The sequence below is a fragment of the Esox lucius genome, chromosome 8, assembly GCF_011004845.1.
Source record: "Esox lucius isolate fEsoLuc1 chromosome 8, fEsoLuc1.pri, whole genome shotgun sequence".
NCBI classification, from domain to species: Eukaryota; Metazoa; Chordata; class Actinopteri; order Esociformes; family Esocidae; genus Esox; species Esox lucius.
The window spans coordinates 23097288-23241466 of record NC_047576.1 but is presented as its reverse complement, the minus strand read 5'-3'; the positions used below and the strand labels follow the sequence as shown (position 1 = coordinate 23241466).

The 144179-nt window shown below is 39.7% G+C and overlaps 7 protein-coding genes across 16 annotated transcripts; 2 read left to right on the top strand and 5 right to left on the bottom strand.

Moving 5' to 3' along the window:
* Positions 1–49083: 49083 nt before the first annotated feature.
* On the bottom strand, positions 49084–58994 carry lrrc8db (leucine rich repeat containing 8 VRAC subunit Db). The gene is made up of 2 exons (XM_013135023.3): positions 58783–58994; positions 49084–52633 (listed from the first exon to the last, which is right to left on the bottom strand). The coding sequence occupies exon 2, from the start codon at positions 52629–52631 to the stop codon at positions 50091–50093; it is 2541 nt and encodes an 846-aa protein (XP_012990477.2). The 5' UTR covers positions 52632–52633; positions 58783–58994; the 3' UTR covers positions 49084–50090.
* A 5837-nt stretch (positions 58995–64831) lies between these two features.
* lrrc8c (leucine rich repeat containing 8 VRAC subunit C) lies at positions 64832–86516 on the bottom strand. Of its 4 annotated transcripts, XM_020049191.2 has the most exons (9): positions 86358–86516; positions 75397–75476; positions 75032–75118; positions 72919–73070; positions 70285–70674; positions 68427–69034; positions 67929–68250; positions 67198–67560; positions 64832–66940 (listed from the first exon to the last, which is right to left on the bottom strand). In XM_020049191.2, the coding sequence occupies exons 4-9, from the start codon at positions 73054–73056 to the stop codon at positions 66374–66376; spliced, it is 2388 nt and encodes a 795-aa protein (XP_019904750.1). In that variant the 5' UTR covers positions 73057–73070; positions 75032–75118; positions 75397–75476; positions 86358–86516; the 3' UTR covers positions 64832–66373. The 4 variants fall into 4 exon arrangements, with proteins under 4 accessions (XP_019904750.1, XP_012990480.1, XP_012990479.1 ...); XM_013135026.3 differs by lacking the exon at positions 75032–75118 and having other exon boundaries at positions 75397–75531; XM_013135025.3 differs by lacking the exon at positions 75032–75118.
* An 8112-nt stretch (positions 86517–94628) lies between these two features.
* Positions 94629–98110, top strand: glrx2 (glutaredoxin 2). 5 transcript variants are annotated; one of them, XM_034293976.1, is made up of 5 exons: positions 94629–94714; positions 95781–96003; positions 96687–96753; positions 96868–97005; positions 97769–98110. In XM_034293976.1, exons 3-5 carry the CDS (start codon positions 96688–96690, stop codon positions 97931–97933), a joined length of 369 nt encoding a protein of 122 aa, XP_034149867.1. In that variant the 5' UTR covers positions 94629–94714; positions 95781–96003; position 96687; the 3' UTR covers positions 97934–98110. The 5 variants fall into 5 exon arrangements, with proteins under 5 accessions (XP_034149867.1, XP_010866923.1, XP_034149866.1 ...); XM_010868621.3 differs by having other exon boundaries at positions 96829–97005; XM_034293975.1 differs by lacking the exons at positions 94629–94714; positions 95781–96003 and adding an exon at positions 96056–96077 and having other exon boundaries at positions 96829–97005.
* Positions 98111–98689: 579 nt separating this feature from the next.
* Positions 98690–105744, top strand: uchl5 (ubiquitin carboxyl-terminal hydrolase L5). 2 transcript variants are annotated; one of them, XM_034293974.1, is made up of 12 exons: positions 98690–98708; positions 98809–98886; positions 99447–99510; positions 99601–99706; positions 100171–100296; positions 100905–100966; positions 102786–102916; positions 103083–103146; positions 103289–103391; positions 103690–103803; positions 105173–105271; positions 105473–105744. In XM_034293974.1, exons 2-12 carry the CDS (start codon positions 98811–98813, stop codon positions 105515–105517), a joined length of 990 nt encoding a protein of 329 aa, XP_034149865.1. In that variant the 5' UTR covers positions 98690–98708; positions 98809–98810; the 3' UTR covers positions 105518–105744. The 2 variants fall into 2 exon arrangements, with proteins under 2 accessions (XP_034149865.1, XP_019904365.1); XM_020048806.1 differs by lacking the exons at positions 98690–98708; positions 98809–98886 and adding an exon at positions 99041–99080.
* Positions 105745–111987: 6243 nt separating this feature from the next.
* rgs2 (regulator of G protein signaling 2) lies at positions 111988–114097 on the bottom strand. Its single transcript, XM_010868615.4, has 5 exons — positions 113892–114097; positions 113702–113785; positions 113127–113188; positions 112763–112929; positions 111988–112574 (listed from the first exon to the last, which is right to left on the bottom strand). Exons 1-5 carry the CDS (start codon positions 113975–113977, stop codon positions 112380–112382), a joined length of 594 nt encoding a protein of 197 aa, XP_010866917.2. The 5' UTR covers positions 113978–114097; the 3' UTR covers positions 111988–112379.
* Positions 114098–124084: 9987 nt separating this feature from the next.
* LOC105009193 (regulator of G-protein signaling 21) lies at positions 124085–126088 on the bottom strand. 2 transcript variants are annotated; one of them, XM_010868613.3, is made up of 5 exons: positions 125823–126088; positions 125511–125570; positions 125150–125214; positions 124814–124980; positions 124085–124644 (listed from the first exon to the last, which is right to left on the bottom strand). In XM_010868613.3, exons 1-5 carry the CDS (start codon positions 125906–125908, stop codon positions 124456–124458), a joined length of 567 nt encoding a protein of 188 aa, XP_010866915.2. In that variant the 5' UTR covers positions 125909–126088; the 3' UTR covers positions 124085–124455. The 2 variants fall into 2 exon arrangements, with proteins under 2 accessions (XP_010866915.2, XP_010866916.2); XM_010868614.3 differs by having other exon boundaries at positions 125150–125211.
* An 8831-nt stretch (positions 126089–134919) lies between these two features.
* LOC117594808 (regulator of G-protein signaling 8-like) lies at positions 134920–137966 on the bottom strand. The gene is made up of 4 exons (XM_034293852.1): positions 137944–137966; positions 135703–135926; positions 135529–135539; positions 134920–135288 (listed from the first exon to the last, which is right to left on the bottom strand). The coding sequence occupies exons 1-4, from the start codon at positions 137964–137966 to the stop codon at positions 135136–135138; spliced, it is 411 nt and encodes a 136-aa protein (XP_034149743.1). The 3' UTR covers positions 134920–135135.
* Positions 137967–144179: the final 6213 nt, after the last annotated feature.

The window sequence follows — 144179 nt, the reverse complement described above, 5'->3', positions numbered from 1 at the left end:
TCTCCTGTGCTTCCTGTATTGGCTCAGTCTCTTATTATTTAAACATTTTTATAAACAAGAAAACATTTCTTAGCATTTTATTTTTGTATCGCTTGTTCTCAGGGTTCGGTTGTTAAGTTTGCAGCAGTTTGGTAATACAGTGCTGAAAATGCATCCCAACGGTCTCCCTTTTCCCTGCATGCGCTGCTAATAATAATAGAATGCATTTCACCACTATTAATAACAGTAGTGCACTACAGAGGGAATATGTATCTATTTGGAAAACAGCCCAGTACTCTGCCTGGATAAGAGATGATATGTCTTTAGGCACATTTCTCCCTCCATGACAGGGGCTGGTATATGAAGGTGACAGCATCGGCCGGGAACTCCTTCTTCCTTTGTAGCTTAAATAAGTAAATGTTGCAAAACACCCTTGTGATTAAAATATCTTTCAGATAGTTCTATCCGTATTTCTATTAGGAGACAGACAGAAGAGGGGCTGCCATACCATACAAGAGTCGAAGACAGACAAGACAGGTATGCACGTTTTACCTGGCTGAAAGATGCAACCGTCCAAAGGAATAGAGAAACAGGGTGTTTAAAATATTTAAACCAAGCATTGTTTTTCCTGGCTGTTTATTTTTTTGGTTATTACATTTGCTGGCAGTGTATGCATCATTATGCATTTGCAGGAAAGGGTATACTGCCAAACACTCAGCAACCCGACATGCACGCGCGTGCATGTGCATGAGCGCAACACGTCTGGTGTGAAACCATAGACGTCACCCTCAGAGAACGAGAGGAAGTGAGACGCGAGGAACATCCCCGCCATGCCGCCACTGACAGCGCCATCCATACCCGCGTATTATTTCATTGTGTTTTGCATTATTCTTCACAGGCAGATGACACACACACACACAAGCACAGCACACACACACACATCCAGAACGATAACCGGGATCGGCCTGTCATCTCCTAAGCATCTGGTAATGGTGTTTGTACCACACAATTATCTAGTCTGTGGATGGAAACGAGGGCAGGCTTCTCCTTCCTCCCACTCCTCTATTACATTCACCCATGCCTGTCTGCAACAAAACAGTCATTTATATTTCCTTGGGCAGGGCACTCTCCGTCTCACTCTTCATTTCTCTCTCTTCGACTTTTTTCTCTAATCGCCCTCCCCCCTCTACCAGAAGCGTATTTAACCTGAGGTTAGATGACACCAGTGTGGTAGTTGTCTGGCTCTGTTCCAAAGCCCCATTATCACAGAGGTTGGCCACCTAATCTGGAGAAGCTGCTCCTCTCTGCTCTTCATTAATGTATTATTAACAAGCTACAGTGTAACACGGGGAAATGGCACTGAACTGGGGACACTGGGGCTTAATAGCCAGGGTCAGAGAGCTCTGTACGAGGCGGCAAGGAGAGAAGGGAAAGGGGATGAGAGGTAGGGAGAAAGAGGGGCGCTGACATTCACCCCTCATCAACCCATACACTGTGAACAGGTCTCCACTTTAGCAATTAGCTTAACTGAATATTTGGAATGTTAAAGGGGATAATTAGGGAGTCATACTCAAGTCTCGAAAGGCTAGATTTAAATATGCTTTTCATAGACAACTTGGAGGTGAATAGAGGTATTTTAAAAAAGAATGTTATTTTACAGCATGGCAGTGATTTAACTCTTTAGACAGAACACATTTGGTCTGAATGTACAATTTTAATTGCTTTACATTTTGCCAAAACATACTCTGAGAATAATTATAAATGTATTATATAACATTATTATATTATAATCTACTTTTTCAGCTGGACAATTAGTAGAACAATAATTGAGAGAACAAAAAAAATGTATAAGAATGGCATGAGACAGGTCTGTCAGAAACTATCCCTCATTTTGTTTAGCTCTGTGCACCCTCCCAGATAAAGACTGCATAGCATTCCAAAATGGTCTAAAATTTTGGGAAACTACACACTCTAATTGTTTTATTTTTCTGACATTTTCTCAGAATTATTGTCCATCTCTCTGTCTGTCTTTATTTTCCTCTCTATCGCTCACTCTCCAGTTTACACTCGTTGCTCTCACCCCCTCTTTCTTCCTTCTTGTACCCCCTTTTCTCTACACGTCCCTCTCCTCTCTCTAATTAACTTCATGCCTGATCATGTTGAGGATCTGTCTAGTTTCCACCTGCTCCGCCCCTTCACAAACTAACACCATATTCACTCCCTGTCTTTCTCTCCCTCCCGCTCTTGCTTGTCTCTTCCTCTCTACCCAATTTTGTCTTTACTTTTTCTTTCCTTTCATATTCTCCTTTTCTCTCTCCTTCTGCAAAATGAGTAGTGTATTCTCTCTTTATCCTCTCTTTCTCTCAAATTAACAGTGTATTCTCTCCTCTATGTGTCTCTCAGCTAGCAGCGTATTCTCCGGTGTTCTCACTCTATTAACACAGAGCATACCAACGCACTACTGGTTAGACCAGCTTGGAGGATGCTAAAAACTCATTTTCAACTCAATTGAACCTGTTTCTCCTCCAGGGAGGAAGAGATGATTTCACCCTCCTCCTCATCTTCTTCCCAACCCCAACCCAACATTATATTGTAGATGATTAAAAAAAAATACTTTATGAACATCTCAGATCATCATTTTAGGTACAGGATGCTGCTCTCTTTTTTAACAAGTAGAATAACTAATTTGACCACTGTCAGAGTAAAACTAATAAATAAACACAATACAGACAGTAACCATAAATGTGTATGGTGTCTGTACCTAATGGCAGAACATCATTCCATTTTCATGCTACTTTTGTAGGCCTACATACAACATTGACATGTGAGTGCTATGTTGTTCTTTGTTGTTCTGGAACGAATTGGTGTTGTGATGAAGCACATTGGCAGCAGTGAACGCCACTCCTTCCTGCTCCACTTGGATCCTCCAAAGGTGTGAGTACAGAGGATTTAAATATTTACTTATTAATAAGGAATCCTCAATTATTTGCTTTCAGCTTTTCATGAAGGTATGCACATTATGTTAAATAATTCAGAGACCTTTATGCAATTAGTTTAACTGACCTAGATAGCAATGGCTGTAATTCAGCTTTTTCCTTTTCTTTTATTTATGTTCCACTTCTTGAGAAAATTCAAAAAGAAAAACAGTGTTACCTGTTTCCAAACAGTGTTACCTGTTTTCAGTATAGCCACGGTTCTTTGCTATTCCCAAACATGCAATTTCATCACACTGTACATTGAATGTTCTGTTGTAGGAGACAATTTCAAATAAACAAGTTATATGGTGTAATAACCATCCATGACATTCAGTGAGGTCACATTGAAGGTGAATCAACAGGACGTTTAAACTCAGGACAAGCCTGACTGTACTTTGATTTCACCACAATCCAACTTTTTATCGTCCAAAATGTCACACTGGTCCCTACGGTGCAATATTTTTCATGATGGCCCATGGAGAGAGAGAGAAAGAGCAAACCGCAATGCAAAACCTTCTAATGAGCTGCCTACATTTAATTAGCACTAAAAGAGGAAAGAACCCTTTTGTGAACTGCAAAGAACCATTGAAGAGCTCAAAGTGCCCTTTAAGCCATTCTACCACATTGAACCAAATTTTCTTAGGAATAAAAAATAGTCTGCCATTTGGGATGCACTATGGAGTATAGCCTATTTGACATACCCCTCAGTAGGTAACCGCTGTGGCTCATTCTACATTAAGATATTTCAAGGTAGCACTCCGTTCCCTTTAAATCAGACTGAAACATGTCATTTGCAGAGCCCTCCTTGTGGAGCTTGTCTGTAGCTGTTGCTGTGAGCTCCCCTGAAGCAGATACACAGATCCTTAGCAGAGGCACTCCGGCGCTGTGGTTAATGGTACACCAACACCAGGCTCACCTTCCTACCCGTGATCCCTACGTTAGAGTAGAGCTATCGAGCAGTGTTTCAGGACCATCTGTGCGCCTAAGTGTTCTGACTGCAGACCCCCAGCTTTGGTGCGTTGCCTTCAGACATAACAATGATCTTAATGAAGCCACATGTGTCTCACTGTCAATGAATAATTAACCAGAGTGGAGCCGCTGAAGGAGCTTTTATCCGGAGCTCTCTGAGCTGTTACAGAGGGTTGCTGTGTTTACCGATGAACTACACTCAGATGTCGCCCATCTACTAGATTTTATGCGCTGTAATTAATATTCCAGTTCACCAAATCTGTACAGAGAAATCCGCCAAAACATAAACACACACACACACTAATACACACACAACCAGATACACACACTATGCTTTAAATGGATGGTCTCAGATGTTTTTTTTGTTTGCTCTTATTCCACCTCATTCTCACCTCATTCGCACACAGTGATGTATCCGCTTGCCATTAACACTGGGTCATAACCTGCTCCATAACTGACAAGAGCAGGCTAGTAGCAATGCAGTACTGTACTCTGGATCCAGCTGACAAACATCCGCTGACAAATATGACTGTCCCTCTACAGTTCACATTGACAGTCACTGTCCATGGTTTGGCTAGTGATTTAAGGCCTAATATTTCAAGGCCTAATAATTCCCTCTTAATAATCATCATCAAGTGTCATAAAGATGTCCTTGGAACAAACCAAACATTAAGTTCAAAGTCATACCCATACAGTTTATCTAGCCAATGACTTTCTTGCACAAGGACATTTTGTATCCTTGTGTTTACGGCGAAATGGGGCATGAATTTAACTGTGGGCTTCGCTTAGTGCTGGTAATACTCACAACATAAGTTCAACTGGATTTCAAGGCAATAATGACTGCCTGGATTCATAGAATGCTTTTAGTTGGCTGGGTTAAGCAGCTGAGAGCAGCTATTTCTTTTCCACCATATTATAAAGTTCTCCCTACAGGCCATACTAACATCTCCTGCTACTGTTAGCCCTCTTTATCCTGAGCATCAGCATCTCCTCTGACAGAACAGAACTCAGCCTACTTAGCAACAGCACTACTAATCTATGGTCAGCATCCAAATAGTATCCTATTACATAGCGTCCTACTTTGGTGGCCCACAGGGTTTTTGGGACACTAAGCACCACTATGCTGAAAGTAAGCAATTATTTGGTTGCAATCCTTTTGCATGCAACAACTGCCTAAATCCCACGACCCACTGATTGGACCAGACGCTGGGTGTCTTCTCTGGTGATGCATAGCCAGGCCATCACCGATGCCAATAATTGTTGTTTGTGTCATTTAGCCTTACATCTCATTTTCAGCAAATGAAAGGCATGTTCAATTAGATATCAATTTGCAGATTAACTTGGCCAGTCAAGAACTTTCCGCTTTTTGAATCTGAAATACTTCCTACTTGCTATCGCAGTATGTTTGGAATCTTTGTCTGTACAATGTCCAGTGAGTATTAAAGGGATAGTTCCATGTGGAATCATATTTAGGTGAAATAACAATTACCTTGAGTTGTTCTCATGGAGCAATTTTTCACAACAAGATCTTATTTACAGTGGATATAAAAAGTCTAAACACCCCTGTAAAAATGTAAAAGAATGAGACAAATATAAATCATGTCAGAACTTTTAATGTGACCTATAATGTGAACAATTCAATTGAAAAACAAACTGAAATCTTCAATGGGCAAAAATGAAAAATGAAAACCTTCCAAAACCTGGTTGCATAAATGTGCACACCCTCTTATAACTGGGGCTGTGTTCAGAATGAACCAGTCACATTCAAACAAATAGAAGTCATTACACACCTGCCATCATTTAAAGTGACTCTGATTAATCACAAATAAAGTGCAGCTGTTTCTAGGATTTTCCTGACATTTTCCTAGTTGCAAAAGCCATGGTCCCCATTGAGCTTCCAAAGCATCAGAGGGATCTCATTGTTGAAAGATATCAGTCAGGAGAAGGGTACAAATGAATTTCCAAAGCATTAGATATACCATGGAACACAGTGAAGACAGTCATCAAGTGGAGAAAATATGGCACGACAGAGACATTACGAAGAACTGGATGCCCTCAAAAGTGGATGAAAAGACGAGAAATGAAGCAAGGTTTTTCATAACTATTTATTTTTATTTATTTGAACATCAGAAATTTGACCCATTCAGGTCAGGTTCATTGACACCTCGTTGGTCATCAAGTTGAAAGGCACCAACAGCAGAGGCAAACAAAGAGCACATAGTATAATGCGAGGCCGTAATCACAATTAAGAGACCACTGCACCTTTTCTTTCCTTTCCAAAAAAGTCCAAAAGGAAGGTTTTGAGTGAGTAACAGAAGGGTTAAAATTAAGAGACCACTGCAAACTGAACGCTTTTGTTTTAACTTTTTTGGAAAGGATAGAAAAAGTTACAGTGGTCTCTTAATTCTTTTCCGGAGCTGTATATATATACATACAGCACATAATTCAGTTTAAAAAGCTAAAAGAGCTAAACAGCAATAGCCCAGAAAAGTGGTCCAACAAGAGACAGCTCTATGCTGTTAATGGCGTACTGTTAATGGCGTACCAAAAAAGCTTGCTTGGTACGTATAATACAACAATAATAACATCACATGACCATGCTTAACATGTTCCATGATCAGCCAGATGTTTACCCAGAGCTGTGTTCAACTTATAGTTTAATTAATGATCAATTAAATTGAATGTTGACTTAAACGAAACTGTGCTGTACTTAATGACCAGTTGAAAAACATGGGTGGGTTGCAGTTTGAAGTCTGTAAGCATTCCTAGTCCCTTTTCAAATATGCCACTCATTGCTTCAAACCATACTCTGCCCCACCCACTAAAACGGGTCTCTAAGTATGTTCAATAGCATACAATAACATTTTAGTAATAACTGTTACATAACATAGCAAACATTAAACTGAAAGCACCCCAGTGACCATGGAGAAAAACAAACTGAACAGCAGAAGAAGCTTAGTCCTCCAGCCTCTTAAGAATTTGCAAATCCATCTCAGTACAAACTCCTCCTTAATGAGTTGGTCTGTGTGTTGTAATGGGTGAACAGCAGGGTTGGGGTTGAGGTAAGTGTGTGTTTGTGTGTGCATGTGAGTGTGCATGCGTGTGTGTTTGGAGGTTTGAGTGACAAGGTCTTGCTCTTGCCTTTTGTTTGAATTAAGAGAGGATAGAGCGCAGAAGGTTTGGGATATTGAAACAGCCATTTGCATATTTGCCAGCGTTATTAAAAGGATCAGTTTTAGCCATGCAAGCCACAACAAACAGAGAGAAGGAGGATGGAGGAGCAGCATGCTTTAATATTACAGATGACACCACGGGAATGACCTCACCCACCCCCCACCCCAGCTCAGCGCCTGATTAGAAGCTACTTAATTAGGAAGAGCTTCCAAACCCTCACACATCCCTCCATCTCTCTCTACTCTGTCCTCCACCCTCCATAGTTATTCAGTAGTCCCTCTCCTTTATGTTTGCTTGGAGTTTAGTCATTGATTCAATATTTACCCAGTGCTCTCCTTGTACCAGGAACTTCTACACAGAGGACATTGGTGTGTGTTTGGTGGCCTGTGTGTGTGATTGTTTGTGAAAGGGGGCCATTATTCATAAATGTTGCTGGTGGGTTGCATGCAGGTGCAAACCAATTAACAAGCTGGCATTTAGAAGACTTTAATTAATATTTTTTCACAGATGAAATCAGATCTCACCCATTAACAATAACAGGTGCAGAGGGTTATGTAGGAATCAGGGTGGATGGAAAGATGGTGCTGGTTCATGTGGATGATATGTAGTGGGATATTGGTTGGGATGAGTCTCCCAGTGTTCACAGCTCATACTAGTATATTAAACAGGGATGTAGCCCATTGTCATTGCACATTTAAACCCATTTTCATTTCACTACTATGGTCTCTATTGCAGGTGATCTTGCTGTTGTCCAGACACAGAGAACCACACACACAACAACAACTGACCTGCCAGGTTAGGACTTGACAAGTTTTAAGTGACAGACAGGCAGGGCCTGTCATCTAGGGCACAAATGCCCAACCATTTCCGCGGAAGACCAAGTTTCTGATTGATTAATTAAGTCACTATTTAGTTAGGATCCCTTCTCACCGGGTTGTCCAGATCCTAATTGGGCATCAAGCGAAAGAAAAAACAAAAGCCAGCAGACACTAGGCATTCTATGTAATCGGCAAGACACCTGTGCTCTAGAGTGATGTTCTTCGAGTGCTCTCTGCTAACTTAAGCTGAGCATTATGGGGTTTTATGTGCCAGACCTGCCAGATGTCCAGGGCTGGAATGCATTTACCTAATTTTAGGACCGTATAGGACTGCGTTGTACCTACTATAGCCACATATCCTATAAATATTGCGGTTAAATTGAGACCATTTCAACAACTGATTTGCTTTTTTGTAGCCATTTTACTTCCCTTGATAAATAGGGTGATAAAAGACATCCCTGGCGTATACCCCCAGATATATATTTTTTTAAATAAGAAGTTTCTGCTGCCTTAGGTGTGTTTAAAGATAAACATTAGCAATGCTAATAGTTTCAACTTCATGCAGTGGCTCTCAAATGTATTCACACCCAGGAAAATGTCCACATTTTATTTTGTAAGAATATTAAATCAAAATATTTAATAATGTTATTCTCATCTACATCATTAATGCTTTCAAAGAGCAAGGACGTTTTTAACTCTGTATTACCAAATAACATTGAAATGTGTAACATTGTAATTTGTGATGGCAAGAGAGTGGATTTACAAACTTTCCTTGCTGTCTTTGCCTGGCGGGCTTCCTTCTCCAAAGGAATATCGTCTCTCCAATGCCATTCAGGGGCAAGGTCAGTGGCTTACTTGTGTCTCAACATGCCATTGCTAACACCCATCCAGTGGGAGTGAACTCTTTGGGCTATACTCAGCCTTCTCTCAGGGTGGTTTTGCGATTGGTTAGTGTCCCTTTGTTCTGGTGCTCCGCGTGTCAGTCTGCAGTTAAGCTGCTATAGTGTTTTGCCAGGGGAGTGGGGTCAGTCTGTCCTGTCTCAGGTCCAATTGTTTATATTGCACTAGTTTATTTGACAGGGGACTAGGGTCAACCTTAATCATATGCTTAGGCATCCTTGTGGATCCAGTGAATACTCTATCAAATGTTTATGGTTTCCTCTTAGGAGAGCCCTTGGACCACACCACACGACTACCTGGCCTGGCGACTCCTAGCATCCCTGTCCCAAGTCCTTTTGCCTGATGTTTCCTGTGTCAATGCCCACAACACACTTGGTCGTCCCTGTCTAAGTTCACCTGGTTGTTCGGCTGATCTGGATTCTGTCTGGACAATCTGGACAAAATCCTACCTTCATTTATTATTCCACGGATCATCTGATCATGCAAAAACAAAATGTCATGTACTCTTATAACCTTGACCTTAACAGCCAGACGAGGACTGGCCACCTTCCAGATTCTGTCTCTGCTCTACGTTTCTTCCTGGGTTGTGACACTACTAGGGAGTTTTCTCTTGCCACAGTGCCTCAATTCTATTCATTCCTTGCTCTTTGAGTTTCAGGCTTCAAGTCTGTATAAGCATTTTGTGACAACTGCTGAAGTAAAACATACTTTACAAAATACATTTGATTGATTGAGGTGGAATGTCTGCGCATTATGACACCTTTCATTGTTGATGTTTGACTACAAGCTGTACTTACAGAACTGTATCTCTGCAAGACACATGGAGATGGCATGACAAATGGTGTTGCTTTATTGTTAACAGGGACACATTTGAAGTAGTTAGGTGCATTGGCCACAGCCAAATATCCTCTTATAATGTCAAACTATTGTTTCAAATTGATTCTGTTTTCAAATAAATATTATGTTTGGCTGTGGTTTTCTGTGCAATAAAAGCTGATTAGCTGTACTGGAAATAGCATATAAAATGATCACAGACACTAAGGTGTCTGTGGCTCAAGAAACAGGATTGGCTATTAACGTGCATTCAATATGTTTTATACCATACTGTAGTTAGACCCTATGAGCTTTCATGTTGAGTTTTTCATGTTACAATCGCCACAAGCAACTATACATCCAGCAACAAATTAATTTAGTGTAGCATTTATAGTAGCCTGTTCTCTGCATGCTGATCAGCCTGTGTTTGTAATGCATACATTAGGATATGGAAGCCACTTAAAACTAAACTGTGTTTGCTCAATCCAAACACACATTTAATAAAAAAATAAGGCAAAAATAAATGTGTGTGGGTTGTAAGAGAGCCTGATTATGTGTGTCTAAGGCAAATTGCTGGTAATGAGTCAAGAGACTGCACTTGTTCACAAACATTAAATCAGCCATCATTACATACATTAAAAACCATCATTACCAAATTAGGGCCTAGATTAATCCTGTTAATGACACGGTGGAGCTTGTGGGAAAAGGCACAGCCCCAGATGTCTGCTCGACTCGCTGTGATGAAGAATCGCCTGCTTAAGATATGCACAGAGACTACTCCTCTTTTTCTTTCTTTTTCTCTCTGCTCCTTTTCACACTCCTATCTTTATCTTCTCTCTCTTTTTTATCTTTCTATCTACCTCATTCACACTCTTTCTCTCTCACTCTTTCCTCGATGGTAATACAGGGCTGCTCCTGCACAGCGCCGCCACTTGAAATGCAAAGTGGGGAATGCATGCAGCCGACTGCTAATGAGAACAGATCCCCATGATCAGGAAAGAGAGTCGGGGGGGGGTTGTAAAAGAGAGAAGAGGGATGGTAGACAGGGAGAGAGAAAGAGGCGTGAGGACAGAAAGGTAGACAGACAGACAGACAGACGGATAGAAAGATGCCGATCGGGAGAAAGTAGGAGAAAGCAAGGGATGGTGCAAGAAAAGTCAGAGCAAAAATGAGTGAAATAAAAGGGGGGAATACATTTAAAAAGAGGGAGAGATGAGATCTGAACGAAGGATAAGAAGCGGCAGCAGGAACTGTGATGTCTTCCAATTAGGAGTGGTGTCATTCCCTGTCTGGGCCTCAATAATAAAGCCCTCACTCTGTCCTCCCCCTCACGTAGACCCCTCCCTCACACACTGTTAACATTCTAATATCCAGGCCGCCTGGCCGTGAAGCCTCACATTCATTACTGGGACGTTCTGATGAACCCCTCAATCTCTTGCATGTTTGCCTCCAAATGGAAATCTGAGCCCTGGCTTATGAACGTTACATTAAATCCTAATATGTACTATTTACCCAACCAGAAAGCATTTGCAGCCTATGAATACTATGCAATGCAACTGGCTCTGGCTTTCCTTTGCTTATTGACTGTTTGGATATAGCCCCATAAAAAAAGAAAATTATGATATGAATTTTAACAAGGATTTGATACCTCTGATATACTGTATTTTCTGTCTTTTTCTGGCCCTCTTAGAGACAGCCTAGTGTTTGAGAGAGGCCATGCTACATTTAGGTTTCATTACAGGTATTTTAAATATATGTAAATCCCTTTCAATCTATTCTTAACAAGCAGATCTAGTGATTTAAGGCAATCTTGCCTGCACAAAAAAATCTGCTCAAATTCAAATGTATGGTGGTCACTCTGAGAATTTTAACCGTATTACAAGGCATGTCTGTGTCTGAAAAGCCTTTTTTTTACCAGCTTTTCTTCCTCCATTTATCTCTGTCTCCCTGCATCTCTATGCATGTTTCTGTATATCTATATCTTTCTTTTCTCTTTCTTTACGTTTCTTTGTGGGAACAATCCTCTTCTTCTGTGGTCTTCGTCGTAGATAGGAAATTACAGCGGAAGGGACATTCTTTAGATTCACTGACTCTAAATTGACAACTTTCATCTGGTGGAAACCACGGCTGATGCATTGTTTTCAGAGTGTAGTGAACCGAAAAAGAAAAGAGTAAACCCATTTTGGTGTCTGTGCGTGTGTGTGTGTGTGTGTGTGTGCGCGCGTGTGTTCATTTGTTCATTCTTGCACATGTTTGTGCTCTTGTGTCACCAGAGACGTGTTCTTTGGGTGGTAATATACAAGAGAAGACTCTAGATGAAGGGGAAAGATTCCATTTGTGCCCCTGTGTAGCGGTACAGAGCCGCCTGAGAGAGGAGACAGAGAGAGGGGAGAGTCAGAGCGAACATAATGGTTGTATTACTGTACTCTACCATGCATTATTAATGTTAACGTGATGAAGGCAGGTGGACAAACCCAGGAGAGATATCACTGCTTCATGAACAGGCCTCGCTCCCTCTCTTTATCTGTCTCTCTCACTCTGCCTCTCTTTCTCTTTTTCACTCGATCTTTCTCCCTCTGGAATGGGACCTAGCAGCTGTTATTGTTGCATTGAGAGGTGTCAGTTCCTGTGCCTCTGTGGGTAAGGTAGCCCCCCTATTTAATTTACAAATAACATCTACAGCCTCCCTTAATTGACTCTGTTCATGGACCGTGTGTCAGGGCTGTGGTCACATCCATCTGCATTTTAAATGAGGGAAATAGGTTGTGGTGCTACACGGATAATTTGAGTTTTCATTCAGTCTGAGCATGTCAAATTGTTGGCCGGCATGGCCAGCAAAGCTCTCAGACTGTTCAAGTTTTCGTTTTATGATGCAACGTTATGTATTTTGTGTTCACTCAGACGTTTTCGGCCCCTTAGATTCCGATCTCCCAGTGGGAACCGGAACCTGTGTTATTTTTATTTTTTTGCCACTATTGTCCGCCAGATATTGTATAGTACCAAACCTTATCGGTTATGAATGAAGTCCAAACATTCAGTATTCATCCACATCATTCTCAGTCAAAACATTAAATATTTATATTGTATTGACTGTACAGTATTAGCACCCATTCAGCTAAGACATCGAAACATAGGAAACGTCCCATTCACCTACGCAAAGGCCTTATGCACTTTGTGTCAGGATTTTGTGTTGGGTGGAGGTAGCACACAACATTGTCAGTACAATGCGTCTGTTACATTTTTTTATGTTTTAGGCGGAGGCCAATCATGCAAGGTAACTAAAACCTACTTGACTTCTTCAGGAATTGGTGTAAGAAATGCTTTCACTGAGGAGAACATTGAGTCTGTCTGGTTTTCTTCATAATACCAAGAATGGTGCTCAGGACTTTCATGTCTGCTATAATACACTGTAATATGTTTTAAGTCCTTTACTGCCCCCTGCTGCATGGTGCAAGTATTACCCTGAATAAATCAGTTCAGCTGACTGAGTGGCTGTATGGCAGGCAGGTGGCTCCTGTGGGAAATGCATACTGCATTGAATACAGAACCATTGTAGCTCTAAGAATCCACTGATCTAAGGAAAGAACAACATATATGCTTGTCGCTAATCAAAAAGCAATTTCACCAGCTTAGTGATTGACACAAATGGGGTTAGTCAGTTTCCATTATTTCACTGAAAGCTTAAAGCGTAGGTGTGATTGTGCTACACAAGTGTTTTTCTGTCCCTGTGTAAATATGTATATTTTTTGAGGGTATAAAACCTTTGCACAATGGGTTGTTACTTTATGCACCAGTAACATATTATACAAAATATTGAGCACCCTATGTTTTGTCAGAATGTGTCAAGAAGATAGTAAAGATTTTAAGATGACCACAGATAAAACAGCATCACTAGATTAGCCTGCTATTAGATTATTGTTTGGGAACCAATTGGATGTGAGCACACTAATGGTAATATTTGATCTGGTTTATATAAAAACGGTTGTAAAAAGCAATCTCATAGCAGCTGTTGCACTTACTGTGAATTTTAATCTTTGGGACAATTGTCTTTAAAAGTCATAATGTCTATAATCAGATTTGGTTTGATTTCAGACCTTTGTCTATTAAGGGGAGGCTTTCCATCTATTTGCTTAAATAAGAGGACAACTTCACCGGTGTGGAATGGCCCAGGATATTGACCAGGAGAGAAGACAACCAGCCATCCAATACTATGACAGGGAACTCATGCCTTTTTTACCACCCAGATCCCCATTCATGCCGATGAGGTGGGAAGACTGTTGAAATACTACACAACACGCACACACGCACACGCACACACACACACACACACGCCGCTCCTCTGACAGGTATGACTGGGGTTAATGTAATAGTTATTGAGGTAGTATGAAGGTATGGTTGGGGGGGATTTAGGTCCGTGTGGAGGGGGGAATGATGGGATAGCGGGGAAGGATTTGGGCCTGTGCTGCTAGCGAAGCCCCTGCTAACTGATGGAGCACAGCTCCACGTCAGGCTGGATTAGCTGCATGTCAGGATGGAGGAGACATGAGAGAGGCCCAGGGTTTATAGAACACTACACCACCCCTGTCAACCAGACACATACACACATACAAACACACACCCTCACCTCCTCCTCCTCCATCTCCTTCTTCATAGTCATGGGACTGTGTTAGGGGATTCCAGGAACGAGGAGACGCTAGGAAAATAATGCAGGGATTACATATCCTGGATGAGGTGTTGAAATCGTCGGTATGTTCTGAATTTAAATGATGTGCTGTTATTGTATTCGTCCATGTCCATTGGTGTGCCCCGTTCACTATTCTGTGTGCTGCTTCGGACCAGAACCTTACGATCATAGTACACATAATGGGGAATCAGCTGGAATTTGGGACAAAGCCAGAATGTTTTTTATTATCATATCACTTTATGTGAAGAGTGGGTTATGTTGTAGCCACTATCTATTGTCCATTATGTACCATATCGTTGATATGAAATATGGATAATTGTATTTCCTGGTGGCAACACGCCAGATATGTTTCACTTGGCAGGTTGTTAGTAACAGGAATCAGACAGAGTTCTGCTATAATACCACTCAAAGTAAGGCCAGGATAATCTCTCTGAACATATTTCATTGGAGAGCAAAAAAACTGAAAAAAAAAAAAAAAAAACATTACAACACCGTAAAACCTAGAATTGATTGTGGCTTTTGGTGGGTATAACATTGTAGCTTTGCCCGAGGCTGAAGCTTACCTGTGCTTTTATACATACTTTATTCTTACCTGTTCTCTTGCTATGTCTTGGGCCCTGCATGATAGCTTTCTGCTTCAATTCCCCAGCCACAGCAATCTGTTTGAATTCACAAGGTTGTGAATAAAACAAGCCTAGCCTGTTTCTCTTGCTCCACTAGCTTATTGTATAATTCAGGACCTTGCCATTGGTTATAAATTGACAAAGTCCACATAGAGAGCAACAATATCCCACCTCTTAAGTCTGGTAAGGTGGACAGAACAACACAAAAAAAGCTAACAGTCAATAGACATTGAAATAGAGGAAAAGAGTGAGTGATCCAATCAAATGAAAGCATTAGTGATAACCAGAGAATGAGGGTGTGTACATTATGCTGGTGCCAGTGTGGTTTAACACTACACCACAGCGTGACAATAATCAGTAGTAGGGGTGGTAAAGAGAGCAGAGGACTGCAGGATGCTTAGTGTGGGCAGCACCATGCAGCTGTCTGCCTGTAGCGAAATAAAGGTTGCTGTGTATGGTGGTGTGGGTTATTTGGTGGTAACCAGAGTGCCGTTTGTCAGTAATCAGTGGTTGGTTGTAAAAAGTATTGAAGATAGCTGGCATGCAAACCAGTATGTAGCTAGCCTAGCTGTGCCTCGCTACAGGGAGCTAGCTAGCTGCATGATGTCCACTCCATGCATCCTCTATACCAATACCACCTCAAACCACTGATCATTACCAAGCTGTGCAGCAGCTAGCTACCCTTCCCGTAGCGAAACACAGCAGAGAGTTCAGAGAGCAGCCTGGCTAACAAAGCCACCGCCACCAGCCTGGTCTGAGGGAAACATGGAGACTGAATATTTTATGACTCCTCTGAGCACAGAGAGACTACAGATCTGGCCTGGTTATGACTGGAGAGGTGTTGCTCAGTGCTCAGTGTAGGTCAAGACAAGAACCAAGTTATAGAAACCGAAAAAGCTTCTCTGAGGAACACAAAAACATTCAATATTTTTTATAAGTACAGTATACAATGCTGTAAAGCACCACATATTTTGTTTTCTATAAATTGATTTTGTTTGTAGCTTTTTCACAAAAAAACATTGAGCTTGTTGGTTTTTGACAAAATGAAGCGGCATTATTTTAGAAATTATACAATTTCATTCAAATTCAATTGTCTTTTTTGACTTTATCATTGATGCCTACCACTTTTTCATAAGACAGCATTGTGATTTTCTTTGCATTGAGTAGCCTTTGTTTTGCAAACAAAAGAGTAAGGTCTAAATTAAATCTAAAAGAAAGATATAGGCTTTGCAGCTTTTAAAGGGCATTAATTGTAAATTCTACAGATTGTCCACTCCATCAGAGATTGCCTTTAAAAGCTGCAATGCTTTTAACCCCCGATTATATACAAAGGCCTAAGTTTATTTCATGAACAATGACTTGTAAGTCAAGCTAAAGCCATTTCTTTGGGTAATACGTTTAAAAAAAAGAAAAAAAAAAGAAACATTTTATGCATTTTATCTAATTCTTCAAGTCCTCTGTCAGAAAACCCACTTTCCTTCTCCTTTCTGACCCATGCCGGCTGCCTGTATGCGATTCAGCCGTGTTTCATCATAGCCTCCTGCTTAATATTGTGGGGGAACCCACTGAGACTTGGTACTGGTCCAGTCCTGACCAGATGTGAGCCTTCGGGGAGATCTGTCCGTGGCCAAGCCATGCTCTGGGTCAGGGTTAATGGCTGTTCAGAGGATCCATGTTCAGCACTGTTGAAGTCTAGCCTCTACAGTATGTCACCCTGCCAGAGGCCTGCCAGGTCCTGGTTCTCGTCACCGGGAGAGGTCAGGGGGGTATTAGTCTCAGTCCTGCACTTCATTAGCCCTGGTTAATTAAGGCTTTCCTCTACAGGGGTGGCAGCTGCATAATGGGTGAAACCTGCACAGGCTCTGTCTTGCTTTACTGCCTGGTCTGTCTCTGTGCTATACGTGACTGTCCATACTGCATGGGCTCTGGTTATTTCTCCTGTGAGAGAAGGCCAGGTAAGGTCAAATCTGTTGAAAAGGTTTGACATACGATGGCTATAAAGGTGTCCTGTATTGTCAGACCACACTTAGTGTTTTACAGATCTACCGCCATGTACAGTACACATCCTATTAAACCCCGTACTCACATCTGTATGTATGTATTTTGTGCTCTGATGTGAGTTTTTAATCAGTTATGGACTAACATGGATGACCAGAGTATTCAACATTGACAGATCCTATTTTTCTGCTTTGAGAAAATACTCTTGCAGGTGTTTTACAGTGTCATCGATGGAACGGTGGCCTGCTACTATCCTTTTGGCCCCTCTTTTTATGGGGGGTCCAGAGAGAAGGACGTGAGCAGTGCCTCTGATAGTAGCTTTCTGCTGTGCCAGGTGTCTGTTTGGTGTCAGAGCTGTGATTGCTTTATGACCTTGGTTGCCTCTCTGTTACATCCATAATAAAATCTCCTCCTCTTCTGTGGCAGAACTCTAAATGGGAGAAGCTGCCTGCCTCGCCGTTGGCCTTCCGCTTTGATTTCGTGTGGCCACTGGCATTTGATCCATAACATGTCTCTTCTTCTGTGTCCACGCGTCCTGATACTTTTCTGGACCCCCGGGACCTGCCATCATGTTACAATAGCCTCGCTGGAAGGCTTTGGTCTCACCAACACTCATCCCTGGCCTTTACCACAACCCTTTGAAGGAGAGCCTTTTGACAGACACAGGAGCCCGATTTTAAGGACCTTTAAGGAGAATCTCATCTCTCATGACAGAGGAACATGACCTCGTTGATAGAAAACTAACCTAACTACCTTTCAAAGTTTGTTACATTGCAGAAGGACTGAAGAGGTATTCAACATGACAAAAATGTCAGATGACAAAAATGTCAGTTTATCAAAGTAATTACTAGAAGATAGAGTGAAACAAATCTCTCCAACTGTATTGTACATCCCTTCCCCGGATAGAGGAATATTCCTGTGGATGGAAGGTCTTCCACTGTTATCTTCTTATTGTTTAGACTTTCCTTTCGTCCTGATGTTAGCTCAGCAGCATGTCTATCAGAAAATGGAGCCGACTCATGGAGTGCCTTAGGAGACGAACTAGACAGGCAGCAGGCCGATATCTCTCTGTACTGGGGGTATGGATTTGTCATCTAATGCTTTCGGAGGTGGAAGAAAGAGCGAAAGAGAATGGGGTGGTTACAGTGAGAGATAGGGGAGTCGTGGGGTAGGAGAAAAGGAGAGGGGTGAGAAAGGAGAGAAAGGGGGGGGGGGTCTTTTTGAAGAGCATGGAGGCATCATACTATAACTTGGCAAGTCGGCGGCACACAGGCCTGTCTGTCTGAGAGGGCCCATTGATCAGCCCTGAGTCTCGTGTTCAACACTAACCACCGTCTTTCATCCCAACTGTCACTAAGCCATCAACATCAAATCCCGCCGCTGCCACGTTCGTTCGGCAGGCCTGAGAGCGGAGCAGAGTTAGCTTTCCCTCTGATTCCCCTACAACCCCAATAGGCATGGGAGTGATAGAAAAAAGCCCACTAGACTAGAAATACCCTGATCTGCTGCCTGCTGCCACACCTCTGGCAGCCATTAATGCCTTTCTTGTGATTTTGTGACACCGTTTTTGATATGTCACCTTCTGATCTGATGCAGTTTGTGCTGGTCTCGCCCCAGGGGCTTCGGGGTGTGGGCCACGTTTGGAAACAGAAGACAGAGGAGAAAACGAGCACTTTGCATTCAATTACTCCCTATTTGGTCATTGCTCCTCTGCCATGTGAAGAACAAAGACACACAAACAGATATCCAGAGGAGCTTTCTCCCATTTTTCATCCTTGTTGTCAAATTAATTTAGGTCTGTACAGTGTTTCCCTGGTTGTTGGATGGATGGCATGTGATTTATTGATTCTTTTCTCCCCTCCTCCATCTCTTCCTCGGTCGGTTTGGAGGCTTGATGGAACAACAGGGAGGGTTTGTGTCCCAGAGGTGGGCCGCGTGGTCTGTACACGGCACTTTACACCAGCAGTCACTGTCGTGAACATAGAGAAGAATACAATTTACACTGCTTTTAGACAAATGTAAACATACCGAACGAAACAAGTGCAAATCTCCAGGGCACCGGGTCGTCAAACCCCATGTACGCTGGAATGGGATTCCACAAAGGAAGTGTAAATTAGACTAGGTATATATTGTATTAAGAATGATGCATAATCTCTCCAAAGCCCCTTTGCTGTGAAAACACTTTATTTCTCTGGTTGCCGTTAGAGTTCAAATTATGCAATGAAAAGTACTGTCAAACTCTGTCTGAAAACCCAAGTTAATTATAAAGATGTAACTGGAGAGGGAAAGAAATGGTCACACATTCTGGGTTGGAAAATCCATGGATGTGAAGATGCTTCTGGTCCCACTGATGTTACTGATGTTTCTGTGGCTGATAGTGTCTTGAATTACAAGGGAAGTTGTGTAAATTAATTTGTCTCCCTGTGGAGTGGGGGTAGAAAGAGAGAGGTGGGGGCAGTCAGACCAGGGTAGACTGACAGACTCAATGTTTCTGTCTTGAAGAGGACTGATCCTCTGGTCTTGGAACACAGTCAGAGTTTCAATGAGCGTCAGAAACGAGCGGACAGGGATAAAGAGAAGCTAATCACAGATAGTACAAAGATGGAGGCAGAGCTGGAAATTAGGTCAGAGGAACTGCTCATTATCCGGCCTGGTATTTAGCCTAACAGGCACCCTAGACACTATTTACAGAAGTGCAATACTTCTGCACATGGCCCATTGGGATATAGTCAAAAATAGTGCACTAAAAGGTGGAATCGGTTATTGACCCTGATAGATTTTGATCAAGTATTTTTATGTACATTTAAAATTTCATAATTTCATCTTCCAGAAGAAGACAGTTATTTAGCAATAAGGTTACAGTGAATAATTCAACATAGCCACGCAGTCCTAACCAGTGTAATAATCACTCCAGCATTTGTCTATGCCTCCTTTCTATAAGCTTCACAACACTTCTGACAACTTCATTTACTGTCATTTACTAGCTATGAAACATCAGAAGATGGGAAAATCAGGGTCTACCTATTGAAGCTGGTTGAGAGAATGCCAAGAGTGTGCAAAGCTGTCATCAAGGCAAAGGGTGTACCAACCGGCATTCCATTGAAACCCAACTGCAGTTATGCCCTCTTCTTCTTGACTGCTTTCACAATCCCTTTCAGCAGAGCTTCCCCCACAGCCTTTTGTCTTTTGCCTCCACTTCACCAAGCTCCGTGTTTGCTGACAATTGGCAGATTGGTTTTTATACTCTGTGTCATCAAAAGAAAATCAAACAGTGGGGTTGTTGCTTTTGATGTGAACAAATTAAACCATCAAAGATTTTAATTGTTGCTAAAACGCTTTCAGATCTTTTCTATTCCCTTTGCTGAGACTGGCTTCCATCTGTCTCCCAAACATTGCACCAGGAGTTGAGTACGGTCCACACGTACACTTACAGTGAGACACACATGCAGTGCAGAACTAGGGAGGACCTTTTGGGGAGCAATGACTCTCTGAATCCCAAAACAAGTCATTATCTTATGTATGTGTTTTTACATTCATTCTGAATGGACGTTAACTCAGGCACCCATCTTACTTTTATAAGGAACTCACATATACACACAAATGTGTTTACTAGCTAGAATAATGTATGGATTATGTATGGGAATGGAATACTGAATAAAACAAAGATACAGATGATAATGAAGAAATGAAAATGGCCCATTTAACACACAGACACTCAAGCTTGGTTCTCATGATCAGATTGTTGTCAGGTCATGAGTAAATTGTCACAATCTCAATTGTACCACCAGGGAAGAAATATGCAGCGCACTGATTATAGGCCTAAGGAAATTGGCAGTGAAAATGTACTCTATCATATGAAATGTTTCACATTATTTTCCTGCCTTATACATATCAGAGGCGACTATGATTAGCTGCATAAATAATTCATGATGTTATCAATTTGGGACTAATAACGGCAATAGGAGAATACTTTGGCCAAAAGTATTCTCCTTCACCAGAATCTTTGTTTGGCCAAGGTAGTTCGTTGGTTAGATGACACCATTGCTGTAATTCTCCAGGTTAAAAGCAAGGCTTGTACCTAGGATGCTGATATAACTCTTAGCCATGTCTGTTTTTAACCCTCTGAGTGTCCATCATTGTATTGCAGATGAAATAGAGCATTGATGCCTAGAGTTCTTTTGTCCTTAGGCTATATGTTGGTCTGTTTCCGATGACAAGGCCTAGGTGTCTTTAGTCCTTGTAGGAAACTGCATTTTCCTCTAGAATATAGTGAAAACCTAGCTGTGTGAAAGCTTACATTTCTGTTGCTCATCTTCATAGAGGACATCAAAAAAAAAAGTGTGATCAGTATTACTTAGATTGCAGTTTCTAAGTTTAACTAACCGATCACTTAAGGATGGTTCAGAGCTGTGATGTTTTCAGAGTCTAGATCATGAAGTCAAATTTACAGATCCTGCATTTGTTATCAATTTTGGGTTTGAAAGTGTGGTTGACCAAAAGGCTTCTCTGTCAATCTCATGTTGATTTTCGAATACGAATTTTTTATCCCCTTTTTTTCCCGACTCCAATTTACAAGTATCCGATTCCACTGTATGACCTGGTTCCACCACTACAACAATCCTGCAGGTTTGGGGGAGTCATAGATCGCCACAGGCTCCCCCCGAGATCTGTTCCGAACAGCCGGTCTACTCTTTTACACACCTGCCCTTAACCAGGAAGTCAATCTGAGCCAACATGTTGGAGGAAACGCTCGTTCACACTGCTTTATTCATAGCCAGGTTAGAGGCACGCAGCGGCACAAGGAAATCCCAGATACCGATGAACTCAACGGTAGGAAAACAGGCATGCAGTATTTAGTTTTGTGTTCTAGAAAGATACTGTATGAGAGGACATGTGTGTATCTGTTTGGGTCATGCTGTTACTGACTGGCTAATTGAAGACATGACTACCCGGTGCCTAGAGCCTTTCTAGGTGAATAGTTTACCTTGGGAAGCTAATGAGCCTGTAGCAGCAGAAAGAGGCAAGAGGTGAGTTTCCCAGACGGCGTCAATCTCGTCTTTTCTCGCCCTCTCTCTTTCTGCAGACCATAAGACCACTGATGCTGATGACAGTAGCCGTAACCACCAAACCCCTTCTACCTATTAAGTGAAAGTCAAAGTGGGATTAAAAAGGCAAAAGTTGCAGGAGTGTTTGGAAGCACCAGAAACGTATCTGCCCTGTACCAGTAATCCATCTATCTCTCTTTCTCCCTCATTCTTTCTCTCAGTCAGCCTTGGCCCTGGCCTCAACCGAGCTGCTTTTATCTTTCCTTTGTTGGTGTGGCTGCACTGAAACAGGAGTTCACCCACCCTCCTCCCACCGCCCTTACTCCTTTCCTCACCCCTCCTCACCCCTGGTTGTGGCTCAAAAAAGATGATTGCCTCCTGGTAACAACCCCCTGCCTCCCCCCTTCACCATCTCACCTCTCTCCTTTTCTCCCTCCCTCTCTTTCTATCAGTCTCTATCTCTCTTGCTTGCGTACCCTGGCTCTATGCTTAGCAAACATCAAAGGGACCTATCATACCCTGATGGTTTAAATCTTTTAACAGGGAATAACAACCGAAGAACATCCAGACCCTGGTGTCCCACAGCCGTGTCACTGTACCTCCTACCCCCTGCTCCCTCCTGCTCCCTCGGCCGCAACGCCAGCAACTCCATCATCTCCCGCCGACGTTAGGAGATCTCTCCCCTCTCTGGTTTTTGCGGGTCTCACTACTCCAGCTGCCGGACCACAAGGGGCCCAGGGCCACGGCTCTCACTGTGCTTCACTGTGATCAGGGGCTGGGCCAAATTCTGTTTGAAATGAGAATGGGCTAATTTTTATCAGCCTCCCTACTCTGTGGCAGCTGGAGTAAGTCCCAGGTGTCTCAGCATGCCATGGGTCATTATTAGAAAACGCATGCTGTCTTAAAAAAAAATATGAAAAGAAAAGCAAAGCAGGCAGGCATTGCGTCTTGTGGCAATGTTTCTTTTAATTTTTTTCTTCAACTCCCTCTCCACTTTCTGTGTTAAATTTATAAACATTAATGAAGAAAATTTACACAACACACTCCTTTCTCTTAGGCACTCCCATGCCTCTCATTTTCTTTTTCTTCATCTCACTTTTTCAATGTGTTTTTTTTTTTCTGTTTCATTTTGCCTGCTTCTTCCTGGCAATGGTTGCTGTGTAGTAAACAAAAAAAACAAAAAAAACAGTCGCAGAAAATGGGGAGACAACCTAGCAGAGATATTTCCAAGGGCTGAGGGGAGGGGAGGCTCATTTCTGATTTGGAATTCAGAAGGATTCCATGATCAAAGGGGGCTCAATATCTCTCAGCTGTTCAAAGGGACTGGTATAAAACAAATGTGATGTGACCGAGAATAGAGGAGCTCTCATTAATAAGGGAGCTAAAGCCGATAACGACAGGTAAGGAGAGGAAGACACAGCCAAGTTCTAATTCTTTCCCCTGACTGAACAGACACACATGTGTTTGCTTTCGCCTCGTTGTCTTGTATCCCTCCCCTGCGCCTGCATCTTTGTTGCTTTTGATTTTTTTGGGGCCGATAGCAGGATTGGTGGAAGCTCAGTGTTAAATTAGAATCTTACTACCCTCACATCTAAGCCAATTTGACACCAATGATGACAAAAATGCTCAAATAAACTTCATTGGATGTATACAATACACAAATTCCCTCTCGTTAGGATCAGTCCAGCAGTTACATAGAACCACTAACAAGTAGGGTAAGTGTACCTATTAAGCCAAAAGTAGCCAAAAGTTAGGACATTTCTTATTAAAAGTGCAATATATATATATATATATATATTGCACTTTTAATCTCTTATTTGAAGTTTTATGAATGTACTTTTTTCATATCAGGTAAAGAGTTTTGATCAAATATGTGAAAAGTCTGGACTGGGCTTAATGGATACCAAGTGTACTCTTTAAAGGGGCATTTCACCAGAGCACAACTACTTAATGTAATAATTACTAATGTTAGCAATGGTACATTTTTGGCATAAATACACAAGATCTCCTCCACAAAACTTAAAAAAGCAAATTTGAATCTATCACATTGGAGAGGTGAAAGAAAAAAATTGGCAGCATTATTAACACCCAAAAATGTAGTTTCTAGCCATCAATGGAATTAGAAAAAGTATATATCTTCCATAGGATGAAGACAGCTTACAGCTCACATCAGATAGACAGCCTGCCTGTTTCCAATACTGACCATAGACCAACAGCAATAACTTGTTCTCCTTATTCATGTGGGAAATCACTGTTCGTGATTATGCAACATAATAAAAACAATATGCAACTTCAATACGAATATCCATTTTTGGATTTGGGAAGTAGTGAACACCTGTTTAAATAGGAAATGCTGTGTAGCGAGTTGCTGAGGCAACAAATCGTTAGCATGGGTGGCGGACTCAGAGGCAGAATCTAAATTATATTTTTTCATCTCATTAGGCAGGGCTGCCAAAAAAAGAAATTGGTAGACTAGTCAACCCAAAGTTTAATAAACACTTTTGATCCCACTGAGTTTTTTTTACTAACATATGGGTTTATATTGCACTTTACTTATTTCTTTAGCCTGACCCGAGGGACAGGGCTCATAGTAGGTTGGACTTGATTGGTACCATTGCTCTAGTAGTCAAATGTTAGTTGATCAAACTGAAGAATTAACCGTTTCCATCCAATTCAGCATGTCTAATTTAGGTGTAGACTAACTGCTAAATAAATATATGATTTTTTGCTTGAGTGTTTGTGAGTGATGTGTTATTTTACGAAGTCTGAATCGTAGTATTAGAGGAAAATGGGGGGTGCACCTTGAGCATTGTGAGTTGTGTCCAGCCTGCACGACCCACACTAGCCCAGGTTTGTTGACACCTTGCGTCTATGTTTTTTATTGGACACTAAATTGAAAGTGCTGTGGCAAACACTGTCCCACCAGACATTTTCTGAAGCTTCTATGTCATCCCATGTCATGACTTGCCTGTGTGCTGGCTGTACAGCCATGGCCATCCCTTTCACTCATATCTTCATATGTATTGTGCAATTATTAATGCATATATTTTCAAAAGCATTGCCGTGGTGGCCATCAAGCAATTTAGAAGAACATTTGTGGCAATAGAGTGGACACCTGCATATTGTTTCTGTGCTACTTGTTTGACACCTCACATCTGGACTGCATCTTTAGTTGGCTATCTTGTTTCCAATCAGTTTTCTCAGCTTATAATGCTGAATCCCAATAAAACAGCTCAACTTAACTACCCCCCACTGCATTTGTGATTCTATGCTCATACACAATGCAAATCGTAATACTAAATGCCAATACAAATGTTGTTATTATATATTTTTATAATAATTTATATATTTCAGAGTATGGCACATTACTTCCTCCATACAGGTGTACACTGCAGTGAGCAAATGCATGTTTGCTAGCATTAGAACCTACACTAGTTGCAAAATTTCATAAACATATGAAAAAAAAGATCTATTTCAGTATGCTCTTTCACATCTTCTTGACATTTAATGCAAATGGGTGCAGATCAACAGTGCCAAACTAACAGCTCTTTTACTCTTCTAAACTAGATGCCAAACAACTATATGTTGGATATTTGTCAACAACTCTCCCATACAGGGCATTTCCAAAAAGCTTTAGACTGGAAAAAATGTGTGAACTTATTCTGGATAAGACTGTCTGTCAAATGTCAAAAATAAAATGGGAAAGGCAATCTATTGTGTGAATGGGTCTAATAGTAAAATGTTTTACTTGGTAAGTTGACTGAGAACACATCACATTGTGCAAACCGACTGCTTTAGTGCTGTAACGGCTTCTTCCTTTTTTAGGGAAATGCAAAGGCTACTGGTCCTCTATAAACCTAGCCCATGACCAGACGAAATTCACACAGCGGAAAGACTGTTGATTGAATCAGAATGGAGGCAGGAACTGCAATGAATAGCAATTGTGAGTGGACATTCACATCATGATTACACTTAGTTCTGCTGCTTGTCTGTGAATCCAACCTATACTTGCCAGTAGACTTCAAGATTAGGATGCACTGTTGTGGGAATATCTCCTTGCGTCTGCCCTCACCATCTCTTGCCCAAAACTCACTCAACGAGAAAGCCGAAGGTCCCTTCCTATCTGACCCTCTCCTCCATCAGGTCCCAGGAGAAGGAGTGAGAAATTATTTCAGCATCAGGCTGTTAGGCCCCAAGCCTATTAAATAATGATAAACAACAGACTTAGTAGATAACCAAGACCAATTTTTAAACCAGGGTTCGTATCCAGGTCGGGGTATTAATTAATGTAAATGCAAAAAAATATTATTTCTATGTGGAAATGTGGTATAATGCACCATTGACAGAAAAGCCCCTTCCTGTACAAAAACCATGCAAACATAATTTTTTTTTAAATAAAATCTGGAGTGAAGAGTATGGGTTGGTCTGATGCCAAAAAATTAAGTCAATGAAAATGAGCACCACAATGCCACATCCAACATAGCGCCACATCCACCACAACGTCACATCCACCACAATGCCACATCCACCTTTGTTCTATGAAGAGCCACAGTAGGTATGTTGGTATGTATGTCAAAAAAAATGTGGGCAGGATTCTTAGGATTCAAATCTCAAACCATCTAATTCATACATTTAGGTGATTCCACAAATATGAGATTTGTCCTGCATACAAAGTAAAGCATTTTATTCACAACATCACACTGACATATCATTCTCTTTTAAAGCTTGTTTTTTGTTCTTACGGCATATGAAAGCAAGCATATTCTGCAAATGTCTCTTTCTGAGTGACTGACTGACTGATTGACTGTCTGAGTAACTGACTGACTGACTGCCCCTTGTTAAATAGCATATTGGTTAGAGAAGCTGACTTATGAACTATAGGTCCCCGAATTCATATCTTCTCACAGGCTAATCGAAGTATGCGTTGTGAATGATTCCTTATTGATGAAAACTTCGCTGGCTGAAATTGTATACGGTTATATTGTGACTGCTTCTGGCATGGAATTGCTCATCTTCAGTCTCGCTAGCAATTGCTCAATTCTTTTGATAATTCCTAGGAAGTTAGTAGATACTAGTAAGTCTATTACTAGCTAAGCCTATTACTAGCTATTACTAGCTGTTAAAACGGCCAGTGGCAACAGCAATATAGTTCATAGACGCTGTTTGCGGTGGAGGTAAACTTAATAAGAAACGTTAGTCAGTTTAACACAATGCTCAATGGAGTCTAGCGACTGCTGAAGCCTGTAATGCTGTGGCATAGTGGTTAAAAACAGTGCCTCTCATATGGAGGACCTAAGTTCAAATCTATTGAGAGCAACGACATTTATTAATTATTTCTGGTAGATTCCACTATTCTCTCGTCTTTTCACTTGATGAAAAAGTTAGTTATCGTGGCCTTTATTGATTCACAAATGAAAGAAAAAAGTATGTTGTTTTGCCATGAAAGAAAAACAATACGTTCTTATGCCATGAAATGAAATAGCTTTGGCAGACTCGCTAGCAATTGCTCAATTCTTATGACTATTCCAGTAAGTTAGTAGAAACCGGTAAAGCTTTTACGTTGTTAAAACGACCAGTGGCAAAGCCAATACATAGCCACTATTTGTGGGGGAGGTGAACTCAGTAAGAAACGTTCGTTTAACTGTATCAATGTCATTCATGAATGGCCAATTAACTATTAAAACTACCAGTGGCAAAAGAGGATTTGTTCAAGATAGAGACAATAGGCTATAATGACACCCAGCAAGTGTACAGCTCAGTGTTATAGTGGTTAATGACACAGCCTTTCATATGGGCGCCCCAGGTTCAAAACTTTTTTAGGAACATTTTCCATTGCGGGACGGCTCAACTAGGCTTGTCTGGTTTATTGTTTAGCGATACAGGTAGTTTGGTCATTAGATGCAACATAAGAACGTGTGGTGTGTTGGACACAGTATAATGTGCTGATATAGAGGTATATTACCTGTCTGCATTTGTGATTTACATAACCGTTAGCTTACCACTGTAATGTTGACATAATTCAAGTACTATTTGTTTTGTCAATAAGGTTCATGTTTTATTGGTTGCAAACCTATAGGCAGTGTATTACCTCTGTGAAACAAACAGTAAAACCCATCTCTCTGAATATTATGTAGTCTGTTTGAGATGGTGGGAGTCCTGAGCAACCCACCTACACATTATCTGAAGTACAATAGGCCGACACAGCTACTGTGGAAGGTCAAAGCTGTGTTCTAGAAAACCTTGGTACAGCATAGGTAAAGTATACATTGCAGTGAATTTCTTTTTGGCTTCAGACCAAATCATACATCTCACTTAAACCATTGTCTTTTTTTGTTAAACATTTTTTTGTGGGAGGACACTGCTAGGCTGCTCTCTTCTGTGAGAGCCAACCATGGTCATCCTGACATTCTGGTCACAAAAATTCCCATGGCAGTTGACCTAAAGGTGTCCTTTTCTTAAATATCAACCCATTCACCATCAGTTGTGCCCTCATTACTAAGTTGCATGTACCACTCCTCAATACGAATTTGTGATGAATGCTTTGCATCACCCAGCTGAGTGTTACATATGTGTGGTGAATGAGCTGAGTTTCTCCTTTATAATGGAAAGCACTTTATGTACCTCAGTTAAGAAGGGGTTGTAGAAGCTAGACTTATTAACACTGTAATAGATTTACACCCAGCCAGAGACCTGCAATCCTTAATGCAGTACAAAGGATAACAGCCATATGTAAAGCACAGTGTGGTGAAAAAAAGTAATTAAAAATAATTCCCATAACCCATAACCACCAAATAATAAGTACACTAACAAGTATGATATTGGTTTTGAATATGAAAACGCAGTCTGTGTATTGTCACACTCATTCATTATCTAATGTAAAGCACAAAAATACTCCACTGCTGTATAAACCTCATTGCTAGTTTGTGTGAGAAATGAACTGTATGATAAAAGGACGCTTCTGGACCAAAAGCATTTGTCCCCCAGGAGATTAATCTATCTGCTTCAGTTCAAAATAATCAGGCAGACAACGATAGGAAAAACAAAAGAATAGGCTGGCCTCTTCTCGAGGGTATCCATTTGATCAGTCCTGGTAAAAGCGGCAAGAGGAAAGAGAGAAAGTCCAGATAAATATTGTATCAATGAATTTATTGTATAATGCGAGCAATCAAATTAATTAAGGGTTCCACAGCTGTTGGAGGCCAATGGAGAACATACATTTTTCAGTTCCACCACTTCTCCCTGCTAAGATTTCACGAGAAATATTTCTGGAGGTCTTGGATGAATTTTTCATGTCTGAGTGAGTGGAGAAGATGAAAGGAGGGTGGAGAGATTCAGGGGACGGGCCGAGCCGTTGCTGAGCCTGACACACACCAGAGAGAGGTGCCTCGCTACCAATCTTTATCAATGACACCAATGACATCCTCTGCCCCGTTATTGCTTTAATTACCCAACATTTTGATCTGCATCCCAAATGGCTCTCTGTTGCCTATATATTTCTCTGTGCATGCTCTGGTTAAAAGTAGTGCATTATAGAGAATAGGGTGTAATTTGGAATGCGTGATTTGCCACTGCGTCATTAGAGGTGGGGCAATAGAGAGGAAAGGAGTAAAACCATCTGGTTAATTGATGGGTGATGCATGATTAGGGCCGTTCTAAAGCACAGGTTAACATGGGCTGAAGCCTAAACAACCCAGCTACATTAGGGACCTCGGGCTATTGGCTAAAGCTTAACTTGTTTTATTTCAGCCAGTGCCAACACCCAAGCATTTGTCTACAGTGACATCACCTGCTGTAATGTATATGTAACCGATAACATGTAGAACAAAAATGGGTTGGAGGGTGACAGATGATCCAAACTGATCTGGCAATATTGTGATATGCTTCTTATTTCTCTGCGGTCTAATTCAGTATCAGAAAGTACCCCTCCCTCCCGCACCACATGCAGGAAATAAGCAAAGCTTTCTAATTAAGGAGAAAACATCTGGGACAAGAAAGCTACCAAGGACAATATGTACATTCAGCATACAATCTGTTCAGGGCTGTAATTGTTTTAAAGGGCTATCCATAAACAATCAACAATTACCTCCACATTCTTCTCTATTCTCTTTTACATCAACTGGCTCAAAATGTTGATGCACTGCTTATGAATCCGCTTCATAAGGCACGACCAGATCCTCTTACTAATTGAGATCAATCTGTGTGTAAACTGCAGGGTGTCCAGCTCCCACCACCTACACCGACTCCCTTGAGAAGTTACATATTAATTAACACTTAGATCATCTTAATTAAATCCTAAACAATAAGTAGGACATCATTTGACCTGCTTAAATGGAATTCTTCCCCAAGAGAGATGGTGAGTCATGTACAGTCCCTCCCAGTCACCTCAAGACAAACTAGGCTGAAATGGTACCTCTTTAATCAGTGGTTTGATCTCAATGATGTACTTTACAAAGTTACTCTTCAAGGACATCCTGCCCTAATTTCAGTGGTGATTTCTAGGTTAGTTCACTCGTTTTTATTTGTGCAAAGTATTATCCCATAAAAAAAAAACAGCTTTCCTTCACCAGAACCTCCAGACACTCAACGCTTGGTAGACCAATTGTTTAATTCCTTTATATACTGGCCGATCAATGCGTTCACTTCAAAGACATTGGGAGGGCCGCTGTCCACAGTGGATTGATCAGTTCTAATACAAGTCATTAACATACAACTTGTTTAACAAGTCAGTCCTCTGTACTGCATCTGTGAATCAAGTGCTGCATCGATGAAGCCGCTCCAGGATTGTCAATCTCTCTAAACGTTGAACAAACACTTTCCTCCACTGCAGAATGGATAGGCTCAACCACCATCCACCAGATCATAGTTCACTCTCTTGCCCTTCACAGTCTTTTCACTTCTCACACCGAATCCTTTTCCCTCTCTCTCTTTTGCTCTCTGCCCTGTCTCTGTCCGCCCAACTCCCCCTCTCTCTCTTTACTCAACGATAACACTTATCTTTAAGCATGCACTATGGCATGAGACCACTGGTATTCTTTACTGATGATAAATTTATAAGGCAAACTGGGGGGAAAGTATTAAACAACCTTGTGAATACCCGGGGTTCACTTTACCAAGGCAACATATCTTTTTCATCAACAAAAATAACTCTTCAGAGCCAGTAAAAGCTTAGAAAGTAAAAAGCCATTTTAGCCGACGAAGCGAGTGGGTGGGGTAAAAACAGAAACAATTCAGTCTTTGGTAGCCTATAACCTACCTACACACAGAGAGAGAGAGAGAGAGAGAGAGAGAGAGAGAGAGAGAGAGAGAGAGAAGGGAAAGCTAAATCAAGCTGTTGAAAAATATACAGTGTCTTAAATATTTCAGGCTTTAGTGGGTTAGAATAGCTTATTTAGCATTGAAAAATTACGCCCAAGGGGTCTCCTGTCTTTATGGGCTGGACAAAAGTGTACTGTTTCTTCACATCAATACTCTGGTATGTTCTTTCAGTTTACATACCTAATGTATTATTCCACAAAACAGACTCATTAGCATACTGTAGTATTTGGAGACATTTCAATATACTAAAACATTGGCCAAAACCTTTGCGTTCACCCCAAACTGCAAACCAATAAATAAAGTGCAAAGTTTTGCAGCGAAGCAATTATTGCAGTTGACTAGCATCTTTACTAGGGTTGTAGACCAACACAGCATGGTTAATATTTAAAAATATCTGCACCCTACACACATTCATATTTCATTGGGTTTCTCCTGCAGTTTATACTCAAAGCAAAGTGTTGGACTGCATAATTATTTCAGTTTAGCATTTTTTCCAACCCATTACTTCTATAAATACAATAATTTTAGTTATAGCTCCTCAGAGGGCTAATTTAAGAAAGGCATGCAAATATTCAAACAACTGTAGATGGAAAGAGGAGAAATCCCTAAATAAACTGTTTGTTGAATATCAAGGATGATCCTTTCCTTCAAAGGCAACAAGGAAAATTATTAGAGGAAGCAGTGGTTATTTCTCTCCCTCGGCTGATTTTGCCTGCTACTCTCTGAAGACAAGCAGGTATCTCCCTCTCACTCTCTTGCTCTTTCTGCCTGTCTATTTCTCACAGGACGCCTCCAGAAAATAAAGCTTCCATCAATCAGTTTGATCCAAGGCTGCCCATGCTCCGAGAAGAGGGAAACTAAGGAAACACACACACATAGTGACTGGATGAGTACAATGTAATTTGTGCACATTCAATGGAATTAATAGTAGTTGTAGCAGTTTAATAATTTTCAATCAGTTGAAATTAAAATAGAATACACAGGTTGTATATATATATATATATATATATATATATATATATATATTTATATACTGTGTATGAATAAATATGAATGTGGCAGTGTTGTGTCCTTTTGTTGTGTTCTTGATCTCTGAATCCAACGTCTGGAATAATGAAATAAATATCGAAGTGTTTAATATTTTAGAGCCAACTAGGAGTAAAGTGGAAGTGTTTTTCTGCCAGACCGTGTTTTCCCCCTCTCCTCTCTTCACAAATGCATTGTGTGCTATGGCCGATCCATCACTCGGTGTCTGGCGGGAGAAAAAGCACTTTCCCAGGGTGTGTGTTTTTTATTTCTGCCAGCGCTGCTGTTTGCGTGGCACCCGTGAGACCACGCTGATGGACACTCTGGTCATCACAGGAGGAGAGCTGGGGGACTCCTCGAAACCTACAATACACCCCTACCTCACCCCAACACACACACACACACACACATACAGACACACACGTACACATGCACACGTAAGCAGGTGCACACGCGCACAAAAACCATTGACACACGCGTTCTACACTTCTCCAACTAAGCATCCAACACCCCCCTCCGTACTTACACCACTCCACCTGTGTTTCAACACCATCCTCCAGCGTGTCCCGACAGTATTAGCAAGTCCCTGGTGACAACAGTCACTAGCCTGCCCTAACCCTCTCCAGTCCTCCGTGGTCTGACCTAGTCCTCACAGGACTATGGCACAAGGTTATCAGAGACAGGGAAGTAGCTCGAATTTCCTCACACAGCTACAGTGAGGGTAGGGATTAGCCAGTCATCAAAGTGTGACGGTAACATGCATAACTTGCGGTTCATCATAGAGCGACGACAGATCTGACGTTGGCAGACTTCCTCTCGCCAGGTGTTGCTTTTACTCATCCCAGATCTTGACACGCCTACATAGGTCATTTAAATGTCCGCTAATCGCATTACGGCAACCTGGTGCCCGAAAGCAAAGTTGATGGCATATGCAATGCCTGAGCAGGAGTAAGCAGCCCCATGGAGTATGACATTCAGTCCAGAGGGCCACGGCAGTTCCATGTACAATCCACAGCGAGTATAAAATATAGTCAGGTTAGCTCTGTTCAGAGACAGGCTATTAAAATGAATGTTTCTCCCACAAACGTGTGTTATATTGTAACTGAAATCTGTTTTCCATACTGCAGCTATTCATGTGTTGGTCTGATATGGAGGAGGTGTATTGCAAGCGACATTAGAGTAATTCACACAGTGTTTCATTTACTGACTGTGATGCCTGGTTTGCATTGCAGTTGGAGAGGGAGAGCTAGCTCGGGGATGGTGGGGATTTGTGTGTGTGTGTATATGTGCTCAGAACAATTATGTTGCTGTAAATCTATTCAAATTGAAGTCTGCTCCAGTTTTACTCCGACAAACTGAGATTTGATTTCCAAAATGCTCACTCGTCTCTTTCTACACAAAGAAGCCAGCGGGGAAAAAGAGAGGGGGGGGGTGAGAGCAAAAGAGAGAGAGAGAGAAAAGGAGGGAGCAATCGCTGGAGAGAAGTGAAGAGAGCTGGAAGGCAAATCTAGGTGATGCGTATGTTCTCCGAGTGCCCCTGGGTCTATCCTGGGTAGGTAGGATCTGACAAAGAGATCTGTACGGGGGGAGAAATCCTCCACTCTGCTAGAGCATGGGAAATTAAGCTCAGATAAAGATTCACTCTAAACATACTCCCATCTCTCTTTCTTTCTGTTGTCTTTCTTTTCTCTCTCTTCCGCAGTGGTAGAAGAAATTACTCATTGTACTGTTTGATAAACCCAAACAGGCCTGCTTGATAAGGTCCTGTCTGTTTCCCAAATGGAACCCTATTTCTTTCATAGCGCAGAGTCATAAGGCTCTGGTCAGAAGTAGTGCAGTACATAGGGAATGGGTTGCCATTTGTGACACATCCGTCTAGTTGGTGTAGCAGTCCCAGCGCTGGTTGTTAAGACCTCTAGGTGCTGGTTCAGTCCCAGTCTCGTCTCCCTCAGGTGTTTGTTCAAAGGAAACCTCTACTGAGACTCCTGGGGGTGTTTAACTCATCGCTATGAGAAGTATTTAGACAAAAACTCCACAAGTTTGGTCCTGTCTGTCAGACCCACAATTCAACTGTCACATCACATTAGGTCCTGAAGAACGCTGATTGGAAGGAATTACAGTCCGACCAAACGTGTCATTTTGACAAACCCAGGCCACCACCATTGGTAAGTGTGACATGTGGATTAAGTCTTTTTTTTTCTCACACATTTGTTTGGAATATTAAACAACAAGACACTAAGTGCATTAAATGAGATGATTAACTAAGATTATAGCTCTGTTGGCTGTATGATTCCCTGTTTTGATACCAAACACAGATTGATGCTGAGCAAACAGTGTCTCATAAGGGGTTGATCTATGAATAATTCAATAAAGTCAGTAGAGTATACATCTATAAAGTGGTAATGAACCATTTTTGTGGAATTTCTAATTCAGAAATTGACACCCAACAAACATTTTAGGAAATGTTCTAAGAAAGAAGGTTATCAGGTTAAATAGTTTTTTGCTGACAGTCTGAATAACTGTAACCAATCTGAATAACTGCAAAATTATTGTGAGGAATCTTATTATTACTGTTTTCTATAACTCAATTATAGTTATATCAATGTTTATAGTGACAAAATGTTAGAAATATGAATGAATTAATTTTATGTAATGTCCAAATGATGTTGATTAAAACCACATGATTTATTTTTTTATTTTGAATTACTATACTTTACACAATCAAATAAAGCTCACATTGACACTAGGCTATGTGTGGATTGTTCAGTTTATATAAGAAGTCTGAGTCTAATGTTAGGGATTGAGCGCCCTCTAGCAGTTGATTCAGAACATAACATTAATGTTTGTTGACTAGAACTGTGAAAGATTAAGGCCTGCTTTCCAAACCACAGAACTCTGGATCATCATGATGACAAATTAGCCAATGATTATGATATAAATTCCTTTCTCTCAAATTTACCACAGCAAAAGATTGGACTAAGGTGTTTAATGAAAACAAAAACTTGGCGAGTAGACATACACTCAACAAACCAGATTTCTTCTCATGATTCATTTTGAAAATGTCAGTAAATTTTTTTATAGAAACTAATCGCTTTCCTTTTTTGTTCTGTCTGTTTCCCTGACTGTTGCACCTGATGTGAAGGTCCACCCGGGCTGTTTTGACCTTCTGTTAAGAACCAGGCGTGGGCTTACGTTAAACAGGACTATTTTCAAGGTCTGTGTAGCTCAAAGAGAATACGATTTTACCTCCAGGGGTACCCAGGCCTCTCAAAATCCTTGGCATTTTTATCTGTGGAAGAAGCTAAAAGGGTCTGATTCTCTGGGTGAGAATCTGATGGGTGAAGATAGGTGAGGAGTGAGGGTGAGGATGGGGGAGTGTGTGAGGAGAGGGGGGTTTGGGGTGGGAGAAATAGTCAACCCCAAGACCCTAACTCTAATCTATCCTGTGCTGGGTAGGCAGCAAAATGCTGGATTTAAATGTAGAACTGTTTCTTCAGCAGTGAAGTTCCAAACATCAGAACCCACATCACAGTAGAAAGAAGGGTGGTAGGTCTTCCTTTCTGGTCCGGTCTGCATCTGAAAGGTAACCTCATTTCCACATGAAGGGCACTACCAGCAGTCTGTGGTCAAGAGTAGTGCACTAAACAACAATATTAAATAGAGTGCCATCACTGTCCCTTTTTAAGAGGCCACCATGCAAGACAGCTTCCTTCAACACACCACACCAATGGAGTGGGTTATCATTATAATTTTTACTGTTATTACTGGACAACAACCAGGTCTGTTTGTAAGTCCTCAAACCCTTCTAAATGCAACAAACCACAAGCTCCTAAAACACAAGTACCCATTTCCTCCTAAACCACAAGACATCGCCCTCCTAAACCACAAGTCCCCTGCACCCTCCTAAACTATGAGTCTCCACACCATCTTAAACCATTAGACCCTGCACCCTACTAAACCATGAGTCCCAACACCCTCCTAAACCATGAGTCCCAACACCCTCCTAAACCATGAGTCCCAACACCCTCCTAAACCGTCAGTCCCCAAACCCTCCTAAACTATGAGTCTCCACACCATCTTAAACCATTAGACCCTGCACCCTACTAAACCATGAGTCCCAACACCCTCCTAAACCATGAGTCCCAACACCCTCCTAAACCGTGAGTCCCCAAACCCTCCTAAACCGTCAGTCCCCACACCCTCCTAAACCATGAGTCCCAACACCCTCCTAAACTGTGAGTCCCCACACCCTCCTAAACCATGAGTCCCAACACCCTCCTAAACTGTGAGTCCCCACACCCTCCTAAACCATGAGTCCCCACACCCTCCTAAACGATGAGTCCCCACACCCTCCTAAACCGTGAGTCCCCACACCCTCCTAAACCATGAGTCCCAACACCCTCCTAAACCGTGAGTCCCAACACCCTCCTAAACTGTGAGTCCCCACACCCTCCTAAACCGTCAGTCCCCACACCCTCCTAAACCATGAGTCCCAACACCCTCCTAAACTGTGAGTCCCCACACCCTCCTAAACGATGAGTCCCCACACCCTCCTAAACCATGAGTCCCAACACCCTCCTAAACTGTGAGTCCCAACACCCTCCTAAACGATGAGTCCCAACACCCTCCTAAACCATGAGTCCCAACACCCTCCTAAACCGTCAGTCCCCACACCCTCCTAAACCATGAGTCCCCACACCCTCCCAAACCATGAGTCCCAACACCCTCCTAAACTGTGAGTCCCCACACCCTCCTAAACCATGAGTCCCCACACCCTCCTAAACGATGAGTCCCCACACCCTCCTAAACCGTGAGTCCCCACACCCTCCTAAACCATGAGTCCCAACACCCTCCTAAACCGTGAGTCCCAACACCCTCCTAAACTGTGAGTCCCCACACCCTCCTAAACGATGAGTCCCCACACCCTCCTAAACCGTCAGTCCCCACACCCTCCTAAACCATGAGTCCCAACACCCTCCTAAACTGTGAGTCCCCACACCCTCCTAAACGATGAGTCCCCACACCCTCCTAAACCATGAGTCCCAACACCCTCCTAAACTGTGAGTCCCAACACCCTCCTAAACGATGAGTCCCAACACCCTCCTAAACCATGAGTCCCAACACCCTCCTAAACCGTCAGTCCCCACACCCTCCTAAACCATGAGTCCCCACACCCTCCCAAACCATGAGTCCCTACACCCTCCTAAACCATGAGTCCCAACACCCTCCCAAACCATGAGTCCCCACACCCTCCTAAACCATGAGTCCCTACACCCTCCTAAACTACTTTGTTGACACTTCCTCATTCTTCCTCTAACTGCTATGAAGCAAAGCAGTTCGTGTATTTCCCTCACTGTGTCCCTGGTTCAGTGTTCCCAGTTCTGTTTTGCCAACATATTGTGTTATTTTCTCTTTTAGACTCCTGTTGGTGTTGCAAGACCTTCCTGAGATCTTTATCAAGTTGTTCATGGTATGTTTTTAACTTCAAAATTGTTGTAGTAAAGTGTAATAAATATATTTAAGAATTGACCATTTACATGCAGATATTAACTTAAAACACATCCATGCTACTTAGATAAGGAGATTAAGATGTACACAACATAGTCGTCCTCGATCCAGGCAGTGGTTTTGTCGTGGACAGACGGTCACACAACATATTTGAGTTGTTGCTTGCAAACGTATTTTAACTCTAAAATGAAGAAAATCACAACATGTTATTTTCATATATTTTGTATTAGTTTCCAGTACCAATGCATGGTGAATCCTAGAAAATGTATGGTGTCCAGTGGATTACCCCTTTAACCATGAGTCCCCACACCCTCCTAAACCATGTGTACTAACAAGACAGACGGAAGCCAAGGAGCCAGCCAGATCACATCAGGACATCTGTCATTTTAAAGCCATGGTCTTCTTAATAAGTGACAAGGCTGCCCATGATGTCCCTGGGCACAAGACTGGAAGACGAGGAGGGGGAGGGTTAGTAGTGGCTGGGGGCAATGACAGGGCGGCACAGCCGTCAAAGTCATCCGCTGCCCTTTTTCTAAAACAAGTTGTCCCAATTATAGCCAATCAGGGCGATCTGTGGCTCTAAACTATCTGGCGGCTGTGGCCAGGCGGGAGGCAGAGTGGAGACATCAAAGCTGTCAACGAAATAACCAACCGCGGGTGACCATGTGAGATTCATTCCACAGTAATTAGTAGAGCATCTCGGTTGTATTCGAAAAGGCACACTACTCCCTTTATAATTGTGCACTACATTCAACCAGGGCCCATAGGGTTTGGGTTGAAGGTAGAGGAATTTAAAGGGAATAGGGTATCATTTTGGATGCACTTACCAAATGTTTTCCAAATACTCTGTGTTTTAATTTGTGGGGGTTGTGGGGGTTGCACACAGGAAAGGGAGAGGGAGGGAGATGGCCTACAGAAATCTTTAAAACATAATTACAGCTCAGCTGTGCAATTGCTCACAAAGTGCCATTGTTGGAGATTTCCTCCTGACCCTATACCTACAGGCAGAGATAGAGCAAAAACCCACACACTCATCCAAGTTCCCATGTCCCCAAGTCCAAAATGGCACCCTAGCACTTCAGTTGTTAGTACACTCTTGGCCAGGGCCCATAGGATAATAAAGGAATTTGGGAGCTAATTGGGACTCACTACTACCAGAAGTATACATTTGCTCACTGGATATTCTCTTTAGAAATAGCTAAGAATTGATTCCAAGTCTATACTTCAGTGAGCAGAAAATGGGCCCCCTGAATATAATATGAAACACATTGGTCCTGCTGGTGATTCTTTCAAATCTAGATAACCTATTACAATATGCTGAGATGATTGGCCCAAACTTGTGGCAAGAGGGGGACTGGAATTCGTCTGAAACTTAATCTGTTTTTATTTTGTACAAAACGAATATGAAAACGAATATGAAAAAGTGTTTCTCTAGAACTATATTTGATCATATTCATATTGTAATGCTTTTATGACCAATTTAATCCCTTTATTGAAAATGAATGGAAATGCCTTCAAACTACTCCCAGAAACTTGTGTGCATTACAAAGCGAATTTTCCAATAGTATCTACTCATTTGTTGCCCAGGCGGTTCGGCGGAAAGTGAAAAAAATTCCTTTGATGATTTCTGAAAGTCAGCGCCAAAGCCATCTTGTAGCCTAGATGCTAGGTTTTTACGTTTGTTTCACAGGGTTAGGGCCATTACAAGCAATTTAGCCCTCTGATAAAACAATTCCAGCTCGTCTTCAGTAGTTAGCTACAGTATTTTCGTTATTACTGACAATGTCAGGTTTTCTTTATTATTTTGTCATGTGTTATATTAATTTATTGAAAGGAATGTGAAAAATAGGTAAAGCATTTAAATAGAGCACTTTTTTATTTGTATTTACAATTTGTCACAAATTTGTGGCACTGAAATGACCATTGGTGTTTGACCATCCACTCCCTCTTACAGGCCAGCTGTAGTTAGCCACAGACAAACGACCAACAGGTACTCTCCCAGTAGGGATGAAGTATGTGCTTGAATTTAAAGCTAACTAAAGCTCATTGAATAGAAAGCCTGGGTTGATCTTCCTTGTTATGCCTACACCATAGACTCTGTCACATCCCCATCATAACCACAGTGGGAATTCTCCATCCAGACCAAGTTGTTAAGACAATAACTTAACTTTCATGTCGGCCATGTCAACATTCGTAGACATATTACACAGCAGGGCTAAAGCCTGGGCTGCCAGTAAACCTTAAAGTACCCTGTAACACTGGGCATGCTGTCCCTGTCCCCAGGCTACACGAGACGAGTGGAAGCCCATCTTTTTAGTCAGCGACCACCTCACAAATGGACAACATGGCAGGAGCCTTATAGGATGGAAGAGTACATTGAATGTTTGTGACCAGGGCCAAGGCTATTCCTATTATTTGATTCAAAGGAAATAATGTCTTTGACTATAGGCAGTGTTGTTTCCCTGGCCAACCTGAGGGGAGAGGAGTCATAAACACACTGTCAGTTCAGGTCCAAGTCATCGACCCTTCGACTCATATTTATGCTCCCCATGACATGTATCAAGTTAAATGGTATAGGAATATGGATGATGAGAGAATTTGTAGCACAAAAACAGAAACTATAAGATATAATGCAAATGTACAGCTTGAACTTGGTCATATAATTACTTTTACGAAAGCATAATATTCTGCAGAGATTGCCTTTTTTCAGCAAAATATTGTATTTATAATAAAATATATGTAATGAAACTATATTATTAGTGCATCCATACAGAGTAGAATATAATTGACAGAAACATGCAGATGTTAGACCTGTTTTGAATTAGACCTCTTCAATACAGCAGATGCCAGTAGATCAACCAACAACCCATGAAACAAATGAAATCTTTGGGAAACAAAGATTGTGTGTTATTTTTAAATGGAGACCACAGATTGCGGAAGTGGAGAAATCATGCAATGAATTTTATAAGTTATGCAAGAAATGTTCTTGCAATGTAATGTTCTATGATGATTAAGCTGATATTGGTTTATTTTATCGGAATATAAAATTTGATATTGAGCAGTAATTGACTTGCTTAAATAGGTGCCAGGACTCATTTTGGGTATCTGTACTTTTTATATGTAGCTTGAGCAGTAGAACATTTATGGTTCTTTTATCTCCAGTAAGCTCTTATCAGCCCATATCATGTACTGCTAAAAAGTTACAAGCTATGGCTAGATTTATGCATAACTGGCCTTCTTATTTACTAATAGAATTTATTTGGATGTCACTACTTCTTGTACATCATCTTCATGCAAGTTATGTTTGGCCGAATAAAATACCCCAGGAGTTAGGAAACACACACTCTGTCTCTATAAAAGACTATCTCTACAAAATGATTTACAAAGATCACAACAAATGTTCCCTATTGGTATCCAGATTAATTTGTTGTGTAAAGTATTGAACTGTTACGTAAACATACTTGCTAATGAAGAAATATATTGTTTTGTGGTGAAATGGCAGTCTCCCTGAAAATCAGGCATTTGATCCAGCAAGGTTGCTAGAAACTTGGGTTGTCTGGAGACTTGTAAAGATCTTGAAGTAGCATATCTAATTCCATTTAAAACTATGAAGTATGTTTTCTAGATAAATGTCTGACAAAGGTCTTTATTATGATATATAAACTACAATTATTAAGTATCTATTATAATTGAAAACCGGAAAGTGTTATACTATTATAATAAATATTATGATACTTTACTATGTTTTTGTTTAATTTTAGATTATTGCAGCTTGGTTTCAGAGTTTTCTGGCAATGAGCTTAAAGAAGAAAAAAGAAGAAACTGGTTCCACAATTGGGGTGCCAGGAATGAGTGTAGCAGTGTTCTTTTGAGTAATCAAGAATAAAGTCTTGGCATGAACCATGGATGGGGCGCAGCATTGGATGAGAAAAACACATTTTTCCTTGCTTACAGCAACAGTTTTGTTGCTTAGTTAACACACAATTTTGTTTGACTTTCTGTTCATAATAAATGAAGGTGACATTTTCAAGTTCAAGGGGTGTCATGAGGTTTTCCTCCTTTTTATAACTTAATAAAACAACTCTGCAGAGTTTTTTTGTTTAGTTAACAGCTAATTTTTACTAACAGCCATACAAAATCATGTTTCTCTAATGTAATTTGATTATGTTGGCATATTTTCTGAATGCTTGAGAATGCAGACACTTGTTGAAACGTCCGAGCAGCTTAGATACAATGATTGAACAACCTGAGTGAGTACTACATATATTAACTATGCACAAACACACACATCAGTTCAGTCGAGTTCATTTGTTAAACATACTTCATCTGTCAGCAGTTTGTGAAAAGAACGTTTAGTTCATACAACTTTAAGCACAATATATCAAGTGCTTAAAGTAGAATTGCAAGATACAGTACAAGACAATATTCTATCACAAGAATATACTTGAAATGGTAATTCACCTGCAGAAATACAAATCATGAAATTTGGTGAAAGCCTATGTTCCAGTAGAGAGTAAAATATTTTTTCACCATTATTTCACTTGAATGAAATCTTCAAATGTATGCAGTCACGTGTCGTACAATCCTGCAACTTTCATAGTTATTTTAAAACAATGATCAACCCTCCACATAGCCAAATTAGCCAGTATAGGGTATGGACATACACACCCGTCCATGAATACTGTCATGATAAAATATGTTTTGTTTATAATTCCTCAAAGTAAATACTGCGCAGTCAGATTAACTATCTCTAACTACCATAGTTTGCTATGTTTTCACATGATTGGGAATACAGAAATGCTTTTATTGGTCACAGATAGACAGACCCAGAGTATCCCAAACATCCTCAATGGGTGGCACATCTGGTGAGTATGAGGGGCATGGAAAAACTAGGAAATTTCCAGCTTCTAGTAATTGTCAACAGATTGGTGGAGACATGAGTGAAATGCAACCATGTTTTATCATGCTGAAACTTGAGGTGATGGCGGCATAAGAAGCTAGATGTGGATCTCATCAGCTGGCATGGTTACACCTGGCTTGCAGTTGAGGCAGGTTTGCAAAAATATCTCAAGTTTGCAAAATTATGTTGGAACATATGGTAGTTAAATTAACCTTCAGTCACCTCTGGTAGCCATTCCTGGAGTCAGCATGGCAATTGCACACTCCCTCAAAACATAAAACATCAGTGGCATTGTGTTTTGTGACAACATTTTTGAGTGGCCTTTTATTGCCCCCAGCATAAGGTATTAATCATGATTATTATTCAGCTTCTTGATCTGACACACCTGTCAAGTGGATAAATATATTGGTACTGGAGAAAAGCTAACTGGGATGTAGACACATTTGTGTACGTTTTTGTACATATGGAACATTTCTGCACTTTTATTTCAGCTTATAAATCATGGGACCAACACATTACATGTGCACATCACTACTCCATATGCTAATATTGCCTTTGAATAATTGTGCATTGACTTTTTGAAACAACCCAGCCACTGAGGTAAACATTCACCTGCAGAACGAACATTGCAGATTTTGTAGTCAAAGTTCTAAAAGGTTTTTTAAAAATATTTCACATATAGGATGTTGTGTAGCTATAGATGCAGCACTCTAAAATAGGACATTAAAAGCTATATACTGTATATACATACACTCTTTGAGTGGGCTGTCTTTGTGTACTCTCTGTCTCGAGTGGGCAGCCTCACTGGCTTATCTATGAGGAAATAATCTGTAATACTTCTATCTGCCCACACGATGGCATTCAGAGACAGTTAACCACTGGATCCTATAGCGAGACGCACTGTATACCATTTGGTCCTGAGTTTATATCAGCATACGTAGCATCCCCATTCCCGAGAGAAAGAAGGGGCACATTCAAAAAACTTTGGAATTCAGAAAATAATAGCATTAATAATAATTATAATAAAAAGCAAAACACATCTCTGACATGTGGAACAGAAAAGACATCAACTCTTTTGTTGTGGGATTTCTACCTGCAACATTAAAGAACATTTTCATCCTGTCCCAGAACAGCACACCTCGTCATCTCAATTATATTACACAAAATAAAAACTGATAACAATTTTCAATCGTATTCTTAAGCATAAGTGTAAAAAATAAAACAGGTCCAAACTGTATATCAAATTACTGCCAGGAATCTTATCAGGAGGGGTTCAAATGTCCTGCAGGAATTACAGTGGTATTAATCATCATAATGGCATTAATGTTTTTTGGTTAACAATGTGGTTTTCATCATAACAATACAGCACAATGTACAGTTAGTGAATACATAACCTGGCATAACACTGGATGGTCTTTTAGAAAGAAGGTACTGTTGTGTACCTGGATGTGTTTTGTTCGTGGTGTAAGTTAATTCAAATGTAGATAGTTTAGTCGATATCATGTGGTTAAAATACAATATTCTAATCAAACGTAAAAAATGATGTACAATGTTGTTTTTCTGTGGAAATACTCCCTTTAGTACAACCTACCATATTAAACAAAAACAAATGAACAATGGCTTCATATGAAATCACTTAATTATTTGTGTTTTATTATTTATTTGATTGTGTTTATTTAATTTGACTCGGTGAAATGTTGTGGTCTTGGGTAGTCTAGGCTGCTGCCTCTAGTGTACATTTACTAGTGCAGCATGAGTTTGAATCCAGCCCGCTGCTCTTTCAGCAAACAGCATCTCCTTAATCTATTGTCTCTGTTAAATCAAGCATAAAAATGCATCTCTACCAAAACAGCATTGAGCCTCACGCTTCAACATTCTTGGTTGTTGCAAAAATTGACCTACTGAACAGTTTATTTTCTGAAACAATGTCATAACTCTGAGTCAACCTTTAATCAAGGAAGCATTCCCTTCCCCAGACATGCATACACACACACAATTAATGGATTGTCAAGCATTATCATACAGAAGTCACATTTTGACAAGAGATGTTTGATGAGGGTGTATTACAACAGTGAACCACGTGTAACCCCCAAACTAACCTTTTGGTTGGACAGGCTCGCTATAAAATAAAATAAAAACATCAGTGAAAAATGTTACAAAGTTATACAGTATAAAATAAGAAATAAACACTCACAAGTTTCAAAACGCTTTGTAGAAATTTGACATCATATTGAAATTGGAATAATATCAACCCATTGCATGATATAATCAACATGTCTTGAAGTCAATCTATAATACCTCAAATATGTGCAAAATTTTATTTGTATTATTATATATTTAAATGGTTGATATTGATATTTTATCAGAGGCCAAGGGGATACATTCTGAATTTTGGGCTCCAATAATGCAAATTAACCCTATGATCTTATCATAAAATATATTGAGGAGCTGACACAGTTCACCATGTAAGTCAAAGAAACCTCTACCTTTAGTTGTAAATATCATATATTGTAACATTCAAATGTTCAATATTGTAGCGTTTGAGATTTGTAGCACAAATGAAAGGGAAATGTAACTGGGAATATAATAGTTTTGACTGATTGAAAGGTCTAATACTATTTAAACTGACCAGCCATGGCTTGCATTACAATCTCTGGTAGCCTACATCCATGCCAGTAAAGTTGAAAGGCTTCAAACACATAGTGAGCCATAAAGTATAGGAAATAAGACAACAGAAGACCCTTTGGTGTATTTCTGTCTCAATCTCTATTGGGGAATGGATGTGTTAAATATATCTGTTGAATAAGACATATTTTAGTGACAGATTCACGAGTAAAATATTAGAATAACAAACATGCACATTCAGTGAGCAGCCAATATCATATTGTTGATGCACATGAATGATGCAAAATGGGTGTCATATACAGCAATATCTTATACAATTACACTTGTTGATGGAATTTCATGCTTTAATCTAATCAAAATATGTGGTTTGAAAAAAAAAATTCTGCAAATATAATGTATGAACAATCGCATAAATGTCAGAGGATTCCCTAAGCTGCTACAGTGTACTGGATCAGGTAAAACGTTGAGAATTGTGGCTATACAACATAAATACAATTAAACTAAAGATGAAAGCTTAAAAGATCATATACAGTCACCTCCAAAGTTATTGGCCCTTGATCAAGATGAAGAAAAAATATTACAAAATAAAGCCATACACAAAAGCTACAAAGTACACATTACCCTCTTACTACCAACTAGTTTACATACAGTACAAAAATGTACTCAAGGGTTAAACTATTGGAAAAAAGAACAGTCATACCAAAACATGAACATTTTAAAAATCAAAACATCATTAGACATGTAAATAATGTTATCTGAAAAACTATCTGAAAAACTACAATTTTAGTTAAATTTAAACCAAATTGCATATTCTGTAAAACAAGCATGTAGAAGTCTGTAATTATTATCATAGGAACTCTTCAACTGTGAGTGACAGAATTCGAAAACATAAATCCAGAAAATCACATTGTATGAAATTTAAGTAATTAATTAGCATTTTATTGCGTGATTTTGAATGTTGAACTAAATCTAAATCCTTCCTATGAATGTAGTGATTTCCTTCCCCACAGCCAGCATTACCATCACTCCTAGTGAAACAATTGGAGTTGTGGGGCCTACCTTCATGTTCACTCTAGAATACTGAATGGTGTTAGAGGAATTATAATATTTATAACAGATATTTTCAGTAGTGTATGTTTTCTTATTTGGTTATTTGGTTCTGGATTAGATTTTATCAAGTATTTATACCATTGGTATACCATTATGGATTGTTTTGATGGTAGCTAGGCAAATGTGTAAGCATATTTAGCTTAATTAATTATTTTTTGTGTGTGCAATCATACAAGTCATAACCAGTCATAAAGTACATAAGGTGATCAATTTGTTGTGGTAATCTGTCACTGAGGTCAAGAACACCAACTATGTACATGGAGACCTATATCTGTGCATTTAATCTTTCTGGTAAAAATCACTGATCTAAGTCCACGTCCCACCCTCCCGTGGTACTGATAACTTGTTATTATATCTTCACATTAACCTTGATGAAAAGAACAATACCTACCAAAATCCCAAAATGCAACAGGCAGAATTAGGTGTTTTTTGCTCAGGTCAAAATGACCACCAAGAACTTACATTTTAATTAAAAGTCCATATTAATACAGAACCAATAATCAATGGTTTAGATTTATTAAGAACACGTTCAATATCATGAGCATTTGAATAACTGAATTAACCACCTTTGGGATTTGATCAGAAACAGGGCTCTTGGGTAAAAAAAACTTTAGTTTTAGCTAATATAATTGTCATCCCCGATCAATGACACACCCTCCCCCTGTGTCAATCAGAGTTATTCCATAAATGCCAGATTATAATGACAAGAAGCATCATTCACGCAGGTTAAGTCAAAATCGTGCCAGTCATGTCTGTGATTGGGCTGTTAAATATTGTTAAATTCTAAGTGCATAGTAAGCGCCACTGGGTTAAACTTATATACATTTGGTTGCTCTTGGGCAGGTACATAATAATTACGATTACATATTGGGTTGCTTGAATTGGCTAAAAGCTGTGGTATATGTAATACATATACCACGGGTATGACGTAGAATCACCTTTTACTGCTTTAATTGCCTTGGTAACCAGTTTATGAAAGCAATAACGTGTCTGAGGGTTTGTGGTGTTAATTCCAATATACCACAGCTGTGCTGTGTCCAGGCACTCCACAATGCGTCTGTAAAATATACCAGCCTTTCTCACAATGTAACCCAGGTCCGTGGACTGGTTACAGTTTCTCAAGAAATTAGTGGCAGTCTTCTGCATATTAATCTTAAGTCCCGCTGATTACAAATACATTAAGCTTATGCAACTGGAGTAACCACTGATGTATTCTATTAAGTGGTTGGCACATACAGAGTGCTTCTATTTCACTTTAGCTTTCAAACAGTGAGCTATTAGCTTAAATTAAAGGTTTGACTGTTAGAAAAACATATATGTATTCCGTTTCCCTACAATCCCTATAAACTGAATGACACACATTAAAAAGGCCAGTGACAAAGCAATGCATGCTATTTTGTTCTATACTCAATTATTACTTTATTACAGTACTTCCCTGAAGTTTTCAACATCCCAATACCACTCTGATGCATTTCAGTCAATACAAACCATAGGCCTAAAAAACCCTTCAGATTTTAATGGCTGAATCTTATTTCACATTGTATTGTTTTGTAACATTAGAGTAGCCCTAAAGGGCCAAATATTTCATATACAGTAATGTGCAAAACCTTTAGCCAGGTGTGGAAGAAATACTGAAAAGTAAGGATGCTTAAAAAAAAATTGACATTAACAGTTAACAGTTTATATTTATGAATTAACAAAATGTTAAAAAATCTACATCAAATCAATATTTGGTGTGACCACTCTTTGCCTTCAATAGTTCTTAATGACATTCACTATATGTTTGGGTGTCATGAATGGGTGTATCAGTAGATGGGTGTACCAGGGTCCTGCCAATTCTGACCAGACCTCTCCAGACAGTCGATGGGTGTACCAGGATCCTGCCAATTCAGATTGACCTTCTGGCTGACCGCTGCGTCTATGGTCCCCAATGTTGCCTGTTTCTTTGTGCTTCTTCAAAAGAGTTTGGACAGCACATCTGGAAACCCCCATCTGCATTCAAATGTCTGCCTGGGAGAGACCTTGCTGATGCAATATAACTTCCGTGTGTCTTGTTGCTGTGCTCAGTCTTGCCATGGTGTATGAATTCTGACAGTAAACCCAGTTTTATTCCTCCTACACAGCTCTTTCTGTTTCAATTAATGAGTGTGTTTCAACCTACATATTGAATTGATGATCATTAGCACCTGTTTGGTATAATTGTATAATCATACACCTGACAATATGCCTACAAAATCCTTGACTTTGTGCAAGTGTACCTAGAAGAACTGATGCTGTTTTGAAGGCAGAGGTTGGTCACACCAAATACTGATTTACATATTTGATTTACATTTTGTTGATTGATATTTTTTTTAATAACATGTCTATTTTTAAAAGCATTCTTACTTCACAGCATTTTTTCACACGTGCCAAAAACTTTTGCACAGTACTGTAACTGCTTCCAATAGCCCCAATATATCCTAAAATAGTGAATAAATTGCTTGGTAGGCAATTTTATTACTTTCTTAAAACAATTCAATGTGTTTAAATATCATAGAGAGATCATATTGAACATGTTTAATAACAAATAAATATCAAAATAATTATTTAAATATATTGATTTTTCAAGATACATGGACAAAATCAATATTTTCTTCACAAAAGCAGCCCAAGAAAAAGAAGGCCATGCACTGCTGGTCCCAGGCCCCAAAAAAGTTTGAAAATGCCTGACCTATGGAAAAGGATCAAATGTGATGTTAATGGTAATTAACAGTTGGGTTTCAAACCTGCAACTCCAAATCATTAGTTACTCATTGGAATAACATGATGTGTAATAACTGTACTGTAGTAATAATAATCAGTAGTGAATGTGTAAATACGATGTTGTTACTGTAGTTATTACTGTGTTAGTAAACTTTAAAAGAACACTTATACAGATGTATTTTTTCTTTTTAAGAATTGTTATTGTTGCCAAGGATTTTAACACCAACAGTGTTTTGTTTTTCTTTTACAACAAAATAAATAAATCTCAATAAACTAATATTTTTTAGCTTGATATAATTTGTATCTACCTATCTCAAGCAGAATTTTGTGCTCATCTTTATCAACTGTTTTGGAGGTGACTGCATTACTGGCATCTATGAATTTGACCCAACAATCATTGAAATTATATAGTGGTTTTACACAGACATAAATGTGGGTAAATACATTATGGGCCTGTAACAGTTGACTACTAAAAATTTACTATGGATTTTATGAATATCCACCTTGTACAGCGTTCTTCTGCTCTCTCCACTCACGCTTTCCATTGACCTCTTTAACGTATCTATTGCAGTCATTCTATAACTAAGCCACTCTGGAACAAGTCCCTAAGTCTGGAACCTATCTGTTATTCTGGAACTAGCTCATTACTTTGTCACACTAGAACCAGACAACCATTCTAGCATCTTCCACTGTTCTAAACTCTCCAAACCAGATAGCACAGTGCTAAACTCTAAACGTTTAAACCATCCTCTGTGCTATCAAGATGACTCAGCCCTGAGCAAAAGTCTTTTATTCTGTTCTGTCTGCATACAAAGAATGTTGAGTTCTTGACACTTTTTCATATCCCATTATTGTATGGGAAAAGTGTCAAACCTTTCTTACACATTCACACCCCATTAGCAAAGGGAACATTGGCTTCCTGATTAATACTCTCCTTCACGTCAAGTGGGAGTGAGTCAAAAAGGTGGTCCTCCACTACCAGGCAGTTCCTTCTGAGGAGGCGACACTGGCCTAGCTGGGCAGGAAGGCGGTCAAGACAGTTTCCCTTCAGCTCCAAGTTTGTTAGCTGCACCAGATTGCCAATCTTCTCTGGAAGGACAGATATACAGTTGTGTCCCAGACATAGTGTCTTTAGTTTGGTGCACTTAAACAGCTGCTTGGGTACCACCTCCACCTTGTTGCCAGTTATGGCAAAGTGTTGAAGGTTCTGCATGAAGCCAATCTCAAGAGGGATTACCACTATGGAGTTGTGGCTAACATCCAAATACCTCAGCTTGAGCAGGTTAAACAAAGGTACGGGCAGAGATTCAAGTTTGTTGTGCGAAAGGTAGAGGGACTCTAGATTTTTAACATGGCTTATGGATAATGGAATGGTGATGATTTTATTGTGCCACAGTTTAAGGCAAATAAGCCTATTGAGGTGCTGAAAGCTGATGACCTCCTCAATGGTACGAATGTTGTTGGATTTCAGATCTAGCTCCTGCAGGTTGGTCAGACTGAAAATAGCATGAGGAATCCTTTCCAGTTCACAGTTGTGAAGCTCCAGTTCAGCTAGGTTCATCATTTTCTTTAAACTGTTCAGTACCAGGAGTTTAGTACCATCATTATGTATCACCAGCTTGATCAAGTGTGGAGACAGGTCTGTTATGTTGGTTGGGACCTTTGTCAAGTTACTTTTTAGATGCAAGATTTTCAGATGCCTCAGGTCTCTGAGAGATTCTAATCCGATCATCTTGTTGTTTTCAGAATTCAGATTCCCGACCAAATACAGCTCCCTCAGGCTTTTCAAAAGGTATACCCAGGTGGGAATCTCCGCCACATCCGTAAACTTGACATGAAGGCAACGGAGGTGGTCGCGAAGGAAACTGAATGCTGTCTGCTCGACTTTAGCAGGACAATGGTAAAAGTGAAGCTCTTGAAGGTTTATCATCTGTGAGATCTTGGCTGTTATCCTGGCCTCTGGAATCAGCTCCAGCTTCAAGATCTCAAGATCCGTCAGGTCAAAGACAGCATCTGGCAGACCTGACAACATGAAGAGATGGAGCTCCAGTTTGTCCTGAGCGTTGCGAGTTACGTGCTGTCTGAGTTTCTCAAAGGTCCACTCATGATTTAAACTAATCTCCCGCAGCTTGTTCTCACTGACTTCAGAGAGGAAGACGCCGAAACGCTTAGAGTACAGCTGGTCATACTGATCCACCATGTGCAAGAGAAACGCAAAGTCATTCTTTACATCAGGAATGTCACTGAAGCTGCTCTCCTCCCTGACTTTCTCAAAAGAGTACTCCTTAAGAGGTCGTCGAAACAGCCAGAAGAGGGTGTATATACAGATAAGGCCATATATACAGACAAGGGAAATATAGCTGACAAGCAGCTTACGCAACATAAAAGCCATATTATGTGTACATTGGAATTTAGCATACCCAGTCAAATGTTTTATGTCAGGCTCACACACATGGTCAAAGTCAATTGCAGCAACAAATGTCATTGTGTAACATAAGATTAAAATGAATTTTACTGTTTTGATTACTGTTTGGGCAACATAGAGCTTGTAGATCAAATCACTGTCTTCTACATGGGCACGGAACTTCCTAACCTTTTCAAATAGAGCCTTGGCCTGCTCTCCATCTTTCTTATCCAGTATGGTCATGCATGGGACTTCAATGACAGGCTTATCAGCAGTGAACTTGACCCCAGATTTAGCCAGCATTGGGGTGGACTGGTTAGGACTTCCCTCTTCACTGCTGGTTGAGAAATGTTTTGGTAGGGAGGGGGCACCAATGAGTCTTTGCTTATTCTCCTCTGAGTCCTCACAGGCCGTTTCTGACAATGCCTTGGTCGTCCAAGGAGACTCAAAACATTTGCCTAATATTCCCACAAAATGCTCTATTTTTGAACTAGTCTTAGGATATTTGAACCAAAAGTTGCTGCTGACCATGAGCACAATGGTGTGTATGAGAGCGAGGTATGGAAAGTACTTAGAGTACCATGGCAGGGCGACATGGTAGCACATCTGATTGACAAAAACATACTGCTGAAAGTCCAGGTTTGTCCTGACGCCTGTTGGCAGAGGTTGATGTCTAAGACCACCAAACTGTGTTAAGTGAATTTCCTGAACAACACTATCTGGTAGATCCTTAGTAATTAGGGGTGCAGCAGCTAGCGTCACCCTACTCCCTCCATTTCCTGACCCAGAACCAGACCCCTCTGCTGGCTGCAGAGTTGTGAAGCCACTGTTGTCCTCTGCAGCTGGTTCCTGGACAGGAAGGCAAACCACTTGGTCTTTGGTTAACTGCATAGTTCCAGAAAAAATGGCGAGCATCAGCATGACGACACCCAGGTAGTCCATAAAGACATCCCACCATGGTTTCAAGATACGATAGGTTGGCTGGATGTCATTCAAGGCGGCTACCTCTGTGAGAGTAAACATCACTGCAAGAGAAACAGAAAACAAATTAATTAAAGCTGGAATACCCATTAGGTGTCACTGTCCTAACCAGCAGCATTGTTTTTTTTTATGTTTTTTGAGTAATAGCTAATGTGTAGAATAAAACCCACACATGCAAAAGGATATTTCTCACAACAAATATATCATATGCCTAATATACAATTCTGTATAGATCAGATAATACTACTTTGTTTTCACCAGCAGTAAATGCAGACATTTTCTTCAAAAACGTACCTGAAAAGCTGAAGTTTGTCAAAATTCCCGCAACTACTTTTTTCACACGTACAGGAGCGTACAGGAGCAGTCAGTAATGCTTACTGTGGTTCACTATATAAATGATACAGTGGGGCAAAAAAGTATTTAGTCAGCCACCAATTGTGCAAGTTCTCCCACATAAAAAGATGAGAGATGCCTGTTATATTCATCATAATTTTCAACTATGAGAGACAAAATGAGGGGGGAAAAATCCAGAAAATCACATTGTAGGATATTTTATGAATTTATTGGTAAATTATGGTGGAAAATAAGTATTTGGTCAATAACAAAAGTTAATCTCAATACTTTGTTATATACCCTTTGTTGGCAATGACAGAGATCAAACGTTTTCTGTAAGTCTTCACAAGGTTTTCACACACTGTTGCTGGTATTTTGGCCCATTCCTCCATGCAGATCACCTCTAGAGCAGTTATGTTTTGGGGCTGTCGCCGGGCAACACAGACTTTCAACTCCCTCCAAAGATTTTTGTGGCTAGGCCACTCCAGGACCTTGAAATGCTTCTTACGAAACCACTCCTTCGTTGCCCGGGCAGTGTGTTGGGATCATTGTCATGCTGAAAGACCCAGCCACGTTTCATCTTCAATGCCCTTGCTGATGGATGGCAGATTTCACTCAAAATCTCACGATACATGGCCCCATTCATTCTTTCCTTTACACGGATCAGTCGTCCTGGTCCCTTTGCAGAAAAACAGCCCCAAAGCATGATGTTTCTACCCCCATGCTTCACAGTAGGTATGGTGTTCTTTGGATGCAACTCAGCATTCTTTCTCCTCCAAACATGACGAGTTTAGTTTTTACCAAAAAGTTCTGTTTTGGTTTCATCTGACCATATGACATTCTCCCAATCCTCTAGCAAACTTCAGACGGGCCTGGACATGTACGGGCTTAAGCAGGGGGACACATCTAGCACTGCAGGATTTGAGTCCCTGGCAGCGTAGTGTGTTACTGATGGTAGCCTTTGTTACTTTGGTCCCAGCTCTCTGCAGGTCATTCACTAGGTCCCCCCGTGTGGTTCTGGGATTTTTGCTCACCGTTCTTGTGATCATTTTGACCCCACGGGGTGAGATCTTGCGTGGAGCCCCGGATCGAGATAGATTATCAGTGGTCTTGTATGTCTTCCATTTACTCATAATTGTGCCCACAGTTGATTTCTTCACACCAAGCTGCTAACCTATTGCAGATTCAGTCTTCCCAGCCTGGTGCAGGTCTACAATTTTGTTTCTGGTGTCCTTTGACAGCTCTTTGGTCTTGGCCATAGTGGAGTTTGGAGTGTGACTGTTTGAGGTTGTGGACAAGTGTCTTTTATACTGATAACAAGTTCAAACAGGTGCCATTAATACAGGAAACGAGTGGAGGAAAGAGGAGCCTCTTAAAGAAGAAGTTACAGGTCTGTGAGAGCCAGAAATCTTGCTTGTTTGCAGGTGACCAAATACTTATTTTACAGAGGAATTTACCAATTAATTCATTAAAAATCCTGCAATGTGATTTTCTGGATTTGTTTTCCTGATTTTGTCTCTCATAGTTGGAAGTGTAGCTATGATGAAAATTACAGGCCTCTCTCATCTTTTTATGTGGCAGAACTTGCACAATTGGTGGCTGACTTTTTTGCCCCACTGTATACTGTATGGTGCACATATCTGGATTAGAGTCCTGTAAGCAGTCCTGCAAGCCACACCTGGACCGCGCTGGCTACATCTGCTCTAAGAACCACCCCAAAAAACTCACAGATGTTGCTCCACAACACGACCCGCCTGAATAGATTTAGCTCCGAAAGCCAAACAATTACCAGCAAAAATAAAATGTTTAATGCCCACAGACAACTAATCTGTAACTTCCTACTGCATCAACTTGACTTGCAAATATGCTTATTTGAACCATTTCACTTAACAATGCTATGTACTCTATGCTCATGCAGTTCAAATAACACACCCCTACCTGCTTTTTGTTGTCTGTCCATTCATGATCATAATCGCAGGGCCAAAGATTTAGTTAGTTCATTCATGGACAGACAAAACCTTTTCTTTTATATATTTATCTCACTTGTTGGGTTCACTGGGATAATGAGAGTGCTCCAGTATATAGTTGATCCAGTAAGCTTAAGATAAAAAGTTTCTGATAATTAAGTGGTTCTCAAACTTGGGCCGGGACCCCTTGTCTAATAACATCCAATTCAGACTGTAACTCAGACTTCGTCCATTGAGACTACTGTGGCCGGGACCTTATTTCAGACTTGGATTTAGCCACAGGGACTCATGACTCATCTTGGATTTGAGCACAGTGGACTCAACTAAAATTCAAGGTTTAGAGACTCAACTACATCTACAATAAACAACAACAGCTTCTGTCTTCTGAAACCATATTATTATAAGTGAGACTTGTTAGATGTGTGGAATCTAAGCATTAACAATTACAATATGTACATTTCATTGGAAGTGAATGTGCTTAGATAATGAGAACAACAGAAACATCTCTGTTAAGATTATCTCTCTGTAGGTTGCGCTTGGATAACAACAGGAATGTTTACATTGACCATCTGGCATGGGGGGTTAACTTCTAGAAACATGACCTGTGCTAGGTAGAAACGCCCTTAATGTATAGGCTAGCTGGCAACTAACATTACAGTGAGAAGATAATGGAAAGTTCACCGAATGACATCTGTGCTGCAATTTTCAAATAAACTTGAGCGAACTTCTCCCTCGATTTGATGCGGGTTCTACATTATTTGACCACTATACGTAACCGATTTCTAACACTTTGGTGCTTTGAGCCGTATGGTTGGAGATTTAGATTCTACCAAAAATGCTGTTTTTTGTTGTCCTGAGACGAAGCTGGCTGCATGCACCCGCAAGGGAGTCAGTCTTTGTTCCTGTTTCTTGCGAACAGCTGAAAAGTTTGTGAATCTGAAATCCACACCATTTAACGAACAAATCGAGTAATTCAAGAGCACAGGTAGAATATCTCTAGGGGTGGATAAATTGGAGAGAAAACCTAGTTACTCCCTAACTGAGCCACGAATTACATTGTGTAACATGTAAAATATCTCTAGGGGTGGATAAATTGAAGAGAATACCTGGTTTGTCCCTGACTAGGCCACGAATAAAATCGTGCCAATATCTCCAGGGGTGGATAAACTGGAGAAGCGCTGAACTGTATTTCGTTGACAATGCTAATTGCTTTAAATGAAGCTGATCACCTTCCTCGGTAATAGCCAAGCTTATTTAATTGAATATTACGTGTAGTTTGAAAAGCACTTGGTATATAGCATGTTTTAATAGGCATTTGAAATAGCCTGTTCTGTTCTGTCATGCTTGAATATGTTTTAATGGGTATTCAAGAAATAACCTGTTTTGTTGTGCTTTGTCATGTGTACTTATGTAATTTTGAGTCAAACTTATTTATTGTGTTGATGATAATTTTTAAAACCGTAAGGCCTCAAGGGGGGTCTCACGACAATGTAGGTAGGCCTTAACCAAGGTAACATGGTAATCTTATTCCACTGCTAGCTGCTATTGGCATTAATATAGCACAAGGAGTCAAACATCAACCAAGCCAGTTCTGGATGGAAAAGGACTTTTATGGAAACGTGTCTGAATAGGGTGTACGCTTCACTCTGATGATGGAACTTCTGAGATCCACAAGTTTTCAAGACTGATCTATTGTCGTCATTGTTGGAAGTTGACGGAACAATACCCAGTGGATGAAAGTCTGATGGACTGTTGAACCACACTAATCATTGTTTTGCAGTTATACTTTCAACAGATCAGGACATCACAACCCCTTTTCTGATGATACATCACGTCACTGACTGGACACAGACAACTGAGTGTGTGAGTACCAGCAACACGTTCAAGAAGGATTTCTACAACTACACTGGTTGAATCTGTTCCAAATCTTCCTAACCACTCACATGGCAGAACGATGACAGGGTCAGATCACTTGGCTTCAAACTCCATTTCTAGATGAATCATCGACAGCGAGATGAGAGAAGAATCCACCTGAGTCCTGAAGGACTCCACATACTACAGGTCAGAGTACCATGGGTCAATTGACTGGAAAGGTCACATGGTCCCAACACAGTGGAAGACACTGTTGTGGTGTTAAACTGGAATTAGTGAAGTGTTGGAAACTCACTGTTCCATTATACACCTACACTGACTTGTTAGGACAACCAGGCAATTTGCTGGGTACACATTACAATGACTGCAACAACTGATATTGGAAGGTTCATCACTGATACAAGACAAAAAAAACTGAATACAAGAACTAAAGGACACTTGATTGGAAACTAACTTCTTTCCTTACAATCTAAGATTTTCCTAAATGAACTGATATGGTGATTACATATGTATGAAGGTTTGTTTCTTGCAAGACAGGTGGGAAAACTGTGTACGATGACAATCCCAGTATTGGACTTTGGCGTATTTTGGGATGGTGCTTAATGATACTAATACTAAAGTTATCACATCATCATAACATATCTTATTATATTGTTTACATAATCGGTGGATTAAAACTTGTTATAAGAGTATAATCAACCATTTTCCAATTTTGTCACACAGTAAAATATATATATACCTCAAAACTATGAGTAAGGACAATAAATAAGGTCATAGTCTATTCAAGAATATCAGGGACATGCAAAGCATTGATATAAGTAGTAACTTCTGTAGCTTATCAGCTGGGTTTGTGTCCAGCTGTTTAAAAACAGTTTGAAAGTGACTAATTGTGCAGGAGGTAGCCTTGTAGATTTTTTTGCATTTATATGCTTTTTCAATTAAAATAATAAACTAATAAAATACAGAAATATAATAGATTTAGTATTTGTTCATGAATGTTAGAATCTTTAATCCTATTCATAGGAGACAGGACCTAGCAAACTTAAGATAAATTGTCTTGCCTTTCTTCGCTAGGACCCGAGGTGGGACGACGTCACTTGCATTCCACACAGCATCCCACAAGGTCTGAAGTGGCCATGTTTGGCTTGGCTACCCTGAATACTATACGCTACTGTATCCACAACTCAAACTTGTGAACCAACAATCAAACAAAGTAGCTAGATTTAAAATAGGCCTGTTTCACTTCGCTACATCACAGATAAGACTAAACAACGAGGCTACTCATTATTGGTACTATATTATGAAAAACCTCTGCTTCTTAGGCTACTATATGCGCTTCAAAATGTTTTTTCAGGCTACCCCTATATATCGTAATTTACAATTGTCTAACCACCACCACTTTGATTTAACATAATTGCTAATGTCTGCCTGTGCATGTGAATGTATTACCGTAGCCAACGTTGCCTTTCTAAAGGCAGTATCTTTATGTCCCCGTTTACTTTGAAAAGACGAGAACAATGTGTAATAATGAAATCCAGCAGAACTGGATATATCCAGCATCTCCACTGTTCACTGGGCGCACGCATGGGTTGACAGTGGCGTATGATTCGTGTAAGTGGGCTCTGATGTGACACAGCATTTCTCGTAACAGAATAATTGGGACGTCCAACTCTCTGACGTCATCTCTTTGAAGATGAAATGTAAAAAAGGTTATGGTAGGGATGGGTAAGCGTTATGTGTAGTGTTGTGGTAGGGGTTAAGGTCTGGTCTGGCTTTAGTAGGCTACACTACAAAAAAAGCTAAAAATATATAGGCTACAGCTAGGCCTACTCTTTATTTCAGGACACGATAGTATATAACACCACTAGCTTAATATATAGTATCATTGGTGCATTCTCTTGCAATACTTTTCTTAATGATTGGGTTCATTTTCCTTTGTTACAATATAGCCTATGGTGCCTGTACAGCTAAGGCATTGAATACAATTATTTAAAAAATGTTTTCTGAGAGACATGACTCACCTTCAAATTAATTTAGGCTATACGTCCCGCTGCCTCGATACTTCAGACAAAAAACGATAATTTTCGCTACGTTCCATGATTCGATAAGGTAAACAAAGACGAAATGCTTCATATCTATTCAACCCGATTGCTGGACTGACAATAAGCAGATTAGAAGACTTTGGTTCTATTTCCTCCATAGCGACATGCTGCGGCCATGTATCTGGGTTGCACCATGCGTAGCAGTAGGGATGTGCAGTTCTCGAATGATTCAGAATGAATCATTTTACTGATTCTGAGTCATGATTCTTTTTCATTTTAATGATTCTTTCATTTAAGTCGTTCGTTTGAACTGCTGGCCGAGCAGGATTCTGGTATCGATTCCAGCAACTCGGACAAAGAACGGCCTCTTGTGTCAATTATGTGGGCGCAGAAGAATAGATCTTGCTCCAGCCGTCATAGAATAAAAATACATGTTTAGAATTACTGGCCGAACGCATGACGCAAGAATCAAATCAAATTAATTTATTATTTAATGTTATTATAGACACATATTGATAAAACCAAAACATACACAGAACCTCTATACAGAGGACCTGTGTGTCTGGTGCCATGCCAACACGTGAAATAATGAGCAGATCCCAAGCATTCCATGGTAGACTTAATTTATTTTCAATAAATTGATGCACGTTCTAAAAATATGCTTTCACTTCATTATGTGATTATGGCCTATTGTGCTTGGACTGATGGCAAATTCAATAAAAGTAATTAATTATAAATGATAGAAAATGAAGGGGTCTGATTACTTTTCGAAAGCACTGTGCTGTAATGGTACAGTTCTTGAATTGCACTGTCTATGCACCAACTGAAAAATATTAATATTTGTTTTTTTAAGATGATCAGCAGCATTAACAAATATATAAACTACTGATTGCTTTATGAGTGTCTGTTTCTCAACAAAGACTTTGTCATTTAAAACTAACCTACACATCCCTAAATTCCTTCAAACTGCATGCAGAAACCTAAAAATAATAATGATAAGTTAGTCATACTCTGGGTTAATATACCTCCAAAATCTGTAAGAATCTATTTAAACATTGGGAACTAGTTGAAATTCTATTAGAAACCTTCTGATATAAACTGATTTGTTTCCATCCTTTAAAATCAAAGCATAATGGCTTATTCTTGTAACTCAGGGTTGACAGACTCATTACAAGGCTTAGTATCTGTTGCATTTAGTTTTTTTCTTTCAATAATAACCATCTCAACCAGATAAAGGGGATGTTGGTGGTCCGTATTCTTAGTGACCTGAATTTGTCACTGAGATATGAAAACCTAGTGAGTTTGATTCCTCTGTGACTGACATATTACCAAACCTGCCACAAGAAGAGGTTAAAAAGGACATGCAACCCTGTCCGATACCCACTAAACCAAGATGGTGCTGAGAAAATTAGCATGTAGGCCGTACTGTATATTCTTAGGTGTCCTTTAGTCAAACATTACATTCTGAACATATTGTGTGGCAGGTGGTGGTGGTGGTGTTAAGGAAACAATATAATTTTCAGAATCTCATAAAATGGAAAATGATGTAGCTATTTATTAAAGAGTTGATTATTCTCAATGCTGTGTCTGTTTCCCATTCAGAATGCCACTGGGTTCTCTCTAGCATATCCTTCATGAATCAAGCCATGTGTTTGTTGGCCAAACAAATGCTGCATGACACAAATATGGTTGTTGTCTCGGACTGGGCAGTTAGCCAAGGAACTTGAAACTAAGACTTTAGAGAACTTCTGTTGAATGAACAAAGGCCAAAGATATGAATTATTCTTTTGTTTGATAATTATTAAGGGTATTCTGTATGACTGATTTCTTTCTCTAAATAGACATATACAGGCTTCTGGCCCTATGACTTAAACAGTCTGCCTTATTAATTACATATACTGCCTGTCTATGATCATTACTGATGATCATTACTAAAAAACACACCAATCAGCCATAACATTATGACCAACTGCCTAATATTGTGTAGGTCCCACTTTTGCTGCCAAAACAGCCCTGACTCATCGAGGCATAGACTCCACTAGACCTCTGAAGGTATGTTGTGTTATCTGGCACCAAGACGTTGGGGCCGCAATGGATCGGACCTGTTTGTCCAGCACATCCCAGATGCTTGATTGGATTGAGATCTGGGAAATTTGGAGGCCAAGTCAATACCTTAAACTCGTTGTTATGTTCCCCAAACCATTGCTGAACCATTTTTGCTTTGTGGCAGGGTTCATTATCCTCCTAAAAGAGGATAGTTGGTATTTATTTATTCTTCCCCCTTAAAGATTTCAGTTTGTTTATCAATTGGATTGTTCACGTTATGGGTCACATTAAAGGTGGACCATTCTGACATTATTTATCTTTGTCTCATTCTTTTACATCACAAGAACCTGGCATTTTCACAGGGGTGTGTAGACTTTTTATATCCACTGTATATAAATATTAACCCCCTTGGACTTCTCCACATGCTATTGTTACATGAAATCCATAATGTCAAAGTGAAAGCAATACATCTACAAATAAAACCATATAAATGATTGCATAAGTATTCACCCCACATTCACTCCTGAATGAGCTGTGTTGCAACTAACTGTTTTTAGATAACATTTTAAAAAATTAAGAATCTAAGGTGTTCCCACAGTTGGTTAGTTTAATTCCTAACAAAAACTACATCATGAGGACATAGTAACATTAAAAGCAAATCCTGAATAGAAATAATCAGGGGTGGGAAATAAGAACATTTCCAAGGCATTGTATATAGCACAGTAATATCCATTATTAAGAAATTGAGAAAATACAGCACAATTGTGAATCTATCTAGATCTAGCTGTCCTCAAAAACTACATATTTGGATGAGAAGGGCACTAGGCACGGAGGCCACTAAGCGGCCTAGGGCAACTCTGAAGGAGTTACAGTCCTCCATGGCTGAGCTGGGCCACACTGCATACTGCAACAATAGCCTGGGTGGCCTTTATGGCAGGGTGGCAAAAATAAATATTCACAAATATTAATCACATTTAGACAGTCAGTAATAATTTGTGCACAATATTTGCAATATTTGCCTATGCGTCAGAAGTTGTAATAAGAGTGACTGTAATCACTGTGCCTTCACATTTTTCAACAGCTCTGATAATCTCTGAAACACAGAAGTAAAATCTTCCATAATTTAATCTGCTTCATGGTTCATGTGATTTCTGTATTATACAGAACCTGCCCAAGGGAGATTGCTGTTCTGATGATAAAACACTGTAAAGTCTAAACCAGGGACTTTATTTACCTTTGTATCAATCTAACTAGGCGTGTGCAAGGTGTTTTGTATAGAGGAATATAATTAGGGTACTTTCATTACAACATGCTCTCTTTTAGCTTCTGTAAGCTGCTGAGTGAAACTAGACCTACTGGTATGGTTTGTCACAGGCTATTGATGGACAGCTATGGTTGAATAAGTCAAGTTTTAGCCAACTATACTGATACATAAAGCATTTTCTTATTCAGTTGAGTGGATAACAGTGAATCAAATTTGTTTGTGTTACTATAATAAGAAAATTTGTATTGAAAATAACTCACTTTGCTCAAATCATTTTTATTATATTTTGAGCATACGAAAATTGAATAATAATGGAATGGAATTTCTATTAGTTTTTAGTGCAAATTATGTGCTGTAGTAAAGTAATACATGGTATTTATTATAAACATTTTAAATAATGAATAGCACCGGAATATACAGTGGAATATATCTCTAAACAGAAAAATAATTTAAGCTGAGGTTCTTCATGATAATGCAAAAATATGTGTACTACTGAATGGATGATGCATTTTTATTATGGTGAGTGAGCTGACAGAGACAGAGATGTAGTTATTATTCTTTATGTATTCAGATGATACATGGCTTGGAATAGTTTAGGTTGAATTACAGCACAAATTCAGTTAGGTGAACAAGTTGTGTTAGGCAACAGTTCCTCCCAGTCTCTAACATTTGTTGGTATGTATGGTTTATCTAAAAAGGCTAAGAAAAGGTAAAAATGGTAACAAGCTAAAATGCACATAATGAATTAGTTGTTCACTTGTAAAACAGACATGGCAGTGACAGTATACAAATGAACCGTAAATGTGTAAAGCTTTACATAAATACAAGGAGGTGCAATAGTATGTGATGCATAACAAATCTATAGCAGGCTAGGAAGAGTGTCTGCATAGCATAAGTGGCTGCATACAATATAAAGCTCATGAAGAGTATTCAAGCAGTAATAAAATAGACAAGCAGACCATAATTGGCATAAAATAAGCGCACAGGAGGTGTACACAGTGATTAAAATGTGAAAATTAGCAACTACATTTAAAACAAGAAAACAGATCAAATAGAAAAATGTTTTTTAATGGGCATTGTCCATTCAAAAGTCAGTTTCTGAATGGGCATTGCTTTTGAAGGGTCCAACCATTAAAGTAGTAAACTAGCTGAGACTGGGTAAACTGGGTTTGAACATCATCACAGACTGGTACCCAAGTATACAGTATCTCACAAAAGTGATTACACCCCTCACATGTTTGTAAATATTTGAGTATATCTTTTCATGTGACAACAGTGAAGTAATGACACTTTGTTACAATGTAAAGTAGTGAGTGTACAGCTTGTATAACAGTGTACATTTGTTGTCCCCTTAAAATAACTCAACACAGCCATTAATGTGTAAACTGCTGGCAACAAAATTGAGTACACCCTTAAGTGAAAATGTCCAAATTGGGTGCAATTAGCCATTTTCCCTCCCCAGTGTCATGTGACTCGTTAGTGTTACAAGGTCTCAGGTGTGAATGGGGAGAAGGTGCGTTAAATTTGGTGTCATTGCTCTCAAACTCCCTCATACTGGTCACTGGAAGTTCAACATGACACTTCATGGCAAAGAACTCTCTGAGGATCTGAAAAAAAGAATTGTTGCTCTACATAAAGATGGCCTAGGCTATAAGATTGCCAAGACCCTGAAACTGAGCTGCAGCTCGGTTGCCAAGACCATACAGCGGTTTAACAGGACAGGTTCCACTCACCATGGTCGACCAAAGAAGTTGAGTGCACGTACTCAGCGTCATATCCAGAGGTTGTCTTTGGGAAATAGACGTTTGAGTGCTGCCAGCATTGCTGCAGAGGTTGAAAGGGCGGGGGGTCAGCCTGTCAGTGCTCAGACCATACGCTGCACACTGCATCAAATTGGTCTGCATGGCTGTCGTCCCAGAAGGAAGCCTCTTCTAAAGATGATGCACAAGAAATCCTGCAAACAGTTTGCTGAAGACAAGCAGACTAAGGACATGGATTACTGGAACCATGTCCTGTGGTCTGATGAGACCAAGATAAACTTGGTTCAGATGGTGTCATGCGTGTGTGGCGCCAACCAGGTGAGGAGTACAGTCAAGCATGGTGGTGGGAGTGTCATGGTCTGGGGCTGCATGAGTGCTGCCGGCACTGGGGTGATACAGTTCACTGAGGGAACCATGAATGCCAACATGTATTGTGACATACTAAAGCAGAGCATGAGCCCCTCCCTTCTGAGACTGGGCCGCAGGGCAGTATTCCAACATGATTCCAACAACGACCCCAAACACACCTCCAAGACAACCACTGCCTTGCTAAACAAGCTGAGGGTAAAGGTGATGGACTGGCCAAGCTTGTCTCCAGACCTAAACCCTACTGAGCATCTGTGGGGCATCCTCAAATGGAAGGTGGAGGAGTACAATGTCTCTAATATCCACCAGCTCTGTGATGTTGTCATGGAGGAGTGGAAGAGGACTCCAGTGGCAACCTGTGAAGCTCCAAGAGGGTTAAGGTAGTGCTAGAAAATGATGGTGGCCACACAACATCTTTACTCTTTGGGCCCAATTTGGACAATTTCACTTAGGGGTGTACTCCCTTTTGTTGCCAGTGGTTTAGACATGAATGGCTGTGTGTTGTGTTATTTTGAGGAGACAGCAAACTTACACTGTTACAAGCTGTACACTCACCACTTTACTTTGTAGCAAAGTGTAATTTCTTCAGTGTTGTAACATGAAAAGATATACTCAAATATTTACATAAATGTGAGGGGGGTACTCACTTGTGAGATACTGTACCTTGCCTGTAATTATTGATATAGTTAAAGGTCTATGCAGTTAAAAACATGATTTGCCAGTTTTAAAAATATATATATTTCCACACAATGAAGTTGAAAATAAAACTCTGAATTTATGGAAAATATCATAATGACAAGAATGTCTAAGATATTTGTAAAATATGCCATGAATTTTGGTCTGATCAGGTGCGGATGAACTACCTGCATATAAGTTGATCTGACGTTAAAAGACCAATGTTTTGATCTTGCCCATCTTATTAGCCAATCAGGGCTGTGTATGTAAGTAACGTTACATTTATTTCATAATATCCACAAGTAAGCAGAGGTGAATAAATTATAAAACATATCAGATTGTTTCATTACATAATCACACAGAGTGATTTATTAGACATACAGTAGTGATTTGAATACGTAAATTACAAAGTTGCATGAGGAACCATTTTGTTTTAACACAAAGCCATATTTCACTCTATAATGAAGTAACACAATGCTTTATACATACACCAATGAATACATTGCACAACTTCCCCCCAGAATGGACTGAATGTGCTTAGATCAGGAGGAAGTTTACAGTAAAATATACAATTTTGGTCAACTCTGATTGTCAGACTAAGACAAATTACAAGTACATTTAAATAAATGGGCTTGTCCAAGCAAGAATTGCCCATAAGGCAGGAGCCAATATCTTTTAATGAATTGTAAGGCAGCTGGATGTACAATCAGTGTTAATTTTGCCAACAATAACTATAACACATTTATTTTCAACAACCTGATGATAAATTAACCTGATGATAAAAGATTAATTGTCATTTGAGTGGATGAAAATATGATGAGAAAATAATTACACAAATTCTGTGCACCGTTATTAATCAGTGATGTCTCGTGATTGGGAAATGCAGTACTTTTTTCAGATCTGAAAAAGTAAGGCTACTTGCTGAAAATTACATTTTGTACATCCAGGTACATTCTGTAAAATAAAATACAGTAACAGTACAGCAATATTTATGATATTATTGGAAGGCTCAGGTGCTACCCTTTTGAAGGGAAGTACTGTTTTTTTCCTGATCCCAAAGTTACAATTGAGAGAAAAGCATTGTGTGCTTACATCGTTTATTGTATAGCCAAAGCTTTGTATCCTATGTGGTTACAACCAGCCTCAATAGCAATGTATGAGCTATGTAAGTTGGACAAGGCTGAATTTGCACATGGTCAGTGTTAGAGGTCCATTCCTTATTTAATGTAATACACTGAAATGTGAACAAAATGAAAACACTATACAAATATTGTATAGTGTTTATAGTGAGTTTAGACGATAGATAACTACTAAAACTATCAGGGATAAAATGCCTAAAATATATTTTAAACTAAGGCTAAATCTGAATGAGCTGCCAAAATTAACACTGTAAAATTATACCCTCTGGACAGGATACTAGTCTATCACAGAGCCTTTAATACTGATATTATAAGGCATATCACTCAGCCTTCATTTTGTCTCTGATATCTGAAGGCAAGGTTTCAAACAAAGTGTCCTCCACCACTAGGCCGCCACGCTTCAACGCCCGGCAGAACCCAAGCTCTGGAGGCAGGAGCTCAAAATGGTTTCCCTTCAGCTCCAGGTGTGTCAACTGAGCCAGGTATGAGATCTTTGGTGAGAGCAATGACAGCATATTCTTGCCCAACTTGAGAGTTTTGAGCTTCTTGCAAAAGAACAACTCGTCTGGAAGGTTCTCAATCTTGTTGCAAGTGACAGAGAAGTACTGAAGACTCTGTAGGACTCCGATCTCTGGTGGAATGAACCGGATGTCATTGTTGGACAGGTCCAGGTAACGAAGCTTGTTGCATAAGAACAGGTGCGAGGGCAATATCTCAATCTTGTTATTGCTGAAGTAGAGGCGCTCCAGGCTGCTCAGCTTCTTGATGTGTTCTGGGATGTAGGCAATACTGTTGTGCCAAAGTTTCAGGCATGTCAGCTTGCGAAGGTGCTGGAAGCTGACTATCTCCTCAATGGAGTGCAGGTTGTTTTCCTTCAGGTCTAACTCCTGTGGAGTTAAAGTATGTAAGTGTCACTGCAAAACAGGTCAGCAATTGGCAATGCATATTTGAGATTGACTAAACCACTAAGAACAGAGGTTGCTGGAGAAGTTTGGAGTAGAGTTTCAATGTTTTGGTAACTCCTTAGAATGTACGATTTACTGCTTATTCCCTCATGATTTCAGGAATCCTACAACCAGTACTTTTGGAGAAAACCTGTAGTGCAGGCCATCCTAGCAAGCAGTAAAAATACAGAATATCCTACCTGTAGGTTTGAAAGGCTGAATACTGCATGTGGGATGCGTTCCAGGTCACAGTGCACCAGCTCCAGTTCAGTTAGGTTAACCATCTTCTTCAAGTTGTTGAGCATCACCATCTTGGTGCCGTCATTATAGATGTACAGCCTCTGCAAGTGGCTAGACACATCCACGATGGACTGGGGGATCTTTGTAAAGTTACTTTTGAGCGACAGGGTCTTCAGATTCTTCAGCTCCCTCAAGGACTCCAGTACAACATTCTTGGAAGCATCAGGACTCAGTGAGCCAATAAGGTAGAGCTCCTCTAGATTCCGCAATTGGTACAGCCAATTAGGTAGCTCTCTGCTGTCATCAAACTTCACTCTAAGCACCTTGGGTGGATAGACAGATGAACAGACAGAAAGACAGACACAAATACAGATTTTTAAACTTGGTTCAGACCTGGGTTACAAAACACATATGGAATATCTGTGAAAAAGTAAATGAATAGATATATTATTCTACCAAATAACATTTTAGATTACACTGACCATACTGACCGCATAATTTTGTTCAGTGTAATTTAGATATTTTAATTGTTATAACAGTGCAGATCAGTACCTGATGAATCCCTGAAGACATATTTCATGTCAAGAACAAATGCAGACAAAATACACGATACATTAAACAGAATATAACATCACGAGCCATAGATAATATATTCCATGCAAGATAAAAACTAACTATCCAAATAGCATACCTTTAGGTTCTCCTTGAGGAACGAGATAGCTGTGGGGTGGATCTTTAAACAACACTGATACAGTGACAGCTCCTGGAGGTCTTCCAGCTGGGCAATTGCGGGTGGAATGGTTACGTTGTTAATGATCTCTAGCTTTAGGGACTGGAGCTCGGTCACCTCGAAGATGGTGTCCGGGAGTCCAGAAAGCATGAAGAGCTGCAGCTCCAGTCTGTCATTGTGGTTGGTCAAAAGTCTCTGACGCAGTTTATCTGGTGTCCACTCATGGTTCAGATTCAGCTGTTTCAGTTTGTTCTCGCTGACTTCAGACAGAAACACTGCAAATCTGAGACAGAGAAAAGAGATTACTTTATTATCCAATGCACAGAAGCAAAATGTGCAATGGAAACGTGTCTTTATTTTCTTTACTCCGGTGGGAGGACTGAAATACCTATCAACAGAAACAAGAACCTACATTGGTTGAATCAATTAAAACTGAAAAAATGAAATGATAAATTGCACCTCTTGGAGTACAGTGGGTCATACTGGTCGATCATGTGCAGCATGAAGGCAAAGTCATTCTTCACATCTGGGATGTCATCAATTCCCGTTTCCTGACGTACATACTCAAAGGAGTACTCCTTTAGTGAGCGGTAGAAGAGCCAGTAGGAAGTGTAGAGACATGTAAAACCATACACAGCAACGATGCAAAGGTAGCAGTATGACAGCTTGGAGAACAGGTGGGCCATGGTGTGATTACAGGAGAAATCCTTATATCCCGTCATGTCCTGTGTGTCCACATTACACTTCACTGTGATCTCCACCTTAGACACTAAGGCACTGTTGTATGCGATGATGAGGAGGAACTTTAACACCTTGAGAACAGTCTGACGAACATACATAATATAAAGGATGTCCCCCTCTTCAACGTGCAGACGGAACTTCTTCACCTTCTCAAACAGAGCTTTTGCCTGCTCTCCTTCTTTCTTATCCAGGGCACTGGCAGTAGGCTTGTCCACGATGATCTTCTCTGGGATGGATTTGAGGGACTGGGTCCTCTCCAAGTTCCCCAGGTTCCCCTCTACAGACTCGTTGAGAATTGCTTCACTGGCACTGCTTTTCTTATTGTCCTGGAAAGAATGAATTGGCTACTTAATTAATGCACTTTATAATAACAATTCTAATCTGTCTGTGGTACTTAAAAGTATCTCCCGTGGTACTTAAAAGTACTTAATGTACAGTAGCATGGTGTTGTTTGCACTCCACCCCCCCGCCTTTACTTTTAAGGTATTTGAAAAAAGAGAAAAAAATCATACACAAGTATTTTGTGTGTTTTTTTTATTTGGGCTACAAGACTGTATGCTGGTTTTAATTTAGGGTATATTGTAGTCGGAAAAGTGGGGTGTGATAATATAATCCTGAGTTGCTAAAAGAAAAAAAACATATTTTGATTTATTTCCTACCCCCTGCTTTACCAAGGTTAGCTTGTCTGATTGAAACTTGGGTGGAATCCCTATAAGATCTTCCAAGAACTCTTTAAAGTTTTTAAAAAAATTATTCCTTGTTAAAAGGTTCCTCAAAGAACCATATGAAGAACCTTTTTGGACAGACTTTTGAGCAGTTAGGTTGTTCATGGTTTTTTGAGTAACAAGTACAAACATTTCTTTACAATACCTTTTAAAAATTTTCATAAAGAATGTATAGGGGTTACCCCACAGTTTCAAAGTAAAGGATACTCCAATAAACTTTTCTTTTTAGAGTGTATCGGATTTTAATTGCTGCTGTTCTGAAATATAAGACGGATGTAGGCTACATAATGATGATCAAATTAAGGGGACTGAAAAAGGTGAAGCAGGAAACACTGAACACTTCCAACTCCAGTCCAACAGATGGTAAAGGTCTGAGAAAAACCTGCAGAAATGTTGTTAAAAATAAATACAAATAAAAACATTTATATATATGTTTTTATTTGTTATGTAATATATATACACATACATACATATATATACATATATATATATATATATATATATATATGTATATATATACACACACACATACATACATATACATATACATATACATATATATATATATATATATATATATATATATACATATATGTGTGTATATATATTACGTAACATAAACTTGCACACAAACACATACAGTGCCCACATAGAGCCCCCAATGAATAGGGGACTATTTAAACTTTTTTGGTATGAAACTGTTATTTGTAAATGTTCGTCAAACCATTATGTATGCAAATACCCTCAAACAAAGGCAGATCATCTTTAATTCAACGCTATAGTAATTGTTTGATTTCAAGTGGATTATAAAGCCAATTTGACAGAGGGCATTGCACATCCAAATATAATACCTTCTCCTCTGGGTTCTCTCCAGACACTTCAGAGAGAGCTCTAGTAGTCCAGGGGGAGTCAAAGCACTTTCCCAAGATTGAGATGAAATGCTCTATCTTAGAGCAGGAGCCTGGGAACTTGAACCAGAAGTTGCTGCACACCATAAAGATCACAGTGTGTATGAGGACCAGGTAAGGGAAGTACTTGGCGTACCAGTGCAAAGCCTTCTCATAGCACATCTGGTTGATGAAGCTATACTGCTGAATATCCAGGTTGGTTTTCAGGCCCATCATTTCATGGACTTCTGGTGGCACAGCTGGTGAAATCAATTCTGTTTTATTTGGGAAAATTATTGTTTGGTTTGGCTTGGGCATTCTTTGGGGAAGGCAGATAATTTTGTCCTGCATCACCTGAAATAAGATAAAGAGCAAACAATAAGAATCAAGCAAATAATACATAACTATTCTAAAATCCCAACCCTAGGCAACAATGCCATTAGGTCTGGATTAAATTATTGAATAATTTGGACACTTCAAAATAACTTTTCTGAGAGGGGCAGACATATTCTGGCAGACAACTCTCTCAAGAAATTGTAACACAGACATGCCAGAATGTCTGTGAAGGCAGTTGATACAAACTAGCCACTTGCAATCATTTAAAAACCCTCAGTAATCTCTATGCCAAGAGTCTGCCCTTGAAACCCGACCCTCACCGTTGCCTCTGGTTATTGAGAATAATGCAGCAACAATGCAGCAACACACATGCAACTTGGAAGCAGTCTATTACAATACATTTGATATGGTGATAATAAAATCAAACAAAAGGGGATATCTAATGCCCTGCCCTGACACTGGTAAAGATGTGACTCAGACAGGAAATAACCAATTTGTGCTTTAGCCACAGCACACTGAAGAGGGAGACAAACTCCCTTTAACGAAATGCAATACTGTACAACCATATTGTTTTATGCTTGACCTTTCATGGCACCTTTTAAACCACTTCATAACTATTCTTAGTCAATTACTAATTTCCTTCCTCAGCAATGTAAAGATTCTTTTTTGCTATGATCCAAGCCAGTGACACAGCCTGAACAACACATTTTATGGGGCAGAGGAATTGAAGTACCGGGATGTGCTGCAGCAGTACAGGGCAGGAGAGGAGAAACATCAGACCTGCTGAGTACAGTCTCTGGAGAGGATCAGCATAATTGCATTGTAAAAGCTATGGTCATCGCTCTCTCTCGCTCTGTTCTCTCACAGCTCATGTTACTTGCACTCTTTTTCCCACTCTTCATGTCTACATTCCCCTTTCAGTGTCTCTTTCTATTACACATTCCTCTGTCCTATATTATGCCCTCACTTTCTCTACCTCACCTCTCTGTCTCTTCTTGCTTTCTCACTCTCCCATCTTTTACTGTTTCACTCTTTCACCGTCTCTCTTTGGCCTCTCTCCTTTCTCTCTATGCGGTAGCTAGCATGTAGAGCTATTCATTGGCATCTGCCCAAATGTCTCTTTGGCAAGGCCAGTGTTTACCTCTACTACTCTAAACTGAGACATACAATCCCATGAAGCCAGGAAATAATTAGGCCTAGTACACAATCTGCTTCAATTAAAGAGGCTGCAGTTTGCCCATATAAACTAATGGATGTCAGATGGTTGGTGTTTCGACAACCAGGTCTCGTGGCAATTCGTCAGATTTGGTATGTAAATCTGGTCCATCCATATGGTTTTGGATGTGATGACGCAATGACATATACTTTGTATGGCTCTGAAGCATAGGCCTGATCTACAAAGGTGTATATACAGATGAAGCTCAGTAAGAGTTAAAAGTACTGCAGTATATGAGGAATAGGGTTCATTTCAGATGCAGGTCAGATTCAGCAGGTCAAACTTCATCCTGTCCAATTAGTCAAAGCAGGGGGAAAACGTGAAGTATGAGGCCATGGGCTCCTGGAATCATATCCCAAATGGCATCCTATTCCTTTGTAGTATACTACTTTTGATCAATGCACTACAGGGAATAGGAAACCATTTGGGGCTTATCCCATGTGTTTATGAACAGGGTGTGGGGCAAGCAGGGGGACATTTCTTCAGTGTGTATATGTGTGAAGGGCAGGAATTTCTTCCACTTTCCGTTGATAGACTCCTTTTAAACTGTGCAGCCTACATGAACCAAAACAAAGCTGTCTTTCACTACAGGACAGGACAGTTAAATAGAGCTGTGTTGCTTAGTGACTACTTTTATTTACCATTGATTTATATCTGCAATTTAGCAAGTCACTTTAAGGACTTTATTGAAGCATTTCAAAATCTCTAATTATACCTGATAGTAGACAGATTTTCATTAAGCCAATACTTCTGCTACTGTGTTCTGCAGCTACTATACCTATGTCGTCAGAGCGTAATATAATATATCCCAAATCCTTCTATTCACCACTGGGTAAAAGTCAAACAAACCATATGCTATAAAAAACTAGACTGTAACACACAGTTGACCACAAGAGTAAAATCCTTAGAACTAGAATGTTGTCAACCTGTTTAGACCTCTGGGTATAGGTTTAGGTACAAAACATTGTCATGTCTATGAAATAATTTCTTATTCATAAACAGACATTTCGTGGAAGACATTAGGAAGTGGTTTTAATACTACTGACCTGTAGGGTACATCCAAACACACCAATCATCAGCATGACCACAGAGAGGTAGTCTGTGAACACATCCCACCAGGGCTTCAGAACCCGGAATTGTTGCTGCTGCTCTGAGAACTGTCGGAACTCTGTCACAGGAATCATGGTTCCTGCTTGGACTGAGAAGACATTTAGGGATTATTTATAAATAGTTTATTTGTTAACCAAAAATGCTAAGCTTTAAATATATTCAGTGATTTACTTTATTTACCAGTAATTAAAACCATAGGTGACCCTTCCCCTCCCCCTTAGCTTTAGAGCTTAAGTGGCAGGGCTGCTTTTTGTTTGAAAAACAAATGAAGGACTGTGCCTTCAATCGTCCATTCAAATAATCTTGTTTAATTCCTGTCCGTGCTGACCTGTATGTTTAATATGGCATGCTTCCTAATTCGTTCAAGATCCAGGGGAAAATGTTGCTAGCTTTTTCAACAAAGAGCATAGAATAAAGTACTACACTTACACAGTCAATCATATACTGCAGTGTCTGCACATCAATATGCATCATGGTAAGAATGAATTTCCATATACCCAGTGTGTCTCTTGTTGTTCGTCAAACAAACAACCTCCAACAAAAACATGAGACCTAATATGATATAATATATTTTTTTACAGTTAATTAGGATTATGCAATAGATATTTTGCTGGTTTTCTTTTTGTGAGGGTTTGGATGGAATTCAAATCTGCCATATGGTCAAATATGGCAAAAAGTGGAGTTCTCTAATTGGACATGTTTAATGAACATACTGTGTCAATTTGTACTCTAACTATGTACAATCCCCTTGGTGATATTGCTAAATATTTGACTGTATAACAATAAAAGTAAATATTTTGGATAGATTTACCAATAAACAGAGGCATGAAAAATCAAGGTGTTTAAACTCATTCAAAATCAACGTTCCATTTGAATGGACTTGCCCCATGGTGAAGACATTGAATAGAGGTTATGATTGACCATGACACTGTGCCAAAAGCTTTCACCCTGAAGAAACATATTTAAGACAGTTTTGCCCAATATATTTAATATATTCGGGCAGTTATACCAAATTTATCTTATATCTTGTAGCCTAATGGAGAGTTTCAGGTATGGGTCTTTATGATCCCTATTGATTTAGAAGCCTAGCTTATTATCACTGTCAGCCTAGCGGCCTAAAGGTTTCTCATATAGATTCTCTCATAGTAAAACACAACCAGTCATGAGGTTTGTATCTAAATATCTGAATGTATCAATGCTGGCCAGAACATTTAATGACACGCTGGTTTTCTGATCATGCCAAAACATTGACATGGCCCAAAAGGTCATGAACCCATATAATCCTTAACCAGCACAGCCAGAAGAGAACTGGCCACCACTCAGAGTCTGGGTCCTCTAGGTTTCTTCCTAATTCTTACCCTACAAGGGCTTTTTTACTAGCCACTGTGCATTAACTATGGTTGCTTGCTCTTTGAGGTTTCAGACAGGGTACATGAAAAAGCCCTTTGTGACAACCTCAGATGTAAAAAGGGCTTCATAAAATTCATTTTAATGATTGATTTTTGGCTACCTGCACACTTTTCACCCCTTACATTTTTAATCAAATGTTGGACTCAGTCAATGTGGCAATGTAACCAATGTAACCAATGTATCCAAACAGAGTCCTGCATGTCTTTGCAAATCTTTCAAATCACCAAGAGTGGAACTGATTTCAATATTTTTTTTACATTTTGTGGGCATCCTCCAAGATTGTAGAGAATGGTAAGAGAAAGCCTGTGAAGTAAAACTTCCTGTATTTGCACATAAACAGTGCAACACTCCAGCTCTACTGGATTAGTCGACGAGTATTGAATAGGAGGTCATCAGACACTTGTTTTTTGTTCTCATCAAGACCATTAATGGGGACCTAATTTCTTTGATTGCCTGCTACCTACTTTAGGCCACTCTTTTGGTAATGTTTACGAATTAGATCATAACACTTAGCATTGATTGCAGTGATTGCGTCAAAACCTCGTCTAAATTACATTGAATAAATTGTGATAAAATCAAACAAACTGGGATAATCCCCTGGTTTTCGTGAGGACTCTATTAATAATACATAGTACATACCCTTACATAGCAGTAGGCTAGCATGCTAGGCTATAGACCATGGGGTCAGCAGGCTACAGTAGGTGCAGTACCAGGAATACATGGAAGCTAGAATTAGAAGGATTAGGCAAACAATGATGGCTAGCAGGTAAATGTACAGTTACCAAAAAGCTAACACGGACCCCAATATACGACTATACAACAGCAGCTAGATTAGAACCAGCATGCTACATCAACAATACCTAGGCCATCAGGGCTGCCATGTTAACACAATTGCACAGTCCATCTTGAGGACTAGCATAGCAATGAACAAGCAGGCTAGTTGGCGAGAACATAAATAACATATACTGGTTTCAACACACTCACACCAAGTGAAGTCCACTTACTATACTGGAAAAGCACTAAAGCTAGTGTGTGTTGTCGGAGTCCAGGGCTTCAGTAGAAAACTCCATTAGTGGTGGTCCAGCTGTTGGGGGGCAGGGCAGAGGTTTATGAGAGAGTTTCTCCTTACACTGCCAGTGCTTCATCAACATAGAGAGAAAGGGGCAGGAATTGGTGATCTGTGACCCTAGCAACAGAGGTGTGAAGTGCAAGTCTAAGGCCTATTAACCTCCAGTGGGGGTGGGGATCCCTCAAAGCAGTTACAAGTCAACCCAAAGCTGTGACCAGAGAGGTTTTGGTAAATAGTGCTCTTATCTCTCTCACATTACAGCGATTCATTGGCATTGGGAAAAACATGTTAATATTGTCAAAGCAAGTACAAAATAAGGAACACCAAATTAAAATAAATATTTTATAAATATGAAGGTAAATATTACACACAATTTTTAAGTGGTAACACTGTGCAAATAGTTATGGTTTGAAAGACATGAAGAGAAAAATATTTGTTGTTTTTTGTGCTCCACTTGTGGCCCACTTCTCATAGCAAGGTGTCACACATCTGGCTTCTGTGATTGCACATTGAAGTGCTTTGGGAGTTAGATGTCAGTGTTAGATGCATATGTTGTACTTCTTTGTGGCAGTCCATGATCTCTCTAATGTGGTTCTGCATTTTGTATGAGATCAGGAAGTGCACCACCATTTCACCAAACATTTTCTCAGTAGCAAGACTCACAAATCATTGGTTTGGAAGACCAAATAGGAGTGACAACTAATTCTAGTTATAAGAAAAAACAGTGCCTTCCGCAACACAAATGACCTGTTGCACACCTGAACCACATTTAAAATGGTTCTCATTGGCTTGGTTTAACTATGTTGCTATCCTGGAGATCTGTGGAAATGTTTATCTCTCTCTTTCTTGCTCACCCTCTCCATACACCATCTCTCTGGTCAACATTGGTAAAATGTTTACTAATGGTATCACGTCTTTTTCTGAACTCTATCCAAAGGATGATGTATAACAACAATCTTAAAAACAGCATATTTCGTTGAGGTCAACCTGTAGGAGACCTGTTGGCCTGCAATTGCTGTAACAAATAAACCCACCCCAGAATATACAATTTACACTACATAAGCACAACATTTTCAGGCATCAGAGCAAGTTATGTTACAAATGGAACATGACGCAAGCTACTCTTGTTCTTTGTTTTTGTGTTTCCATTAGGCTTATGCTTTTCCTTTCCTCTTCATTAATTGTCCTCAATCCTTAGTGAACAATAGAAAGTCAATTAGAAGTTTATCTGTCAATCCACACCCAAGACGCAATAATCATTAATAGCAACAGTGACCATGCACCACAGAGAAAGACAGGCAACATGCTGGAAATTGGCACCTGTTAGGCTTGGCTTTTTAAGGTTTAGTGGTTAGTGTAAGACTGAAGTGCCATCAGAATCAACTTAAAAAAAAAAAAAATTGAAAATAATCACACAACAAGGCATGTATGCAAAACTTTTACTCAGAAATGTGTCCTTCCAGTGTCAGGACTCATGTTCTGGCATGGCAGCCTGTCCTGCCTGTGAATCCAACGCCCTCTCTCCCTGACTTCATCATGGACACCTGCTTCTCTTAATTACTGCCTGCACCTGTTCTCCTTTGTCACAGACCCTCTTTTAGTTCCAGCTTCCCCAAAGTTTCTTGTTGGTCTTTGTATTGGTTTTAACCATGTGTAACATTGTTTTGTTTGTAATTTAGTTCTGATTTCGTCATATTTTAGTTATGTTATTAAATGCCCACCGTTCTCCCTGCGCATGTGTCCTGCCTCCATGCTTCAACGTTACAAGGACTGCCAGCTGAAAATCCTTCTTAGTGTGTGTGTCTGTGTGTATACTGCCCTTCCTCCAAATAATTACCACTAATGTGTGTTGTAGCATACTGAGATTAACCACTTTAAGAAGATAGAATAAATCAATGAAAAATCTGTAAAATGTTTCAAGGATACCATCACTTTCACAATTAATTTATTTACTTAGTTTCTGGTTCTGGTGCAGCTGTGTCCAGATGAGCTTGTTAGCTAACATATCTGTGTTAGCTACCACTGCTCCTGGGAGGGCTTTTAAAGGACAATCAAAGTTCCTCCGTTCATTTAAGCAGGATTATACTAATAGCTCAAAATCTATTACTCATAAACATATGATAATAACCAGAGCCAGAACTTTGAATCAAGAAAGTAAACAGCAAGAGTGTGTTAGCCTGCCCATTCCATAGCCTGTTGTTCTATCCGGGATTTAATCATTTATTGAGCTAAGTAAAAAAAAACAATGACAATGTTGCTGTAATTTAGCAGCTATTGTAAGTAAGACTTAATTACTGTTAATTATCACTCCTCCCATCTCAGCACATGCTCCAATATCAGGGACAGCCCCGAGGCCTCTTGTGACCTCACTGTGTAGAGCATGACGCTTACAACACCTGGGTTGTGAGCTTTATACCTACAGGGGCCAGCAAGAGAAAAGTATGAAAACGTATGCACTCACAACTGTAAGTTGCTCAGGATAAGAGCGTCTGTTAAATGATTTTAATGTAATTTTAATGTCAGTCATTTGACTGACCTGTCTATCTGTGAATGTACACTGACTCAAGAGGGCACACCCATACACAGACCCACCCATACCCATACATAAACGTGCACACACAAAACATAACTATTCTACAGCTAATACTGTGTTGATGCAATAATTATTTGTATTATTATCAGTTTATTTTTTTTCCTGTTCGTTTATATAATTTTTCTAGCATTGTTGAGGAACCTACAAGGCGCTATATTGCGGTTTGCAAAATACAAAAGTGTTCCTGCCTGTCACCATGTTTCGGTCAGGGCACTGCAAAAAGATATATAAAGACAAGCTTTGAGAGCAAAGCTACAGTTGCGTTTTTTTTAGACAGCCAGGGTCTGAGGTGCCAGGGTCAGTCAGGGTCTGAGTACTCTCTAGTTAGGATGGTATGCTCTTTTTCTGGATACACTCCAGGTCATTACACTTGGACTGGGTAAGTGATCTGTGTCAAGAAGGTACATGCAGTATCCTCCATTCCATGGTAAGAAACATTTTGCGGGTGTAAGTACTCACTAAGCTTTGTGACACGCAGATTTCTTTCAGACAGGGAATCATAAATATGTTTTTGTTGCTATTTGTTACTATATTATCAACCTGTAAATCCTTCAGTAATAGTAATCCTGGGCTCTGCACACTATCAGACACTACATTCCTTAAGCAAAAATGTATTTGGGGACTCCCTCTTTCCCAATGGACTCACTAGTGGACAGAGCCCAAAGCGACTGCCTACTGCCTACCCCTGTCACTAATAGGACTTTATACGTAGCAGGCTTAATTAACATTGTTTATATTTTTACTGTTAATCAAATTAAATGTTTAAAATAGTAATTAAAAGTAAATTGCTTTTGAAAAGAGAGCTGGCTTGAATTTTTTAAGTAAAATGAAGGTAAATGCATATTTTACATAGCATAGAATTTTTGTTATTTGAAAACTCAATCAAATCAAAACTAAACATTGAACTGGCATCTGAGCCTAGTAAAATTTGTTTATATTTTACTGTATTACACAGTATCCTCTATTTTTGGGATGGTAAAGCTTAGTTTTTTTTCCAAAGGCTTAGATTTTAAAACAATAATTATTATAGTGTATGAATGTATATAGTGTATTTGTTTACATATTGGTTTCAGCATTTACATTTTTTATTTATTTCAGGGCACCAAAAGTATGCCTTGAATTAATTGACAACATCCGCACAACACTGTAGACCAGAACAGCTTTCAAGGAGCTGGACAGGAATTATGCTTAGCCTAAAGCATACAAGAGATATTGCTTGGACTTTTGGCAAGCAATCAAACAGGAAAATTGTCAATATGGAACTAAGAATGAATCCTACTACACATACTGGTTCAATAGATGTGGTAAAAAGGTTAATGGAACATGACCCAAACAAGAGATTTCTTTTGGAAACATGATCACAAATTAGCCTACATGATATGATGCTTAGTATGATCTAATATACTCATATTTATCACCAATTAATGGCATTACACATTGATAACATGTTCACTACCCTTAATAATGTCTGTATTCAACAATTTTGAGAAAGTACATTGTTGGCCTTTAACAAAACATGAATCAGATTTGACAAATATACACATCTAAATCCCACATTTTTTGGTTTACACTAACCTCTTTACTGCATCAATGTGGCAGGGCATGCAAACTAGAGAAACTCACTAGAGAAACTATAAAAAGAAACTCAGCGACAAACTGCCCAACAACACCCAGACAATATAATGCTGTCAATGCCAGCTATACACTGAACTATACATGAGAACATCAACTTTTACAGAGAATTATGTGCTCTCACTCTCCATAGCCCACGTAAGACTTTTAAAGAGGCTAACGTTTAAAAATGAACAGGGCCAGAAGAAATAATTAGGGAATGTGTAGACCACCTAGGAAGTGTCTTCACGGACATCTTCAACCCGAACAGTTTGTAACATCAGTTGGTTTCAAACAAACCACTATAGCCTGTTTGCCCAACAATGACAAGGGAACATGCCTAAATAATTATCATCCAGTAGCATTCACAGCTGTAGCAAAGAACTGCTTTGTAAGGCTGTGCGTGACTTATATCTACACCATCCTCACACTCTGATCTACTCCAGTTCACACACTGCCCCAACTGATCAAAAACAGCCCAGCGTTAACACTTTAGTGCCCTCCAAACTCATCAGAAGCTTGAAACCCTGGGTTCTGAACCCTGGATTCTGTGGACTTCCTGATGGGCCGCACCAAGGTGACATTTGCCACTATAATCCTTAAAATAGGACACCTCGGGGGTATGAGTTTAGTCTTTTCCTGTATTTGATGACGACAAGATGTTCTAGGCTTCATCACTGATGATAATGAGACAGTATATACTAGTATTATACTACTTTATACTAGTATTTGCTAGCAGTTGCTGTTTAAACTCTAACACTGAAACACTACAAAGCTCGTAAACAAAACAATGTCAGAAACTGAGAAACAGGGGGTTAAGTCTAATTTAAGAAAATATTTCTCCTGCGCAGGGATTCTAATCTGTGTACTTCATCTCTCTTTCCGGTAGCCTACAGTCGTCTGGCTGCGACTGTGTGCTGATATAAAACCCAGATATTAAACTGATGACTGAAATACTCTGAAAACTGCTACAGCAGATTTTGTGTGTTAGAAATTGCAACCTGCATACTCATATGTAAGAGAATTTGTTTTATGAAGTACACCACACACAGATATTGTGACAAAAATCGGCTTGAAGAACTACCAACATACAGCTGAATTAATTCAGCCCATGCTATCTCAATAACTGGTGATAAATAAGGGTTTATTTCACGTGATCATTCAGACAAGTGCAGTCTACATTATTCTTGTTTGAATATTTTTTTTACTTGAATGCTTGTCCCAGACAAGCATTAATGTCAGGCCCTGAGTTCCTCATCACTAATGAATTAACATGGTCCACACACACCCATAGTGTTATATCATCAAGCTTGTCAGCTGCTTTTTCCCCTTATGAAGATAAAATGGCTTGGATGGGCCCTCAGATCCACAAAAGGTTATACAGCAGCACCATTGACAGAACCTTGACTGGTTGCATCACCGCTTGGTATGGCAACTGCATTTGCCTTGATATGGAGGCGCTTAAGAGAGCTGTTAAACGCTTCCCACCAAAGCAGCAGACACACATCCTCGCACATCCACACTTTCACTCACATCTAAGGTGAAGATGTATTATTTATCCAGTTGCCTTGTCACGTATCTGTCTACGTATATATACTTTATCTTCAATTACGTCATCAAGCATTGTGGGCCTATATTTGTCAATTGTGTTGCTAAAGAAACTAACCATTGTCAGGGTAAAATAATTGTCCATTCCCTACATATTTAATTTTAGTTTCCAAAATGTTTGAATCTGTTTGCTTAAGTTTTTCATCAACTTATTTTATTTATTTGTTCTTTCCACTTTTTATCCATTCCCTGAAACTTTTTTAAATTCCCATATCTAACCTGCAGATTCGACCACATCCTCAGATGGCATCTGTTGAATAGCCATTTCAGATACTAATTACATTCTAGTATGTTTGATTAACATTTGTGTATAAAAAAATTCAGTGTAATATATTTACATATACTTCAAACAGACATAAATACCCCATCAGATTGAAGTAGAACTTGAAACGATCCATAACAACATGTGGTCAAATCTGAAGGTTAGATATGGGAATTAAAATAAATATTGAAGAGGAACAAATAAGGAAAATAGATTCGAAAGGTTTGTCAATGTATGAAACAAGTTGAGGGAATTTGATGAGACGGTTTCATCTAGCATTTATTTTTTTACCATGACACTTAATGGGCTCCATAGGAAATCCCTGACATTATTGTCTATTAGTCACTCTCTTACTTCATTTATACAGTCTTCTACACTAAACAACTCTAGCAAAACACTTATTTGGAAAGCTAAATGAATATAATCCAGTACTTCCAATAACACAGCTGCACTATTTTAAATAGACCACAATGCCAGTAACAAACAACCATCTTTAACCAAGGTTGATAAGTTGAAATATCACAATCATTTTGATGGTTTTACTGTGGAATCTACAGTGCTGCAGATTCTTTTTTATTGTCTTTCACAACAATGTTAATTATGGGGATTCATGAGTCTTATGAACATATTGAATGTACCTTGACAACAGAGGAAGAAGGTTCAGGTTGAATAGTGAAATGTTTACATCTAACTTTGACTCACAACGATTACCATATAAAGTTTCCATGGATTGTTTAGATGGTTCATTAACACATCAGTAGCCTAAATACTATTCCAAATGGTATACACTATCAAGGAAGAACCATTAGGGTTCACTTAAATGCTCTGATATTATTTTAGAAAAACCGACTATTGTTCAGATAAGTCATTTGCTTAGATGAGTCATTTTCTTTGTGACCACTGATCTGGCTTAGCTGTCCGGGTAGAACTTGGTCTTATCCTATGCCGGGCTCTTCCTGACAGGAAATCTCTAATGCACATCGGAGTCATTGGAACTAAAACAAGCTATGACTATGTTCCAAATTGCACCCTATATACTGTATAGAGCACTACTTTTCACCAGAGCCCTGTTGGGAATAGGGTGATTTGGGACAGACATACAGTATGTCTAGATATAAGTCACACCCAGTCCCCAGTCAGTCCCCAGGATAACACAACCAGTCCAAAATGGGTTTATTAGTTATTCATTAGGTCCATGGAAAAACACAGCAGAAAAAAAAGTTGACTTCAGGGTCACTTTGAGAGAATAGGGGTGAACTTGTAACAATAGATCTTAAATACTAACAAAACTGCATTAACGTCAGACTTATGTAGGACACCTCTTAACAATAACTTTGTATTGGAACAATGGAAACTGAAAATATCTTACAGGCAAGCTACTCCTGGTAATAAATAAAATGTATTCAACTGCATAATTCAAACCGCTGAGCATATTTTTGCTAACCTTAACATTGACGGTTTCAAATGGGAAACCACATAATAGAAGACAAAAATGCATCTATGTGATTAAGATAAATATGATTGGCCTTTCCCAAAAACAACCCACTCAAGACAAACCCAAAGGCGTCAATATTTAGGGACAATTTATGCTGTTACATTTTGGGATATTTCTAACAATAACTTTCACAATTTGTTTGATAATATCAGAAAATTATTTTGTATCTGGACCACAACGTCAGCATTTTTAGTTCATGACTTATCATACCTCTTTTTAAATAGTAGAACATTTCTTTCCATACTTTTTCTAATGGCTCTCCCTCGGCACTCTGCTTTAGACATGATATTCACAGGATGCTGTATGTTGACTAATATTGCTGCTCTTCCCAAACCGTACCTCTCAGGAATTATGATAATATACAACTATTACGCTCAGTATGAACATATCAGCAGTGCTATTAAATTCACTATCAACATATTCCCAGTGCTATTGTTCCTTAATGCTGTAATCTCAGAAGACATGTTTTTCTTCTAACTACTATACTGTAGCTACTTAATTAACTGCTGCTACAAAGCAGATGCATACAGAAAGAAGCAAGCAAGCACGTATGTAAGTGTGCGCGAGTGATGAGGAAAACAAGACAGAGCACACCTGGTGAACATATTCTTTGTCATATATCGTATATTCTGATTACATAGTAGTTATCACTGCATCAAACCCAACGCAGCATGGCAGGAATTACGTTAATATGTAACTAACTTGTAAACCGTGATTATGTTAAGTGTGAACATATCAGCAGTGCTATTAAATTTAATATCAACATATCCCAGTGCTATTGTTCCTTAAATACTTTTAAATGCAATTACATTCACTATCAACGTCTAAGAAGTGCAATTTTCCTACAGTGGGAAGCTGGCTGCCAGGGGCAGTTATGAACATAATAATTAAATAGAGTGGCTCTTTGCAAGGGTGTTGTGAATGAAATGGTGGGCGGATATTTCCGCAAACGACTATCAGTCTGAAGATTGCAAGTTTGAGTCCGGCGAGAGGCAAGACATTTTTTTGTTATGAAATTTTGTTGTTTAGACTGTCGTTTTCAGTTTTTGTAACCTTACCCTTAATCTTCATCCTAACCCTAACCTCAGTACTGTGATGCCTTACCTTAGCCGTAACCGAACCCTAACCTAATGTCTAACCCTAATGTCAGTACAGTAATGCTCAACCTTAAAACCAAGTTAACCTTAACCGTAAATGTTTTTTGTAATGAGGCGTTTTTCATTTTCAACCTTTAACGCTAAGGACCAACATAATAGCGAAACGTTAAGGCGCTAAATAATAGCGAGTCATTAATGCATTAGGTAGGGGACATAAAACATGGGGACATAAAACATGTTGATTACAGTTCTGGTATTTCAGTTTTGTGAAGAAAATAAAAGATGTATTATATTTTTCTTTACATTAGAATTTCAGTCTAGTAAAAACAGTAAATATTTTACTGTTTAAATGCTTACACCCAAAGTTCCTGCCTAGTTAAAACTCTTACCTGTCCATCCATGTTGATTTTGTTGTCAATCAATAATATCTTGTGTATTTTGATGTGTGCTTGGGGCCATTGTCTTGCTGGGAGGTCCATTTGAAGCTAAATTCTAGCCTTGTGGTAGAGTCAACCGGGTTTTTGTTCATAATGTTCATAATGCAAATGCACCAGGACCAGTTTATGGAAACCAGCCTCAAAACATCAAATACCCACTAATTAATTTTACAACAAGTAGTAGGTTCTTTTATGCAGTCACATCCTTCTTTCGACACCAAATTCACTGCTTGTGTATGTGGCCAAACATTACTATTTTAATTTGATCTACCAAAGGATCCAGCTTCAAGCCTAGTCCCAATACAGTTAGCAAACTTGAAGATTTGTTGGATGCACTCAGTAAATGCTTTTTTCACTGGGTCTAATTGTAGATTTGTAGACTTGGTGACCCCAAGATGCCACCAAGTTAGGTAACTCCAACTGTGGTGCTTTCATTCTTCTTTGACTCTATTACAGATCTTCTAAAGATGGAGTGAGAGGTTAATGCAGATTACATTTTGTTTGATTTCTATATAAATATATTTAGGGCAATTTATTCAAATAAATGTAACACCTATCTTTATTTTTACTTGTTAAAATCATTTGTAGAAAATAATCTACTATTCACATACTGTATGCCCCATCTATATCAAGGGTGCCATTTTCGATGAGGCTGTAACAGAACGGTAAAGTTTACGTGTGAGTTTGAAAATAATTGATGTGTGGTTTATATAAAATCAATATTACCACAAGAAGCAGCACCAACTAATGCAAGAGGCTCGGGTTACATGGGCTATATTTGACAGTCGAAAGTTATCTATATCACTTACCGGCAACAATGTCTAGGCTCATGTAGGCTACAGTAAAACACTAACAATAACTTGGGACGAACAAGGACGTTATAACAATATATTCCAACTTGGTTCTTAATTAGTAAACAAACGATAATATACATACTAGGCCTACATATCTTAAATAGGCCACAAGTAAATATTGTTAAACGTCATAATAATAATAGGCCTACAAATAAAACTGATGCCTTTACTGGTTGACCAATAGCCGACTGTTCGTGTTCAACTTCATACCGCAAATAACATAGACGATATAATTGCATCTATAATAAACCTGTTATAGCCTTAGCCTGTTATAAAATTCACAGCAATTCCGCTTTTAAATATTATTCTTTACTTCAATTAAACAAACCATAAATGTACGCAACACCAATTGAAAGCCCATCAACGTAATATTAAATATAAGCCTTTAAATAATTCCTTATTCCATTGTACACACGATAGCTATTAGGCTATTAATTCAGAGAAGGCTACAATACTTAAAAAAACTAGAAACTTTAAAATTATTTTTCCTTTCCATAGACAGGCACTCTAGCCTATGATGCCACGGGGTGGAGAATACTCTTTTACAACTCATCTTTCCTTTTGGGAAGAAGGGAAGACGATGGGGGGGGGGGGGTACGTGGTATCATTCAAACTTGAGAAATACCACACTACTTGCATATTTTTATCCTTAAAACAAAAAATAAAGCGTAGCCTAATGGATGTAAAATTCACGGAGATGTGTGGCGTCTATCTACAGTAACTCATCATAGCACTCTTAAGCAATGCCAGCTAGTGCACGAGGCTCCACTTACTGTCCATGGGCGCGAAAGTTTCTTTACCACCAACCCGCAACAACGTGTAGGCTGTGATAATTTACAGTAACATGTGAATACGGCCACATTCAATGTATGGTAATAATGCTGTGTAAACAACATGAACCGTTACAAGCAATCAAGAAAATAACCAAATATTCCATACCCTTGTGATGTTCGACAGCCCAGGTTCTATAGCGGATGTCGATGGGTGTTTTCCATGGCAGCTGCGGCGAACATGTCCTTGTGGATCTGGGTTGCGTTCAGTACGAAAATAAGCAGCGGAAACGATGCTGCTCCGAAACACCAGTGTGGAACAGAAAGGGGTTGGGTTATGCCTTGGTGAAAGATGGCAGCATGGCCACTTCCCTTTAAGTACGTCACGCATTTCTTCAAGCAACTCCCTGCCACACCCACCGTAAAAGCAAACGTTACTAAACATCTGTCTGTACAATTTTGGGAAAATGGGTCGTTCATACCGTCACTAACCTCTGAAGTGGTGCACTGCTTTCCGTTATTTCTGACTCCAAAATATTGACAATTATTTTCCAAACGTTTGCCCCGAACAGAACCCGATTTTCATTCCGTCCTAGTTCCAGTCAGCATAATAAAGATCTCAACTGGCTCACAATGAAAAATAGCATATCGTCTTTAAACTTTTACATACATTTCTCTTCTGACAAAATGCACTTTCTCGATGTGCCGTCCGTGCTCACAGATTTCTACAGAGTGGCTAGGCGTTTAATAAACACTACTTGGGAATATAATCATGAGGTTTAAGGTTTATTTGTCAAATGCACCGAACAAAACAGCGTCATCCTGCACAATGACATTCAAGTGACATAGCACCAGACAACTACGTAGTGAGAGTTTATCAGGATAATATATAAGCAAAAATACAGCCAGATAAAAAAATAAAGCAACACTATACATAACACTGTACACTAGCAGCAGATTTTTTTTAAGTACTGTAAACTAGCTGCAATCTGGGTAGTATTATTGAACATTACACAGATACACTGATCAGCCACAACATCATATATATATTTGCATAGGGCATTTGTGGGTATTGAGCCTTGCACTGGAGCAAATTGAGTGGGTGGCTAAGAAAGTGCTGCTAGCCATACCCTCTAATTTCCCCCATGAATTGGCACTTTTCATGGATTCTGCACACTCTAGTGAGTAATTCTCGAGTGCCATGTTCTACCTTACAATATCCAGTATTTTGTGAATATGCAATTTGCACAGGTCATTTTCGGGTATAGAGTCTTGCACTGGAGCAAATGAAGTAGATGGCTAAGAAAGAGTTGCTGGCTATACCCCCCATGAATTGACACTCTGTGGATTCTTTATACCGTAGTGAGTAAATGCCATGTTCCACATTACATCTAGTTTTTTTTTTTTTATTAGGCAATATGCATAGACCGTTTTCGGGTATAGAGTCTTGCACTGGAGCCAGGCACAGAACTGACTCTAAGCATGGAGGGGGCAGCGTGCTCCCAAGGGGCCCACCCACCACCGCTCAGGCCTACAACTGTGGGGACCTTGAAATCCAGGTAGTCCACAGCCGAGATATAAAAACATTTTTAAATAAAAAACTGGTTGCCAGTTAAAGATCCCCAGGTAGTCAAAACCATGGATAGTAACACCCATCAACCATTCATCGCTGGAAGCGCATAAACACCTGTCAAGCACATCAATAGGCCTAGATTCATAGATATGTTAGAAAAAGCAGTCTACCACTACAAAACAGGTGCAGCATAGGCAACAGTTTAAGCACAATACAAAACATAGGCAACATGGTCTGCCCTATGTGCTGATAGGTGATGATCAAGAAGGCCTATAATAATATTGACTTATTTCCCTATTCATAAAAACCAAATAATATGATTCACTAACCAGGTTGTCTCTGCTTGGCAAATTTAGCCATGTTGTAATGTAATGTTAAACATTTATTAATTCCGTGCAATCCATTGACCAAAGTAAACTCCCCAAAAGGTGAGGAACAAACTATTTACAAATCAAGGTCCTGTTTGAAAACAGCATCTTCCTTTGGCTTTGTCAGTGTCACACTCCATTCAAAGCAAAGTGAGGTTGGATAGTTACATCTGACTCATGTATGTACGTAAATAGCTCTTGATGAGTTTCAAGTGGCTGAAACTTTGCTTGGCACTGGCAATGCTGATGGGGATGGTTTTATATATTCTATGTAGAATCATATGTTAAGAAAAACTAAGTAGTAAGTGGAACACAGGATACAGTTACACTTCATTCCTTATGTTTGAGGGCACCTGATTTGTATGTTCTGTCCACATTTTTATTATGAATGTAACTTAACTATAGCTATAGTCACGAGAGTCTTAGCCTCTTAAACCAGGCCTAGAATGTCACCAGGCCTGGGGAATAACAACATGATTTTTGTTGCAAAGGGGTGGAAAAAACATTTTTGTCAGTAATGTAACGCCTGAAAACATGTTCACCCAGTCAAAACGCAAGCAAAGATGGCAGCAAAATCACTAAACCTAATCAAAATCTGTGGATATGTCACATTTGTGGTGAACCATATCAGTATTTGAAAAACAAACATAACCTTTTCCTTGGCAAACCATTGTTATTACGACTGGACTACACATTTGCATTAGAAGATATAATGGGACTGGAATCACTGAATGATTAGTTTTCTAAAGCGGAATGTGGCTTCTGTCGCAATCTTCGGCTATAATATAAAAGAACTGTGGATGAGGTAGAAAGAATTGTGAGAAGAAATGGCTAATTCTAAACTGAAAGAAAAGAGGTGTCGCAGCAGTCAACACCCAGATGTACCAAAAGATTTCCCTGTGTATGCTGCTGCAATTGCTTTTGTGTTATATAAAAGAACCTGATCCTTGATTATTGAAATCAGAGTAACCACTAGTATCATTGACCTGTCCGTTATCAATTGTCACAGCTAAGAGGCAGGACACAAGGCGCAGAGCTAAGGGACATCCTTTCAATGGTTCTTCTTAGGAAACCAAACAGGAAAAACAACAAAAGGCGATTACGCCAGTGAACTGAAGAGTAGCAAACCACACACTAGTTACAAACAGGGCAACAACAAAGGGACAAACAGGGCAACTTAAATAGGGTCCCCAATCAGAGGCAATAGGGAGCAGCTGTGTCTGATTGGGGATAATTAAACAGTTGTGCACATAGAGATGCCAAGAGGCACCTCGGCAGTCAGGCCCTGGATGTGACCTCCAGGCACATAGAGATGTCTAGAGGCACCCCAGCCAGGACCTGACAACAATTTCAATAAACTGCAGATTGTCGGCCATGCTTAATAAATTAAACTTTTACCATAGCCTGTTGAGAGACATGCCAAAACGTATCTTTTTTTCAGAACAGCATTTAAGCAGAGAAGTTGTAATGGCTTTATTGATCTTATAAATAGAGAACAGTTCTTCAGAATGTTGCAAACTAGGTAGGTAATCAAAACTTTCAGGAAATGTGTTCTATCTAGTTCGAAGACATAGTGAAACCACCCTAAGCCCGCCCTCAAAAAGTCTGTGAGTTGAGGTTTATTTGAAAACTAGAATCACAAGCAACTTTTTTTAACAGGCACATTTTCAGATCTCCAAGGAGGACAGATGAGACTGGAGGTGTGGCCTCGCGAGACTTCTAGAGTCTAAACCAGATATGCAGCTTGCCAACTGGTAGGTTACACATCAAATAAATATTAAAACAGACCCGGTCACTATTTTATTTTAAAAAATGAATGGTTGGCTAAATAATTTGTTTGCAATTATATTTTTCAAACATCATGATTATGTTGTTTTGGTACATAAGATACCAAAAGTATTTTTATAATTACTAAATAAATGTATAATGGATTTGAAGACCCTGGTCCCACCCCCCCAGCAGTGCAGGTTCACATCCCAGGCCAAGGGGCCCTGCTACCTATGCCCTATCGCCCCAATGCTATTTACACTTCTGACTGGAGCCAATGGAGTAGGTGGCTAAGAATGTGCTGCAGGCTATACACTCTATTTTCCGCCATTGAAATGACACTTTATACGGATTCTTAATACCCTAGTGATTAACTCTCTAAAGCAATTTTCCACCTTACAACATCCAGGTTTCTTTTGGTATTATACAATTTGCATAGGCCAAATTCGGGTATGGAATCTTGCAAATTGTAAGCTATAATATTATTGTTTAAATTATTTTATTTTAAACCTATATAATTATTCTATTATTCTATTATTATATCTTTCCTATTTGCATTCATTAGAAAACCTTAGAAAAATTCCCTATCTTTACACTTTTCCATCTTTAGAATGAATTATACACCAAGCAGTATATTGACAGTAGTGCTTTTATTCTGAATGTTTCCTCATTACAATATGATGATCGTTAGTGCTGCTGGTAGAATTTTTAATGCTTTTATTTAACAAAAACATATAGACAATATGCATGTCATACATGAGGCCAAATGTAAAATAAGAAAATTGTTCAATAAAAAATAACCAAAAAGAAAAGCCAAATATCCAGACCTGTCTACACGAATTGAAAGTAACAAAAATACAAATGTTGCAAACATTTTCCTGCTGATTTTCATTCTAAACCTGATGCACAATCAATATGTACCTTTAAATCAAGCAGGAATACACAAACATTTTGTTTGTTCTGCATACATTTGTAATTGTGGATAAAGAGCTTTCCAAGCAAAATGAATACATTTGCTAAATATTGAATAGAGGGATTGGAGTTTGAAATGTCAAATAAAATGTCAAAAGAAGACAGACCTAAATTGAAGTCAAAATGTCCATTTAAAAATAGTTTAATTGCAAGGATAATAACGGTGAAGAATTTTGAACATAATATACTTTACTAGCTGTGAACCATGCTTTTTTTCCAATTTAAATTAATATATACGGGGGCTCATTTATACTTTGATGTAGGAGTAGATTTTATATGTAAAACATATTTTATCACTTTATTGTTCATTTTTTAAATATAGAAATGGTAAACCATTTATTGAAGTAATGCCTGAATAATGAACATTTGTAAGTTCTAAATTTGCAATAGGATATTGAAATAAAGTAAGTATCCTGCTGGGAATTGATTTGGAGACCATTTCAAATTCTTTTTTAGGGGGATGAAAGCTGAATTTAAGAATTAACTAATCATAAGACATTGTTTAGTGTCATTTAACAGCTGGGGGATGAACAGAATGTTGTCATGTTTAAATATTCTCTGTCCATGTTGTTCCAAATAAAACATTTGTGGCGGGAGATATTGTGACCAGAAGGTCAGAGTCTGTTTATGAAAATTGTATAGTTTGAATGGTATTTTATTAATGGACAACGGGCATTGGAGCAATAATGTAATACTTCCAAGTTTGTCCAAGATATACAAACCCGATTCCAAAAAAGTTGGGACACTGTACAATTGTGAATAAAAACAGAATGCAATGATGTGGAAGATTCAAATTTCAATATTTTATTCAGAATACAACATAGATGACATATCAAATGTTTAAACTGAGAAAATGTATCACTTTAAGGGAAAATAAGTTGATTTTAAATTTCATGGCATCAACACATCTCAAAAAAGTTGGGACAAGGCCATGTTTACCACTGTGTGGCATCCCCTCTTCTTTTTGTAACAGACTGCAAACGTCTGGGGACTGAGGAGACAAGTTGCTCAAGTTAATGAATAGGAATGTTGTCCCAATCTTGTCTAATACAGGCTTCTAGTTGCTCAACTGTCTTAGGTCTTCTTTGTCGCACCTTCCTCTTTATGATGCGCCAAATGTTTTATATGGGTGAAAGATCTGGACTGCAGGCTGGCCATTTCAGTACCCGGATCCTTCTTCTATGCAGCCATGATATTGTAATTGATGCAGTATGTGGTCTGGCATTGTCATGTTGGAAAATGCAAGGTCTTCCCTGAAAGAGACGATGTCTGGATGGGAGCATATGTTGTTCTAGAACTTGGATATAACTCAGCATTGATGGCACCTTTCCAGATGTGTAGGCTGCCCATGCCACACGCACTCATGCAACCCCATACCATCAGAGATGCAGGCTTCTGAACTGAGCGCTGATAACAACTTGGGTTGTCCTTGTCCTCTTTAGTCTGGATGACATGGCGTTCCAGTTTTTCAAAATGAACTTCAAATTTTGATTCGTCTTACCACAGAACACTTTTCCACTTTGCCACAGTCCATTTTAAATGATCCTTGGCCCAGAGAAAATGCCTGCGCTTCTGGATCCTGTTCAGATATGGCTTCTTTTTTGACCTATAGAGTTTTGGCCGACAACGGCAAATGGCACGGTGGATTGTGTTCACCGACAATGTTTTCTGGAAGTATTTCTGAGCCCATGTTGTGATTTCCATTACAGTATCATTCCTGTATGTGATGCAGTGCCGTCTGAGGGCCCGAAGATCACAGGTATCCAGTATGGTTTTCCAGCCTTGACCCTTACGCACAGAGATTGTTCCAGATTCTCTGAATCTTTGGATGATATTATGCACTGTAGATTATGATAACTCCAAACTCTTTGCAATTCTTCTCTGAGAAACTCCTTTCTGATATTGCTCCACTATTTCTCGCCGCAGCATTGGGGGAATTGGTGATCCTCTGCCCATCTTGACTTCTGAGAGACACTGCCACTCTGAGAGGCTCTTTTTATACCCAATCATGTTGCCAATTGACATAATAAGTTGCAAATTGGTCCTCCAGCTGTTCCTTATCTGTACATTTAACATACCAGCCTCTTATTGCTACCTGTCCCAACTTTTTTGGAATGTGTAGCTCTCATGAAATCCAAAATGAGCCAATATTTGGCATGACATTACAAAATGTTTCACTTTCAACATTCAACATGTTATCTATATTTTATTGTGAATTAAATATAAGTTTATGAGATTTGTAAATTATTCCATTCCTTTTTTACTCACAATTTGTACATTTCATTTGTATATTTCAGAGACCATGTGGAGTTTTTAGACTTTTTAGAGATTTTTAAGATCTGATTGAAAAGCAAAAAGTCCAGTACTGCTAAGCCCCCATCCTCAAATGAATGGGGAAGAAAAATTTTCCTGAGTTTGTGGAGTTTCATCCTCCATATGAAGTTATATAAAGGTTTATCTAGATTCAAACAAGTTAATTTAGGGATTTCTATTGACGTAAATAAATATGATGCCCATGAGAGGCCTTCAGCTTTACAAAGGAGAACTCTGCCATAAATAGAAAGATCTCATGCAAGCCTAAAATCATATTTTCTTAATAGATTCACACAGCAAAGTGACATTCAATTCTGTCATCAACTTGTGGTTAAGACTAATTTTAAATCCTAGGTAGGTTACCAAATCCTTAATATTTATTCCACAGCTGACAAGAATTAGTTTTTTTAAGGGAGATAAATTCACATTGTGACCGGGTCTGTTTTAATATTTATTTGATGTGTAACCTACCAGTTAGCAAGCTGCATATCTGGTTTAGACTCTAGAAGTCTCGCGAGGCCACACCTCCAGTCTCATCAAACCATTTTGAAATGTAATCCTTTTGACAATTGGTTAACAATTTTGAGAGCACATTGTTACGCACGCCTCCCGGAGGAGGGAGTGCAACACCCCGCTACACGTAAAGCATCCTAGGACTTGACAGAATGGGTATGGGGCCGTGGGTGCGAGTATGGGCGACAGAGGCAGGACTACCGTTCACAGGACTACCGTTCACAGGACTATTTAATTAACGTAATGGTAATTCAGGGAAAAGGGGCTGGACGGAACCAAAGCAAAGAACATAAAAGTAAACCCAAACCCTCTAATCCTACCTTACCTGTCAAACCGAGATCTTACCTAACTAGCCCCTCTTGCGCTGGTGCTCTAACCAAACTACAGGGGGTGGTCCGCCCAGGTCTTACCTAGTGGTTTTAGACAGAGTAAAGCTATGGGAGGTGTATGCCCTAGGGCCTCTTGCCCTTCCCCCTGGAAACAAATGAAAAACACAAACAATTGCCACAATGCACTTAAAGTTGAACACAGACAATTGCCACAACACACTTAATCACAAATCACAAATCACAAATCACAAATCACAAATCACAAATCACAAATCACAAATCACAAATCACAAATCACAAATCACAAATCACAAATCACAAATCACAAATCACAAATCACAAATCATTCCTTCTACCTCATATACAGCACGACAGACTGAAAGCAACAGCATGTGTGACTCTCCTGTTAGATACCAGAACTGTGGCTTATATGCAGGCAAAACCAGCTGCAACCACTGACGAGCTGGCGTAGGGGCTCTCCAATCAGCCCAAAACCGACCAATCAGCTGCAACCGGCGATCAGGAAGCCGATTAGCCTGCAACCACCACATAGAACACCAAGGATCACAAACACAGAGCAAAAGAAAGCAGGACATAACAGGACGTAACAAAATTATTTTTATTATTTTTTTCTAATAATGTTTTATTTTAATGGATGTGTGTTGAGAACAATGAACACAAGGGATTTGAGGTAAGGCAGCATGAATAGACAGAGATGAGACGAAGGGGCTGGAATAATCTAAACAAGTCCCTCGAGTCATACAGCTTAAGTCCATGTTAAGTCACAAGTCATAGGCATGAAGTCGAAGTGAAGTTACAAGTGTTTTCTCTTTTCCAAGTCAAGTCTCAAGTCACAAAGAGTTATGTTCAGCTATAGGACTTAATATAACACTGGCCAGCACAGGACTCAATAATTATATCAGAATCACGTGTTTGGTCTGTCACTCATTAAATTAGTCTATGAATTTAAAATAATTGTCTACAATTTCTAAATTATAGAAAATGGAACATAGATCATGGAACATAGATCATATGTACACTGCTGTCGGTGTGACGTAGGACACAAGTCTCCGCCCTCGGAAGAAAGGCCGCGTTTTAGGCAGACCAATGGTGAAAAACAGAAAACGTGTTTTTTGGTCACGTTCGCGTGACTCAACAAAAAACAAGTTCATATTTGAAATAATGCCTGCCGTTGCAGCCACGTGTAGTCGATGGAAGTTATAACTTTTGATCTAACGGTGTATGTAAAGTTGATCCAGTCGACATATGAAAGCAAATCAAACAATGTGTATCCCCATAGAGCAATACACTTTGAAAGGTGGTGACCAAAAGCCCACACACCGTCTTGACAAAAATTATCAATTCAAACACGAACGCGCCCAAAGTGGTCAGGTATGTGTTAGGGATTATCCACCCCAGCAGATGGCGACAGTTGGCTGTTTTTTTTTTTTTATTAGGATCAGAGACCGTAGCGAAAGCGAGACATCCCACACTTTAAACTACATGAATAAGAACATTTCCTTTCTTACGTTAGATAGCGCTGTATATTGATCTTTTTTTCCTGATTCGGGCGGGATGTTGCCACCTTCATTTACAAAGCGTTTGTTTCTTAGGTAGGAATGATCAATTCCATGAGTAACACATGATCAGAAATCCGTCACATCAGATATGCCTGCTTGTTCTACATAACATATTTATGTTATATATATAACGACCCGGAATGTGTAAACTGCTCCCTTTTTCGCTTATATTTGCAGAAATCTATTAATGGCCTTTCTTTGATGTCCGCGGTCCTTGATCAGGAAACGCCCCCTAATGTCTGCCATTGGTCAGTCTGTAGAGCACTGTAATTGGTCAGTTCTCACAGGAACCGTGATCCCTCACACGCGAGAGGCAACGCCCACTTACACAGACGTTAATCGTTTTTCTCCAATGGGAAACCATCTGAGTAAACCGTCTTATTTATCCATCGTCTTTGAGGTAAGCGTGTCTACATTTTGTAAACAGACCAAACAGGTAGTGGTCACCGAGAAACGTTAATTTTACTACACAGTGTAGGTTGAGCGCATGTTCCCCCTTGGCCAAAAAACGGATTATATTTTATTTGCTTGCTCTTTGCTAGTCATGTTAACGCGAGGAGGATGCCTGTCCAGATTCGCGTGGAACGGTTGCAGAAGGTCACTTTCCCTTCTAGCGAGCATTAATGGCAATATATTTTGTAGTTAGAATAAGGTCTGTCTTTAGTATGCCATTTGTGAAAGCTAGCTAATTGGTTCGGGTAATCCTTATCCCTTAGTAAAAAATCCTTAAGATTAGTACCCGACCAGTGTCTTCTGAATCTTCGACAGTTTACTACCGAGCTGTACAGATTAAGATAGCTAGCTGTACTGTAAAGTTACTCAGACTGACAACATCAGAATGGAAACGAAATACAAACTGAGTCTCACCTGTTTGATTTTACTATTTTTACTGATAATAGGGATAATGACTTCAGCACACGCTTTGAAGTTGTTAAGGTTATATTGCTACAATATTTGTATTGATACATTTGATAAATTTATTCTCAGTGCTTTAGCTAGCTTTTGCCTCGCGTCATAAAAAAATAGCTAATTTGTGTGTGTGTGTGTGTGTGTGTGTGTGTGTGTGTGTGTGTGTCCTTTCAGGATGGGTAACTTTACATCTAGATCCAGTGGTCTGTCAAGCACAGCAGCGTGTGGCCAGTTTCTTCAGGTAAGTCTTACACACCCCACCCTCATAATTTTCCTGTGTGTGTGTTGGTCTCGCACTGATTGCATGTGTTTTCAGGAGGTGGTGTCTCATAACTGCATTGTCATATTCTCCAAGACCACTTGTCCATACTGCAAAATGGCCAAGAATGTATTCAATGAAATTGGTGCCACATACAAGGTGATAGAGCTGGATGAACACAATGATGGCAGAAGACTACAAGAGGCCTTGGCTCAGATGACCGGTGCCAGAACAGTAAGTAACAACCTAATGTTTACCTCTTTTGTTTGATGATCAAATTGCATTCTGCAGTTATAATGAACCTTATGAAGCTTATAAAATCTTAATTAGAATCATGAGAATCAGGGGTGTTAGTGTTGGGTTGAAACAGCGGCCTGCCCAGTGAAGAGACCTGATAAGGACGTGAGTATTGGGATGGTTCCCAAACAAGCACTGAACTACAGTGTCTTGACATGCTAACATACAGGAGTGAGAAAGAGTTGTACTGTCAACACAAGGAGGCCAAAAACAAAAGAGTAAGGGAGGTGATAAAGAGAGAGGTGAGGTGTGGGGATGTCTCCCAAATGCCCAAACTTGTTGTTCTCACACACAGATTAAAATATACCGCAGCTTCCATAGACCTGCCATTTGAAAGACTCAGATATGGACCGCACTGGAGAATAGGAGGAGTCAAGGATTATAGTATCTGGCCCAAATGCAGTTTACTGCATTCCTTTTAGAACCTGGCTGAATCCCGAGCATGAGGCATGTTCTTTGTTCAAAGACAGTGGAGCAAAGTAGTGATAGTATTAGCTAGTGGAGTAGTAGGATTCAATGTTTATACACATCAAATTGAATGCCTTGATATAAGAACTTTATCTGTATTCCCAATTAAAATTACTTTTATGGAAACAATTCAAGACATCTTCCCTTTTTTAAGTGTGTGTGTCTAACCTTAACCCACACACCAGTTTCAGTTATTTCAATGGCATTACTCAGTCTTTTATACCTGTTTCAGGTGCCAAGGGTTTTCATCAATGGAAATTGCATTGGAGGAGGCTCGGACACAAAGGAGCTACACCAGCAAGGAAAGCTGCTACCCTTAATAGAAAAATGTGCCCCGTGCTGCACAGAGACTAACCCTGAAGGCTCTGGCAGTGGACAGTTTGAGTCCACCAAATGACTAACTGTACTAATTCTCACTGTTGTTCATCCCATATTTATAGAATTTTTGCTCGACTTTGTGCGATACCTTACATGTATTCTGTGTTGTTTATTTACCAAGATGTGTACTTATCCCATTACCGCTCCTTTCAGGGAATGTACAGTATTTTAAATCATTAAACTCCAATCTTTTCAACCAAGTCTGTGCCTAATTATTTGCATGCCTGCAAAATGATAAATGCATTAACTTAACATTGTAACACTGATTGAAAAGGTATTTGTTACATTTTAACCATGAAATTATGCTGTATGTCAGTATTGGAAATGCCTGATAGAATTAAATAACGAATGGCATCCTAGTAAATACAGAAAATAAAATTATAAAAACAAAGTTTGAAGTGAGGACACAATGAGCTGAAATAAAGCTTCCCAGACATTTTCTGAACACAATTGTTTAAAAAAAAAAATCCCCGAAATAATTCCTGAGAACGTGACCGTTATTAACAGTTCTGTCTGTATTCACGATCATGTGAATTTCATAGATGGGCGTTGTGAATTGTATTAATGTCTTTATATGAACTCTCAGTTGATCCTTTGAAATTGTTCAATGTTACATTCGTAGTTTTGTTGACAATATTCGGTAAAGTAAGCGTGACAGTATTGCGTTTTGTCCCCCCTCGTTCTATCGTGACGTGTAAGCACTTCCTGTTGCAAGACCTGCTGGGAGATTGTACTTGAACACAGCGTTCATCGTTTTGTAGACTAAGTAGCTAGCTTGCCAACAAGAGTCTTAGGTAGGCTATTGCAAAAAAAAACAAAAAAAAAAAAAACAATTTTTTGAAAAAATACCAAAATCACATGCCCTATAGTCTTTTTTGTGTGTAATAATAACAGAAATGTCTGGAAGCGCAGGAGAATGGTGTCTCATGGAAAGTGATCCTGGCGTTTTCACAGAATTAATCAAAGGCTTTGGTGAGTGTGTTCTATAATGCTAACTTGTTAGCAAACAGCTTAGTGGATGTGTTAAGTTGTTTGGGTTATGCATAGCATTTGTGGCGTTAGTGCGATTATTCATTGGAGCACATTTCGTGATTCTATTTAAAAACCAGATCTGCTACAGTGAACGTGCTAGCCAGGCTAGATGTCTCCCTGGTTGCTAGCTTACGGTAGGTGGCGTCATTGATTCCACTGCGTGGTAGTAAAATAACTAGCTTAGCATGATGAGTTAATTAGCATGTTACCACCCTTACTAGAAAGCAAAGCGTATCTAGGTTGGATAGCTTAACTCCCGGACATTGTTACATTTCAGAAGATAATACGTTGTACTGTGTACCTATCTGATTCATTATTGTAGAAGAGCCAAGGCCTAGCTTGCTAGTTAACTAAAGATGTGGTGTATTGATCTGCTAATTCAAATGGTATATGTAGATTTGTGCTGTGGAAGGATATTCCTGGACAGTGACCACAAACTAATGCTTTATATCCTACCGATTACATAATTTATAGATCAGAATTCTCTTTTCTACTAACAGGTTGTAAAGGATCTCAGGTGGAAGAAATATGGAGTATGGAACCAGAGAACTTTGAAAACCTTAAGTAAGACATACCTTAATATCTTCATTATTCAACACTTGACTTCAAGTTCATAACATTGCGCTGGTAATAGTTTATTTTTCTTTCTTCAAGACCAGTTCATGGGTTGATCTTCCTGTTCAAGTGGCAGCCTGGAGAGGAACCAGCAGGATCTATTGTTCAAGATTCAAGGCTTGACAACATCTTCTTTGCCAAGCAGGTGCATGCTTTGTGTGTGTGTTATGTTGAGTTAAATTAATATATTTGTGCATACTTTACTGGTAGTTCAGCGCAGGGTTTTTCTTTAGCCCGTAGCAAAGTGGCACTGGTTGCTAGTTGCCTTGTAGAGAATTTGTTTTCAGCTCTTATTTCAATAACTGAATAAAACCAAGTGCTGATGGCTCAGTCTTGTACTTCTGCAACAGAAATGTGAGCACTGGGCTCTTAAATATATTTCAGTGGTAACACCACATACTTTCAGTGAATATATATATATATTTTCTATAATGTAGGACAGAATTACAGATATCTCACCTCAGAGGCTCAGGGATTCGATCCATCAACCTTTCAGTTACTGGTTGGCCCAGGTTTAACTCTGGGAGAGTATTCCACAGTAAATGCCTAAAATTAAAATGATAGATGATTTATCCCATGATGTCTAATGTGTGTGTGGGTGTTTTTCAGGTGATAAACAACGCCTGTGCTACTCAGGCCATTGTAAGCGTGCTGCTGAACTGCACCCACTCTGATGTAGAACTGGGAGAGACACTCACAGAGTTCAGAGAATTCTCACTCAGTTTTGATGCTGCTGTAAGTTGTGCTTAAATCTGGTTGCTGAGGTCCTTTTCTATTTTGTTGATGTACTACCTATATTGGGCCTATATCAATTAAAGTTACTTTTACATGATATGCCTAAGAAATGAATATGCTCTTGTAATGATGGATTATCATCCCTGTGCTGTATAGGTAGACTTATGTCTGTCTCAGTTTTATGACAGTTGATGTTCTGTACCTCTGTTCTGGGCATGATTGTGATGTCTTATTACCGGTATAACCTTTGTAGTACGCTTTGTAGTACACCATATATAACGTTATCCCAGAGTGATGCCAGTACATGGATCAATTCAGCTTATATAGGGACAGCACAGCGTGTTGGCTAGCATTTGTTGTCTTGCTAAAGGATGTTTTATTTTTACTATGTGTTGGTTTAATAACTATGAAATAATTATTGGCTTAATTTGAAATGTTATATTTCAGTTTGTTTTTATTTAGGCTTTTTGTAAACAAGCAAATTGTTCTGCTTGTAAACAGCTAGTCAATACATCTAACCAGTTAGTTGGTTTGTTGGCCTTCAGACATTTTGAATCAGGGAGATTATGGTTGACAGAGATGTTGACATTCATTCTTCTCGTCCATAGATGAAGGGTCTGGCTCTCAGCAACTCTGAAGTCATTAGGCAAGTTCACAACAGTTTTGCAAGGTGAGTTGACATTGTTAAAAGTTCTCTATCACTGTTAAGATCGGTGGATGAATTGAAGGGGTTTGCTGTAAGCAGGCTGACTTGCTTGATTTATCAGAATTGTATCACTTTTTTTGATAAGATAAATTAATACATTTTATTATTATTTAAGGTTGATTATGTCTCAGGTTAGGCCAATTGACCACACTAGACCTCAACATTGTAATTGAAACGTAACGTTCCCTTCATGTTTACCCATCGTTGAAGTACTCCGCAAGTAACACCAAAGCATTAAGGAGCATTAAGGTGCTCACCATTAACCAGTTTTGCATATTCCACTTGATCTGTACAAGTGATGACTTTGTCATTTTGATATCAAAATACTTATTGCTTGTAGAGAACATTAAATAAAATGAAAATGTATTTACAGTGAGGGAAAACATATTTGATCCCCTGCTTTTGTACGTTTGCCCACTGACAAAGAAATGATCAGTCCATAATTTTAATGGTAGGTTTATTTGAACAGTGAGAGACAGAATAACAACAAAAAAATCCAGAAAAACACATCAACACGTCAAAAATGTTATAAATTGATTTGCATTTTAATGAGTGAAATAAGTATTCAACCCCTCTGCAAAACATGACTTAGTACTTGGTGGCAAAACCCTTGTTGGCATTCACAGAGGTCAGACGTTTCTTGTAGTTGGCCACCAGGTTTGCACACATCTCAGGAAGGATTTTCTCCCACTCCTCGTTGCAGATCTTCTCCAAGTTATTAAGGTTTCGAGGCTGACGTTTGGCAACTCGAACCTTCATGTCTCTCCACAGATTTTCTATGGGATTAAGGTCTGGAGACTGGCTAGGCCACTCCAGGACCTTAATGTGCTTCTTCTTGAGCCACTCCTTTGTTGCATTGGCTGTGTGTTTTGCGTCATTGTCATGCTGGAATACCCATCCAAGACCCATTTTCAATGCCCTGGTTAAGGGAAGGAGGTTCTCGTCCAACATTTGACGATACATGGCCCCGTCCATCGTCCCTGTGATGCGGTGAAGTTGTCCTGTCCCATTTGCAGAAAAACACCCCCAAAGCATAATGTTTCCATCTCCATGTTTGACATTGGGGATGGTGTTCTGGGGGTCATAAGCAGCATTCCTCCTCCTCCAAACACGGCGAGTTGAGTTGATGCCAAAGAGCTTGATTCTGGTCTCATCTGACCACATAAAAGACACCTGGGAGCCAGAAATCTTTCTGATTGAGTGGGTATCAAGTACTTATTTCACTCATTAAAATGCATATCAATTTCTAAGATATTTGACATGTTGATGAGTTTTTCTGGATTTTTTTTTTGTTATTCTCTCTCACTGTTCAAATAAACCTACCATTACAATTATGGGCTGGTGTGTGTATGGAATTCAAATTTCTTTTTGTGGGAGCATTTGAAAGTTTCAATATTATTTAAATTAAAATTATTAGCCAAAAAATTACACCTACCTTGTATTCCCAAGCACTCTGTGTCTTTTGGCACAACACAAGTCTTAGATGATATAAAATAGTCTAATCTATAGAAGATGCATATAGGAACAACCCCTTTTTTGTATGCACAGTTTTTTTAGATAACTGGTGCAAAAATATTTGTTTTGGCATTCAGGTCCAAAATGTCCCTTTCTGAACACTTCTACAAAGGAAGGTTTTGTTTAGATGAGAAGGGGTGCCATCAAAACATGATTGTATTTAAAAGGATTCATCCAACTGCCGTTTTTCATAACAGCTTGAAAATAAGGAGCATTGAACATGCTTTGGTTTTAGCTTTAGTTGCTTTGCTAATTGTTTTTTTCTCAGACAGCAGATGTTTGAGTTTGACGCCAAGTCTTCAGCAAAGGATGAGGATGCATTCCATTTTGTAAGCTATGTCCCTGTCAATGGGAGGCTTTATGAGCTGGATGGTCTACGTGAAGGACCCATTGATCTCGGTATGCAGCTACTGATCATATTTATTCATTTGTATATTCTGAAAGGTTGTGTCGTAAATGTAATTTTCCCATCATTTAAATGTGTGTGGCATACTGTTTTACAGGAGCAGTTTGCCTTGTGAAGTTGAAATATGGTGCTATTTTATCCCCTCTTCTTTGGTTTCAGGAGTTTGCAACCAGGATGATTGGATCAATGCAGTTCGACCGGTGATTGAGAAAAGAATACAGAAGTAATAATTTGGTTTTCATTAAAAAATGTACTATGGTTGCTGTCTGTTTATACTTGTTCACTGTGCTCCATAACCTCTGCCTGAATCTGGGAAGAGGAAGAATAAGAGCACACCCATCTAATTCTTCCATTCCTCTTACCAGGTACAGTGAAGGAGAGATCCGCTTCAACCTAATGGCCATTGTCTCGGACAGGAAGATGATATATGAGAGGAAGATAGCTGAGCTACAGGTCCAGTTAGCAGAGGTAAGTGATGTTGCTGTTACCCATGATGCTCTTGTTGCAGCCTTAAGGACAGGACTGTATAATATTCAGCCCTCCAGGGCCGTGTTCAGACTTCCAGCTAGGGAACTGTCATTGATCAAGTCTTCTTATGAAGATATCAAATATATCCCTAATCAACATGCAGTGAGTAATGTTAGTTCCATCACAGCATTTCTGTTAGCTGGTAATTGCTTATTCATATTCTGTTTGATACAGGAAGTATTTAACCAGCAAATTCTAATCCGAATGGGATGCTGTCTCGCCCTCCTTTTTTTTTTAGGAAGAGCCAATGGATACCGACCAGAACAGCACCCTTCTAAGCTCCATCCAATCAGAAATTGCCAAGTATCAGCTGCTGATCGACGAGGAGAATCAGAAACTTAAACGATACAAGGTGTGTTTGCTAACCCTTGTTGTGAGATCACATATTATGGGTACTTGGAACACCTCCTTTAGCCCACCAGATGGGTATTACAGAAAGTTGGAGTTTAAATTGGCAAGACATGTCAAACCAGTTCTTGAACAAACTCAAACATGTTTGTTCAAATGAATAAAACACAGCTTATCCATCAGTCTGATTCTATTCTGTCACAATCCAATTGACATGGGAGCCTGCATTGTGTGCCATGCATTACAAAGGGAACCAGTTAATCATTTATCTGGCCAACTTAATCAATGAAATGTAACCCTATGTGGTTTGGCTTTGTCTATTTTACTGACTGTCTTTTTGTTTTGTGATTTTCCCACTAATAATTTACTTTTTTTATATGATGTTCTTATATTTAGTTTGTATCTGCTGCCAGGATCTTTTTGCTCCCATGGGGTAACAACTACAAATAGAATATGTTGTCATTAAAAGCATCTTATGATTTGAATATAACCCCATTCTTATATTGGCTATGCAATAGGCCTACCATTGCAGTTGGGACAAACCGTAAGCTAATACCATTTAAATTATTGGCTTAACAATATCATTAGTATTGCAATAAAAGTGCTCTCTATATTAAAAACATTATTAATAATCTATTTATTGTTCCAAACTACTACAATATTGTGCTCTCTTTGGACTCCATGATAGACTTTTTCTGTCATCGTCATGAGGACCTATATTACATTTTGTGTACACACACGAGTTGTCGGATTAACCCATCCGCACTTTAAAATTGTAATCAAAATAGACACATTAGGAATGGGGTTCTTTTCTGCTCATGCATTCTCATTTTTGACAATACTGGTACACGTGGCCAAAGAACTTCAAGATATCTGCTGTTTCGCAAACCCCCGGAGACCATACTTGTTAGTTTTTGATTACCAAATATATTCAAACCTTTCCTCAAAGACCCCCGGCCATTCCTTGTAATTGATCTATTCCAGTACGAACACATCTGATTTCGACTTGTCAGCTAATCATCAAGCCCTTGATTAGTGAATCAGATATACCTGTTCCGGGCTACAACAATTTTGTGAATTGTCTGGGGATCCTTGAGGAGAGGGCTGAAGAACTAGAGGATTAGACCATTGATTTTAAACGATTGGTGAAATGGCTAAATGCTAGCTTTCTTCATAGGGCAACAATTCACGTCAATGCTGCCAACAGTCAACTGTGTTTTTTTCTTTGCCTTTTAAAATCATAGACATGGTTGTAATTAAGACAATAACCCAAAACACATTAACATGTCAAAATACAACAACAAACTGTAAATTGGACACAATACAAATGTTCAATGGAGAGACATGAAACCCATTGTAATTTTTTTTTATAGATCGAAAATATTAGACGAAAGCATAACTACCTACCCTTCATCATGGAACTACTGAAGACGCTTGCAGAATACCAGCAATTGATACCATTGGTGGAAAAGGTAAGTAACTGCGTAACTGTGTAATATTGTTTCATTGTATAATCATTAAACATACTCTACAAACCAATACCAACGTGTTAAATGTGACTTTTTTAATGTTGAAGTGTATTGTTTTGTTTGCAACTGTTGTCCATTAGAGGGTGACACTAACCTACAATCTGGTCACTGGCGCTGAAATTATATGTTTGCCCTTCTCCACAGGCAAAGGAGAAGCAGAGTGCCAAAAAAGTCCAAGAAGCAAAGTGACCACACACACGTGCTTGTCAGTCTTATTCATTTGAAGGGGCGGAAATCTCGCTCCCTACCATTGTCTGGTGACCCCCACCCCCATCTTGGACACACAAGCACAGGTGGTGGGACAAAAAGACAACCTTGTTGACTGTCCCACCCAGATCTACCCCTCAGTTGTAATGCATGCCCTGAAAGATATGAACCTGTCTTATTTTCATAATAAAATGTTTAGCTGTTCGAAAGTGCTGTCATTTTACTGTTGATTGCATTCCATCAGGTGTGTACCTGCTATGATCAAGGAGGTGTAATAGGATTATTCAGTCAGGTAGAATAGATGATTCTGTGGTTGCTTATGACCCAGTGACATGAGGTTGCTGGAACGGCACAGATCTCTCACAGTCTTTAGAGCCATAGCAAACATCACCGTTTCCTCTTCCACCTTCTGTAGAATGAGCCATGCATGAGTATGTCCATGACGTGCAGACAGCCAGTCTTTTATTTTTACCCAGATTACCAACCGTAACAGGAACGTTGCGCTGCACTGTCTGTTAGGGGCGAGTCCACAGGCACAATGTTCCCTTTTTGAAATGTGACCACACAGGCATTCTATTGTATCAGCACAAATCTGCCGTAGCCTGTACTGTACGCTTGTTGTACAGGGAAAGAGTTGGGTTTCCTGTATTGGTAAAGCAATTACATAGTAGAGGAACCCAAACCTGCAGGATTTGAAGTATACAGTAAGGGGTTTAAGAATAAATCCAGATAGAAATGTGTGCATCCTCCAGATTGGGCAGATTCATTAGCTAACTGTCAAGTTACCTGATACATTGTTTTTAATGATTTTTTTTTTAATCTGTTTATATGTTTTGTAATTATTGTCATTTACAACAATGGTCCAGGGATTACATTGGACTGGAGGGGAATATATTAGGCTGTTATGAGGAAAAATTAAGAGACCACAGCGTCTCTACATATATGGCAGCCATTCCATTCCAGTGTCTGTTAAATTCCAAAGCAGGCACATCTCATTTTACATAATGAGGTAGTCTTTAGGTGATAACCTGAACCAAATCTAATTTAACGAAAAGTATTAAAACCAGTGCTGTGGTCATCACTATCCTCTTGCAATAGGACCAGCTGGATGGCAAAAACAGTACCTCAAAGGTAATTTGAATTATAAAAAAATAAAAAAAAAACTTCAGCCTGACAAAAGAGTTGAACAGAGTGAGAAAAAGTAGGTTTCAATTCTGGCTTTAACGGCTGAGGGACACAGTGAGCGTCAGGTTGCTTCCATCCTGAGCATTTCAAAGACGGCGGTTCATGAGAACAAGGTCAAGCAACAGACATTGGGGACAACAAAGCTACAGACTGGCAGAGGGCGAAAATGACTGTCCACTGACCGAGATGACCGTCAACTCATTCGAATGTCACTCAACAACTGTAGGATGACATCAAGTAACCTAAAAAAAGAATGACAAACAGCAGCTGGTGGGGAAGTGCACAGAGAGGACGGATCGAAACAGGCTCCTAGGGGCAGGACTGAAGTCGTGCAAAGCTAGAAAAAAGCCCTTCATCAATGTGAAGCAAAGAAGAGCCAGGCTGAAATTTGCACAAGACCATAAGGAAATTTGCAAAAGACCCATTGAAAACCTCTGGAATTTGATCAAGAGAAAGATGGATGGTCACAAGCCATCAAACAAAGCCGAGCTACTTGAATTTTTGTGCCAGGAGTGGCATAAAGTCACCTAACAGCAATGTGACAGACTGGTGGAGAGCATGCCAAGACGCATTAAAGCTGTGATAAAAAAAAGTCTGGGTTATTCCATCAAACATTGATTTCTGAACTATTCCTAAGTTTAAAGATTTATTTTTTTTTTTGTTGAAAAATGAATATGTATTTGCTTTATTTGAGGTCTGAAAACAATGCATATTTCTTTGGTTATTTTGACCAATTCATTCATTCATCTCTTTCCGCTTATCCGGGGCCGGGTCGCGGGGGCAGCAGTCTAAGCAGAGATGCCCAGACTTCCCTCTCCCCAGACACTTCCTCTAGCTCTTCCGGGGGGACACCGAGGCGTTCCCAGGCCAGCCGGGAGACATAGTCCCTCCAGCGTGTCCTAGGTCTTCCCTGGGGTCTCCTCCCGGTGGGACGCGCCCGGAACACCTTTCCAGGAAGGCGTTCAGGAGGCATCCGAAACAGATGCCCAAGCCACCTCAGCTGACCCCTCTCGATGTGGAGGAGAAGCGGCTCTACTCTGAGCTCCTCCCGGGTGACCGAGCTTCTCACCCTATCTCTAAGGGATCGCCCAGCCACCCTGCGGAGAAAGCTCATTTCGGCCGCCTGTATCCGGGATCTTGTCCTATTGGTCATGACCCAAAGCTCATGACCGTAGGTGAGAGTAGGAACATAGATTGACCGGTAAATCGAGAGCTTCGCCTTGCGGCTCAGCTCTTTCTTCACCACAACAGACAGATACATCGACCGCATTACTGCAGAAGCTGCACCGATCCGTCTGTTAATCTCCCGTTCCATCCTTCCCTCACTCGTGAACAAGATTGAGGCAAGAACTCTCCACCAATTTTGACCAGTTGTTATTCTCAAAAAATTAATACTCTAAATGACAATATTTATATTTGAAATGTTTGAGTAATGTCAGTAGTTTATAGAATAAAACAAAACAGTTAATTTTTCTCAAATACATACCTATGAATAGTAAAACCAGATTTTGCAGTGGTTTCTTAATTTCTTCCGGAGCTGTAAATATGACATTTAGCCAGGATGCCAAAGTTAACACAAGGACAATGGGATCTTTAGTAAACACTGAGTCAGGAACCAAAAGCCTCTATTCTTACCAAGATCAAAATGTCTTCCTGGATATTTGAGTATTATTTAAACAAGTCTTCAAGGCAATGTTATGGAGCAAATCACAGTATGTGATTGATTGACTCAATGGAGAGAGTGTTGCTTACGTTCTAAGTTGATACAATTATTTTCAGGTTCATCCTTTTTTTCTATTGCCTTTGCTGCCTAAGTTATTAAGTTAAACAACATATTGTGTCTTTTAATGTGGGTTTTCTCTGACCTTCCCATGCTGGTTAATGACTAAGGGAGTTTTTTGTGTCGCTTTGTGTTAATGCCCCCATGAAACAGGAAGTCATGGATGACTGCTGAAGAGTTCCCATTTACTCATATGAATTCTTTATATCGATGGATATCAAAGATTTGTATTTTTTTGGCAGTATTTGTGATGTTTTTGAACAATATTTTATTTTCAGTATTGCCATTTTTGTCTTGGGCAAGAGGTCCAATAATTCTGGGGGGCACACTATGTGATTGTGTTATAATCCACTGAGCAGAGCCATCAACTGGTACGTCTTATGCTGTTTCCTCTTTAGATTGCAACATGTGCTGTACCAAGACAATGGAAACCTTTATTATAGTTCCCATCACCAAATCACCCAACCCATCTGTCTGTAGGCTGGTGACATTGCCTTTCATGTGTAAGACAAACTTTGAAAAGTCTGAAGTCGCCATATGTACAATACTAAACAGTATCTTAAAAAAGCCACATGCCATACCTGTATCATATTTGTTGATTTCTCAGTATAAACGAACCAGCGCTTGGCTCAGATATAGACAAGTGTCATTCGATGTAGGCCAGGTGCTGTGAATCCTGCATTTCCCGGGAAATAGGACACAGCTGGTCAAGGGGGGACAGTCTATGTCCGACAAGTGCACCTTAGCTATGTGGTTTCTCCTCTGCTATTACTCGTCTACACTATGACTGTAACGTCCTACCCCTTACTTGAGGAGAAAGGTAACAACCCCCTCAATAACTGCTGATCACAAGCAATAGAGAAAGTTTTATTTAACCATAAGCTGCAGTGGGGGAACAATTCACAGCCTCTAACTAAAAAAAGTAATTTTAATGTTAATCATGTTTTAATGTTATTTTGCAAGGTCTTGATTCAGTGTTTAGCATATTGCATAATCAGCTGGAAAGTAAATGCTGATGTTTTGCAGAGAAATATGCTGTGAAAAATAACTAGCTCTGCTCTTAAGGTGGTGAGGGTCAAAACAGACAGGCAAGGAGGACTATTAAACCCTTACACACAAGGTACTGATAAACCCAAGACAGCTTTGTTATAGTTTGGGTTACTCCCCTTGGTGTGACTCTAGGGCACCAGGGTACAAACAGAATTGAGCACGGCTATACTTTGTCTTTTTTGGTAATACGGTCTTTTAAAGGTTCAAATCAACCAATAGGACAAGCAGGCTGGCCAACAGGCTACATTCTAGTTGACTGAGTGTACGGATGTGTGTAATTGATAATAGTGTACAGATGAATCATCTCATATCTCATATACGTGTTCTACCTGTTTGTGGCTTGATTGTGTTAGGCACAGTGCCAAAACGTACATTTCTGTCACGTCCTGATTTGTTTCACCTGTGCAGTTATTGCCCCCACCTCCCATTGCCCCTTGTCTATTTCATTACCCCTCGTCTATTTATGCCTGTGTTTTCTGTTTGCCTGCTACCAGATCGTATTGGCTATTCATGCGTTTCCAGCATTTGTTTCTTGTGTTTCTGTTTCCTGTTTCTGCTCTGCGTTCCTGGTACCAATCCCCTTCTGCCCATGACTCCTGCTTGTACCTCTGCTATTCGGATCACCCATTACGACCATCGCCTGTTCCCGACCTGGAACCAACCAACATCTCTGTACCTCTAGTCAACTGATCTATCATCTGAACTCTGCCTGCCTGCCTGCCAACTATGAGACTGCGTATCCTCTAATAAACATTTGGAATGCCATCTCCTCTCTGCCTCTGTGTCCACACGTGGGTCCACAACCCCCCTTTCTGTCAATTTCTCCACATGGAAAATAAAGTATTAATCTAAGATCTCCGGTATTGTTTTGTTCATGTAGTTTGTCCGTGTCAGTTTAGGGACATGTTGCCATCTTATATTGAGCAAAAATATTAAATAATGGTCCTGATTATGGTCCTGATTGCTGTGAGAAACTTAAGGGTCGAAAGACATTTCCATTTAAAAAATGATCCACCTTCTTATCCTACTGCTCCATTTGTACCAATAATTAAGAACGGAGGTGACGGAGGCCTTACTCATACCCCATACCCCTTGACTTACAATGTGTCCTCTTCTACGTTCACCTCTTTGTGTGTATACACACCTAAGCACTCCTTGGAGCAGAATAGGCTTAATGCAAGTCCTGACAAGTTACTTTGTAGAAGCTTATAAAACACAAATGCTTCACAATCCTCTCATTGTAAAGGAAAAAAATAAGTTGTCCAGGTAGGAATACATACAATGTATTTTTGGAATAAACTTTTTTAACTGGTTTCATGTGCTTTGTCATTGACGTCTCTGCGCAGTCACGAGCATACTGTGTAGTACTCTGTTTTCCTTGTATGGGTGAGACCATGTGTAGCTTGTGAAACACAAACACAGAGGGAGATTCTCCTCGTGGTCTTTTAATATGCAACCACAAAAGCTCTTGCACAGTTTTTACAGGACAGATGTTCTGGGGGGGGAAAAAGTTATTTTTGTCTGTTTATGATGATGTGTTAGACTAATGTGTTATTAGGCCAGTATATTAGCAGTCTAAGAGGTTATTTTGGGCTGTTTGGGTTGAGATGTGTTCAGTGAAAAATTATCTTATATTAAGCCTGTGAAATATCATAACACGTGACAGGCCAATGGTCCAAATACTACAGGCCAGCTCTCAAAGAGAAAAGGTGTCTGGCTGTATGCTCAGTGTCAGTTTTTACTTTGAGCTCATCCACACCAGCGTTGTGACACAAATTCCGCAAACTCCATATTCAAATGTAAACCGATGAAGCGTATCTCTTTTGCATTTGGAACACAGAATCTTACTAACTGGAACATCTTATTGATATGAAGCCATCACCATATTTAGTGGGACCTGTGATATCAACCCATTCCACTATGAGAACATTTGGCACTTAAAGCAAAACATTTTAATAGCCCCCCCCCCTCCCCCGGAGGTCAGGGCCCATAAGCATGTGCCCTGCTTGCCAGGACATTGTTACAAAGATGTCAGACTGCTTGCTATACATGCTACCATTGCACAAATAGACATGGCTATTATCAGCTGATTATTATGAAATTTTGAAGTTGCACCTGGTGTATTCTAGTATTCTCCGAAGTTCTGATTTTGACGACGTCCCAAAGTAAATAGCCAGGTGCCCTAAAACTGACTGCTTACACATGTCTTTTACGCCTGGTGAACACACTGTTCCAAGGGAAGGAGAATGATGTTATGAATATGAGATTGTGCAGACATAGGCTATCTAGTAGAGTACAGTAGATGGATTTCATCCAAGATTTGTGAGTTATTTATAGCTTTGAAAACATTAATAAAGCACCGTGTTTCCTTCAGGGTACAATACATGCAAAAGGCATTCTGAATTCAACATCATTTTATTAATCATGGAATTCTGACAATAACAAAATATAAATATTAAACGGTGTGCAGTCCAGCTGCCACCATACATTTGCCCCACATTCAGTTGTTTCATTTATAGTAAGTTTAACAACTTTATATTGTGAACACCTTAATGAGATACAAAACCACCTTAAAGACAAAACTAAATTCCACCCTCAGTCACATCTCCACAAAAACACTTACCAATATAAAACTGTACAAATGGTCCCAGAAAGTGCTTGCTTGCATCACATTCACTTATTTGACAATGCACAAAGTTCAATATAAAACGTTCAAGTGTAAAGGGAAAGCTACATATTAACTACCTCCTTCTCATACCAAAATACGTGGTGTCTGTGGAATTGAATGTAATGTGTGACTGGATAGCTAAAACTTCCTGCTGATTCACTTTAAGACTGGAGATGTTTTCCCTCTCCCCTAGCCACATTGTATATTTCCTTGTACAGCTCAGATTGAAGAAAGCGAGGGTACGAATTGTTCTCCATCAGGCTGAACACCTTCTTCTGGGCTGACAGGAAACACGTCAGGCTCGGCAGTTGCAGGCTCTGGGCGATAGCATCTTTTGTCGGGTAGTCCAGGTTGATCTACATACAAATATAGAGACTATACCCTTAATTCACCTTTGCCCAATCCAAGTGTTCACAAATTTGCATTAGACATATAAGTAGGGACATAAATTATATAGCTGTAACCATATTTCTATTATACAATTGTTGATCAGTATTATAACTTTAAGAATATGAGGCCTGAGAGAAGTGAAAAGGAAACTCACCTCTTTAGGTGCATCACACTGGATGAACTCTTCATAGATGCTTCTGGCCCTTGACGACAGTTTCTCGGGAGATGAGATGGTCCTGTACTCCTCACAGGCTGTCCAAAACTCTAAATTCTCCTCACAGAACTCAGACTTCAGAAAGATTCGAAATGCTGCCTTTCCATCTGCAGGAGAGAGAGATCGAAGATGAGAGAATGTCAACGCAACTCGAATTGAGTACAGTAGGAGGGTAAAACACCAACCAATAAAAGGTGCAGTTTAGATCCGTACTGGATTAGATCTGTACTTCCGGATTAATTATTCACATAAATTGCAACTCTATGATCGTTGTACAATCTTATGCAATCATGGTGGAACTTACATTTGTAACCAAGTAGTTTGTCAAGTGACTCTGCCCATTGTTCGACTTCTTCTGCTGTTGGCCTGAAAGAGGGAATAGTCATATTAATGCAACAGGTACAAGAAGCTTGTCTTAGTAGTAGTAATAGTAGTAGTAGTAGTAGAAGTAGTTGTACTGGTAGTGGTAATGGTAGTAGTAGTAGTAGTAGTAGTGGTAGCAGTGGTAGTAGTATTAGTAGTAGTAGTAGAAGTAGTTGTACTGGTAGTGGTAGTGGTAATGGAAATACAAGTAGAATTAGTAGTTGTACTGGTAGTGGTAATGGTAGTAGTAGTAGTAGTAGTGGTAGCAGTGGTAGTAGTATTAGTAGTAGTAGTAGAAGTAGTTGTACTGGTAGTGGGTAGTGGTAATGGAAATACAAGTAGAAGTGGTAGTTGTACTGGTAGTGGGAATGGTAGTAGAAGTAGTGGTAGTAGTGGTAGTAGTAATAGTAGTAGTAGTAGTAAAATATGCTTACAGTGATACATATTTAGGTTGGTGTTATGTTAATCTGAGTTTTAGATCTATAATGGTACATCATTCTGACCTCTGAACCTCACCTATAAGATAACCTTGTTGACAGGGATTTTGAAGACGAGGTGATCTTCAAGAGATAGCATATTCTTGTCCTCCAGTTTCTTTTCCTGAGAAATAGCATAATTTCTGTTAGGATAATGCCATGTTACTGCTACCATTGTACTAGTTGTAAAAACCAGCTCGAACACCATAAACATGAATCAATAAACTCACCGTATTCCATTTTGTTCTTTCATATCAGAAGCCTTCATACAGTCTGTACACGCCATGTCCATTTTTGATACAATACACTCTCTCATGATTCTGTGGATAAACAGTGACTATAGCACTGACTGTAGCAGTTGAAGAAATCTACTTTCCTGTAGAGTAGTCAGAGCACTTTATAGTCTGACATGTCATGCTAGAAAGGCGGGGTGAGAAAGGCAGGGAACAAACCTGTAACCTGATTTGCCCGCTTCATGTAAGAAGTTGACTAGCCCATCCACTGACGGTGAGAGCCTGAGGCAGCAATGGCAGTGATAGAGAGTGTTACTGACTGCTTACTCTAAATGTTTACACTACTGAGAGTGATTGTGCGTCCATATTTAACTCAGGGTAAGCCACTGACGTAAGGGCACAGCAAGCCCATGAAAACCATAACTGAGCCCCAGCAAAATATAGTAATGTGTAAAGTGTTTTTAGGGAAATACATATTTAAAGATCTATAGTGTTCTCCAGAATTATTAGCACCCAAGAAGAATAGGTCTATGGTAATGATAAAGGTCTTTTTTTTTTCATCAGCTTGATCTCACTTAAAATATGACAGATTGACATTCTCTTCTTTCCAAGATTACAACACGGAGTCAAAGTCTAATGAGGTGGAAGAATATGTATCGTGGGATAACAGATCATTCATCCACCACGTTCCCAGGGTCTCTGGAAGCCAAACTGCCCCACAACATCACATACCACCATACTAAACAGTGGGGATTAGGTTATTTTCTGCATGGCCATCACTTGTTTGACTGAAAATCCACCACTGGCAAGTGCCAAAAAGCTATGTTTTTATCTGATCTGACCATAGACAAACATTCCAATCTTTAGACAAAAGTTCTACTAACATTTAGCCAACTCCAGGCCCTGCCGTTTATGAATTGATAAAGAGTAGAGCAGTAGTAGCTTGTTGGCATGGAGGTGGTGTGTAATTGCAGTTTTGGAATCTTGGTGAACCCAAGATTCAATCAACTTTTGTAATGACAACTGTGAACCATGGACACTTTTTTTTGCCTCTATCATGAACCACTGTGTGTATGAGCAAAATAAAACCACACACTCTCAAAGGTTTGTTTATCACAGCGCCAGTAGATTTTCTTTAGGAGCACTTGAAGGTCCGCAACCCTTTGTCTCAGGTCATTTGTGTGTTCTATGACGTCCTCCTCCGAAATTCACCTCAATTAAAGGTTAGAGTCCACTCGTATTTTGTGAGATCAAGCAGATAAACCAGAACAAAAAAATGTCATAATTAAACCACAGCGACAATTTTATGCTCAACTCTCCCTAGAGGCAATTATTGTGAAGAGTGCTGTATGTATACAGTAAATTATAAATGTATTCTACTGTATGTGCCATTATGAATTGGTTAATGGTTAATATGAAACCATTCACATTACTGTAAATAAGGACAGGTAAAAAACAAAACAGTGCACCCTCAAAACAACCACAGAGGACAATTATTAACAGATGAGCAGACTAACTGCTAACTGAAAAAGATTATCAAGGTAACAACCTAACCTGTTTAATAAAAAAAGAATAATAATTAAAATGTCCTCTAAAAGGCATGTATGGGCTTAGAGATACGGACCAAAACAATTGTCAATTTTAGAGGACATACAGTGGGGAGAATAAGTATTTGATACACTGCCGATTTTGCAGGTATTCCAGGGAGCTGAAAGTCTGTATTGCCCAGCGACAGCCCCGAAACCTGAAGGATCTGGAGAAGGTCTGTATGGAGGAGTGGGCCAAAATCCCTGCTGCAGTGTGTGCAAACCTGGTCAAGAACTACAGGAAACGTATGATCTCTATAATTGCAAACAAAGGTTTCTGTACCAAATATTAAGTTCTGCTTTTCTGATGTATCAAATACTTATGTCATGAAATAAAATGCAAATTATTTTATTTTTATTAAAACTCATACAATAGGATTTTCTGGATTTTTGTTTTAGATTCCGTCACTCACAGTTGAAGAGTACCTATGAGAAAAATTACAGACATGCTTTGTAAGTGGGGAAACCTGCAAAATTGGCAGTGTATCAAATACTTGTTCTCCCCACTGTATATCCATGGCTGGGTCTCAGGAGAATATCAAAGCAGACTGATAAGGACAATGGATGCGTTTAGAAACTTGTTTTGTCAAACTGAGTATTTGCTTATGATGGGGCCAATGTGGAGTGTCATTAGAAAAGAATGCATGGAAAGTATTATGATGAGAACGATGTGATGCAATATCTGATTAGCTCTATACTAACATGCATACTGATCACATTTCCACAGCAAACACGCTTTCTTACATTCCTGTTTCTTTATCGCTTCTATAAAAAGATTCTTAGTTGTAAAAATAGTTACATGGTAGGAAAAATAAGAAATGGTTAGAAATCAACTTTTACAGCCTTTATCCAATAATTTCTAGATTCAACATGCATTTTCTTCATTTTTATTGGCTACAATTTTATTAATTACTAACTTTGTTAGACTGATATGAAAGAAATGGGACGTTACCTGATGCAACACTGTGCCAACTAATGCAATACACAATCTGGAAATATCTAGTTTCATCAGGTTTTACTCAAAACCTTTCACTGCAGCTTTCATCTGTCCTTTCTCCCTCTCTCATTATCTCTCTAAACTTCTTCCAGGAAAGGTTAGATGATATTAATCAAGATGCAAAAAACATTATATTTTGACTTCATGTGAAAGAGTATGCTATTGTGTATTCGTCCAATTTAGCCCAAGTGATAGCTGAGCTATCAGAGCAGAACTCCATCCTGACTGACGGCCTTGCTCCACCAGCATGGTGGTATAACAGCACACACATCACCTGGCTTGGCACTAACTGTGCATCTTTCCATTCACCCATTGGCTTCATGCAAATGGTGGATGTGATTTGAATATGTTTGTCCTTACTCAGAAATTACAGCTTACAGTATGTCCAATATGGAAAATCTGTGAATTTGCATGGATATCGGTGAAACATTTAAAATATTCCATGAATAAAAACAGATATATTTTAGATGTGTAATTTCGTTATTTTTAAAAGTACAAGAAAGAGGATTTTGACACCAAATATCTCACTCTGTGCTGAAGCAGAAAGCTTTCACACAAACTTCAAAGTCTGACGAAATCTTTCAAGAGCAACTGAGTAATATGCAATAAAGGCTCATAATACCAAAGCATACCAGCTACTGTAGCACCTGTTGGAAGATCTTTGACATTTGACAATTTCAAACTTCACCTACTAAATTTGGTGGATTCAGCAAGTGCATTTATTGGATAGCCGCTTTGTTAGTTTGATTTTCAAGGTTATTTTGCAAATCATGGCAAAATGAAATTAGTGATGACCAAAGACTTTTCAGGCCAGCTAGGCTTTCGGAATGCCTAGCTGGCCTGCAAATTTCATTCTTTGGCTATTTATACAGAAAATATTAGGCTACTGTACTCTGAAGATGTCATTCAGTGATGTTGTCCAGATTTGAAAACCCATTTTCACTGACAACTTGGGACTATAAGATGTATGGTAAAAAAACATTTCGTTTTTTTTATACTAAATACAGTTTCCTTATATCATGTTTAAGGTTTGCTATTTTTTACACTTCACATAGTATATTAATATTGTCATTTCAGAATCAAAAGCCTTAGGTTGTCAGAACTATGCTTTTCAGACTAAACTAGTCTTTCCCAATCCTGGTCCTGGAGACCCCAAGGGGAGTAGGTTTTTGTTTTTGCTCTAGCACTCACACATCTGATTCAAATGAATGACTTCACGATAGGTTGATAATGTCATCTACTGCAACCTCAATTGACCTACGTGAAAAATATCACCAAGTTCAGTCAGACACTTTAAAGGCACTACTTCAGTTCTTATACTGTGTACTGATCAATAGATTTTCAATGGCCTTGTAGAGAGATTAATTTACAGTAAACCACTTTTTCTAAAGCCAAATGTAACCATGAAAAGCACAATCAGTAAAAGATGTGACCTGTTGCACCAATTCACATGCAGTTGGATCACTGTGGATCACTGAAAAGCAATGTTTGGTCAAATTTGTTGAAATCCATACTTTCCAAGTGAAACAGAGTGAGATCATTACTGCTGAATAATAAGGAATAACTAAATATATTTTAATGCTATAGGGCTTGAACTCATACAATGCAGAGGTTACATGGAAAGGCAGGTGCCAGTCAATAGTACCTGTGTGGTTAGTTGCTAGTTAACTAGTTAGCTCACTGAGATTCAGTCCTGCTAACATTGCCAAGCTAGTAGCTTAGCAGTACCAGCAACACAGCCTGTCTAGAAATTCAGCTAGCGGGCACAGATTGACAAGGAGCAAGATACCCCACAGTACATAAAACATGAAGAATCAGTTAATTCAAAACACATGGCTAAGCAGTATTGGGCCAAAATAATAGCAGGACAGATAACTGCCAATTCAACATTTAAGAAACCTGCTCAAGCCAAATTACGCAATTCATTGCTTACTCAATTCGTTCTCCACTCCACTTATTAGAAAAAAGGTCTATATTTTTTATAGTCTATATATTAATGCCAAACCCGCTGCTCAGTCTCGGTAGGCCAGGCCTTCCTGTGGGTGGGCTGGTGACCACACCACCTTTGCCTATGTGATTAGAAATTAACTAGTAATTTTGTTTGCCTCTGAATTACAAATGCAGTGAGATGTATTGTGACACTCATTAGGCCAATGACACATGTAGCCTTGTTGTGTATGCGGCACCTTTGTGTCCTTATCTCCTGCCTTTACAAACTAGATAAAGCCTAGTTTTATTATTTCTTATTTCTCTGTATCAGAACAATCTTCTCTAGTTTGTCCATTGATTTTCATCGCACCTGCTGAATTTGGCTTATTATAATTTTTTTCAATAATACTGCATAGTGTGTTGATTAGATTTTCATCTTGTATATTGTTGTACTTAGAGTTCTCATAACCAAAGGCGCCAGGGCTCAGCCTCACCTGGCTATTATTTGGGTGATAGGTACTGGGGCTCAGTCTCACCTTGCTCTTATTTGGGTGAAAGGAAATGGTGAAAAGTTAATCAGCCCAAGGGGGCTCTGGCCCAATTTAACTGATGATTAGAACCAGCGACCTTTGGTTTAGTGCACACCACACTTGTCTCCTAGGTAACAAAAAACATTTGTTATTAGAAAACTACATCTGTATCTCTATGTGTCCTGATTCCCATTGTGAATTGGCACTAACGGCTAAATCATCAGGCCAACTGAGAACTCAAACAAAAAGACAGAGTTGGCCTTGTGTGTTTATTATGAATTTGTATAAGCAGCTGTCTACAGAAAAGAATAGTGAGTAGAGCCAAGTTTCCACCAAGACAATAACAATTCCAAAGAGCCTTACGTAGTACAAGGTATTTCCCAGCACTGAAACATATTTTTTCCCGAACCAGGGTACGTACGCATCCACAGTAAGGAAGTACTAAGTGTGCTCCTGCAGGCTGAGCATGTTTTGTTGTGTTGAATCTGAGCACAATTACAAGTTTTCATTTTCGGTCAAAGTTATTTAGTGTCCATGTACAATAGCAGTGAAAGTCTTATGGGCACAAACTCTTCCTGTCTATTGGTCTGCAGGTGTGTGTTTTTGCTGTGCCACTGAGTGATGTATTGCAGATGGCCAACAGGGGGAGACAAGCAGCTCTATTATACCCCTGCACAATGGACTGGGTTGGAGAACCAGCTGATGCTAATCAGCAGCTAACTGTGTAGAATCCTGCCTCTAAACAATAGCACGACTTGTCTCATCCATGTATTCCCTTACCAAACGAGGCTGGTATAGTGCTACCTTGTCCAGGGTGGTTTAGGATGGAAAGGAAAATACTAAAGTGAGTATAAGGATGTTACATTAAATCATTAAGTCAATGCAAATTGATAGATGGGCTGGTGAGAAAGTTTAATTGGGGAGAATGTCGGTCACTCTGACTAATTTGGTACAAAAAGATTATTTGAAACAACTTACAACTTTAACTACAGATGGTTACTGGTAATTTCTGCTTGTTTTTCTGCTAATAGTACAGTAAAAATGTATATTGCCCCTTTAGAACTTTAAGTGAACATAGGAAATATGGGGTTAGAGCCGTTTGTTTTTAATTATAATATTGTTGCCCTTTGATTCATGCATCATCAACATTGGGGACAGTCTTCTGCGAACCACCTAAAAACACATCCCAACATGACAGGGCCATGCTTTGGACTGTATAACGTTTTTCCAAATGGTTTGTCATTTCTGGTTGAAGTTTGCTTTAAATAGAGAGGAGTATTGTTTTGTAACTTCAATTCCGAGGTAGATGGGAAATGTTATGAACACAACTGGCTTCAGTTACAAGAGGAGAATGTGATCCATTCATAGAGACATTTTATTCATTATATTATTTCATTATACTATTGTGCTCTGATTAAGGCACCCAGTAGAATTACTGCTATGTTAGCCTACTGTATAAAATACGTAATTCTCTCTGGAGAATGCTAGAGAGCTACTGAGTGTGCAGGCACTTGATCCAAACCAAATTAAAACGTACATTTTTTCAATGTATTGTCCTAAAGCTCATGTTTAAGACAAGGCTCGGTTCAGGGCCTGCATACATTAACTCTCCCGGTGGATGATTCCCCACCTTTGATAAATTCCAAATTCCAAAATTCCTTCCTTTATGACACACACATAAAAAAAAACACATCTTTCATTCCATAACAATTGAACACTGGTACATAAGATGGGGATGGAGGGACGCAAACGTAGAGTTTCCCAACTTCAACAACTTGGAACATTATGTGTACTAATGCGTTGTTCAACAGGATTCATAGACAAGGAGTGGCTAAACAAAGTGGAATCACAATTCCTGATATGAATACTCCTCTCCTGTAGTACCTGTGCTTCGGACAGAGCAAAAATGCAACCAAGTTCCTGTTGCGCCCCAAATTAATAAGCATATTGGCCAGAGTCACTAAGTTGATAAGAGTCTGCTAAATGACATAAATGTACATGTTCAAATTTGCACAAACTGGCTCTACCAAAACCAGGCAAATTGGTTTCTGCATTTAAGTATAAGGAAAGGTGATTGTGTATGAATGTATTGTTTTTCAAGATCCTTGATATGCTCCCTAATATCTTTGGAGAAAGCTGTGGTTTGTACCAGGTCAACTATTCCCCAACAACATGAGACTTTTAATGTAATCATAAGTGACAGCACTGTACATCATCTAGCTACTGTATGACAGTATGGCTGGTTTTGAATAAATGTGTCCTTATCTGTTTTATGCACTGTATACATTTGCTTTTGGGCCTGACATCATAAAATGGATTAGGGTCCTCTATCATCAACCCACTGCGTCAGAGAAATTGAATGGTAGGATATCAGATCCCTTTCAGCTTTTCTGTTCTACAAGACAGGGTTGCCCAGTCTGCCCAAGCCTTTTCATTCTCACCTGCACCATCACAGCTAAGGAGCATTTGAAAGGCATTACCAGGTCATGGTCAAAGTTGAACTATATACAGATGATTAATGCAGTCGACGCAGCAGTATTGGCACCCTTCATTAAACTGTCCAAAAGTGAATGCAAAAAAATAAACAACGCAAAAATGAATTGAATTGGGAAGAAACACAATGAGTAGTAATATATTTTTATAACAACACAATTATTTCTCAAACACAAAACATTTCATTGAGTGGTATGTATTTTTTTTGGTTGCAAAACATAGGTTTCAAAAGTATTGGCACCACTACAATCAATATCTGGTGAAGCCTCAGTTGGAGTGGGTAACCGTGATGATTCTCTTCTTTAAAGTCTGACAAGGTTGGCACACCTGGACCACTAGTAGCAATACAGCCCCAAAGCATCAAAGATACAGCACTGTATTTTGCTGTGGGTGTCAAGTGTTGTCCTTGTATGCAGTCCCTTTTTTGGTGTGCAAGTTACATTTTGGTCCCATCTGACCACAACACACGATCCCAGTTGTAGTTCCAGTGATGCTTGATAAAGTTCAGTCACTGCAATGTGTGGGTTAGGGTTTTGTAAGCATTTCTTTTGTGTAACTTTTTCATCTAACAGGTGACTTTGAGACATAACCCCATGATTCCACTAGACTGTGCAGATCTGAAACTGTGATCCTTCAATTCTTTTCCATCACCATCTTCTTCACCATGTGCAGGGACATATGCGAATACATCCTCTTCTTGGAATATTTGAATCTGTTCCACACTCCAGAACTTTGATTATTGTCTTGATTGTTCATAGTGGTATTTTCAATTGTTCTTGTATTGGTTTTAATATCCTTTACCTGATCAGTGGTTTAATAACCATCTGTTTTCTTTCAGCTAACACCTCTTTGGTTTTACCCTTGGTGACATATGACAAATGTATGTTACATGCATGAAAAAAGGCATTAATACATTTCCTGGATATTAAGAAAAATAAGTATTTTTATCACTTATCATGCAATGCAATATATCATGGGGTTATAAAAATGGGGGAACAGTAGGCACCTGGGAGTAAACATTGGAAAAGATATCCAATTGTGTGAGTTATTCTAATGAACATCTTGCACAGAGCATATATCAAATCACTTTAAAAAAGATGGATCAATGCCTTTCAGACTTACCTGCAGGGAGGTTGGTATACCGTAAACAGATTTTGGTCTTAAGCAATTGATATGTTGTCTGTAGTCTTGAATGTGTGTATCCCACTTAGTCCTTTTGTGTGCCTACTAGGAGGTAGGGTGGGTAATATCCAACATAGAAATAAAGCACATCATTGCCCTGGCACACTTATCAGTGAAACTGACAAAACTTATGAATTGGAAAGTGCACAAACCTCAGAGCTTTAGCATGGAAAATTAGTTTGCGTGGTCTTGGACTTGAAAATGGTCTAGTAGACCATTTAGTTTGAAGTACAAAAGACCAACATTAAGTAGGTTAAAGCTGCCTGCTGGAACACCTTGGCTTCACAGGAAAACATTTACGGTAAAACTTGTTCATATACACACTCTTGTATGAGAAACTGAAACCCAGGCCTTCCTGTTTTCATGTTGTTTTTGAGGTAGAAAAAAAAAGTAAAAAAACACTTCAGAAATAAGACACCAGATGTGTATTTCAGATAAAAATGAAGGCATGAAGGAACATGCAACCACAGTGATAATGGGATATTTTGTCATTGAGAAATAGTGTCTTTGTACATTGATATGGTTTCACATAAAGCACATTGAAGACATCATGTGTACTTAAACTCATCATGCTGTCACATGATTTGCTGTAATCAAAGTCACTATTTCCCATTCATTTTTGAGAATATGGATTGTCACCATAAAAATGTATGAAGTCATACTGTATGTTGCCACACAATTATAATTTTGGGGCATGGAAAATGTATGTTGTTTCGCTGGTAAAACATTGTAATGTGTATTGATGGACAGTCTGGAAAATTTTGACTGTACTATGATAATAATTGTGGAGTAATTTGTTGGTTTTCAATTCAGTTATTATTGAGATATTGTTTGTAAGTGAAGGACAACAAGTACTTTGTTAATAATTTAATAGTTAAATGTAATCACTTTACTTCTACCTATCATTAAACTGTTTACAAACATAGCAAACATCAGGATCCAAACTATGAGTGTAATAAATAGTAATCTACTACATTCAAAACGTATTTACAACATTCTATTGTGCATACTCGGTAAGCAATCAAACATAATCCTCATTAGAGAAATTATGGTTCAACCTTCAACAGCCACAGTGGAACACAGACTACTCCTCTACAATTGCACTGACAACTTCAGGTCTACTTCTCAGTAGATAATTCTTCATTGATATGCAGTGTAAGAAGTCTTTCACTACCTTATTAAGAATGTAAAGGTCCAAACACATTTCACAGAACTGGACTAACTTCAGAGACCAAATGTTTATATTGTCATAGACAATACGTTCTGTTAGGCTGGTATCCATTGAACATGTGCTCTTTCTGTACTCCTGACCATGTCGGTGAGCACTGCTTGCGAATGTCCATCCTGCATAGCACGTCTTATCACAGTTTCGTAGGCATCCAGTTGCCCCCCAAAGACACAGTTACTCACATACAGAAACACACACTCCTCTATTCTTTATCAGGGCAGGAAGCACTTCCGGTTGAATGGGGACTGTACAGTTTGCTGACGATTTCGGTTCGCAGACGATTTCAATTTGATCGTCATTCACTTTGTGATTCATTCATCTGATAACCTCTGACACGAAACGTCAATCCCAGTCACAGATAGAACAGCAGCATCTAGTGCAATCGTGATCCCCATATCCTCTCTTTGTTTTCTTTTACTTCCTTATTTTTAGTTCTTCTGTTGTGCAAATCCCGATTACAGAGTTTTTCTGGGTGTGGTACTATATTGTGTGGACCATGGTTTGTAGGGACACAGACATGTCAGTCTCTCTGTGCTTGGTCAGCCTTCCATCGTGTAGAAACCCAAACATTCCAGTTAATGTACTAATGTTCTCTGGTTATCTTTTTTTTCTGCTATCATCCCTTGACAGCGTCAGCGGCAAGGGACTCCAAGAGGGATCTGTACATGTCTGAACGAAGGAAGCGAGGGTACGAGTCTCTCTCCATCAGCCCATAAACAATTTTCTGGGCATCGTCAAAGCACTGAAGTGTAGGAGTCTTTACAGCCCTTTTTATTTGCTCCCTTGTGTGGTAATCAATGTTTATCTGGAACAAGATAAGTTAAAATGAAGTTTCATATAGCAGGTCTACAAATAGTCAACAAGGTAGGTTTAGTAGCAGGATGATGATGATTATGATAGAATGCAGTTCACTGCGGTTTGTTGAATCTCTAGTAAGTAGTATTGTATTGTAAATATTTATTTATCAGTCTTACCTCTTTGGGAGCCTCAGCCTTTATAAACTGCTCATAGATTTTCTTTGCTTTTGATGACATTCTGAACGAAGACTTGATTTTCTTGTACTCCTCACATGTCAGCCAGAACTCAATGTTCTCATCACTGAATTCAGATTTCAGAAAGGTCCTGAATGTGGCCAGTCCATCTGCGAAGAAGCAGAAAAGCTCACAGACATTAAACATTGATGCAGCTCCAAGCCTGGCAACTCATGCTGTTTTTGTTCGACATTTCTATCTTGCTGTTTTTAGTTAGATATTTTATTGAATTTAGCTACTTGTTGAACTATGTTGATTGCCTGATAAAGTCAAACTTACATTTAGACTCAAGGAGTCTCTCCAGTGACTGAGACCATTGTTGAGTATCTTCTAAACTTAGCCTGCTGAAAGAAAATGTGTGTTTGATTACTCAACTATAATCCAATCCAGTTAAAAATAAAACTGGTATTTGACTGGTATCTGACAAAAGGGCACATAGAACCAACATAATTAAGGAACAATTATAGCCACACTGTTATCACGTTCCTTCACATATCAGACACTTGGGCCTTTGTGTGTGTGTATTTGCATCTTCAATTTCAATATAAATTCTACCACTGATGTATAATGCAACAGGCATGGTATAGTAACAGTTAGGATCCATGCAAAGTAACAGTGTAAGGAGATCAGAATGGTTTACCTCTCAGATGTGGGTGAATGTGAGAACATACATTGGAGTCGGCACATAAAGTTCTTTCCTCTAAGGAAAAAAAAAAATATTTCTAAATTTCATAAAACATGACATATTACATAAAGACATCTCTGCATAAATTACTTTGGTAGTAGGTATTTACATGTTACTTCATCTTTTAGTATTTACCACATCAATAGAATTTCAAGAGTGCATTTAATATATAGCCAGTTACAAATTACAAAAGCTTCACATTACATTTTCCAAAATCTCTAGTTATTAAAAGTATATATATAAAAAAAAACTTTAAGCTACACTCACAGGTTCTTGTTCCTCCTCCTGTCGTCCTGTTCCATGTTGCGGTGCTGTGTTTGTGTCAGTGTATCTGTGATGATTAGGCTGGGCATGTTTCAACTCCACACTCTCTGTCCCCTGGTCCTGCTCATGCTGGGGTGAAGCATTCTCTGTACGGAGGGGTCTTCCTCCACCTCAAGACTTTATATCCAGGGTTCCCTGTTGCTAAGGGGCTGGATGGTGCAACACTGAAACAGACTCAGCTCAGCGGACCATAGCAAAAGCGAAAGCCTCCACGCTTTCTTTTTCTCCCTCCCTCCTCCCTCCCTCACTCACTCACTCCCTCACTCACTCTCTCCTTTCCTGTGATATGCGTTCTCTCTCTTCCTCCCTCTTTACTCTCCATGGATGCCTATTCTCTCTCTCTCTCTCTCTCATTTCTCAGTTGATGCATAACTGCTTCTTGTTCAGAGTGTGTTCTTTATGTCCACATTATTTTTAGTCTGCTCACTGGCAGGCTGCCACCAACTTAAAGGGGATTAAACTTTAACTTTGAGGGAGTAGTCACACATCTTCCTGAAATAGTTTGAAGCATTATATGGTTTATTTTAATACAACTTATTTACGAACAGTGAGCACTACAGAACAGAAAACAGGATTTTGATGTTTTCTGTTTCATTAAATGCTGTCAAAGATGACTTCTCCTGTTTTTTTTTTGTGTTTGGCATTGACTTTTCTCTCTTGTCTTGGCTGGTTTGAGCCACTTCTAGGTAGTAACAGCAGAAGCATTGCAGGATACAGTTTTTGCCTTTACTGTTAAAAGGTGGAAATGTGAGAATGGTTTGTCTAATCATTGAACATAACTTATGGTTTTGCTATTTGTTCATTATGGTCCATAACACCTTAACCTCCTGAGACCCTGTGTCCGCATATGAGGTCATGTTTTAGGCTTCCTGCACCATGTACTTCATTCTGCTTGAACATACTGCCCTTATTAAAAATGCATACATTATCAAAGCTCAGGTCTTAGGAGTTTAAGGCAGAAGGTGCTGAAATACGCAGTCTGGGAATTTTGTTAAACACAATTGTTTTATGTTTAATATGTTGTTTATGTGTCAATAATTGATAAGTATAATCAATATTATTGCTCAGGTATCCAAATTCAGAATCTGAAAGCAAGTATTTTTTGGGGGGATGACATGTGACGTACAGGTACACTACCATTGAAGAACGTACCACTGTATTTCTGACCAAGTTGTTCAGAAATACAGTGTAGACATTGTTAATGTTGTAAATGACTGTTGTAGCTGGAAACGGCGGATTTTCAATGGAATATCTGCATGGGCGTACAGAGGCCCATTATCAGCAACCATAAGTAATCAGCAATTACTTATGTGTTCCAATGGCATGTTGTGAGCTATTTCAAGTTTTTCATTTTAAAAGGCTAACTAATCATTAGAAAACCTTTTTGCGATTATGTTAGCAATGCTGAAAAATGTTGTGCTGATTAAAGAAGCAATAAAACTGGCCTTCTTTAGTTTAGTACTTCAGCATCAGTTTCTGGGTTTGATTACCGGCTGAAAATGTCCAGAAACAAAGAACTTTCTTCTGAAACCCATCAAAAACAAGAAATCGTCTAAGTGACCCCAACCTTTTGAATGGTCATTTATATCTGGACATTCATGTACACCAATTTGTGGGACCTGTTTTGGCTTGATAGCATTACATTTACAGCCAGTAACCAAAAACCTTGATAAGCATCGTCAGTACTACAATATCAGTACTGTTTTCTCTCCAAACATGCTTACAACATTGTGTAAAGAACATTAACATCTAAAATGTTTTAATTACCCACAATCTCTAAAAGAACCTGCCATCTGGCAAGACAAGAAATGTGTTTTTAAAAATAAATAAGTTTACTTAATCACTTTTCTTTGGTTATCTTCAAGTTACATTTTGAGGAAGATAAAAAATTATGACTACTCCCACTGTTTTTGTAAAATGAAATAAAAAATAAATAAAATTTTTATTAATTATATAACAGTGAACTCTAAGCGTATCGACATGAACACATTTGTTCTCTGTTCTGTAGATTTGATGTAATTCAAAGGATTTGTTGTTAAAGTGCAGACCGTCATGTTACTGATATTTGGACCGGTTAACATTATAGACAACAATGGAGTCATGTTTAATACTTATTCACATATCCTTTGCAATTGGTAACATCACCTTTACTGCAAAAAAAAAAATATTATAATAATAATAGTCTGGAACTACAAAAGTGCCTTAATCTAAGAATCAAGCTGTGCCTGAATAAGTCAAAATTTCTTGTTTTCAGAAAAATAAATCTTGTTAACTTTTACATTTTCTTAACACATGCAAATGTTTACTACTGCTGATATGATTAACTGCAAATTGTAGTCTTTGACACATCTATCCCTACCTCCTGCAGTGTTTCTGACGTGTTAGACTATTGTTAGTTTCTTTTTCCGAAAGATTCTTTGGAAAACCAATTCGGGGTCTTCCCTGGTCACAGATGTGACGCAACTATCCAAATACTTTTAGTTCCCTAAAATTGAGGATTCCAGGTACAAACCTGCTGGAATTGCTCAGTAATTAATCTGATATGGAAAATACCCTCATTTTAAGGCTACCAGTCTGCAATTTAACCTCATAGTTGTATCATTTAGAATATACAGCCAAACAAAAATAACTGTGTCACTGTCCAAATGCTTTTGGAGTTCATAGTTTTTTCATCCATTTCAATCCTGCCCTAACAAATTTCCGCTTTTGTCTGTCCCACTCTGTCTCTCTGGTAAGGACCAATGCTTTCCATAGGCATTTATTATATTTCAAATAAACACGATTTAAAAATATTGAAACAGTTTTAGATATTTTGATTTTACCTTTTACATGCACTGAAACTGCAAATAGGGTTTTCACTACGCTCTTGAAAACATCATAACATTGGATTTTAAATTCAAACAGCAGATCTCAGGGTAGATGACCTACTTTTAATAATTTCATAAAAAAAATGGTGTAGAGTTGTTCTATTTTTGCAGCGTGACCCGCTAAGATGCAAATGACTCAGACAGTGATAAGCAAATCATGACCTTCGCTTGCTACATGTTTTGGTAGCCTGTTGAAATCATTGAGATGTTCTCTCATACTGTTTCCAGCCCCAGTGTGTCCTTATTTAAAGATATTAATTATATAAAATATGCACACTCATTTGTGCTTCATTGGATGATTGTGGGTAGATAGCCTTTGCTTTCAGTACCCAGTAATACAGAAACCTCATGAAAGGTGTACATATGGCTCTAGGCAGCCATGTTTTATGGCAGGAACTGACTTGGCTCTGCTGATCTTGCCCAAAGATGGCCACAAGCAGCGAAGTACAACCAAGGGACACCAGCACGTCCACGGATGCCCCTTGTGCCCTCTAGTCCACATGACCACACTACCGTTACATCAAACCATGAAGCTTAACCGACCCTTTCAAAATATATATTTAAGTCCTACAAAAGTGCTTGAATATCATCCTCCTACTTCAGTCTCACGCCATATGAACAGGATCTGTTGTAGAACTTCCTGTATGACAATATTGAGTAACCCAGACAGTATCAGAAATACACTGCATTACTCACTTCCCTTCTGCTGTCATGGCAACCATTTGGGACAGAGGAAAATAACGACAGCCTGTGTGCAAAAGACAAGGTGGCATGGTGTAGGAAATGAGAGCTACCATCTTTGTCATCTACCAAGAACCCCTCCCCAATCACTAAATGTGACAATTATATATGATAATGGTATTATAATGTATATTATACCATGTTATTTTTTTGTTGTGAAAATTAGAACAAAGATTAAGTGTTGTTGTGTTTTCTTCCCTTTGTCTAGTAATCCAAAGTGAAAACAAACACAAATATAAAGCTCTGGTTGCACAAAAGTGTGTTTTGTAGATGCTCTACAAATTATCTACCAACTATCTACTAACCCTTACCCTAACCTTAAGCCTTATCCTAAAACATCTAAACCCAATCTTAACCCTAACCTTAGTAATGTCACTTGTCAACAGATAATAATACTAGCAACAAACATCCAACAAACTGAATGTTTCTGTAGAACATCTGCAAATGGAAATTGTGATTCTCAAAATGAAGCACAACCAAAGTTCCCTTTGAAGTTCCTTTTATTTATAGCAAACTGTGTATATAAGCAGTTTGTCAGTTGAACATCCTACTGAGCAAACCTCCATCATTCCAATTCATGTGGGTGGGAAATCTAGTGTGCCATGTTGGGGCTAATAGTTCCTTGTTGATGAGATTACTTCCAATACAAGGGGACACATTCAGGGTATCCACTGATTCCAATCCAGTGATGGCTGTTGTGGGTGAAACGCAGTTATTCTTAGATCTGTCCAGACTGCCATTTTAAGACACAACTTTGAAGAAAAGTGCCATCTGTAGAGTGGGGTCAAGGGTGACAGGGCTAACTTTTTCCACCTTCATGACACCATCGCTGCGCTGGCTCTGGCCAATTAGCTGGAACAGATGACATGTGACCACAGCAGACAGACAAGGAGGGAGCCTGTGGATTTTCTTCTCAAGGACTACACACGTTTAGTGTCATAAAAAAGGATTGAAGTTAGAAGTTATTACATACATTACATACTAATTTCTGGATAGACAGTATTGTGAAACAAAGTTAATCTATGGTGTATAATTTTCAAACAAATAAACATTATTCATATTTCATACGGCAGAGAGATCCTTATCACGCCTGTCAAATTTAACAACCTTTAAACTCTGTAACCATTTAGAACTTAAGTTCTCCATTCAGACATTTTGTACCTCTTCCATTACAAATCTATTCAAGAGACTTAACACTGTACCAATTTTGATGTACTGCCAGTCAAAATGTATTGGGAGTAACTGACAGTACTCATTAGCACACAACACTCATTACTTCATAATTTATATTTGTTCCTTATACCTATTTCCTGTGGTCAAGAGTATTGATAATCATATTTTACTTCTTAATTTCTTATCTGCTTCAAGATGTCTGCCCTTAATCCAGTACACAAACATGCTAAGTTGATAGAGCAAATTGACTATCAGCCAGTAGCACAGACTTCAGTCATCACACTGTAAAAAAAAAATCTGTCTAGAAACAACCAAATTTGGTCATTATTTGGTAACCTGGTCCTGGTTAAGTAGTGGATAGAACACTTTCTGGTTTTAGTTGTCCCATTCTCATAAATAACCATGTGTGCTTCAATATCTAGTTGCTTACTGTTTGGGGTTTTAGGTATGATGGCTCTATAAGCACTTTGTGACCACAGCAGTCTTTATAAAATACATATAATAACCCGAACATTGGTTGATTTACCATTAGTCTGGTTTCTGTTACCATAATTTTGTGTGGGTCTTTATGTCATCTGGGTCTTTATGTCATCTACAGCAAGCAACTAGATATTGTCATCTACAGCTATGTCAGCAAGCAACTAGATTATGTCATCTACAGCTTCTTTTCAGGAGACACTGCCTATTAGCGGCTTGCCCTTCAGATGATTCCAATCAGACTTATCATTCCTTTTCATAATTTAGAGATGTGGGGTTATTTTAAATACACACAGGGGGGACTGGTCATTAGGGGCAGGTGGGGCACAGCCCCACCTATTGTCAAGAGAAAGAACTGCAACAACATTATATATTTTTATTTCTTGAAGATTACTTCCTATAATTTATCTATGAATATTGCATATGTAACATTTGTGTTAGGATTTTATTAATTGTTCATTGGTCCCTGCTCACAATGCAATGTACATCGTCCGTGTGAAAATATTAATAAGCATGCTCAGAATGTTAGTATGATCAATGTACACTCACCTAAAGGATTATTAGGAACACCATACTAATACTGTGTTTGACCCCCTTTTGCCTTCAGAACTGCCTTAATTCTAAGTGGCATTGATTCAACAAGGTGCTGAAAGCATTCTTTAGAAATGTTGGCCCATTTTGATAGGATAGCATCTTGCAGTTGATGGAGATTTGTGGGATGCACATCCAGGGCACGAAGCTCCTGTTCCACCACATCCCAAATATACTCTATTGGGTTGAGATCTGGTGACTGTGGGGGCCATTTCAGTACAGGGAACTCATTGTCATGTTCAAGAAACCAATTTGAAATGATTCAAGCTTTGTGACATGGTGAATTATCCTGCTGGAAGTAGCCATCAGAGGATGGGTACATGGTGGTCATAAAGGGATGGACATGGTCAGAAACAATGCTCAGGTAGGCCGTGGCATTTAAATGATCCCCAATTGACACTAAGGGGCCTAAAGTGTGCCAAGAAAACATCCCCCACACCATTACACCACCACCACCAGCCTGCACAGTGGTAATAAGACATGATGGATCCATGTTCTCATTCTGTTTACGCCAAATTCTGACTCTACTATCTGAATGTCTCAACAGAAATCGAGACTCATCAGACCAGCCAACATTCTTCCAGTCTTCAACTGTCCAATTTTGGTGAGCTTGTGCAAATTGTAGCCTCTTTTTCCTATTTGTAGTGAAGATGAGTGGTACCTGGTGGGGTCTTCTGCTGTTGTAGCCCATCCGCCTCAAGGTTGTGCGTGTTGTGGCTTCACAAATGCTTTGCTGCATACCTCGGTTGTAACGAGTGGTTATTTCAGTCAAAGATGCTCTTCTATCAGCTTAAATCAGTCAGTCCATTCTCCTCTGACCTCTAGCATCAACAAGGCATTTTCGCCCACAGGACTGCCACATACTGGATGTTTTTCCCTTTTCACACCATTCTTTGTAAACCCTAGAAATGGTTGTGCGTGAAAATCCCAGTAACTGAGCAGATTGTGAAATACTCAGACCGCCTAAGTGGGACAAACAAATACAGCATTCTTCATCATCTGAAATGTAGGTATATAATTAATGTAAGCAAAGCCATGGTTAATTCTTATTGAAACCCAGCTAGCATGAGCAGGGCCGGCTCCATTATACAGAATTTTCAATCACCCAGTGAAAACTACATCAAGACGGCTGGGTTAAGCAGGCTTAAATACTGAGAACTAAGATGTATAAATGGGAAACAACTCAGTAAGGGCTGCAAAACATACAATCACAAGTACAATGTATTTTTATAAAAAAGGGTATATGTTATACATTTTTGTGTAGTATAGGATTATTTACATGCAAAAACAGGTATGGAAACAAAGAATTCTCAAAATCAACATGCAATAGAAAATGCTGAAAAATGACAGGTGTGGTTTTGAGTAATTATAAGGCAATTGGCTGTAATATGTTTGTGAGGCTCAACATTCTTGCAACCGGCTGAAAAAATAAAAAGTATTTTTTTTCTTTGAAAACAAAAATGACTGTCATTATACTCAACAATACCTATTTTATATAAGCAATATCTAAGTTGGCTGATTTTTACATTGTAACTGTCACCCTGGACTGTTGCATTTTGCATAGAGATCCATTGCCGCCACAATGTACAATGCTATATCTTACTGGTCGGCTTGTATCATTACAGGGCCCCCAGTCATGTGGAAATGGATCACTTTGACTTTCTAAGGGGTCAATCCTGGGTGTTCACAGTGGGTGATTTCCTTTATATCAACACAGCGGATCCTGAGGGATGCAAGCTCAGCCAATTCACCCATGACTGCATGAACATACCACTCCAACTCAATCAACAAATATGCTAATGACATCACAGTGATGTCATGAGCCCTGGTGGACTGGTGCCAGTTAAACAAGTTCTCCTTAAACAATGGTGTCACTGTAGAGAGTGAAAAGCTTGTATCCTCTGGCACACATATTCAGCACAATAACACACTTTCAGTCCATGCTGCTGTCCCATTACATTTTATTGAAGTGTGTGATAGAGAGATATACATATATCTCACAAAAGTGAGTACACCCCTCACAGTTTTGCAAATATTTGATTATCTTTTCATGTGACAACACTGAAGAAATGACACTTTGCTACAATGTAAAGTAGTGAGTGTACAGCTTGTATAACAGTGTAAGTTTGCTGTCCCCTCAAAATAATTCAACACACAGCCATTAATCTCTAAACTGCTGGCAAAAAAAGTGAGTACACCCTTAAGTGAAAATGTCCAAATTGGGCCCAAAGTGTCAATATTTTGTGTGGCCACCATTATTTTCCAGCACTGTCTTAACCCTCTTAGGCATGGAGTTCACCAGAGCTTCACAGGTTGCCACTGGAGTCCTCATCCACTCCTCCATGATGCCATCACAGAGCTGGTGGATGTTAGAGACCTTGCGCTCCTCCACCTTCCGTTTGAGGATGCCCCACAGATGTTCAATTGGGTTTAGGTAAGGAGACATGCTTGACCAGTCCATCACCTTTACCCTCAGCTTCTTTAGCAAGGCAGTGGTCGTCTTGGAGGTGTTTGGGGATGTTATAATGTTGGAATACTGCCCTGCGGCCCAGTCTCCAAAGGGAAGGGATCATGCTCTGCTTCAGTATGTCACAGTACATGTTAGCATTCATGGTTTCCTCAATGAACTGTAGCTCCCCAGTGCCGGCAGCACTCATGCAGCTCCAGACCATGACACTCCCACCACCATGCTTGACTGTAGGCAAGACACACTTTTTTTCAGATCCTCAGAGAGTTCTTTGCCATGAGGTGCCATGTTGAACTTCCAGTGACCAGTATGAGGGAGTGTGAGAGCGATGACACCAAATTTAACACACCTGTTTCCCATTCACACCTGAGACCTTGTAACACTAACGAGACACATGACACTGGGGAGGGAAAATGGCTAATTGGGCCCAATTTGGACATTTTCACTTAGGGGTGTACTCACTTTTGTTGCCAGCGGTTTAGACATTAATGGCTGTGTGTTGAGTTATTTTGAGGGAACAGCAAATTTACACTGTTACACAAGCTGTACACTCACTACTTTACATTGTAGCAAAGTGTCATTTCTTCAGTGTTGAAGAAAAGATATAATCAGATATTTGCAAAAATGTGAGGGGTGTACTCACTTTTGTGAGATACTGTATATATACACATATATATGGACTGACAAAGTCCATGCAGACTAATTTTTTATACTTTCACCTGTTTAAATTGTACTTGTACATACTTACTCTTGTTTTAGATTTTATTGTTTTTTGCTGACTGCATTCCTTATGACCTGATAGTCAAGCAATATCCAAACCATCCCATCTGCTACCAATAAAACATTTAAACTTGAATATACGTGTCACTGCCTGTGGGGAAATTTGAGACAGATCATCATGTTGTATAGTAACATGTTTCAATGTGTTGTTTTGAATTCTCTACCAAGGGGTTCCGGCTTCTTGTCTGAGCCCAGGGTAGCAGTCTGACCGGAGGAACCTAGGAAAGGAATCTCTCTCCATCAGTTTGTACATATGGATCACTGCCTCGTCAAAGCAGCATGGACAAGGAGCTTTCATGGCCCTTCTGATCTTCTTTCAGATGTGATGGTCAATGTTGACATAGACTGAAAATGAATGTTATGAAACACTTAGGTTGAGTGATATTTCACCTAAAGTAGCCAATTCACTGATTCTCATATATTGTATTTCCAAGTCAGGAAGTTTGAATGCTTGTCAAAAGATGTATTATAGTTATTTGTGCCAATTGGTTTGCTATCTCTATTTAGAAATATTCTCCCATATCAATAATGTACAGGCAAAAGCTGAATGTACCCTGTAAATCTCTATATGTGCACATCAAATGTAAATTTCTCTAAATGAATGTATAGGATCTACTCTTACCGTTCATATCCATTCCTCTCTTATGCTCATTTCTTACCGTTTCGTACTTCAATGTAAGTTGACTTTAACTAGATTTCATTTATTTTGTCCCTATATGTTACTAACCTCTAGCGGGTCTGCGAGAATGAATAAAGGCAATTCTGATTGACCTCTGAGCCTGTGGATGGAGGAAATCCTGGAAGATTTTTGTTGCCTTCCAGGACCGCTCGGCCGTTGAGGGGGTTTTTCTGTATTCTTGGCATGCTAGCCAGAACTCAATATTCTCCTCACTGAATTCAGACTGCAGGAACACTCTAAAGGCTGCAAAACACCCTTCAGGGATTAGAGTGCTAAAATCAGAATGGGGTTCTTATGAAACTACGGCATTAAAAATGTAGGCTTCTCTAGACAACCATAGAGCAGTTGTTCTTACTTTTGTCCTTCAACAAGCTCTAAAGAGTTGGCTGAATTATGGTACTGCCCTCTTTGCAACTTAAAACAATTAAAAAAAACTTGGATTAGAAGAAATTTGGTGAGAATTGTAAGGTATGTAATGTTATTGTTTCTAAAAAGTCAAATACTTGATAGGAAAAGAGTCATAATTTATCTTTTGTACCTGAATGTTATGTCTTTTTCTGCATAGAAGGATACTGACCCTGTAGCAAAAATTAAGTATTATAAAATAAGATCTGATATATGAAAACATAACTATGTACATGAATCACTTTTAAAAGCAAGTTTTTCCATACAGATAATTGAGCTTACCCTCTTATGTTTCCTATTTTGCAGCATATCCTTAAATTCATAGACACGCATCTTTGAAAATAATAGTAATCTTCACATTGTATGGTCTTGCAAACATTCCAGGCCCATCTTGGGCAGATATTTAGTGTCAGAAGAGGTGTGGAGCGGTGCTGTTTGGTTGCAGGTTGATGCAGGCCCTGAGATACCTCAGTTATAAAAGACAAAGCCTAGACACATTTTCCAAATATGTAACATCTGTTACATATATAAAACGTTAATGCAACGTTATTATAGCAATTACAAACCCAACATATTTTTCCCACCAATAGGTTTATAATCAGCAATGTAAAAAAAGAATTCAGATAGAGTAAAGTACTATCTCAAGAAATGATATGCTGATTCAACAGCAAAATGTGCTGATAATTCCCACTGAAGAAATTGCATGTCAGGGAAGGGAAGTGGTCATGCTGTAAAACAGGAAGATGTTAAGAAGCAGTATCTGTTTACCCACCTTAATATGACTGTCAGTGTTTAATCACAGATACTCCTACACGTCTACTCTCAGAACCGCTGCACTGAAATGGTTCGTAATGCAGAGCGAATATATTTATTTGTTTCATAATCTAACTACTGGGGATTTCCTCACGTGTCTCATTTGGCATGCTTGACTGACAACTAGACACAAAGGTAGCAGAGACACTAGTCTTAATGTAGCAGAGAGGCTGTGACGTCAGTGAATATGACAATTAATTCAGTTTGTGTAGGTGGAAGAACAGACATCCAGAAGGAAATAGTTGATATACTTAAAATCGTACGCGAGCGCCTGGTGGCCGGGCCTTTCCTCATGGGGCCCGGCCGGGCTCAGCCCGAAGGAGGGACGTGGGGCCGCCTTCCCGTGGGCTCACCACCTGCGGGAGGGACCATAAGGGTCCGGTGCGGAGAGGATCGGGCAGCAGTCGAAGGCGGGGGCCTAGACAACCCGATCCCTGGACACGGAAACTAGCTCTAGGGACGTGGAACGTCACCTCGCTGGTGAGGAAGGAGCCTGAAATCGTGAGTGAGGTTGAGAGGTTCCAACTAGAGGTAGTCGGGATCACCTCTACGCACGGCTTGGGCTCTGGAACCACACTCCTTAAGAGAGGATGGACTCTTCACCACTCTGGAGTTGCCCATGGTGAGAGGCGGCGGGCTGGTGTGGGTTTGCTTATAGCTCCCCAGCTCTGCCGCCATGTGTTGGAGTTTACCCCGGTGAATGAGAGGGTTGTTTCCCTGCGCCTACGGGTCGGGGATAGGTCTCTCACTGTTGTTTGTGCCTACGGGCCGAACGGCAGTGCAGAGTACCCAACCTTCTTGGAGTCTCTGGGAGGGGTGCTGGAAAGTGCTCTGACTGGGGACTCTATCGTTCTACTGGGCAACGACAGTGACACCTGGAGGGGCGTGATTGGGAGGAACAGCCCCCCTGATCTGAACCCGAGCGGTGTTCAGTTATTGGACTTCTGTGCTAGTCACAGTTTGTCCATAACGAACACCATGTTCAAGCAGAAGGGTGTCCATCAGTGCACGTGGCACCAGGACACCCTAGGCCGTAGGTCGATGATCGGCTTTGTTGTCGTTTCATCTGACCTGCGGCCATATGTCTTGGACATTCGGGTGAAGAGCGGGGCGGAGCTGTCAACTGATCACCACCAGGTGGTGAGTTGGATCCGATGGCGGGGGAGGAACCTGGACAGAGAGATCTTTAACTTCCACCTCCGGCAGAGCTTCGACTGGATCCCGAGGGAGGCTGGAGATATTGAGTCAGAGTGGACCATGTTCTCCCCCGCCATTGTCGAAGCGGCCGCTCAGAGGTGTGGCCGTAAGGTCTCCGGTGCCTGTCGAGGCGGCAATCCCCAAACCTGGTGGTGGACACCGGAAGTAAGGGATGCCGTTAAGCTGAAGAAGGAGTCCTATCAGGCCTGGTTGCTTGTGGGACTCCTGAGGCAGCTGATGGGTACCGGCAGGCCAAGCAGACGGCAGCCCGGGTGGTTGTGGAGGCAAAAACTCGGGCCTGGGAGGAGTTCGGTGACGCCATGGAGAGATACTGGCAAACCGTCCGGCGCATCAGGAGAGGGAAACAGTGCCCTACCAACGCTGTTTACAGTAGAGGTGGGCAGCTGTTGACCTCAACCGGGGATGTTGTCAGGCGGTGGAAGGAGTACTTCAAGGATCTCCTCAATCCCGCCACCACGTCTTCCATTGAGGAAGCAGAGGATGAGGGCTCAGAGGTGGACTCGTCCATCACCCGGGCTGAAGTCACAGAGGTAGTCAAGAATCTCCATGGTGGCAAGGCACCGGGGTGGATGAGATCCACCCTGAGTACCTCTAGTCTCTGGATGTTGTGGGGCTGTCTTGGTTGACACGCCTGTGCAACATCGCATGGGGGTCGGGGACAGTGCCTCTGGGATAGCAGACCGGGGTGGTGGTCCCTCTTTTTAAGAAGGGGGACCGGAGGGTGTGTTCCAACTATAGGGGGATCACACTTCTCAGCCTCCTCGGGAAAGTCTATGCCAGGGTACTGGAGAGGAGAATACGGCTGATAGTAGAACCTCGGATTCAGGAGGAACAGTGTGGTTTTCGTCCGGGCCATGGAACACTGGACCAGCTCTATACCCTCTACGGGGTTTTGGAGGGTTCATGGGAGTTTGCCCAACCAATCCACATGTGTTTTGTGGATTTGGAGAAGATATTCGACTGTGTCCCTCGCAGCATCCTGTGGAGAGTGCTTCGGGAATATGGAGTCCTGGGTCCTTTGCTAAGGGCTGTCAGGTCCCTGTACGACCGAAGCAGGAGCTTGGTCCGCATTGCCGGCAGTAAGTCAGACTTGTTCCCAGTGCATGTTGGACTCCGGCAGGGCTGCCCTTTGTCGCCGGTTCTGTTCGTCATTTTTATGGACAGAATTTCTAGGCGCAGCCAGGGGCCGGAGGGTGTCAGGTTTGGGGACCACACAATTTCGTCTCTGCTCTTTGCGGATGATGTTGTCGTGTTGGCCCCTTCAAGCCAGGACCTTCAGCATGCACTGGGACGGTTTGCAGCCGAGTGTGAAGCGGTGGGGATGAGAATCAGTACCTCCAAATCCGAGGCCATGGTCCTCAGTCGGAAAAGGGTGGCTTGCCCACTTCAGGTTGGTGGAGAGTGCCTGCCTCAAGTGGAGGAGTTTAAGTATCTAGGGGTCTTGTTCACGAGTGAGGGAAGGATGGAACGGGAAATTGACAGACGGGTCGGTGCAGCTTCTGCAGTAATGTGGTCAATGTATCGGTCTGTCGTGGTGAAGAAACCGGTCAATCTACGTTCCTACTCTCACTTATGGTCATGAGCTTTGGGTCATGACCGAAAGGACAAGATCCCGGATACAGGCGGCTGAAATGAGCTTTCTTCGCAGTGTGGCTGGGCGATCCCTTAGAGATAGGGTGAGAAGCTCGGTCACCCGGGAGGAGCTCAGAGTAGAGCCACTGCTCCTCCACATCGAGAGGGGTCAGCTGTGGTGGCTTGGGCATCTGTTTCGGATGCCTCAGGAACGCCTTCCTGGGAAGCCGTTCCGGGCCCGTCCCACCGGGAGGAGACCCCGGGGAAGACCTAGGACACGCTGGATGGACTATGTCTCCCGGCTGGCCTGGGAACGCCTCGGTGTCCCCCCGGAAGAGCTGGAGGAAGTGTCTAGGGAGAGGGAAGTCTGGCCATCTCTGCTTAGACTACTGCCCCCGCGACCCGGCCCCGGATAAGCGGAAGAAAATGATGATGATGATGATGATACTTAAATAATGTGTGTCAGCATGCAGCACGGAGACAGGACACAGGCTCAGAGGTTTCTGCTGGCTATACTCTGCCCTTATTCAGAGTGGTTGCAGTTGGTGGGTGTCCCTTTGGTTGATGCCAGGCTATGTGGGTGGATTGATTTCCTGCATGTTGGGCCCTGTCCGGTGCCTCCCCTGGGTAGGGCCACAGTGTTCGCCGGACCCCCCCCATCTCAGTTCCAAGGTCTTACGCTGCTATACTTTTGTGCTGGTGGATTTGGTCAGTTCTCCTTCCCTACTAAGTTCTCCACCATAAATCGTTGTTGATATGAGGAATGCATTTTCCCAGTCTCCTCCTTTTTTAGGACATGAGGTCCTGGTCCACACCTGCAGAGTACCTGATTTGGGGGGCCCGCTGCTGTCCCTGTCCTTGTCCATCTGGTCATACTTCTGACCTAGTCTAAATTTAAATAGACTCTGGATTTAACCCACATGCATTTATTAATTATTCTAATTGGACTCATAATATCTCACCCGGCACAGCCAGAAGAGGACTGGTCACCCCTCTGTTGCTGGGTCTTCTCTAGGTTTCTTCCAAAAATTCTGCCTTCTTAGGGAGTTTTTCCTAGCCACTGAAATTCAACACTACTGTTGTTTGCTACTTGGGGTTTAAGGCCGGGTGTTTCTGTAAAAGCACTTTGTGACAACTGCTGTTGTAAAAAGGGCTTTTTAAATAAACTTGATTGATTGATGGTTTCATTAGCAAACATAATTTAAACCAAAGACTGACAAAAAACACAGCTGTAGATGTGAATAAATTACCAACAAGAAACAATAGGGTGGGAGAAAATTAAATAGGAGGCTAAACAAGGGGTTAACGAGGCACAGGTGCAAGCAATACACTAACGAGACTGAACATAGAAACAGGAAAACTAGAACTGAAACACTAAGAACATAGAACTGTGACATCTGGTATAGCACAGGCCATGACTGGCCGTTTACAATGTGACCTTTGGAGTTGACTTATGTTACTTGCGTCTTGTATCAATAATGTATTACTTGGGAAATTAATGGAGTAATAATTCATTACAAACATTTTTTTTTAACATTTAACAGGATTCTAGTGATTTGTGTGTACAGTGCCTTGAAACAGTTAATGCCCGAAGTTTAAAAAAAAAATATGAACAGACTGTCCTGCAGCATGTAGGCAACCCAATTTATTATCTAGTCAAGGCAACCCCACCAAATGTGTTAACTTGGTCTTACAAGATTTATCAAAATCAAGATTACTCAAACATACAATCTAGCAGTTGGAAGAATTTATTTGCCACAACATTCTTAGGCAGGAAACAAATAGGTCTAAACCAGAAAACATTTAAACATTTTAATTTAGCTATTCAGAACCACTAATAAAATATGAAATTATTCAAACAAACAAACAAACAAAAAAAATTGGAACGGTATATGTAATCGTCTGGGCAAACATTGACAATAGGAAAGGTATCATTGCTAACATTAGTAACATGTACGTTTAGTAGGTGAGCTATGGTAAAATTACAACCTAACTATTTCTATACTGCTTGATAAGCTGACAGGTGTGTTAGTGCGGTACTGGAACAAATGTAAGCACATAAGGTATATATCTATCTTTGAAAGGTGGGTGGGCTCATAGGCGCCGATACCGCCTATGAGCACCCACGGAAAATAGCGAGCACCCACGGAAAATAGCGAGCACCCACGAAAATACCGAGCACGAGCACCCACGTGTGCCAGACCACCAGTAGGCTACACTCATTTAAAATTAAACTTGCCGTTGCTGATATGTAAAGCGTCTGTCACACTGTGATTGGTTATGTCGATGTCAGTGACAGCGACATAACCAGTCGCCTGCTCCGGGTGCTCCCTATCCACCAATCACTGCGTTTCTCAGATGAAAAAATGCCACTATCAAAAACTCGTAGCAGAAATTAGGGAGAAACTCCCAGAAACTATATGTGTCATTTTTTTAATTGATATTTAGATAATAGTGCAAAACATTAATTTCCCACGAACTGATCGCGGTTAGGCCTACGTGTCAGTTAAACTTTTTATCTCCAATCCTGTATTTGTGATAAGTGGTACATTTTGAAAGATCTACTTTACGGCTTTATTAATAAGTAAATGAATAGGTCTGCGTAGTGCGTTTATATATGTATATATAGGTGTATATATAGGTATTTATAGGTGTGTATATATAGGTATTTATAGGTGTGTATATATAGGTATAGGTGTGTGTGTGTATATATATATATATATATATATATATATATATATATATAAATAAATGGCGTGCGCCTATGAGCACCCACGGAGGAAAACATAAATCGGCGCCTATGGGTGGGCTGACATTATGAAAAATATGTGTGTACATCAAAAGGGCATGACAATTTGCATTGTCATGATTCTGAAGAGTCAGGTAGCCTCAGCAACAATGACAAGAACAATTGCAGGTTGCCTGGTTCAGCTCATTTAAGCATGTTGATACTAGTGCCTTGTGTTGAGGGGTTTAGACTTACACTACTGTTCAAAAGTTTGGGGTCACTAGAAAATGTATTTGATTTCCATGAAAACATAAATGAAGTACATTTGAGTAGGTAATATTGTCATTGACAAGGTTTGAAATAATTATTTTTAATTGAAATTAAAAAGAAACAAACACAACATACCATTGGAACTCAGGAGCGATGGTTGCTGATAATGGGCCTCTGACTGCCTATTTAGACATTCCATTTAAAATCATCCACTCACAGCTACAATAGTCATTTTAAAACATTAAATGAATTTGATGTTATTTTAATGGAAATTTGCTTTCAAAAACAGCGAAATGTCTAAGAGACCCCAAACTTTTGAATGATATTGTATCATCATTTCATCTAAACAATAATCTAAGCCAGACTTATTTGTCCAAACAATTACCCATTGTTGTAAGCATTGGTTGAGTGGTTAAACAGCCAACCTGTCTATAAGAAAAAACAAAACTATTGCAGTGTATTTGAGGTCTGACATTCTTTTTTAAATTTCATCACAGGGTGTGTATCTAGTCAGTCATGATGTTGCATAATAGGATGCAGACATTGGGACATGTTGAAATGTCCAAAAGGAACATGATTGAGAGAACTATACTGTAAATTATTTCATTCTTAAAATCTGTATCATCACAGGTTTTATACAAAATTCCTTCTGTCAAATGTATTTAAATTTTTTTCCATTCAAACTGAAATGGTATCATAGGTACATGTCAACTGTGAAAGACGGAATCTAAAACAAAAATCCAGAAAATCACATTGTATGATTTTTAAATAATTAATTAGCATTTTATTGCATGACATAAATATTTGATCACCTACCAACCAGTAAAAATTCCGGCTCTCACAGACCTGTTAGTTTTTCTTTAAGAAGCCCTCCTATTCTCTACTCATTATCTGTATTAAACTGCACCTGTTTGAACTCGTTACATGTATAAAAGACACTTGTCCACACACTCAATCAAACAGACTCCAACCTCTCCACAAGGGCCAAGACCAGAGAGCTGTGTAAGGACATTAGGGATAAACTGGTACAATTGCACAAGGCTGGGATGTGCTACAGGACAATAGGCAAGCAGCTTGGTGAGAAGGCAACAACTGTTGGCGCAATTATTAGAAAATGGAAGAAGTTCAAGGTGACGTCAATCTCCCTCTGTATGGGGCTCCATGCAAGATCTCACCTTGTGGGTCATCAATGATCATGGGGAAGGTGAGGGATCAGCCCAGAACTACACAGCAGGACCTGGTCAATGACCTGAAGAGAGCTTGGACCACAGTCTCAAAGAAGACCATTGGTAACACACTACGCCGTCATTGATTTAAATCCTGGAGCCCACGCAAGATCCCCCTGCTCAAGCCAGTGCATGTCCAGGCCTGTCTGAAGTTTGCCAATGACCATCTGGATGATCCAGAGGAGGAATGGGAGAAGGTCATGTGGTCTGATGAGACAAAAATAGAGCTTGGCCAACAACCTCCTTCCCTCAGTAAGAGCATTGACAATGGGTCATGGCTGGGTCTTCCAGCA

Bases quoted from the DNA above. Each gene is read 5' to 3' on its own strand.
- rgs2 (XM_010868615.4), bottom strand. From the start codon at position 113,977: ATGAGAGAGTGTATTGTATCAAAAATGGACATGGCGTGTACAGACTGT. The intron at 113,786-113,891 runs GTGAGTTTATTG...GCTATTTCTCAG, and splicing joins AAAGAACAAAATGGAATACG to GAAAAGAAACTGGAGGACAA. The intron at 112,575-112,762 runs GTGAGTTTCCTT...ATTTGTATGTAG, and splicing joins AGTGTGATGCACCTAAAGAG to ATCAACCTGGACTACCCGAC.
- LOC117594808 (XM_034293852.1), bottom strand. From the start codon at position 137,966: ATGTCCAAGACATATGGCCGCAG. The intron at 135,927-137,943 runs GTCAGATGAAAC...TTCTGATTTTAG, and splicing joins TCCAAGACATATGGCCGCAG to CACTCTAATCCCTGAAGGGT.
- glrx2 (XM_010868617.2), top strand. From the start codon at position 96,091: ATGTTCCCCCTTGGCCAAAAAACGGATTATATTTTATTTGCTTGCTCT. The intron at 96,201-96,686 runs GTCACTTTCCCT...GTGTCCTTTCAG, and splicing joins GCGTGGAACGGTTGCAGAAG to GATGGGTAACTTTACATCTA. The intron at 97,006-97,768 runs GTAAGTAACAAC...TACCTGTTTCAG, and splicing joins AGATGACCGGTGCCAGAACA to GTGCCAAGGGTTTTCATCAA.
- lrrc8db (XM_013135023.3), bottom strand. From the start codon at position 52,631: ATGTTTACTCTCACAGAGGTAGCCGCCTTGAATGACATCCAGCCAACC.
- lrrc8c (XM_013135026.3), bottom strand. From the start codon at position 73,056: ATGATTCCTGTGACAGAGTTCCGACAGTTCTCAGAGCAGCAGCAACAA. The intron at 69,035-70,284 runs GTATTATATTTG...CATTCTTTCCAG, and splicing joins GAGAGAACCCAGAGGAGAAG to GACAATAAGAAAAGCAGTGC. The intron at 67,561-67,928 runs GTATGCTATTTG...TATCCACCCAAG, and splicing joins TCCTCAAGGAGAACCTAAAG to GTGCTTAGAGTGAAGTTTGA.
- uchl5 (XM_034293974.1), top strand. From the start codon at position 98,811: ATGTCTGGAAGCGCAGGAGAATGGTGTCTCATGGAAAGTGATCCTGGC. The intron at 99,511-99,600 runs GTAAGACATACC...TCTTTCTTCAAG, and splicing joins GAGAACTTTGAAAACCTTAA to ACCAGTTCATGGGTTGATCT. The intron at 99,707-100,170 runs GTGCATGCTTTG...GGTGTTTTTCAG, and splicing joins ACATCTTCTTTGCCAAGCAG to GTGATAAACAACGCCTGTGC.
- LOC105009193 (XM_010868613.3), bottom strand. From the start codon at position 125,908: ATGCCCAGCCTAATCATCACAGATACACTGACACAAACACAGCACCGC. The intron at 125,571-125,822 runs GTGAGTGTAGCT...TTTTTTCCTTAG, and splicing joins AGGAGGAGGAACAAGAACCT to AGGAAAGAACTTTATGTGCC. The intron at 125,215-125,510 runs GTAAACCATTCT...ATTTTCTTTCAG, and splicing joins CATTCACCCACATCTGAGAG to CAGGCTAAGTTTAGAAGATA.